The sequence below is a fragment of the Triticum aestivum genome, chromosome 3A (assembly GCF_018294505.1).
Source record: "Triticum aestivum cultivar Chinese Spring chromosome 3A, IWGSC CS RefSeq v2.1, whole genome shotgun sequence".
In the NCBI taxonomy this organism is placed as follows: domain Eukaryota; kingdom Viridiplantae; phylum Streptophyta; class Magnoliopsida; order Poales; family Poaceae; genus Triticum; species Triticum aestivum.
This window is the reverse complement of record NC_057800.1, coordinates 255566592-255710770: the sequence shown is the minus strand read 5'-3', so window position 1 is coordinate 255710770 and position 144179 is coordinate 255566592.

Below are 144179 nucleotides of genomic sequence, written 5' to 3'. Positions count from 1 at the left end.
TGCCAGCTAAACACCATCTGGGTCCTGACGTGAATGCTAAAGAGTTTGATCAAAAGGTATGCCGCTCCATGATTGGTTATTTTCTTTATTTATGTGCATCTAGGCCAGATATCATGCTTAGTGTTTGCATGTCTGCCCGATTCCAAGCGGCACCAAAGGAATCACATCACTTAGCTGTGAAGCGAATTCTTCGATATTTGGCTCACACCCCAACACTAGGATTATGGTATCCAAAGGGCTCAGAGTTTGATCTAGTTGGATTCTCGGATGCTGATTATGCTGGTGACAAGGTGGATCGCAAGTCTACATCAGGCACATGTCACTTTCTGGGACGATCACTTGTATGTTGGTCTTCAAAGAAGTTGAACTGTGTATCTCTCTCCACTGCTGAATCTGAATACATTGCTGCTGGATCTTGCAGCGCTCAGCTTCTATGGATGAAGCAAACACTCAAATACTATGGCATTCATCTAAAGCAAGTGCCACTCTACTGCGACAACAAAAGCGCCATCAAGATTGCTAACAACCCAGTTCAACACTCGAAGACAAAGCACATTGAAATTCGTCATCACTTTCTCAGAGATCATGTCATGAAGGAAGATATTGATATCATACACGTCAACACTGAAGAGCAACTGGCAGATATCTTCACAAAGCCCTTGGATGAGAAAAGGTTTTGCAAGTTACGGTGTGAGCTAAATATCTTGGAATCCTCAAATGTCCTGTGATCAGGCACACATCCTAACACTTATGCATGTTGATGACTTAGATGTGCAACACACGAAGTAAAGTATGTCTTCAATCAATGAAGACTTACATTCTGAGTGTGAATACATTAACATGGAATTTGACTTCGGAGCGCCATGATAATTGTGCGCCGTGTCTGGGTCTAATACTTCCTATACGGTGGGTAACGCCACCACCAAATTCTTCCCTTAGAAGTGTTTTTCACATGGCATTACATTTGCAAAGTCTTCACATTTTGTTTGTCTTCAATGTTAACATGGCCTCATGTTTATCTTCAATTTAGTTTCTGTCCTCTACAGCTTTCACTTATAGCTATGTCTTCACGTTGAATCTTTTGAACTAAGTGAATGTGATCGGATCCTAACCTTTCTATGCTTCTGTCTTAAGTCTATCTATCCAAATCATATGCATTCTATTGAAATTGCCAAAACGTCTTCTCTGCGTCCTTGTCAACAGAAGACACAGAGACAAACATTAATCTGTTTTCAATGCTCAATCCTTTTTTCCTGCAACCCGAAGAAGTGGGAACGACCACCCGACAATCTAGGCATGCGTGGGAACATGGAACAACCTCCAATGTGTTGCATGATCGCCACGTGTCCTTCAGATGTGAACCGCCAGGGGCACCTGTGTAATAACGCTGTGCCGTCCCTGTCTCTATAAATACATGCCTCACCCTAGTCATTATCTCTTCTTCCACTCTCGCACAAACCCTAGCGCCACCGCTAGCACTCGACAATGTCGGCGACGAAGCGCTTAGCTGCCGCGACCTCACCGACGCCGTCCTCACGCCGGCCACGGACATCGTCTTCTCCGCCGTCGCCGTAGGTGTCCTCCGTTGCCAAGTTAGGGCATGGAAGATTGAACTGCTCGGCCTCCTCTCCCACTCCGTCTAGCAGTTCCTCGTTTGGAAAATAAAACCTCCTTTTTATAGTCTTTTTGATCTGATAGATTCATCCTTTTCAACCACAAGTGGTTTCTATTCCCACAAGTTGGATCTATCTCATTCTGCAACTCATAACATGCCTAGTATGTTCACTTATGCTTCACAAAGCAGTTAGATTCCTCACTTGTACTTATTCGTGGATTCGTACAAATCTAGAACCAACTCTCTACATATGAGTGAATGTCTTCGCACTATGAGGTCAATGTCTTCTAAACTAATTTATCTTCAAAATCTTCTGAGAATGCATATGACCTCTTCCCCTTCCCTCGGACCTTTAATGCTGTCACAGGTACATGTCCGTGGGAGAATCCCTTGGTTCTCATAGTCTGCATTCATTTGCAGAGTTCTTACAGCATCATATAAATTCTCCTGAAGCCAGTTCTTGTCTGACTAGTAGACGGAAGACTTTGACAGTGTTGAAGCCTTTCAGTCTAAACTTCATGGCAACAGAGAAGTCTGCAAGGAAGGGTGGCAGACAGCGCCGTGGAAACACCTCAAGAGATTTGCCTCCTGACCTCTATGAGTTGTACAAGACAGATCCAGAGGAGGACTACAATCAGTGGAAAACTCGAATCCACAGGATTCGAAGATATTGGGAAGAACAATGGTACAAGTACAGGTTAGTGACCCAGGAATATGCTGAGAAGAATGCCATCAAGCGACCCTGGGGAGACATCTTGTACAAAAACCTTCAACCCAGGTCCAGAGCTGAAGCCATTGAACAAGGCTTCTATCCTTGCATGGCCCGTGGACCACAACCTGTAGATGCAGACCCATCTTCATTACTATGGTGCCGTGATGACAATCTGTTCAAGCGCAACTTCCAGTTTGCCAAGAAATCGGCCAAAGAAAACAAGAAGTCGCGGGGATTAGACTTCAATCCAGGCTCCTCTGCTCCTCGTGCTGACGGCACACGCGAAGCTGAACCCAATCTGGTTGGGCCCTTCTATAACTTAGAAGGTCTCATCACTCACATAAAGGTTCAAGGGGCAGTCGTGGATCAACCTGCAGACGACGCTGATTCTGACGAAGCGCCTGCACCACCAAAGCCAAAGAAGTAGAAGAAACCTAAAGCTTCGAAGCCTTCCCCTGCACCAAAGGTTTCACGGGCGAAGCCTCTGGCCTCTACACCTCCTGAAGACAGTGTGCAGTCTGAAGATCTTTCACGCATCTCCAAGCCCGCCAACGTGAAGAAGCCCATGCAACCCACTGGTCAAGCATTGACCCCTGCTGTTGTTTTGCGAAATGAAAATGACGCCATTGATCTGTCCAGTTACGATGATCTTGGCAATGACGCTCTTGAGCAGTTGATCAAGAGCAAGCAAGAGGTGGAAATCTTCAATGACCTCCCTCTCTTTGATGTGGAAATCTTAAACAAGTTTATTGATGAGTGGTTTGGCAGCACAAATGTTAGCTTTGATGATCTTCAGCTTCCTATTGGCCTCAGCGTCGCCTTCCACGGAGCCATTGCTCCTGAGCTGGCTCTAGCTCAGAAAATTGTTGAGCTGAAGCATAAGATCGATTATGAAAAGGATTAGTTCAAGAAGCACATGGCCAAGCTCAATGTTGAAGACATTCAAAACTTCAAGGTCATGATGCATGAGCTCAAGGAAGCATTCCACAAGAAACATGAAGAAGCCAAAGGTTCTCGTCAGCGCATGAAGGATCTTGCTGCCAAATGTGTTCAAGGATACAATGAAGCTGAAAAGCGCAAGGCTTTGGGGCGACCAAGCATTGACCCCAGAATAGCTGCCAAGAAGAAGAAGAAGCCAACTGTGGCAGAACCAGAAGCATCAAGGCAGGAAGAACCTCGCATTGTCTTCCCATCCAGTATGACAGGCTCGAAGCCTAAGGTCCCCACAGTGGCTTCAGAACTCAAGAAAACAAGGGCAGCTGAAGCCAAAGCCAGAAAACGCAATACCAAAGCCACCACTGATGATGCTCCCCCAACCAAGAAACGGAAAACCAAGAAGAGAGACAGGGCTGCTCCCACAGATCCCCTTGATGTCGAGCCAATCTTTGTGGCTCGTCCTGCGTCCGAACATCAAGAGCGCCAGTTGATAGTTCATGAGCCTGCTTCCACAGAGGCTCCTGAAGCTGAAGACAATCCAGCTGTTGACCCCACCGCAGCTGAAGACATTGGTCCTCACGACGATGTTGAAGATGATGAAGTCCTTCCTCAGATCGAGCGCAATTTGGTATCATCGCCTGTGCTCACACACAGCGAGCTCATCAGCATTGGTCGTCCTCTGACGCCAACTGCTCAGGATGCATCATGGGCTGATCACCCACAACAACAAGACACCCCAAGTGCTCCCCAACCACAAGATGATGATGACTTTAAGGCCCAGCCAACGCCATCTCCACAAGCGTCGCCAGCATTCCGCAGGCTTCGCAAAGGATCAAGGCCCCAAGTCACTCCAACTGTAAACATCTCTGAGTCTGAAGCCAAAACGGCTGAAGATATTCCAGCTGCATCAGCAAATGAAGAAGAAGAACCAAGAGTTGAAGTAGAAAGAGTTGCTACACCCCTGTCCCACCAAGATGTTGTTCTCGAGGAGAACGTGTCCGACTCTCCAGCTCCTGAAGTGGAGGTTAACAATCCTGAGGCAGCCACCAACATCAACACTGAAGCCAATGACGTTGTCATGGCTAAAGCTAATGTGGCGCCTGAAGCTAATGTGGCGCCTGAAGCTAATGTGGTGCCAGAAGTGCATGCACCTGAAGCCACTGCAGCACCCGAAGCCAATACTGAAGCACGTGAAGCCAATGTGTCCCCTGAAGCCCATGTCAACGACAATGCCAATGCTCCTGTACCCCCCTCCAAGACCTCATACAATTGAGCTGGCATTTGATCGTGGTCGGCCTATTATGGTCCTATGGCCCATTCTGGTTCCTCCACCTGCTGCGGGTCCACAATTTGACTATCATGTCGAGCACAGACCTCAAGTCCAGAAGCCCAAGCCAAGACTTCCAAGATTCCCAGGCATTGCAACTTCACCTGGGGTCTTCAATGTGAATGGCTTCGTGGCACATAACACCTTCTTCAACAGCACCAAGACCCTTACACCAAACCTCGCATTTCATCAGATCGGTTCTGGAGCTATCAGTAGCGCAACTACTATTCCTGCATCTTATACAATCAAGGGCGCATATTTCCCCATATGCGTCTTAACACTAAAGCTCTAGCTAGCCTGCCCTGTCTAGAAGAAGTGTTAGACTACTTCAGAGATGCTGGACTCCTGAAATTTGTCACAGACAAGGAACACTGGAATGAAGAGCTTCTGTTACAGTTCTATCCAACTCTTCACATTCGAGGCTACAACAGGGATCCAAAGACTTGGGTCCTTGAGTGGATGACAGGAAATGTCCATCATGAAGCCAAAGCTCTTGATATCATTGAGCTCACAGGCCTACCCACTCCTGGTGAATACTATGAACCAGGTTGTCAACAACACCGGAATGCCTTGGAGAGCATTTTTCAGGAGCCAGAACCCAACATGAGCCAAATGTTGAGCATGATGAAGCCTTTGCCTCACAACGCTGACTACCCATCTGAATTCTTTGTTGAAGACCTAGTGTATCTGCCCCGCACCATTTATCATATCATCAGAAAAACTCTATGGCCTGTCAAAGGACATTCATCTGCAGCGAATCTTGAAGGAGCAATGAAGACTTTGGTTTTCTATATCTTCAATGGCATGAGCTTCGATGCTCAAGACTTTTTCATCAGACAATTGGCTCCATCTGGCTCATACATTTTTGGGTTGAAGTTCTATGCTCCATGGGTCATGCGTCTTATCAAGCTTCATTCTGCCGTCAACTATCAGCCGTCTGCGCGCAATCATCTTGTATTCTTGCCAGAGGTTGATCTGTCTGTTGAAGCTATTTACCCAGAGCATGCTAAGGATCCCATTTATCTTCACAATGCTGATCGTCAAAGCTTCACCCAGCCCATTGAAGGAGTTCAGGTAGTCTCTCGTGTTTATCCCTTGGCTGGTAACACATGTGCCCCTCGCGCTCAAAATGACTCCACTGAATGCACTGAAGGAAATATGCCCTAGAGGCAATAATAAAGTTATTATTTATTTCCTTATATCATGATAAATGTTTATTATTCATGCTAGAATTGTATTAACTGGAAACATAATACATGTGTGAATACATAGACAAACAGAGTGTCACTAGTATGCCTCTCCTTGACTAGCTCGTTGATCAAAGATGGTTATGTTTCCTAGCCATAGACATGAAGTGTCATTTGATTAACGGGATCACATCAGTAGGAGAATGATGTGATTGACTTGACCCATTCCGTTAGCTTAGCACTTGATCGTTTAGTTTGTTGCTATTGCTTTCTTCATAACTTAAACATGTTCCTATGACTATGAGATTATGCAACTCCCGTTTACCAGAGGAACACTTTGTGTGCTACCAAACGTCACAACGTAACTGGGTGATTATAAAGGTGCTCTACAGGTGTCTCCAAAGGTACATGTTGGGTTGGCGTATTTCGAGATTAGGATTTGTCATTCCGATTGTCGGAGAGGTATCTCTGGGCCCTCTCGGTAATGCACATCACTTAAGCCTTGCAAGCATTGCAGCTAATGAGTTAGTTGCGGGATGATGTATTACAGAACAAGTAAAGAGACTTACCAATAACGAGATTGAACTAGGTATTAAGATACCGATGATCGAATCTCGGGTAAGTAACATACCAATGACAAAGGGAACAACGTATGTTGTTATGCGGTCTGACCGATAAAGATCTTCGTAGAATATGTAGCAGCCAATATGAGCATCCAGGTTCCGCTATTTGTTATTGACTGGAGACGTGTCTCGGTCATGTCTACATTGTTCTCGAATCCGTAGGGTCCGCACGCTTAACATTACGATGACAGTTTCATTATGAGTTTATATATTTTGATGTACCGAAGGTTGTTCGGAGTCCCGGATGTGATCATAGACATGACGAGGAGTCTCGAAATGGTCGAGACATGAAGATTGATATATTGGAAGCCTACGTTTGGACATCGGAAGAGTTCCGGGTGAAATCGGCATTTTACCGGAGTACCGGGAGGTTACCGGAACCCCCCCGGTAACCTAATGGGCCTTAATGGGCCTAGTGGAGGATGAGGAGAGGAGGCCAAGGGGCAGCCGCGCGCCCCTCCCCCCCAAGTCCGAATTGGACAAGGAGGGGGGCGGTGCCCCCGCCTTTCCTTTCCCCTCTCTCTCTCTTCCCCCCCAAGTCCTAGTCCAACATGGAAAGGGGGGGTCCTACTCCCGGTAGGAGTAGGACTCCTCCTGGCGCGCCCCTTTCCTGGCCGCACCTCCTCCCCCTTGCTCCTTTATATACGGGGGCAGGGGGCACCCCAGAGACACAACAATTGATCATTGATCTCTTAGCCGTGTGCGGTGCTCCCCTCCACCATAATCCTCGATAATATTGTAGCGGTGCTTAGGCGAAGCCCGGCAACGGTAGAACATCAAGATCGTCACCACGCCGTCGTGCTGACGGAACCCTTCCCCGACAATCTGCTGGATCAGAGTCCGGGGATCGTCATCGAGCTGAACATGTGCTAGAACTCGGAGGTGCCGTAGTTTCGGTGCTTGATCTATCGGGCCGTGAAGACGTACGAATACATCAACCGCGTTGTTATAACGCTTCCGCTTTCGGTCTACGAGGGTACGTGGACAACACTCTCCCCTCTTGTTGCTATGCATCACCATGATCTTGCGTGTGCGTAGGAATTTTTTTGAAATTACTACGTTCCCCAACAAGCACCATTGCCCAAAGGCCTCGGAGGCGATCTCGTGTTCTTAATGACCGAGAGCTTCTCGTTGCACTACACCAGAAACAGGACAAGCATCACAACTGGCTTAAGCGTCAGATGCAAAGCCTCTTGGTGGATGTCAATCGCATTCACAATTTTGCCACCAAGAATGCCTTTGTTACTCATGAAACCTGTCAGAGGTCTTGGAAGAGTTTGACATTGCTTAGTGCTGAAGCTGATCTACAGGACGATGGATTCACCGGAAGATTCAAGTTTGACTCAACTCCTCCAAGGAATGCTCACTTGCGTCGGACTCCCTCACTTGAAGACTCTGACTATTCGTCCTCATCTGCGACAGTGAATGCCAGAGTCATCGATGACGAAGATGATGCAACTTCACCTCCTCCACCTTCAGCGCGTGTCGACACTACACCAAGTTCTTCTGCACCACCGGACCTCAAGGACGACCCTGCCGTCTCGCCTGCACCTCATGGGAACGAGTAGGCGCTCTATGTCTTCAAACCTTTTTGGTCCTTTCTGACAAAAGGGGGAGAAGCATATGAGTTGATAGTCTTCAAGCGGGTCCATATGGGTGGTTGCTTTACTTTTTGCTACTTTTGCCAAGTGCTTACAACTCTCGCGTTTTGATACATTTGGTTCTTTGAGTTGTAACACTTAAACTCGATGGTCGTCTGCTACTTATTTGCTATTTTGTGATGCGATGATAAATTCCGCATGTGCGATGATAATTTCCGCACTTAGGTCATTTTGCAGACGTCCATTTTTCATTATGCATGTCATTATCTTCATAATATCAAATATTGCATGATGAATTGTCATCATAAGTTGAAGAGGATCTCCACAAGTACAACCTGCCATGTGCATTTGCATTCCAAAAGCAAATTAGTTATATGCACATCTTCAGGGGGAGCCTTTGCCACTTATGAAGACAATACCCTATCCTTTACAATTTCACATATTTTATCCCCCGTTGAAAACTTCAACCAGTTTGTCATCAATCACCAAAATGGGGAGATTGTAAGTGCATCTAGTGCCACCCCTAGTTTGTTTTGTAGTATTGACAACAAACCTGGTTGACGGACTAATGTGCTTGTGAGAATTGCAGGATAACACAGGTAGAAGTCCTTCATTGATTTGGTTTTCCTACCAGAGATGACCCCTAAAAATGTATGAAGACATTGAAGTCAAAGGTGGTATGTGAAGACATTCACGTTGAAGACTATGACAAGAGACGACATCACGTGAAGACTATGGAGTGCGAAGACTTAGTTGTTTCGTCGTTCTTTTTCTTCTTTGTTGAGTCATAGGAACCACCGTACTGTTAAGTGGGGTCCAAGTGAACCAGTCAGAATGACTGAAGTGATGCTTAACCAAAATCCTATGTCTTCGAGCGAAGATAATGAGAGCAAATCTTATCTAGAGCTGGATAAGTCAGCTTTGCTTGTAGCCCAAGTAAAGTTGCCGTGTGTGTTTGAAATCTGACCGTTGGAACACGTGTCAGTTCCTTAGTGACCCAGGGTCATTTCGGACAAATCAGGTCGGGTTGGCTAGTGTCTATAAATAGCCCACCCCCTACAACCATAAACGGTTGGCTGCTCAGAGTTAGTGTACGGCTTTTATCGTTTGAGAGCAACCCACCTCGAAGCCTTTGAGAGAGAATTCCTTGCGAGGACAAAGCCCTAAACACCCTGAGCCAAACAGTGTTAGGCATCACTGAAGTCTTCCTGTCTGTGTGATCTGAAGACTTATTACACTTGAGGACTATGAATCCTCCAGCCGGTTAGGCGTCGCGTTCTGAGCATCCAAGAGTCATTGTAGATCGCTGGTGAACGAAGTCTGTGAAGGTTGGGAAGTCTACCTTGAAGACTTACTAGAGTGATTGGGTGCAGACTGGGTGTCCTTAGCTCAAGGGGAATAAGGTGAAGACGCGGTCTTCTGAGTTGAATCTCAGCCTCTCTAACCAAACGTACAGTTGTCACAGCAACTGCAACTGGTCCAACAAATCATTGTCTTCAATGAGTCACTGGTTCCATTCTTCCCATCTCTTTATCTGCAGATTGGTCCTTGTGAAGTCATTGCCTGTTTGCATTATCTATTTATCTTCACTGTGTGACTGCTTGTTCTGTTTGGCTTTGTACTATCTTCCATCCTGATCTATACTGCCTAGCTGCGATTAGTCTTTGTGCTTTCATCTCATTGAATACTTGACTATGGCTTGCTTAGTGTAGTCTACCTTCCGCTGCATGGTAATAGGTTTGTTTCTATCGTTTGTCTTCGAAACTTCCATGTTTTGAAGACTTTCATAAAAATCGCCTATTCACCCCCCTCCAGTCGATCACTCGCACTTTTACTGAGCACCCTCTCCAATGGGTAGGCCAAGACGACCTTGATAGGGTGGCCCTGGAAGTAGTGCCACAACATGCGCGAGGCCACCAGGACCGCGAGCAGGAGGTTATGAGGCATGGGATATCGTGCCCTCGTGTCCCTCAACACCGTGCTGATAAAAATACACCGGGTGCTTGATGAGGACTGGCGTGTTGGTGAGGCCTGCGTCTTGTGAAAGCTGAGGTGCCTCCTGAGGTGGCGGGATCCCTGGTGCCTGATCGCTTGCGGGAATCTCCACGGCGTCGTCCTGCCGAGCTTGGTCTTCTGTTGTTGCCACTATGGCTCTTGTTGCGCCTTCCTGATCTTGCGTCATCTCGGCTGGCGGCGTAGCTTGGCGCAATGCGCTCTCGGCCTGGTGCTCCTCCCGAACCGCCACTAGCGCAGCGCTGGCGGAGTATGGGGTGGCGGCAAGATAAAGTACTAGAGGCTCGAGAGGCCGTGGCGCCACCATCACCGGAGGGATGGTCAGGTATCTCTTGAGGTCTTGGAAGGCTCGGTCGGCCTCCAGAGTCCATTTGAATGGGCCCTTCTTCTTCATCAGCTTGAAAAGGGGTAAGGCGCGCTCTCCCAGCTTGGAGCTGAAGCACCCCAATGCAGTCACCCGTCCAGCCAGCTTCTGCATTTCCTTGAGGGTCTGCGGTGGGCTCATGTCCTCAATGGCCTTGATCTTCTCCGGGTTCGCCTCGATCCCTCTGTGTGACACGGGGAATCCCAACAGCTTGCCGGAAGCGACACCGAACACACACTTTTCCGGGATAAGCCACAAGTTCACCTGACACAGGCTTTCGAAGGTCTCCTCTAGGTCTTCGATCAAGGTTCTCGCCTCCCGAGACTTCACCACAATGTCGTCAACATAGGCCTCCGTGTTCCTCCCGAGCTGCCGCCCTAAAGCGACATGCATCAGCCGCTGACAGGTCGCACCCATGTTGCACAGTCCAAAGGGCATACAGGTGTAGTAGTACACACCACACGGGGTCAGGAAGGCTGTCTTCTCTTCATCTTCCACTGCCATCTTGATTTGATGATACCCTGAGAACGCATCCAGGAAGCACAATAGGTCGCACTCGGTGGTGGGGTCAACGATCTGGTCGATGCGCGGGAGAGGGAACGGATCTTGAGGGCATGCCTTGTTGAGGTTGGTGAAGTCGATGCACATTCGCTCCTTCCCGCCTTTCTTCGGCACCACGACGGGGTTCGCCAGCCATTTGGGGTAGCTAACCTCACGAATGGCACCTGCCGCCTCCAACTTGCGGGTCTCTTGGACAATGAAGGCTTGCTTCTCCGTGGACTGCCGCCTTGCTCGCTGCTACACAGGGCGCACATTGGGGCATACCCTTAAGTGGTGCTGAATCACCTCTCTCGGGACCCACACCAGCTGACTGGGCTCGCATGCGAATATGTCCTTGTTCGCGCGCAAGAACTTCACCAACGCTTCCTCTTGGCTGGGGTTAAGGCCGGCACCTATGGTGAAGGTGGCTCCTGAGGAGCCATCCTTGTCGACCGGCACCTGCTTGGTTTCTTCCTTGTCTTGGGTGAAGAACTGCTTCTTCTTGGTTGGCGCGGCCTCCTTCGCCTCGGGGGCACCGGCACCGACGGGCTGCGTCACCGCAGCGGTCCTGAAGGCAAGTTTGAGCGCCGTCACGGCCTCCTTGGTGCCCCCCTTGATGGTGAGGACACCTTTGCTTCCAGGCAACTTCACGAGGTTGGCATTGTACGGGAGGCCGATGTGGGCGATGTCGCCGCCATGAACTGGGCCAGAGCTGGGTACCCGAGGATGGCATTGTACGGGAGGCTGATGCGGGCAATGTCAAAGTCGACCAGCTCGGTGCGGTAGTTGTCACGCATGCCGAAGGTGATGGGAAGGTGGATCTGCCCCAGGGAGCGGGCAGCGCCGCCACCAACTCCTGAGAAAGGCTTGCTGAGGCTGTGCAGCTCGAGCGGCACGTGAAGAAGGCTGAAGGCTTCCACGGAGAGCAAGTTGAGGCCAGCGCCGTCGTCGATGAGGGTCTTGGTCATGGCCACGTTCCAGATGGTGGGCGTGCAGAGCATCGTAAGCATGCCCGAGCCGGTGGTGGTGACGGGGTGGGCTTCTGAGCTGAAGGTGAGGTCAGCCTCAGGCGCAGCACCCGAGCGATTGGAAGTGGCACCAATCTGGCGGAGGAACGGCTTGATGTGGCAGTTTGAAGGCGGCGCCTGTGAGCCGCCTAGCAGGGCCGCGACCGCGTGGTGCGCCGGTGTCACGTAGCATGCAGTGAAGAGGTCGTGCAGCTCCTCCCAAGACGCCACCGTGGATCCGGGAAGGTTGAGCAGCCAGGTGCACGCCTCGCTGGCGAGGGCCATGGGGAAGCCAGTTGGCCATGACCTTGTCATTAGCGCCAGCCTCGAGGACGACATCCTCGTATGCCAACAGGAAAGCTGATGGGTCCGCTACGGCATCGTAGAGCGGAGGCATCTCCGGCTTGAACTTGGGTGGCGACCGCACCCGCCACAGGCCGGGCGCCAGGGCTCGGAGCCCTCTGGCCCCGTCGTTGATGCTGGCTGTCGGAGTCGGTGGCAGGGGGCGTGCCATGTGGGCGAAGCGCGGTGGCGACGGAGTGCAGATCAACGAAAGAGAAACTATGGTGCACCCCCTACCTGGTGCTTCAAATGTCGGATCACGGGTTCCGGCAAAACCCTCAAGGTTCGAACACTGGGGTGCGCGTGAAGGTTTTCTCCCTATCGATCCACGCCCTAGCTCGCTAAGATCTCGTGGATGAACTCCACGAACTTGCAACACAAAGACACAAGATTTATACTGGTTCAGGCCACCATTGTGGTATAATACCGTACTCTAGTGTGGTGGTGGTGGATTTCCTTTTGGGTTGATGATGAACAATACAAGGGGAAGAGCAGCCTCCTGAGGTTGAGGTGTTCTTGTGCTTGGCGAACTTGTGTGGGTGAGATGCCTCTGAATGAGTTCTTCCTTCCTCCCCCCCTACTGTGGTGGCTAGTTCTACTTATATAGGCCCTGGTCCTCTCCCCAAATATTGAGCGGGAAAGGAGCCAACAACGGCTAATTTGAAAGGGGATAGCTAGTACAACTTATCCTGACAAAAGTAGTCTTTGCCTGCAAAAGGCTTTGGTGGTGACGCCGTCTTGGGCTCCATGGTGACCTCCGTCTTCCGTCCTACTGGTCTTGGTCTCGTTGCACCGATATGGAAACCTTTCCTTGATGCCTCGGTACTCCACGCCTGCGCTTTCCCCCTTGGCACCAAAGAGGAAACAAGGACGCTGCACGCGCTGGCGCCCGCCTGGCGCCCGCCTAGTCTCGATCGTCATGGCTCACATCACAAGGACCTCGCGAGGTTCGCCTTGCCTTGATCTCTCCGCCCCTCGCGAGCCTGCCTGGCAAGGCCGCTCCTGAGGAGGTCTTGCGTCATCCGCCTCGCGATGCTTGGCCCCTCGCGAGGGTCTTTGAGGGAGTCCTAGATTAGGGGGTCTCCGGACAGCCGGATTACATCCTTTGGCCGGACTGCTGGACTATGAAGACACAAGACTTCATCTCGTGTCCGGATGGGACTCTCCTTGGCGTGGAAGGCAAGCTAGGCAATACGGATATGTATATCTCCTCCTTGTAACCGAGTTATGTAACCCTAGACCCCTCTGGTGTCTATATAAACCGGAGGGTTTTAGTCCATAGGACAACATACAATCATACCATAGGCTAGCTTCTAGGGTTTAGCCTCTCTGATCTCGTGGTAGATCTACTCTTGTACTACCCATATCATCAATATTAATCAAGCAGGACATAGGCTTTTACCTCCATCAAGAGGGCCCGAACCTGGGTAAAACATCGTGTGCCCTGCCTCCTGTTACCATCCGCCTTAGACGCACAGTTCGGGACCCCTTACCCGAGATCCGCCGGTTTTGACACCAACATTGGTGCTTTCATTGAGAGTTCCTCTGTGCCGTCGCCAGAAGGAAGGATGTCTCGTCTCGTCTTCAAAGATGATACTACTATTGGGAGAGCTTTCGCTGTCGTCCAAACTCTCTGGCTAGGCGGGTTCATCATGACCGCCTGTTGGGCCGCCGCGCCAACGATGACTTCTCGGGTCATCGAAAATAGCCTCCACGTAAAATCGGCACTCACCGAATAGATGGATCCAATGGAGCTCGCCTCCTTAAACGAGCTCTTGGATCGCATCGCCACCTTGGGAGTCTCTACGGACTATGATCAGATTGGGCTTAAACCCGATCAAAGGGAGATTAATTCTCTACCGGTCACCCATCATATTGTAGTGGTGGAGGAACAATGCGGCGACCTCTCCTCTATCTTGAGGACCATTATGTCCGGATTCCCGAGCTCTCCGAGCCGGACGCCCGTTCGCGGGAGGACAACATCCAATCCTTGAACTTAGAGTCAGGCAGCGGACCAGGATTATCGGGTAACACCCCGGAACCAGAACTTCCAAAATTGGAAACTCCTCGGCCCCTGGATCCTAGATCGGGTAAGGATTCAGATTCAATTCCACCCACCCACCCAAACATAAGCGATCTTTCTCACATCAGGCAAGAGCTCCAAGAAACAGTACATCACTATTGGGCCAGATTCCTCCTTGCGATGAACAAGGTTAAGGACTGTCGCGAGGAAGACGCAATCTCATTTTTCTGCAATAATTGCACGGACAAGGGAATCCTTAATGCCATAAATCGCCATGAGATAACACGCTTCGTTGACTTGGCATCCATAGTACGAAAGTACTGCGCGATGGAAAGTGCCTGGAAAACCGAAACAAACTTCTGGAATAATCCGGCCCTGAATACAAACCCAGTCCGAAATAAAAGGGTGCATTATCACAATACACCCGAGTCAACTACCAAAAAGCAAAAACCCTCTACAGGGCATGGAACCATACTGGAGGGATGGCTCAATGGACCCTGCAAAATTCATAGCACAGCAGATATAATACCAACGCACAGCCTTAGAGCATGTTGGATACTCCGGCAGGTGGCTAAAAGTGGTGAGGATCTTCTTATCCCAAATACCACAGAGCACCATCCCGTGGATAACAATACAGTGTTAACAGTGTTCGAGACCTTTGCATCAAATAATAGGTGCAAGCGAACACTCCGCAGCATGGCCGAAATCTGCCACGTAGCAGCAATAAATCCATGGAGTGACACGGCTATTACCTTCAATGCCAGTGATGAACCTAAATTCTGAACAGCCTGAGCACCAGCCGCACTGGTCCTCAGTCCAATCGTGGACGGCTTTCGGCTCACCAAAGTACTCATGGACGGCAGCAGCGGACTAAACCTCATCTATGAGGAAACTCTTCAGAAGATGGAAATAGACTGGAACCGCATCGAGCAAAGTAGCACAACCTTTAGAGGAATTATCCCCAGTCGGGAAGCACGCTGTGCTGGGAAAATCACACTAGATGTGGTATTCAGCATGCTGAACAATTACAGGTCTGAAGAAATTACATTCCAAGTGGCCCCGTTCAGTAGTGGCTATCACGCTCTTTTAGGACGGGAGGCATTTACAATCTTCCAAGCCGTACCCCATTACGGGTACATGAAGCTTAAAATGCACGGGCCCAATGGAATCATCACTCTCGCCAGTGATCCGGACACAGCACTCTACGCCAAAAATAAAACAGCCGCATTGGCCCTCGAGGCACTATCCGAAGCCCTTTCGGTCGAGGAATTAACCACGCTACGCTCCACAGTAGACAGGGACGACGTGATACTGGACAAGAGATCCAAGTCCACCTCTTTTAAACCGGCGGATGAAATAGTCAAATTCCAAGTCCACCCGACGGACCCTACAAAAACAACCTCCATCGGGCACAGTTAAACGCCGCTGTGGACGCTGCACTACAAGAGTTCCTGCGCGAGAATTGGGACATATTCGCCTGGCATCCCTCAGACATGCCAGGAATCCCACGCAGGCTGGCCGAGCATAGCCTCAATATCCTAAAGGGATTCAAGTCGGTCAAGCAAGATCTTCGGCATTTCTCCGATCCTAAGAGATAGGCCATGGGAGAAGAACTAGCCAAGTTATTGGAGGCCGGATTCATCAGAGAAATAAAACATCCGGACTGGCTAGCAAACCTGGTGATGGTACCAAAGAAGGATAAATCCTAGCGCCTTTGTGTGGATTTCAAAGACCTCAATAAAGCCTGCCCAAAGGATCCCTTCCCCCTCCCACGCATCGATCAAATCATTGATGCTACCGCAGGACATGAGTCATTGTGTTTCCTCGACGCATACTCCGGTTAGCACCAAATCAAGATGGCGGAGTCCGACCAAGCCGCAACGGCATTCATCACACCATACGGTCCCTTCTGTTTTAACACAATGCCTTTTGGGCTCAAAACGCCGGCGCATCATATCAGCGCATGATTCAGACGATGTCTGGAGAAACAAATCGGGAAAATAGTAGAGGCATACGTAGACGATGTGGTCGTCAAAACCAAACACGTCGACTCTTTGATAGACGACTTGAGGCTCACATTCGACAACCTCCGAACATATGATATCAAGCTCAATCCGGAAAAATGCGTTTTTGGCGTACCAGCGGGAAAGCTCCAGGGATTCATTGTCTCCAGTAGAGGTATTGATGCTAATCCGGCCAAAATCTGAGCTTTGTCACAGTTGGCTACCCCAACAGACCTCAAACAATTCCAGAAGTTAACTGGATGTGTGGTGGCTCTAACACTTTGAGTGGACGGACGCGGCCACTGCCAGATTGGAAGAAATAAAGGCCATTTTGGCAACCAACCCAATCCTGGCCGCGCCAAACATCGGCGAACCAATGTTGCTGTAAATTGCGGCAACTCATCAAGTTGTAAGCGCGGTGCTCGTTGTCGAACGGGAAGCGGACGGACACAAATTCCCTCTTCAAAAGCTGGTATAATATGTATCCACTGTCCTCACTCCATGCAAATAACGGTACCCGCATTACCAAAAGATAGCATATGCGGTATTCATGGCATCGCGGAAACTGCGACACTACTTTCAAGAGTGTTCGATTACAGTAGCCTCAGAAGTGCCACTTAATGATATTATAAACATCCGCGACGCTACGGGCTGGATTGCCAAATGGGCCATTGAGATCCTCCCATTCGACATAACATACAAACCTCGACGAGCCATTAAATCGCAAGTATTGGCCGACTTCGTCGCCGAATGGACGGAGGCCAAACTCCCTAAAGAGTACGGCGCATACTCCAATTGGATCATGCACTTCAACGGTTCTAAAATGCTGGCCGGTCTAGGGGCTGGCGTCGTCCTGACGTCCCCAACCGGAGATACCGTTCAGTACGTACTGCAAATATTGTATACAGACTCCAACAATGCAGCCGAATATGAAGCTATGTTGCATGCTCTTCGGATGGCAGTCTCCATGGGCATTCAACGCCTGGAGGTGCGTGGGGATTCAAACCTCGCAATATCCCAAATAAACGGAGACTTTGACGCCAAGGATCCGAAAATGGCGTCCTATCGAAATGCCATCCTAAAAATGTCAGCTCGGTTCGAGGGGCTCGAATTTCACCATGTGGCTCGGGAAAACAATCAGGCGGCGGATATCCTCGCCCGCATCGACGCAAAACATGATGCGGTCCCCCCAACATATCTTTGGAAAGGCTGTTCAAGCCATCCGTAGTATGGGAAGGGGACACCGGTAACAACAGTTCAGACCCGACCAAAATACCCGATACCGAACTTTCTGACACAATCGGAGGCTCCGCCACCGAAATAACACCTTCAGCCCACGAAATAATGGCCATTATTGCCCCGTGGAAAGAATCATTCCTGGCCTACCTAACTAGACAAGAACTTCCGGAGGACCAAAATGAGGCACGCTGCATAGTGCGGCGATCCAAGGCCTACAGGGTCCATGAGGGAGAATTGTACAAAAAAGCACTACCGGAGTCCTTCAAAGGTGCATCTCCGAAGAGGAAGGGTGTAATCTTTTGGCAGAAATTCACGCCGGACTTGGCGGTCATCACGCCGCAGCCCAGGCTCTTGTAAGCAAGGCCTTCTGTACCGGATTCTATTGGCCAACGGCCCGGGCAGATGCACAGGACTTGGTCCAACGTTGCGTCGGTTGCCAGCTCTTTGCAAATCAAAGCCACATGCCACCCACCGCCCTCCAAATAATCCCCATTACATGGCCCTTTGCGGTCTGGGGGCTTGACATGGTTGGACCCCTTAAAGGGGGAACCCACAAGAAAAATACTTATTGGTCATGGTGGATAAATTCACCAAATGGATAGAGGCCAAACCGGTTAAAACAGCCGAATCCGGACCGGTGATAGACTTCACATCCGGGGTTGTACACCGTTATGGTGTCCCCCACAACATCATCACTGATAATGGCACGAACTTCATGGCTGACGTGGTAAAACTCTGGTGCAGCAAAATGGGCATCAAGCTCGATTATGCCTCAGTCTATCACCCACAAACTAACGATCAAGTCGAGCGAGCAAACGGTCTTATAATGAGCGGCATTAAACCCAGATTAGTGCGTTCCTTAATGAAGTCTAACACGCACTGGGTAGAGGAGCTCGACTCCGTACTCTGGGGGTTGCGGACCACACCAAATCGTAGTACCGGATATACACCCTTCTTTATGGTGTACGGCGCAGAGGCAGTCTTGCCCTGCGACATAATTCATGACTCACCTAGAGTGCGCATGTACGAAGAAAGAGAAGCCGAGCTCGATCGGCAGGACAATTTGGACACCTTGGAGGAGGAGCGCGACGTAGCCAAAGCCCGTTCCGCATTTTATCAGCAACAGGCTTGCAGATACCAAAGCAGAGAAGTATGGGCCAAAACTTATAACATTGGTGAACTAGTTCTATGCCTGCCGGATAAGAAAAAGAACAAGCTCGAGCCCTAATGGGAAGGTCCCTTCATTATTGACCAAGTTCTGACCGGTGGAGCGTACCGACTACGGGATGTATCGAGTAGTCGACTCAAGCCGAACCCATGGAACGCGGCCAGGCTCCGACGATTCTATGCCTAGCACATGACTCTATGTTAGTCCCCTCCCTTTGTCCATTTTTCGCATATACATTATCTGTCTTGTTTTCCTTTCTTTCTTTCTTTTCTTATTGTGCCTCGCTTGCACATTACAGATGCGCTAGCCGCACTCTTCATACCTGGGGGCTTCTTTCATAGAAGGTTAAATTATTTATCCGGGCTTCATGCCCAACACATGTGTTATACTTCCGCATGTACCTTTTTTCACCATTATATGCATCGATATGACTTAAGTTTTGGCCAAGCTGGGTTGCCTGGCTCTTATATTTATGCCCTACATTCCCGTTAATTCGGCTAGGGCATAAGGGGAGCACCTCTGTGATTGTTACTGCCGGGTCAGCCGGATGTGTACCTCAGACTGGGTGAAGCCGAAAGCTAGCGTTCTTAAGGGAATATTCGGTCGGTGAACAAAAGATGATTTTTATTTTTCATATTTGCCCCCAGATGTTTTTCCTGCGTTCCCTATCACAGTCCGGACATGCACTTTAGGGCATGCTTAGCCAGGGAAAGGAACCCTTAACGGAACTATCCTCCCTGGAAGATGTTTCTTGCTACCCATGCAATATAACATAACTAGTTGGGCACTTGTCTGATAAAGCACCAATGACCCCTACGCCTGGTCTCCACGCATACCCTGGTTCTTATATAACCAAGCGAGTATTCGGATACATTCCAGACTATTGGGCCCGGAGGCTGAAGCGAAAAGGTCCGCAACGACAAATGATCTACAATCCGGCTAGAAGGCATTAGACATGTCACTTTAATTACATAGTCATGCAGACTGACTAAATTCTTCTTCTATACCATTCAACAAGCGGTCTAGCTTATAATCCTGTTGGAATACTTTGCGGCTAATTCTACTTGCCCGTAAACTAAGCTAACGGGGATCTCTTTTCCGTCGGGCCCCACAGGTCCGACCTCAGCCATGTGATTTGGGTCTGCTTTGGTATACCGCGTCTTCACCATGGCCCAGGCTTCTCTGGCACCCTGTCGGCAGGCTGATATCTTCCATAATCGGAAGTGCCACCGTGCTCCTTTGAGCTTCTCCGCAAGCTCTGCAACGCCCTCTGGCAGGGAGACGGACGGCCACAAGGCCTGGGCAACACCTTGCATCACCTGTCGAACTTCTTCGTGCAGATGTGACAGCTCAGACAGAATATCACCCATAGACCCGGGCATTTCCTCCACGGGACGAGCCGTCAGCATACCTACAGGCATAACACTGTTAGTCGGCTTCTTCGCCGAATACTTGTAAAAGGATTCGTTCAAGCACTGAAAATGCCACGTCGAAGCCTCTTATTATCCTTCTCGAAGTCTGCAAGCTAGCCTCGAACGTCTTTTAGTTCCACGTTCAGCATTATATTGGCGTCTTGGAGATTGTTTTTCTCCCGCCTAACCTCAGTCAGCATGCGTTTGCCAGCCTCTAGCTGCCGCATAACATGCTGGTCCCCCGGATTTTCTCCGGATTCATCTGCAAAATCTATTGTTAGATCTGTAGCCACGTCGCACACTATATGGTAACCACAATTCTTTAAAGTAAATGTTACCAGCAGGAGGCTTTTTCTGTTCCTGCAATGCGGCAACATCGGCCCGTAGTTGGGTCTTGCATTTCTCCAGCTCCTGGGACAGCCTGGTATTCTTCTCTGTAAGGACCTGCACAATAAAGATGATCCTTAAATCAATTCTGCTAACTTCTTCAAGTCTCGGGGCTACTGATACATATAACTCATCAGATTTACTCACCCGTACATCCTTTACATACTGATCTGTGGCTCTGGCCAGACCATCTTGAGCAGCACGGAGGTACGCCTCTCCAGAGTTGAAGGCGTCAAACGCCTCTCGTGAGAAACAAGCATCACGGAGTACGGCCCGGCGGCGCCTATGATTCATGGCGCTCTCCACTTCTGAGTTTGTAGCGGATAATCTATCCGCATCCTCTGTCGGGGGATTATCCGGCACCTGCCGAATATCGGCTTCTGCTTCCATGTCTGGTCCTGGCGCCCGACAGGTGGAAGCGTGATTGGCAACATCGCCGGACACATTCTGGCGAGCGTTTTTTCTATTAAAGAAACATGGGCGTCGTTACATTTTGAGAAAGACGACAACCACAGAGCGGGGTTTTTCTTATACCTTTGCGCCGGCGTCTCCGTCCTGACCGCCTTCCTTTTTGGCCTACCCGGCCTCGGTGCCTCCCGTTGGCGCATTGCTGCGGGTTCGGCAGGGCGTCCCAAATGCCTTCCCTATAAAAATGCCATGTGTATATGGTGGGTGAAGTGCCTAAAAGGGGATCCTAGTTTTGGAGTTGGGATTTTTTGGTTTTTCTTACTTGCGATGCAGGGAGCAGTCTGGGGTAGTCGGCCGTAATGGCCACCATGGCATCATCGCAGCTTAACTGATAGAATTGCCGGTCTATCAGCTCCATGAATATAACCGAATCATCTTCGAGTCCGGAGTCGAGGGCCCGGTTGGGGTCCTCTGGTTATGGAGAAGGGCTGCTGACCTCCTTTATGGCTTTTCACAGTTCCTGCCGCAAAGTGGCAAGGTGAATACTTATGACAAAGAACGCGGGAAAAATGGGAGCAGGAAGATATCACCTACCCAGCTTGGAGGATTGTACATGGAGAATCCATCCCGTGGCTTGATGCGGGCGAACTCCTCTTCCTCACCCTTGAACAATTCGGACAGAATCTTTGCTAACGCGGCAGCATTGTCCGGACCCTTACGCCCGCAGCGGGTAGCGTCATCCGCCCCATTATAACACCACAAGGGGTGCCCACGGTATTGAAGTGGTTGCACTCCCCGCATTATGCAAATCGACATAACTTCGATTATTGTCAATCCTGATCGAGCCAGTGCTTTGATCCGGTTCATCAGATAGAGGACTTCTCTGTTGTCTTCCGCCTAGGGGCTCCGTGGGCGCCAACTTCGGTGTTTCTTCAGTGGAGCACTGTCGAACTCAGGAAGACCCCGCCGAATAGGGTCCGGAAGGGGAACATCCTCCATATAAAACCCTTCTAAAGGCCAGTCTTCGGACGACTTCTTCGGGGTACCGGACGGGTATCCCGTATCGGCGATGCGCCATATTTCGGCTCCGCCCACTTGATAAAGTGATCTCCCCTGTATGCGAGGGACGAGGTAGAATAGCCTTTTCCATAGCTCGAAGTGAGCCTCACAGCCTAGGAACAACTCGCAGAGAGCAACATAGCCGGCAATGTGTAGAATGGAGGCAGGGTGAGATTGTGTAATTGGAGGCCATAGAACTCCAGGAGCCCGCGGAGGAACGGATGAATTGGAAATCCGTGTCCCCTTAGTAGATAAGGAATAAGGCAGACCCGTTCCCCCATGGAGGGACAGGGAAAGCTCTCCGCTTGCTCCCTGACATTATAGGTGGCAAACCTGGCTCGAACGGGCACCATATACACCGGAGAGAGAAATCCCTTAGTCTGCAGGTCGACCAATCGACTGTGCGGAACTGAACACCTCTCCCAATCACTAGGCTTAGGGCTACGGGGGCGAGAGGAGGAGCTATGGAGGTCGGCCATGCTGGAATGGATCTTTCCGAAACACGCTCTGATGGACTCACGCTGGAGGAGGATGGTATGGATCGGATCTAAGAATCCCCATCCCTTTAATAAACAATTTGTTTATCTGGCTAGGGGGGGCGAATGTAAAAATGCCCTGGCGCCTCGTATTCATTCGACGCATGGGAGATAGCCCTTATTGGGCACAGAAGCCAAGAGGTTCAATATTTATGGAGCCGGACACTACTTACGAACACTTGAAGATTGGAGAAGAACCCGCCTTGCAACGCCGAATACAACACTGCGCGCCGGACTCATCGTCATTGAAGCCTGGTTCGGGGGCTACTGAGGGAGTCCTGGATTAGGGGGTCTCCGGACAACTGGATTACATCCTTTGGCTGGACTGCTGGACAATGAAGATACAAGACTTCGTCTCGTGTCCAGATGGGACTCTCCTTGGCGTGGAAGGCAAGCTAGGCAATACGGATATGTATATCTCCTCCTTGTAACGGACCTTATGTAACCCTAGCCCCCTCTGGTGTCTATATAAACCAGAGGGTTTTAGTCCGTAGGACAACATACAATCATACCATGGGCTAGCTTCTAGGGTTTAGCCTCTCTGATCTCATGGTAGATCTACTCTTGTAGTACCCATATCATCAATATTAATCAAGCATGACGTAGGGTTTTACCTCCATCAAGAGGGCCCGAACCAGGGTAAAACATCGTGTCCCCTGCCTCCTGTTACCGTCCGCCTTAGACGCACAGTTCGGGACCCCCTACCCGAGATCCACCGGTTTTAACACTGACAGTCTTGAATACCTCATCGATGAAGATGGTCCATACAGACCTGCTAGCTCACCCACGCCGTGGGTCGCAGGCAAGCAAGTCTGGGGACCCCCGTTTCCAGAACTTCGACGACTTTAGTTAAAAAATACAGATAATGGCTCCTTTAATGTTTGTTTGCACCCAACATGAAACTCATAGTAGACACCCGAGATTAACCAGATAGTAGACAGATAGTACTAACTGCTGCCCCAATATGTAGCCTAGAACCATTTTAAAATCAAGTTTCAGCACAAGTTTGGACCTGAGTCAGAGTCTAGTAGGTGAACATGATGATAAAGTAGCATGTCATCATATTAAGCGATGCATAACGTAAGCAGACACGGAAGAGTGCGACCTCTCTTCCGGACCCGTGTATTCCTCAAGGTCATTTGCTCAGTTGATGATGGTAATGCAGTTGTCGTGGCTGCCGGCGGCGGGGAAGAAGATCTGAGGCGGTAGAATACAGTCTGGAGAGCGGATCCCTGCTGTGGTGAACCCTTCCATCGTTGGAGCAGCTGAGCTGGGGTGGAACACAGCACCGCAGGAGCAGGACAAACCACACAAGGTTTTCTTTGACACATATCTGTAACAGAAGTAATTGTTTAAGGGCTTGTTTGAATTTGATGATTCTAACAATGCATGGGATAGGACATTGACAGGAATAGGATAGGAATGCACGTGCAAAACAAAGAATTTAAAAACACAGGATTTCTGCCAATCTGGGTGTTTGGTTCACAAGAATTGGAAGATCACACGATGGAAAGAAGCATGGTGAGATTAAGTGAAACCACATGAAGTGTACAACCTCTTTGGCGAAGCCATGTCGATCTCAGCGTGATTGGGCTGGCTGGTGAGGATGCTCCTGCTGACTTGGCTGTCGGAGGAGGGGAAGAAGATCTTAGGCGTTTGGAGATGAGGCCCGAGGTACTGCTCCGCTGTCATGGAGGGTTTCGTCGTTGGAGCAGCTCAGGTGAGTTGTACGACGCCGAGGCTGAAGTGGGACAAGAGAGAAAACGTTAACCTGAGTGGAATTCTAATAGCATCTCCAATAGATGATGTAAAATACATAACCACAAAGTGCTAGACGTAGACATCAGGCGCTCATCTCTGAACTTAACTGTCAAAATTGAATTTAACTATCGAAACTGAACTTAACTGTCGAAACTGAATTTTGCTGTCGAAACTGAATTTTACTATGGAAACTGAACGCACTAGAGGTGAGGCTACAAGTCAGTCGACTGACTTTTTCATCTCTGGTCAGTCGATTTTGCAGCCGTTGGATACGAAATCAAGGGCCTGCAGTTCATCTTCAACCTGCACCCCCCTGAGCCGCCAGCCACCACCAGCCAAATAGCCGCCCCCGCCCGCCACCCCGCCCACCTTGAAAACACTCTCCACCACCGGTCCGCCGCCGCCCCGGCCATCCTTGTAGGCCCCCCGTGCCGAGATTTTTCTCCGGTGATCCCCACATCATCGCCCCACCATCGCCGGCGACCACCGCCCAAACCCTGAACCCTAAGATAGATAGTGGGGTACCTCTCCGGCGAGCCCCCCTTCCCGCTACGGCTGGTTCTTCCTTAACTCCGGCGAGTCCCCCACCCCCTGAAAATTGGCTAACCCAGAAGTCGATTCAGTCGACTGAAGTGTAGCTAAATCGGAGTAGCATCGCAAGCAATAGCAAGAGCGAGAGCAGCAGCGCGAGCGATAGCAAGAGCAAGAGTAGACCAGGCAAGGGATCGAGAGCAAGAGCAGAGCAGCAGCGCGAGCGGGAGCAAAAGCACCAGTAGCTCCTACTGATGTGGACGTCGCCGCCGAGGGAGCGACGCTGTGGAGGATGTTGCCGGCGACGCTGCTGGGGATGGAGTCACGCCGTGTCGGCTCGAGACCGAGCACCGATAGCACCGTGAGATTGAATCAAGAAGAAAATGCGGCGATTAGTGTACAACCTCTTTGGTGGCGCCGATTAGGCCGCAGCTTCACCCGAGGAAATGGTGATGATGATGCTCTTCCGGTGGTGCAGGTGAAGACGGCGGTGTGGGAATGGAGGTGGTGCGAAAGATGAGGGGGTTGTCGGGGCAGCTAGGGGTGGCTGAACCGGCGGGACGACCAGATCGACGAAGGATCCTCATCCGGTACGGTGGATGAGGGACGTCGAGGTGTTGCTGTGGACGATGTCGTCGGGAAGAGGCTCCAGCTGGGTGGTGGACGGGGGAGGGTGTGGGGCTTCGTGGGTTTTGCCGGCCTCGGTGTACGAATGGGTGGGCAGATGGGATGTGAGTGGGGAACCATGGCTTAGGGACGCGCTTGTCTGGAATGTGGGGTAAGTTACGAAAGTACCCCCACCGATTTGAGGCGGTTCTTTCGGTTCAGGGGTATCACGGGCATTCCACGTGTCGGGATTTCACAGGAGGTGGGCGTTTTCGTGCGCGTTGTAATTTTGGAATAACAAGGCGCGGGTTGAGATGGAGGGAGTTGTCGGAGCACAACAAGACAAAGATATACACTATAAAAAACGACACATCCGTGACATTTTGGGCCAAACGAATTTTTTCTTTCATACTTATGACACTTCTATGACAATAATTGTGACAAAACACAGTATCATCATAGATGTGGTGGCGTCCTACTTCTATGACAAAAAATCATGACAGAAAATGGGCTTTTCGTAATGGGTGGGCCGGAGACGCAGCTGCATGACATTCTTTGGACCGTCCATGGCAGAAAAAACCATGGTAGAAGCAAGGGCGAGGAAAATATTAGGGTGTTCCCGGTTACGGTGGGTGGTCGGGGCCGAGCGATGCATGTTTCTCTCGTACACGCACGCGCGTGGGTGCGAGGTGTTGGGCTCTAACTGAACCCGAGCGAGGCGTTGGGCTCTAACTGAACCTGAGCGATTGCACTACAGGCTACGCGTTATTGAACCGAAACGATCGATCGATGGGTGTTAACTGAACCCGATCGAGAAATTCCTTCGCTACTGCTGCTAACTGAAGCCGATCGATGCTGCCTCTGGATGAACAGTGAGCGTTGCTAGGGGTTTGGATGAACAGTTCCCGGTGGGGGTGGATGAACAGGACCCTGTGGTGTTGCCTCTGGATGAATAGTGAGCGTTGCTGGGGGGTTTGGATGAGTAGTTCCCGGTGGGGGTGGATGAACAGGACCCCGTGGTGTTGCCTCTAGATGAATAGGACCCCGATTGATCGAGCCGGTTGGGGCTGGATGAACAGGACCGCGTGGAGGGCTGGATGAACAGGACCACCCCGTGGAGGGCAGGATGAACAGTAGACGGTGGAGGGCTGGATGAACAGTAGCCCGTGGAGGGGTGGTTGAATAGGAGCCCGTGGAGTGGGCTGGTTGAACAGTAGCCGGTGGAGTAGCGCGCGCTGGAGGCTGGATGAACAAGAGCCCGTGGATGAACAGTCGCAGGTGGAGGCTGGAGGAGGTCGACGGTGGATGAACAGTAGTCCGTGGAGGCTGGAGGGGGTCAACGTTGGAGATGAACATTATCCCGTGGAGTCCCATTTTGCAGTACGCCACACCCCTCCTGATGAATAGGACCCCTGTTTCGACCGTAGCGCTCCAACACAAGTCTGTTTCCTCCGTTTTGTGGTAAACCACACCCCTCCCGATCAACAGGACCCCCGTTTTGACCATAGGAGGTCCGTTTCCTCCTTTTTTGCGGTACACCAGACCCCTCCCGATGAACAGGATCCCGTTTCGAACATGGACGGTCGAACACAAGGCCGTTTCCTCCGTTCTGCGGTACGCCAGTCCTCGTTTCCATCGGCTGTTCCATCCAAGCCCTCCCGATGAACACGACGACGCATTCCGTTCCGACCCGGCCGGTTGGCTCCCCATGAACACGACGATAGCGTTGTTTCTCCATTCCGACCCAGCCATGTACACGAGCCCTGGCCGTACGTATGCGTGAGTAGGCGTTCGAGACCCTGCCCGTATGTACGTACGTGGCCGTATTTTCTTTCTTGCACACTGGCCACTGTGCATACGTGTACATGCTACATGCACGCCTCTACTACGACACGTGCGCGCCTCTACATCGACCAGTATGTACATACACATTCACGACCAGAATGACAACGCTACGTACGCTTTGACCAGGTGGGTCCCGACTGTCAGGCACTTCCTTGCATGCGAAGATGTAGCTGGTGGGTCCCAGCAGTCTGGGGGAGAATCGTTTTTTTTGCCCGGACGCACTTCCTTTCATGCGGAGATGTAGCTGGTGGGTCCCAGCAATCAGGGGGAAACGTTTTTTTCGTGAAATACGGTGGCCCGTCCTGTGGGTCCCCGCTGTCAGGTGGAGGAATAATTATTTTGCGCGTAATAAGGAGGCACTTCCTTGTTGCGGCCATGGACCCAGCTGCCAGCCTCTCCACATTGACCACGCCGCGCCGAGAGCACCAGGGCGGTGGACAACAGCGAGGCCTAGGAAGGGCACGATGCAGAGCCGGGGAAGACGCGACAGTGGATGGCCACGCATAGAGGAGTATGAGGGTTCACTGGTTCGGTGCGGTGTGAGGCTGCCGTCGCCGCAGAATAACACGGGGTGTGGGTGAGTAGAGGGACGGCCTGGCCATCGGCGGGAGTAGTAGGGGGCGGTGAGGCCTCCGCCGCATCACAGACGGCCACGGGAGGTAGCATCACGAGGCACGACCGGCGCTGGTTTTAGCGGCTGGAGCAAGAAGACCAGAGGTTGAAGAAGCACTACGGCTGTTGGATGGACATTGTACGGTCACTAGAGCTAGAATCGTGCATATTGACTAAGTTGACAAAGCCCTCCGTCCCCGTCAACTTAGTAGGCCCACAAGTCAGCCTGCAATTATACTCAGTCCCAGCTAGCAGGGTGTATTCATTTTTTGTGCATAATAAGGAGGCACTTCCTTGCGTGCGAAGATATAGCTGGTGGGTCCAAGCTGTCAGCGGCCGTAATGTTTTTTTCGTGAAATACAGAGGCCCTTTCAGTGGTTCCCAGATGTCAGGTGGAGGAATCATTATTTTGCGCGTAATAAGGAGGCATTTCCTTACGTGCGGCCATGGACCCTGCTGTCAGCCTCTCCACGTACAGTCCACCTGAGATGCATGTCGGTTGTTGACCACATTGACCAGGCCGCGCCAAGAGCACCAGGGCGGTGGACGACGACGGGGCAGGGAAGACTCAGCAGTTGTTTCCCACGTGGAGGGGAGTACGACTGTATGAGGGTTTACTGGCTCGTCTGCCATCGCCGGAGAATAATAGCAGGTGTGGGTGAGTAGAGGGATGGCTAGGCCAGCGATGGGAGTACGGTGGGGCGGTGAGGCCTGCACGGCAGCACAGCCGGCCGTGGGGAGGATGGAGCAGGCAGTCCCGGCCGTGCTTGTTTGAGCGGTTGGAGCAGGAAGAGCAGAGATTGAAGAAGCACGACGGCCGTTGGATGGACATCCAACAGTCACTTCTAGTGCGTCAACCTTTTTTTAGGAAAGCCTCAAATCTGTGGAAAACATCATACAACCTATCTGCCATTATTTCTAATATTTACAGCCCATTTGCTAATTCTTAAGGTTTTTTGGAGCCCATATTATTTTTGTTAGCATTACAGCCCATATTGTGGCCACGGTTAAAAAATTATACGAAATTTTGCATATTTCGGTGTGGTCCGAACTGTTTTTAATCCCGAAATTTCTAGTCACATTCAACTGATTTTAAAAATAAATGTTTATCAATATAAAATCCAAGAAATTATCCATGCATAAAAATAAATGCAATTTAAAATCTTGAAATGAAAAAAAGAAAATTGAAACTAATTTCCGGTTTTATGTGTTTTGAAAATATACAACCCATTTCTCATTACTGATAGGCCATTTTCTCGGCCTGCCGAATGAAGCTCTCCTTGTCTTGAAATATTTGCAGCCCAACAGGCCTGGCAAAGCGACTTACTTGGCAAATCACAAAAAACCTAGGCTGTGGCCGTGGACTCAGCTGTCAGCCTCTCCATGTACTGTACTCTTCCAATGGAAGTCGGTCATTGACCACATTGACCATGCCGCGCCAAGAGCACCAAGGCGGTGGATGACGGCGAGGCCTAGGAAGGGGACGACGCAGAGCCGGGGAAGATGCGGCAGTGGATGCCCACGTGAATAGGAGTTCGAGGGTTCACTGGTTCGGCTGCGGTGTGAGGCTGCCCTCACCGCAGAATAACAGGGGGTGTGGGTGAGTGGAGGGATGGCCTGGCCAGCGGTGGGAGTAGTATGGAGGCGATGAGGCCTCTGTGGCAGCACAGCTGGCCACGGGAGGCAGGAGCAGGCGGCACGACCATCGCTGCTTTGGGCGGCTGCAGCAAGAAGACCAGAGGTTCAAGAAGCACTAAGGCCCCTGTATGGACATCATACGGTCACTGGAGCTAGAATCGTTCATATTGACTAAGTTGACAAAGCCCTCCATCCCATCAACTTAGTAGGCCCACAAGTCAGCCTCCCACTATGGTGGGTCCCAGCTGGCTGGGGGTATTCATTTTTTTGTGTGCAATAAGGAGGCACTTCCTTGCGTGCGAAGATATAGTTGGTGGGTCTGACCTGTCAGCGGAGGGAACATTTTTTCGCGAAATACAGAGGCCCTTCTGGCGGGTCCCAGATGTTAGGTGGAGGAATCATTATTTTGCGTGTAATAAGGAGGCATTTCCTTGTGTGCGGCTGTGGATCCAGCTGTCAGCCTCTCCACGTAGAGTCCACTTCCGATGGATGTCGTCCGTTGACCACGTTGACCACGCCACGCCGAGAGCACCAGGGTGGTGGACGTTGGCGAGGCCTACGGAGGGAACGACATGGCGCCAGGGAAGACACAACAGTGGTTGCCCACGCGGTGGAGAGTACGAGGGTTGACTGGTTCGGCTGTCGTCGACGGAAAATAACAGGAGGTGTGGGTGAGTAGAGGGATAGACAAGCCAGGGATGCGAGTATATGATGGGGCCGTGAGGCCTGCCCGGCAGCACAGCCGGCCACGGGAGTCGGGAGCAGGCGGTTCCAAAGACGCTGGTTTGGGCGGCTGGGGCAGGAAGATCAGAGACTGAAGAAGCACGATTTACCGTTAGATTGACATCTAATGGTCTGATGCTGATAGAGTCGATTGTTGACTAAGTTTCTGTTTTCATAAACCTTGCGTACACATGAACTTAGTAGGCCCACAAGTCAGCCTCCAAATCTATGACAGACAACATAGAGCCCATTTGCCATTTTTTTAATAATTTGCAGCCCATTTGCTAATTCTTAAGTAATTTATTACATCCCATTTTCTGCCCAGGACCACGGTCAAAAAGTTCAACCTTATTTTGCATATTTCGTTGGAGTCTGAACTTTTGTAATCCCGAAATGATAAACATTTTTAAGAACTTATTGATTTGCCAAAAAAACGTTTATTTTTTGTAAGCATATAAGACGTGGGACAATTGAGTTGGTTTAAGGGAAAACCAGTGGTAAAAAATCAGTGTTGGGAGGGAAAACAACAACAAAAATAAGGATGTAAATATGAAAAGGGAATTTTATGTATTTTCAATATAATGATACGTGTATATGAACTAGTAAAACTATAGGTAGAGATTAGGAAACGGATGTAGGACAAGCGTTTCAAGAGGAAAATAGAACTGGGCTATGTGTTTGATTCAGTAAAAAAAGTGCCTACGGATGATGTAAGACAAAATATAACTAACGCTAGCGGGCCAGAGGCTAGTAGATACCTGCTGGATCTTTGTGCCCCGTTGTTGTCATGGGCTAGGCCTGTTAAAAACAAAACAAAGCCTGGGAAGTCTGCAACCCAGTTGAAACTTGCTCGACCTGGAAAAACAATATACGTGCTCAATAAACGAGAGAATTCTGCAAGTACAGACTGATAACTGGGATGCAGCAGGGATATTGTTTTTTCATCGTGACAATAAGAGTATGCACTTATTTCGAAAAATTTGGAGAAATGGGAATCCGAACGGCAGGTGCTTATGCTACCCATCAAATAAAAATCAGGTGCCTAAAAATTCGTTTCTAAACAAATGATTCATCTTTATATCCACGTCGACCCTCGGCATGATGGTTAGAAGCAAATGCCAAGTTCATACCAAAAGATCGTTAACAACAATACCAACTTGCGGATGACAAGGTAGTACAAGTACCAATACCAAACTAACTTATAATATTTTTACTGCTGGACCTAGTGTTCGTCTGGTAGAAAATCTTGCAGAGGACCAGCTCCCGCTCCTTCTCTTGCTCCAACTCCCCGAGGTGGTACTGGTGCATCACCCAGTTGGTTCTCTACTGGTCGAAGTTCTTGTTGGTGTGCAGCACGAGAACCTTTTTGCTGCCCGTTTGCCGGCCGTTGACCATCACCAGCAAGGTATTGTCGGTGTTGTGCCACATCGCGTGCATGCCGCACTCTGACTGTATCTGGCGACGTGTCCACGTGCCCCTTTTGAATGCCCTGGAATTGCGCTGGAAGAAATGCTTGCTTAGGCCACTCAGTGTGATACCTGTAGTATTGTCGAATACAGGTTTTAGTGTATGTAGTTGGCATTTTCATAACATCTTTGGCATGTTGCAGTCACCTGTTTCACTTTTTATTTACTGTCAAATTGTAATTGCTACACCAGGTCCGCGTCTAAAAAAATAGAGCTATAAACAAAGGAATATGTTTGTGCAAGTAGACGGCCGATCGGTGTCTTACCTTGAAGTTTCTCAGGATGGGTGTAGCATATGTCATGCTCGCTGTCGATGGTTGGTATGAACAACTCGATGAGAGGGTGAGATCTCACGCTGTCAGCACTCACTTTGGCCTCAAGGTGCTCGATAAGCTCCTGACCCGTGGGATCGAACTTGACTCCAGCCGGTAGCACCGGCCAATCCTTCTTCGACTTGCATGAGTTAATTCCAGTTATATGGTACTCAATGTATGATCAATCAACTGTTTTAAGTGAATGATGAAAGATTTCGACAGATATGTGGTACTCCAAATCTGAAGTCCAGAACACCCGAACACGCCGCCGGGATTCTTGTGTCACCTCACGTGCATCGTGTTGTCACGTCAATTCAATGTGTGGACATGATGAATAATTTGACCGATGTATACTAGTACTGCTACTATACTACTTACTAGTTGTATTTAGTGTCACATTTTAACCATAGGTTTAACTAACAAGTACGCACTTGAAGCCTAAGTGATATACATACATATCAGTACATCCTGCGCAGGTGAGTTAAGATGCACTTGATCCGAGAAAGGTATCTATCCTTCAAACCAGAGGAGTGCTTCAAACTAACAACAATACATAATATCCAACAAAAGAGGGTCGTGCTACAACAGCAGAATAGATGGCTCAGTCTACATATCAGTACGAATCAAGTTGTGCATATTTGCTGTTTGCATGAACCACATCGCCGCATGTCGGGTTTGCAAAAGCCATCCATCACATGGAAGCTTGATGCCTTTCACACACTGAAGATTATCTGGCAACAAGTTGTGTCGACGAATCTCTGGATATGGTGATTCATGAAACCCATGGTATGATGTGTAAACACAGTCCCCCTGGCGAATGGAAGTTGCGTAGCACAGTAATCATCGCTGGTGATATGATCGATGATTGGTTGGATGATCGGATAATTGAGCCCAAGGAACATGGAGTGGTCGCCGAGGCTGTAAACCCGCCTCCAGTTGAATACGCCTGGCCCAACGGAGCTGGGATCTTTCTCGAACATGAAGCATCCATAGCCATCAATGTCACGAACGCCCCAGGCATTGTACTGCATGTGGTTTGATGAAATGGTTCGGTCATTTTGGTACGTCCAAATGAGCATCAAATGACCACCATCAGCTGAACGAGCGATAAACCACCAACCATCGGCTGGTATGATTCCAGGTCCTGGAATCATGAAGGCCAACACATTTGAGTCTGCTGCAACAATTCAAATTGGAAACCAAAAGGACAAAAATAATCAATCATGTTCAGAGTATGTGTGGAATTAAGATTATTATAACAGTGACACATATCATAGACAGAGAATTGCAATGTCGTGGTCATAATCATACCCCAGATTAAAAAAAATAAGCCAATGGCATTCATATTCTAGCAATATATCATGGTTCAAACATCATGTAACAATAAGAGGAAAACAGATATGACACGGCCTACTCATATTCTACTATAGCACTTACTACAGTTATCATATCAACTCTATTTTATAACATGCGTTGTTATAAAAATCCTGGAAATGAGAGTAACTTATAGCAATCATGAGGTTATACTCATAATATCTATTCTAACAATCAGTAGATACCAATTGTTCTCATATCAACTCTAAAAATAACATGTGTGGTCATAAAAATCTAGGAAATGAGAGGAACATATAGAAATGATGTGGTTATAGACATACTATATATTCTAAATTTGTAACAATGAACAGGCAGTCGTATTCTTAAGGTAAAGATGAGATGAGATAGAACAATTACACGATGATAGATTCCATCAGTATAGGCAGCCAATCTGTGCGTCGACCGCGTAAACGATGCCATCATGCACTATAGCATCAGATAGAAGTGTTGGGTAAAGAGGGTCGACAATGAGCCATAACCATGTATGGCTACCGGATTCTAGATAGACTAATCCCATGTTGAACACGGCAATGAGCCTGTAAGCCATGTAGTCTTCTGATGGTGTGCGCACTTTGCAGATTACAACCTTCAGCAAACAGAGGTCAAGCCAAAAGCTCGACACATCTCGTGCGTAGTAGGCAGGATTGTCGGTGGGCCGCGAGGCTTGATGTCGGCGGTATCCAAAGATGTAAGGGTGATCTCTCGCTAGGTGTAGATATCCACGAGACGCCACAGACTACCGGATTGGTGGATGAGGACGATCCAGTTGGCCTTCATGACCGCCCAGTAGTGGCCGCGAATGAAGGATAGGTGGATGGGTACTGGTTGCATGTCCAGGGGCACCACGGCAACCTCCGTAGGATTGTCAAGTCGGTATCTGGGCCACCTGCGAGGATCGGGCATCAGCAAGCAGGGTGTCTTGAAAAGAGCCGGCCGGTTGTAGACGAGTAGATGGTACAAAGACACCGAGCATGCGGCTAGACGGATGGTGCTGAGTAGGTCCATACGATTACAGATATGCTCCAAGAGAACATCAGGGACGGAATTCCAATCGCGGCTCTGCGTGTCAGTCGGTTCTTCCATTGGGGTTTTCGGTGCCTGCGAGCCAGTGGGGAAGTGATTCGGGCGGGCGAGCGAAGAAGCTTCTCCTCGTGTGGCCAAGCAGTGAGCAAGGGGATATGGTACTCGCGAGCTACCAAGGAAGATAGAGCAGGTGGGTGAGCAGAGAGCGGGGGGGAATGGTGTGCGGCCGATGATGGGGAAGAGAGGAGGAAGAAGAGTGGAAGACGGGGAAGAAAGTGCATTAAATCTCAATTCTACTACTACTACCAGGATATACCGTCCTTCGGAGTGTAAATAGTTACACCGATGACATATGTGTCTATGACAAGAGGGCCCATATGTCAGTTAATGGAGGAAAGAAGCATGCTCTACCGGCAAACATGATGGCAGTACTTGGTAAGGCTGATTTAGGAACACCAACACGCTGGTTCAGCTTATTAATTAAGTGTCCCATCTGCTGCAGCGTGTATTGTCACTTCACTGTGAAGACTAGTTGAATAGTTCTCTCTGACCGAGATGGGGAATAATGGATCGTGAAGACTTCCTTTCTGCATTATCCCTATGCCTCTAGGCTCACTTCACTCATTTTGCTCTGTACGTAGTCACTTATTGAAATCTCTAGAAAGACAAATACTCCATATTTGGGAATAGAAGGAGGATTTTACTCCATATTTGGGAACAGAGGGAGGATTTTACTCCGTATTCGGGAACAGAGGGAGTATCATCATATGGAGGGAACAGAGGAAGCTTGAAATATGAACATGTCAATGGGAGGGAGTAAGCCCCATGCATGCGTTCATGCATGCAACATGCAACACTCACACGTACACATGGACGCACGCAACACTCACGCACCCATGCAGCACACAGCACACGACGCACCACACACGCTCACGCTAAAGTGCTCAACCTACTCCCTATGTCCATGAAAGACTGTACATTCAGAGATTTACACATTGACCAGGGCATAATTAACGCCCAAAAGTAACAGATTTATGTGTGCATGCGACCATTGAGAGAAGAAGATTAAATGAAGGTCGTTGCATGCTGTAATTAAGGATAGACATGTAGCCTATACCTAGAGCACAAGTTGGTGCATTAGTCAATCAATATCAATTTAGATTAAAGGCTAAATGCATTGGAAGTGTAGATGTACTACACTCTTTATTTTTTTAGAAGATTTATTTGCTCTGCCAACTGACAGGTGGGACCCAGAAACTAGGTGAAAATTTAACCAGTCAACAAAGTGCCACGTAGACTATGTGGCCGGTCAGTAGGGTGCAATACGGTGCTCTACGATGAGCTAGTGATCATATAATCACCGCAAAACTACATATAGTGACCGTAAAGAGCCTATTGTTACATATGTTGACCACCAGTGTATTTTTCTCATTTCAAATTAAGCCATACTAACCGGAAAGGACGCAGTATGGACTAGTACTAGTACTTCTTTGATGTGTCCCGTCGACTCGCCGAACGAGGAGAATCTTGCTTACTACACCTCTTCCTCGCCCACGCGCGCGGTGGTTCGCAGGACGAGGAGAGGGTTTTGACTACAGCACCCTCTCCCTCTCCCTCTCCCTCGCCCTCGCGGTGGACGTGCAGCAGTTCAATCGGTGTCAGGTTGCCAGAAGCATAATGTGTACTGTAGTATCATCATTGTTGGACCTTCCGAAGAGGCGAAGAGCCAAGTGCAAGGTTCACACGAGTATGAACTGTTAAACCTCCCGAAGAGGCAAAGAGCCAAGCGCAAGGTTTTATAGGAGTTGTCGTCCTAGTAGGAGCGTACTACAACTATAGCAAACAAAGCTACTGTATGATGCCGCCACGTCACGTATATCCAAAGTTGTGCCACCTTTTTTTCTTCTCAAAGAGCATGTTGGAGCCCGTGCAACAACCACACAAGTTGCACGTACACATAACACATTTACTAGTAATAAATTCTAAAGGACAAATGCCAGTATGCCACACAAGTTCATATCCAATTCATGTGATAAATTTGTGCACGACTAGTCTACATATATTCATAGCGCTACCGTTCACAATTTACCGTACTCCACTTACACGTTATAGATGGGCTACATGCCCTCCTCCAGGTTCTAGTCCTAGGTGTTCTTCATGGATGGCACGATCCATAGCGGTGGGCAACGGGAATCATTGTCATAGCTTTCTAGTCCGGTTCCACACGATGGAGACTCATCCAAGCTGAAGTCGCATAAATTAGGGATAGCATGTCCAAGCATGTCGTTCATCTGGCGGTGCGCACTGAAGACACAACCATGCTTCATGAATGGCAGACCTTCCATGCCGTGCATGGAAGGTGGCATCCGCTTCACAATGGGGTAGCTGTCCCCATGAAAAGCGAGTACTCTCCAAGAGCGTTCCTTGTCACCCACGTGGCATCACGGGGGTCGAACTTGACGCCGTTCATCTGGTACATGCGGCATCTCAGATCTGGACACATGGTGACGTACATAGTCAAGGTCCATGCATAATAATGTTGTGCTCAAATATGGCGGTCAGGAATACTGTGCAGCAAGTAGTACAACTCCGGTATAGAGGAAGTAAAATAACCGGCTTATTATATATAGCCACTCTTGGCTACATGGATGAGATAGTAAGACATGGAAAAACAAAAATGGTGGCAGCTAGTGGGTAAAAATTACTCCAAGGTAAAAAGTACTCCTACTAGTATGTAAGTAGAGTACTAGTACAACAATGAAAGAGAAGGTGAGAGGGTTAAAAAATGGAATACCTGGGTAGATGGTGACGATCCGATCATGGTAGATTGCATGACCATGTTGCACATCAATGGTACCATGGGTAATGACTGCTAAGATAGTTGATCCCAATATGCCAAAGTCGGCTACAAGGTTCCATGTTCGACCGAATTGCGGATACAAATGCGCATCCAGGATCGGCGATCTTATTTTGATCGCGGGATGACTGGTCCCTACAAAATAATGGAGTACCGTTAGGGATGCAAATGATGGTTTGTGCATTTCGTTTGTAATCTCCCGTACCGTAGGATGGCAACTAGATGAAACAAGTCCCCTGGCTTGTCACCGCGAAGATGCGGCCTACATGGTGCATGACGTCTTCGAACGTGTAGGGGTACAAATCTGCCGCCGCCAACATGCACCAGCCTCTGCCGTTACTGACTCTTGCATTGATGTAAATCCTTATGTTGAACACCGCGATGAGATAGTAATCGTCATAGCTGCGTCGCTTTGTCGCCGGGTCCACAATTGCTATCTTATTCAATATCATGTAGGCATCATCATACATATTCAAGCCTAGCCAGTCCAGAAGGCCGATCCCAATGGTGGAGAAGGGTTCTACCCGAACAGCCGCACTGCTGTTGATGTTGTGCAAAATGATGGTGGTATCCGACCGGAGGTATGTAAGCCAAGTCAAACGGGCCGACCTTTTCACAGGAATGGACCACTGTTCGGCCGTGCCACGTGTCGACGTATCATAGGCGCATTCGGTCCAATGAGTGGATGACATCTTTCCCAATGGTGAGCCAACACGTGTTTCCTCGAGCCAATGATGATTTTACACATGGAAAATCCCCATTGGTCGGGGCTGTTACCGGGTTACCGGATCCAAAACTGGACCCGACAGCTTAACGGCGTTCCGTTACAGGGATGCCACGTGTCTGTCACCCTTGATGAAAGCACTTCTGTGATGCGCGATTTATCGTCATGGAAGTAGACACTTCCGTGATGATAATTTTAGTAATGTCATGTAACACTTCTACGACAGCACAGGTATGACTATCTTGATTCTGTCATAAAATTGTCATGGATGTACATGCATGACAGAAAACGTGACCTACTGTGGCAAACATGTATCATCACAGAAGTGTATTTTTTTGTAGTGATATCTTAAATATTTCGGGCTAACAAGGCGCGAGTTGAAATTTCCGGACAAGCCTAACGTGTACTGTACCAAATCAATTCGCACTACAAATGTCATTCAAAACTTTGAATTCATGTTATGTTCAATTAAAATATTTCGCTAGGTGTATAATGCATGCAACCTAGTACTCAAGTGAACGTTTTAGTGCATTCCAAACATATATACTACCGCTTCAATTTGAACTAAATTTTAATTCGTTTCTCTATTTGAATAAGATCTATAGTAATGATTGTTGTGAAGTCAAAGCATTTGAATTCGTTTCTCTTGAATAAGATCTACTATTGTCATTATTGTCAAGTCAAACCATCATTTGTGTATTATGTTCACAGCACACCACATGATTAGTCTTGAGTTACATATGAACTATGTGTACTATATCAACTCGAACTCGATTTTTTGAATCCACTTTATGTTGATTTCAAATCATAGTACATTTCAAGCTCTAGCTAGATCTTCACAAACTGAACCATGTCTCATATGTATAATGTGTTTATCACATTATGTATGGTGCCCCGCCCCCTACGCCTACAAGTATTTAGATGTGAGTTGCAAACACCACACATTACCACAAATTTAAATAAAATGTGAGAATGTTCGATATATAGTATTGTTTAGATTGTTCGATATTTAGTTGTAAGCTGCAAACGCCACACATTATCACAAATTCAAATAAAACGTGAGATTGTTCAATCCATAGTATGGTTTAGATTGTTCAACATTTAGCTGTGAGTTGCAAACACCATGCATTATCACATTATGGTATAACATGTGCAAAACCACAACACACGTATCACCGCTATATTCATGCATGCACATGTTAGTCTCTTACACCCACACAATCATCTAACCTTTGTAGCTACCACTAAATTTCTATCGTGCATGCACACACCCTCCTCGCCCTCCCCCTCCCTCAACATTCTATCCATCGCGCACATTCATTTTTTTTCTTTAGGTCGTTCTCCCACAGTCTCCACAACTCCTTTCCGACACACACCAATCGATAAGCCTCTCCAGCGATGTCTGCCTACAACATACACACGCACCTTCAATCTCCTCCTTTATGTGTCCTTGCCTCGTGTCTCTCATACGGTCCCACACACGCGTAAACTCTCGCCCCTCTTTTCATCGATCTCACAACCGCACACTCCTCCCCCTATCTAGCTAGTAGCTGGGCCTCTCGCACCACCTCCTAGCTCCATTCTCTCTGTCTATCCGCCTCGCCGGGCCTTATTTGCCTCTAACAAATGGACGTACACTGACCGATCTACCGCTATAAATATAGCAAGCTAGGTCCTTATAACTCATTTTCCCCACTCGTCGATCGATCTACCTCATTAGTTATGTCTCTCCATTCCTCTGACAAACAACAATTGATCTACCGATCTAGTTAGGCTTGCTTACCAAAAACATGGTTCCAATTCATCATCCATGGATGTGTCCCGACAGATCTATCATGCACAGGCACACATATAAACACATCCCCACTCTTATTGATAATATTGCAGTTCCACCCTCAGTTTATCTAGTAGGTCTCTCCCACCATCTTCGAGAAGCAACTCCATCACCAATCCAGCACTCTACCCCTCTCCCTCCCTCTCTCTCCTCTCTCTCTGTCCCATCCTATTTCCCGTCCTTCAATTATGTATGGATGTTGACCGATCTCCCTCAAGACATAGCTGGGTCTCTCCTTCTCAACACATATACGAGTCGTTCTGCATCTATAGTTAGGCCTCTGCCTACCCCTACCCCTCCCCCACCCCTCCCCCACACACACCGATACATCGAGCGCTCTAGTCATGTCTCCCTGCCACACACAAACTTGACCTGTGCCCTCTGACATTTCGGTAGCTAGGTCAGTCGCCCTATATCTTTGACTTGCACACACACACAATTTCGGTGGCTCTCTTCATCGATCTCGCACCCACCCACTTGATCCTCTCTTCGACTCTATCAATATCTATGACCCCTCCCTCTCTTCTCGTGGATCGCCCGACCCTCTATATATGATATGGACAGGCCTCCATTTCACACACATTGCATGCAAAATTTTGTTTGAGATGTCATTGACACATATTCCCACAAATACATTCACGAAATCAACCTCCCCCAAAATGAAACACTCACGAACGCACACACCATTTGTCTAGGTTTGTATCTCTCCCACACACCCACGTAGGTGGGGGACATGCACGAAGAGAAGAGGTGCACGCACGGCGTATGTACTCCCGTCTCTTTCCCACCCACACCCACGTGGGTACATGGTGGAGCTTATTTCTGTACGAAAAGGCAGCCCACGTGGTAATTTCACACGTGTACTGGCTGTCCACTAGATGGAGGGAGGATCGTCTACCACAGGTGAACAAATAAATTGCAACTTGACCCGTTATGTTAAAAAAGAGGCAAACCATGTGGGGCCTACCTTAGAGGCAAGGCTCTATACACTGGAGTACTTTTGATGTCTCCTGTCAACTCGCAGAACAGGGAGAAGCTTGCTTAGTATGCCGTCTCCCCCGCCCACGGGCGTGGTGGCTCGTAGGATGAGGTGAAGCTTGCTTACTACGCGTTACGCCCCCTCCCTGGCCCATGAGCGCGGTGGCTCGCAGGACGAGGAGAAAATTTTACTAGTACTCCCTCCATTTACTCCTCGTCCCTACCTTGGTTAGAGATATTAACATATTGTTTGGAATATATGTCCTTTAGTAGATTTCAATATGAACTACTAGTACATACTCCAAACACTGATGTATAGAAACATATATTTTTTGAATATTTACTATGAGGCAAAGCCCCACATCCCTTTATTAAAATGAAATAACTGTACAAAAGTACAAAAGGAATATATAAACGTATTTTAGAGTGTAGATTCACTCATTTTGCTCTGTATGTAGTCCATATTGAAACGGATGTAATGGTACACACTCTCCCTCGCCCCTCGACCCTCACCATGTGGTGGACGTGCAGCAATTCATTCGGTCTCATATAGCCAGAACGATATATACAGCAGTGCCATTATTGCTCAACTTCCGTAAGAGGCGAAGAGCCAATCGCAAATTTAATAGTTTGGAGATGCCAAGCGCAGGGTTTATAGGAGAACGAGTAGTAGGTGCCGTGTCATTTACAGATAAAGTTTTTTATTCAGTGTCACATATGCAATATAAATAAGTTCATATGGAGAGAAAAGGAAACCGCTCCACTATATACATAGGCAGGACGAGCCTACATGGTTGCTTGCTGGGGTTGCTCTCTTCAGTTTTCACACTCTCTCGCACAAAAACGTGGCCACATCTCTAACATTCTGGCAGATCACGTCGCCGAGGGAAGGGGTGGATGCTTAGTGTAGTCGCCGTTGCCGATGATGAAAACCCACTGTCGACACGTCCCGATCAGGGGTCCCCGCCATTCTCTCTCACAAAGCCAGTGAGGTTGCCTTCGTCCATTGCTCACTGCCGCGATGTGGGTAGTTTCCTCCTCCCACCGCCCTCCTCTAGGTTGAGCTACGTCCCGACATCCCTTAGGTACAACTCCCTTTACAGCCGGCTTGCACCACTGCTCCAGCTGCCCACATCACTCCATGTGGATATTTCTCTACTTCTTTGCCCCGCACATACCTCTACTAGCTTCTACGTACTGTATTTGTGATGAGTTTATGTCTCATCAACTAGTCCCAGTAATCTTATTCTAACCACACTTCTTCAATTTCTTTGCCATAGGGATGCTCATCTCGATTTTGCTGAAACTGCACAAAATGATCTGATGGTCAAAGGGTTGCAAACTTCATTTCTTAGGAAGCACCGATGTTGCCAAGAAATTAAAGCCTGGTTAGGTCTTACGGTTCAAGGGCTAGGGACTGCATGGATCATTTTTTCTTTAGCTGTCTCTGTTTCAATGGCTAGGGACTGCATGAGTAGTAGTAGTACTGTACGCCTTACGCCCCCTCCCTCGCCCACGTGCGCGGTGGCTCGGAGGATGAGGAGAATTTTTTTTACTACTCCCTCCGTTTACTCCTCGTCCCTACTACCTTGGTTAGAGCGATTATCATATTATTTCGAATATATATATTTATATATATCCTTTAGTAGATTTCAATATGAACTACTAGTACATACTCGAAACACTAATGTATATAGACATATTTTAGAGTGTAGATTCACTCATTTTGCTCCGTATGTAGCATAAAGTTGAGACACTTATTTTTGAACGGAGGGAGTACATATTTTCTATGATCTGTCAATCATTGAGATGCAATAGCATGCATGTTAGTCTCCTTTGTATTTGATGAAATGTTGCAACAGGCAACCTTGGACGCAAGATACATGTAATAGAAGCTGGAAGCTTCATAGCATTGTGCTATCTCGCTAATAAATTACAGTACGTACTATACAAGTACTTCCACCGTTCCTAGATATAAGTCTTTGTAGAGATTTCACCATGAACCACTTACGGATGTATATAGATGCATTTGAAGTGTAGATTCATTCATTTTGTTACGTATGTAGTCCACCTAGTGGAATCTCTACAAAGACTTATATTTAGGAACAGAGGAGTACTATGTAAAGAGTTAGGTGTCGCACGGTGTCCAGAAAATATGGTGATAGTGTGAGGTGGGCCATGTAATCATTGAGCCTGTGTGTTTTCACTACTCTTGCACTCCTCTGCCGTAAGAATGGAGAAAATTGTAATCTAGTAGTACCTCCTTTCGCCGAAAGCGTGGGAAATCCAGCAGTCCTACCACCTCAGTAATAATGACCAATGAGCCGTCAAATCACATATACCCAGCAGTAAGTTGCACGGACGAAGCAACCATCACTCTTGAATCTGCTTCTCCCTTCAATGCAGGCGCCAGTGAGAGGTCGCGTCCGCTCTGCCTGGGCATGAATGCGGCACCGATTCTTTGGAGAGGTGCTGACCGTTTCGGGCGGGAAGCGCGTGCGGGCGATGGAGGGGCTTGGGTGGGCCAGGCTGGTCAGGAGCGGGTGTGGCAGCTGTCTGCTTGTCCCTACCGGACGCCCAGAAACGAGAGGATGCACCGACTCTCGCGGCTAAAATCGTACACTACACACCATCTCTCTGTAGGAGTAGGTCGATTTGTCGCTCTCTCTAACACATACATGCTGTTAAACACACACACACACACACGCACACACAGGTTCATAGAATAGGAAAATCGTGCGAGTGCGAAGCCACAGGAAGTGAGATACGAATAGAGTACGTACAAGAAGAGAAGAGGTGATGAATATTCCATCAAACCTGGACTGAGGAGTAGTACTCCCTCTATATAGGTGTTAAGTCACCCTACGGAAATCAGATATTCCCAACATGTTTAGGCGTCGTCCATTAACTTCGCATCTCAATCCCCTCCTAGCCTTGTTGCTAGCGAGCGTTGTTACTTAGGGAGCGTTTGGATCCTTAGCAAGAATAGCTTATAGCATAGCCGGGCAAGGTTAGGCATTTGGAACTGTTAAAATATGTTAGCTTTTGTGGGCTAGCTAGCTTGGGTGGGCTAGAAAAACCTTGCTAGCTCAGGAGAGCCAGATCGGCTCGCTTCCAATGGCAAACTTCGCGTAGTAGTAACATAGACTAGTAACATATGCATGTTGTCCGAGTCCAAGTTACTCACCACTATGACCAGCCTAAGCAATGTAACCAAACGCTCCTTACTCTGCCTTCTTATCTCCCCCAGAAACCCAATGCATGGAGTGCAACTACGCGTTGATCAGTCAAGAAATCAAAGTCGGCTTGCATGCGAGTTAATACGTGGCCCTGCATGATAGCTAAAATGGCATCTCTTAGTTGTTTGGATTAATTGTTGTGTTTAGAGACATAAATCAGGGCTTTGATTGGAGGAATGACCGGTCAAGTTTCTCCTTCTCCTCCAATCTGCTTGCACCTTAGTCCTGCTGCACCTTCTAACGTGACTTATTACACCTAGACGGAGGGAGTCGTACAAGATACAGTGGCATACTGACTTAGCTCGATTACAAGTGCCCAAAATTGTGTGCATGTTATAATAAGGATTCACTTAAAATAGTACGTGAGCGAACAGAGGGATCAATTGGACAGTGTTCCCGAGCAGTAGTGGGATGTGTGAGGTAAGATACACCACTGACGCTTTTAATTTTTCTTATTAATTTATTGTTTCGCCCTCTGACTGGTGGGACCCAACGTACTACATGGAGAGAGGTAAGGTGACTAAGGCTGCATTATTTCTGCACCACCGTGGATAGTCTTACCACCAAAGCCACATGAAATGATTATGATTTAAATCCCAATGACTCCCACACACAAAAAAACACGGCATGCTTGTCACATGAATGCAGGAATGTATAAAAGGTTATTTTCCTCTTGTCGAATATAACGGGAGGGTTGTGTAGCTGGTTAGCCTGTTCTCTCATTAAACTTGAGGTCTCGGGTTCGATAACTACACTTGAGCATAATTCGTGCCAGGAGGATTCTTTGACTGGTCAAAATGGATGGATATGGAGCTATACGACCTCGTAGTGACCGTATAATCACCTCATCACGTATAAGTTGTAGCCTCGGCGCTTGTTTTCTAGGGTTTGCACTCTTCACACTATCTCCAGTATATATATACATGCTGGAGCCTCAACGCTTGTAGTTTCTCTCTTCACACTCTCTCACACTCTCCAGATCTAAACAAGACTTTGTTGGCTTCTCTCTCCCCCCTCACTGCTGGTCTGCTTGTAGTTGCTCTCTTCACACTCTCTCATCCTCTCCAGATGTAAACAAGACTTCGTTGGCCTCTCTCTCTCTCTCTCCCCTCACTACTGGTCAAAGAGCTGGCAAGATCCATCCGCCGGTAAGGGAAGGAGGCTTAACGCTGTCACCGTCGGCGAGGGAGGGCCTCCAACCCCTTCTTCTTCGCCGTCGTACATAGTGTGGGTCGAACGGCCTCCAGTCGCCACTGAACCACACCCCAAGAACCTTAAGGTATAATTTACTTATTCCACATGCATTGCGCTAGCTGCATGTGGGCTTTTTCCGCTTCTGCACTCGAATCTGGGTGTTGGATCAAACAGGAAAGTTGTGGGGAAAGTTGTATACCATGAATCTAGGACGTGCTTCAAAGAGGAAAGGAATGGGGGAAAGTAGTGGGAAAAGTTGTATAGCATGAATCTAGGATGTGGTTCAAAAAGGAAAGGAAGGGTGAAAGTAGTGGGGAAAGTTGTATCGCATGAATCTAAGACGTGGTTCAAAGAGGACAGGAATGGGGGAAAGTTGTGGGGAAATTTATATAGCATAAATCTAGGACATGGTTCACAGAGGAAAGGAAGTGGGGAAAGTACTAGTACAGACTGGCTATCCAGCACCTATGTTGGTCGAAAAGGGAAAACAATGACAAACGCAGTACACAGATCTATAACGAACTGATCTTTTGTTTTGGGGGACAAGGCTATAGAGTTTGAGCAGGACTAGATTTGCCACGCTCACATAGGGAAAGGTGTCTAAAGATAACAAAACTGGGACCCACACAAATATGCTCCTTCGTTGTTTGTTCTTTGTTGCAACAGACTGTGCATCACCCCAGTACATCGGTAGATGCACATGGTGCTGGTGCGTCCACTATCCCGTGCAACTCTTTAGCTGTTGTTAATCTAAGGCCCTGTTTGGTTAAAAACTCCCTAGTCCCTACCTGCTTGGTTCCAAGGACTAAACATGGACTAGAGGTTATTTAATGACATGCCAAAAGACCATGTTACCCCTAGTAATGAACTAATAGAGACAAGGTGCGATGCATGGCAGGGGCAACTATTGGAAAAACTCCCAAAAATACTCTCCCTCGGGGTCTTCTTTCTTTAGTCCCAAATGCCCACTTTTAGTTCCTAAAAGTTCCTCCTATTTGGTTTAGATGGGACTGACACGGAGTTTTTTTAGTCCCTCCACCAAAATGTCCCTGTAAACAAGCACCCTCTAATAATGCCGCTAGAAAATTGATGCAATGCCATAGTTAAAAGCAAATTACATGTTTAACGAATTTTATTGTTTATATAATCTCTCTGTTAATATTAATCAATGCCACCGTTTGAGAAATGCTACTGTCTTGCTTTCTTTCCCATTTAGATAAGGTAGATGCTTCTTTTGTTGGCTTCTGTGTCATCCACCGTTATTGCCCACTAGTTGTTTCCTTTGCACCTCTGTGTAAACTGGGTTATCTACTTCACCTTGTTGCCATTGTGACCTTTTGTTGCATTGCACAAAACACTTTTGTTTTAAGAGTGTTTTGTGCAGTTCAACCAAAATGTCACACCGACAATGTTGCTTGATTGCTTGATCTTAGTGGAACTGCACAAGAGGAGATCTTACTTCCTATCCGTGTTGGCAAATTTGGTTCAGATCTTCTTCTTGTGAGTTGTTTGAATTCCGCGTCATGAGAGGTCAGTACTAGCCTTCTTTCACATGATTCTGTAGTGTGCTTTCATATGTTGTGCTACTTGTACGGTGATGTTGCTTTATTTTAGTGAACTGCACAAATGGAGACAAGACTTCTAATCTGTATGTGCACCGCAATATCTCATTGAGGTAAGCTAAGGATATTTCACAACTGTTGGCCTGTATTTTGCCACTTTCATCAGAAAATTATTTTCATTGTTTAGTGCTATACTTGTCCAACCTAATTGACATGCCAAATCTTACATTGAAGGTGAAGCTTGTCTGTTATTGAACCAAGTGATGAAGGGGAAGAACAAGCGGAAGAAAAACAAAAAATCAACTCCTGGTGCTGTAATGAAGCACTGGAACTGTGATGACACAAGTAATGATATAGTTTTGCATCTTAATTTATTGCTATGGCTGGATCGAGCAATTGTTTTGCCACTGATTTGATGCCACTTTTAATGTAATACATAATTATCTCTACTTGTGCAAACATGGACCTTCTTTAAGGATACCATATATTTTAGTGGAACTGCACAAGAAGATGTTGGAAACATTAATCTAATCGAGGAGTATATAGTAAGCATGGCCACCACAGTAGATAGCAACAGATGGTTCCGGAGAAGTGCTTCATCTGTATGCTCTACACAATAAGCCTCTTGACAAAGGTTGGTACTCGCTCACTGATTTCATCCATATGATTGAGCTTTGTCATCTCTATTGGTGTTGTGCTACTGTTTAGATACTATCATCAAAAAGTGGTATTGTCCTTGAGAAGTGCTTCATCTGTGATGTTTTAAATATTTCCTTTCCTTTTTTAGCACACAGGGATGCTAGCATTTAGTTATCCTCTTATCTTTGCACAACAGGATCATCCTCCTCTGAAGAAGAATATGGAGTACGCGAAGTGACTAGTTCCGATTATGCCAGGATGAAGAAGCCTTGTCTATCTTCTCATCAGAAGGAGCAGTTGAAGGATGGTTACATTACCCCCCACAAGACCAAACTAACTTCAGCTCAGAAGGACTGACAAATCTCCATTTTCTTGCTGTGATGCGCGAGTACAATGTTGTTCTAGGATTCTTTCCGGTGAGTTCCATTTTTCTAAAGGTGTGCTCTACATGGACCATGTAGGTGCTTGTTTAAACTGTCAATTCATAGTACAATTTGGTTTATACTAATCGCTTATTTTGTATTTGTGCAAATAGGGGTGCTCAGCTTGATTTCAATGGGAATTGCACAAAATGTTCATGAATACATTGAATCATTCATTTCCATCACAAGAAAGGAGGTGCCGATAAGTTCAAGGCATTGCAACATATAAGGGCGGAATTATACAAGCTACGCGCGGATTTGGTTAATTTTGGTGGAACTACACAGCTGGTTTATTTAGCACGAGGTGCCATGTCAATGTCCGAACTGATGGCAAACCCTTCCCGTTCCATAATTGTAGGTATTTGATATTTTGGAATGGGAAAACCTTGTCAAATTTTTCTCATTGATTTTAGCAAGAAGACATGTGTTTGATATTTTCCAATGGCACGCCCTTTGCTGTCAGCAGCGTCGATCCATTTTTTCTTTATACTTTAGTTGTGAAGTAAATATTGGCTCTGACATGTGAATCGCTGAGATGCATAATCATCGATTGTTTTGAATGTTCTCTATGAATTGCCAGGCCTGTGTGTTTGATTGTAATGTACAAGAACGCTAAAAAGCTGCTCAAACTCTTTGTACTCCTTCTGTTCCTTTGTACTCCAGGCCTGTGTGCATACTTTTTCTATAGGATTGGTCAAAGTAGAGATACTTTGACTGCAGACAAAACTTGTATGTAGACTAGAAAGGACCACAGGGAGTACATGTGAAACTGCTGCAAACGTGGTGATCACCATGGGAATAATGCTAGCACGTATTGTTTTGCATGTTCATCCAATGCTAGTGATACAAGAATTCGAACTAATCAAAATAAATTCATTCATACACGGTCGGATTTCATATAAACATGCCGGATTTCATTACATTTCATACATTCTTCAACTAAAAAGGGGTGTGCTGGAGGTATAATTAATTAACCGAAGCTACCCACCTATGTCCGGCTGAGCCAAACAGAAGCTTCAGTGACTTAACTTTAAGTGTAGTTACGTAATGGACATGTGGCCCAGATGCCTGTTGGGCCCACGTGTCAGTCAGCCAACTGCACCAGCAGTTAGGTAGAAGCAACATCCTTCTCCAACATAGCTCTCCGAGTCCACGTCGCCGCCAAGAAGCTAACCGGCCGTCAGTGGTCAACCCGCCTAGCTTGTCATAGCGATTAGGAAACTAGGAGCCCAATGATCAGGATCCCCACATGACAAACACCTTTCTTCTTGTCATTCTTCTTGTTGAAGTTCATGTGTTGCACAGCCTTGTTCTTCCCATCAAACTTTGCTTTACCATCAAACTTTCCCTTGTTCTTGAACTTGTGGGTATGGAAGTTCTTCTTTTGTACCAGATTGGCACTAGATCCTCCCTCCATTCCTCGAGCACGTGTGTCCTTTGCTCTCGCCTTTTCTTCCACATCAAGAGTGCCAATGAGATCCATGAAGGAGGAAGCTTAGTGATGATACCTCCGACAACAAACTTGTCCGGTAGCATACAACTGAAGTGCTCAAGTTCTCTAGCAAATGACTGTATCTCATGAGCTTGCTCAACCACGGAGCGCTCTTCAATCATCCTGTAATCATAGAATTGCTCCATGATGTACAGCTCAGTGCCAGCAACCAGAGGGTAGCAGCGGTGGACTTACTTGGACCCAAGCGGCGGTGTCCTACCATGTTCTACTCTTCCTTGTTTTCTGTGTGGGGCGGCCTCGTTGGCAGCAGGGCGGGGCCTCGGTGGAGCCGGCGATATCCTCTGTCTCATTGCTGGCGGGCGGCGCCTCGGTGGAGCGGGAGAAATCCTCCCCCTTGTTGCCGGCAGGGTGGGGCCTCGGCAGAGCCAGCGGTGTCCTCTGCCTCGTTGTTGGCACCGCGGGGCCTCGGCAAAGCAGGGCCTCATCGACGCCAGCGGAGCGGGGACTCATCGGAGCCTGCATTGTCCTCTGCCTCGTCCTCAGTCTCGCCAAACAACGCCTCGCCCGCTTCATCGCCCTCTTTGTATGCGGCTACAACCTCCGCCACCCGCATGCGGAACTGCCAGCGCTCGAGGCGGCCCTCACGGGAGGAGCGGTATGAGTCAAGCAAGCGCCTCCTGCTCCGCCTGCTCCGCGGCGATCTGCTCCTCTACCTGCAGGTGCTCCTCGAGGAGATGGTGGTTGTAGGCGGTGTCGGCCTGCGCTTCCCGGAACTGCTCGTCACGCTTCTGCCTCACCATGTCCATATATTGGGCACAGGCCTCGCCGATGGTCATGGTGCAATGCACCGGCGAGGATGGCGCGGAGGAGGGGGTTGGCGCCGGATCATCAACTACCATGTTCTCCATTGGGACGTTGTCGTCCTCCGGCTGCCTGCCGGCCAACCAGTCGGCAAGAATGGCTGCCATCTCCTTGTGGTCCGTCGTCCTCCTGTCCCAAATAGCGCTGGAGCACGAGGAAGCCATGGTGGGTAGTAGTGGTGTGGACAGGAGAATAGGAACGGATGCGGATCACTGCCGCTATGGCAGGCGCAGCATTTTATATAGCAATGGTGGGCGGCAGAGGGACGGACATGTGGCACCGGAGTATCCGCCTCGGCAACCGTGTATCATTAATGTGGGCGTCAGAAGGACGGACGGCACTTGTGTCATTTCAAGGCGGAGCAATCGCATGCACCGGGAAGCGGGGCGGATGGCACTGACCGTTCCGGGTGGAAAGCACGCGCGGGCGAGGGAGGCGGTCTGGGTGGGCCAGGGCAGTCAGACTCGTGCTTGGCAGCGGGTCGGTCCAGCAGCTGGACATGCTGGCTCGCCAGCTGCCTCCCCGAGCTGAGCGATTACAATCAGACGATGGACATAGCTTCCGACCAGGAGCCGGCGCCACTGTCCAAGCCGGTTCATGCCGTGTTCACCACAGAGCAGGTGCGGCCGCACTTCAACGCCCTAATGGTGGAAGAGCTACCAGCACAGGAGGACCTATGCTGCAACCTTCGTCTCCTCAACGAGCACTGGTGAACAAGCGAATGACAATGCCGCCGCGGACATGTGGCCCTATGATCCTGGCTTCCCAAATGAGCAGCGGGTGCTGTATCAGACCATCCGTAGGGCCCACGAGGCCCTCTCCGTCATCCTTCGAGTTGTTGCGCTCGTCGTGGCGCCACCGTCTCGCGTTGTCAACATGGTTAACGGACATGAGGATGAGGAGATGACTTTACTTAGAGAGGATGACAGTGGGGACCCACCAGGTCCATAGCCGCACGTACGCAAGTGCCTCCTTATTAGTATATAAAACTATATTTTTTTTGCTTCCTCCTGGTTTCCTAGCATCACGGTCCCACACCATTGCCAACCAATGTAGTCAATAAACGAGAGAATTGCACAAGAAGCGGGCGATAGCTGGGACCAAGTACCTCGAGCAGTATTTGTGTTTTTGAGTTGCGAGCACTGCAGAGTTTTTCTTGAGCGATGTTTAGCCCAGATATTAATTTTTCTCCTCTGAACAACAAAGAAATCTGCTGCAGCTATTAAGTGGGTGGGCTGTGGCCCGTCTAGCCCAGGCCAGATATCCAGCCCAAATATTAATTTTTTTCAAGCTGAAAATGGATAGCCCAGCTATACTTTTTTTAGGAATACCCAGGCAAGGTCAAGTTGTTATTCTCCGCCCCGCTGGGCTGCAAATCCTTCCTAGGAGGGATGCATTAGGCTTAACAAGAAAATGGGCTTTAAGAAATAATAAATGGGATGTAATTAGAAAAACTAGGCAGTAACTATAAAAAATGCACGAAACACATAATTACTTCATAAAATATTGTTTTTGGACATTGAAAATTTTAATTTCATTAATTGTTGTGAGCGCAATGTTTCATTGGATTTTTACGTAATATAAATTTATATTGAAATTGTATTTAATCTGACTAGAAATTTCGGGATAAAAATATTTCGGATCCCATCAAAATGTGGGAAATTTTATTGAATTCTGTTTTGAATGGTTGGTTGAAATGGGTTGTACTTTTAACAAACTGTAAATGGGTTGTAGTAAATTCCATTAGAATTCAAAAATTGGCTGCACATTCTTACAAATCTCAAATGGGTTATAAGTTCTCTGCCACACACTTGTGGCCTTACTAAGTTGACATGTCCCCTCAAAAACGGAGAGTTGACGCGTATGCAAGGCTTTGTCAACTTATAGTCAACACACGGTACTAGCAGCAGTGGCCGTTGGATGTCCATCCAACGGATGCCATGCTTCTTCTTCAATCTCGGATATTCTAGCTTCACCCGCCCAAAAAATGATTCCCCCCCTGACATCTGGGGTGCACCATTTCGGAAGCTGACCTATGGGCCTACTAAGTTGATGCGTACCAAGGGCTTTGTCAACTTATTCAATATAAACGATTCTAGTTGCAGTGACCGTACGATGTCCATCCAACGGTCGTCGTGCTTCTTCAACCTCTAGTCTTCTTGCTCCAGCCGCCCAAAGCAGCGCCGGCCGTGCTGCCTGCTCCTGCCTCCCGTGGCCAGCTGTGCTGTCGTGCTGGCCTCACCGCCCCCTACTGCTCCCACCGCTGGCCAGGGCACCCCTCGACTCACCCACACCCCTGTTATTCTACGGCAACGACAGCCTTACACCGCAGCCGAACCAGTGAACCCTTGTACTCCTCTCCACGTGGGCACCCACTGCCGCGTCTTTCCCGGTATCGTGTTATCCCCTTCCTAGGCCTCGCCGTCGTCCACTGCCCTGGTGCTCTCGGCGCGGCATGGTCAATGTGGTCAAGGAACGACTTCCATCAGAAGAGTACTGTACGTGGAGAAGCTGATAGTTGGGTCCACGGCAGCCGCAAGGAAGTGCCTCCTTATTACGCGGAAAATAATTATTTCTCCTGCTGACAGTAGGGACCCACCGTACGGGCCACCATACTTGGAGAAAAAAAGGTTCCCCCCTGACTGTTGGGACCCACCGGACGGGCCAACGTATTTCGCAAAAAAATGTTCCCCCGCCTATCAGCTCGAACCAACCGGGGGTGCCTCCTTATTACGCACAAAAAAATGAATACTCCCCTGCTAGTTGGGACCCACCTTGGTGGGAGGCTGACTTGTGGGCCTACTAAGTTGATGGGGACGGAGTGCTTTGTCAAATTAGTCAATATAAACGATTCTAGCTCCAGTGACCGTACGATGTCCATCCAACGGCCGTAGTGCTTCTTCAACCTCTGGTCTTCTTGCTCTAGCCGCCGAAAGCAGCGCCGGTCGTACCGCATGCTCCTGCCTCCCGTGCCCGGCTGTGCTGCCATAGAGGCCTCACCGCCCCTACTATTCCCATCGCTGGCCAGGCCCTGTGGCGACGACAGCCTCACACCACAGCCGAACCAGTGAACCCTCACACTCCTCTCCCCGCGGGCTTCCACTGCCGCGTCATCCTCGGCTCCGCGTCATCCCCTTCCTAGGCCTCGCTGTCGTCCACCGCCCTGGTGCTCTCGACGCGGCGTGGTCAAGGAACGATTTCCATCGGAAGTGTACTGTACGTGGAGAGGCTGACAGCTGGGTCCACGGCGGCCGCAAGGGAGTGCCTAATTATTACACATAAAATAATTATTCCTCCACCTGACAGCAGGGACCCACCGAACGGGCAACTATATTTCGTGAAAAAAGCGTTTCCCCCTGACTGCTGGGACCTACTAGCTACATTTTCGCACACAAGGAAGTGCCTCCGGGAAAAAAAATGATTCGCCCCCTGACCGCCGGGACCCACCAGCTACATCTTCGCAGGCAAGGAAGTGCCTGACAGTCGGGACCCACCTAGTCGAAGCGTAGGTAGCGTTGTCATTCTGGTCACAAATGTGTACGTACATAATGGTTGATGTAGAGGCGCGCACGTGTCGTAGTAGAGGCGCGCACGTAGCATGTACACGTACGTACAACGACCAGTGTGCAAGAAAGAAAATACGGCCACATATGTACATACAGGCAGGGTCTCGAACGCCTACTCACGCATACATACGGCCAGGGCTCGTGTACATGGCTAGGTCAGAACGGAGAAACGATGTCGTCGTCATGTTCATGGGGAGCCAACTGGCTGGGTTGGAACGGAATACGTCGTCATGTTCGTCGGGAGGGCTTGGACGGAACAACCGATGGAAACGCGGCCTGGCGTACCGCAGAATGGAAAAAACGGCCTTGTGTTCGACCGGCCACGGTTGAAACGGGATCATGTTCATCGGGAGGGGTCTGGCGTAGCGCAAAACGGAGGAAACGGACCTCCTACGGTCGAAACGAGGGTCTTGTTGATCGGGAGGGGTGTGGCGTACCGCAAAATGGAGGAAACAAACTTGTCTTGGAGTGCTACGGTCGAAACGGGGGTCCTGTTCATCGGGAGGGGTGTGGCGTACCGCAAAACGGGACTCCACGGGATACTGTTCATCTCCACCGTCGACCCCCTCCAGCCTCCACGGGCTACTGTTCATCCACCGTCGACCTCCTCCAGCCTCCACCTGCAACTATTCATCCACGGGCTCCTGTTCATCCAGCCTCCACCACGCGCTACTCCACCGGCTATTGTTCATCTAGCTCTCTCCACGGGCTCCTGTTCAACCACCCCTCCACGGTCTACTGTTCATCCAGCCCTCCATGGGGTGGTCCTGTTCATACAGCCCTCCACAGGGTCCTATTCATCCAGCCCCAACTGGCTCGATCGATTGGGGTCCTGTTCATCCAGAGGCAACACCACGGGGTCATGTTCATCCACCCCTACTGGGAACTGTTCATCCAAACCACCCCAGCAATGCTCACCGTTCATCCAGAGGCAGCATCGATCGGCTTCAGTTAGCAGCAGTAGCGAAGGAATCACTCGATCGGGTTCAGTTAATAGCCATCGATCGCTCGGGTTCAGTAACGCGTAGCCTACAATGTAATCGCTCGAGTTCAGTTAGATCCCAACGCCTCACACCCACGCGCGTGCGTGTACGAGAGAAATGCGCATCGCTCGGCCCCGACGACCCACCGTAACCGGGAACACCCCGATATTTTCCTCGCCCTCGCTTTTACCAAGGTTTTTTCCGTCATGGACGGCACAAAGAATGTCATGCAGCTGCGTCTCCGGCCCGCCCAGGACTAAAAGCCCATTTTCTATCATGATTTTTTGTCAAAGAAGTAGGACCCCACCACATCTACAATGATACCGGGTTTTTTCACAATTATGTCATAGAAGTGTCATAAGTATGACAATTTTTTTCTTTCAGCCCAAAATGTCACGGATGTGTCTTTTTTGTAGTGTAATCAGTTCAGTCTCTCCGATGGGATCTCGGCCTCACGTAGATGGGCTTGCAAACTATTTGTTGCCTGTTGCATCTATCTCGGTCTCACCGAGATATGCAATCTGATGAGGGAATCCCACTAGATCATGCTGTTCCCATGAAGGAGGAGGTGAAGTCCAACTTCAGGACTCCTCCAAGTTAGAGGTGTGCCAAAGAGGGTGACCGAACCATGTACTTGGTCGGTTCTAGTTTTATCTATTTTTATTTCCAGGTCTTGTTATGGGCCACTTAGGATTTTTATTTTGTGTGTTTTGGTGTGGGCCTGTCCAACCGACTAGTTGTCCAGATGCCTATATAAGGAGGCCAGTGGCTAGGTTTAGAAGGGGTGAAATTTTTAGATTGAGTTTTGAACATTGTGTCCACATGGTGAATCATCCCTCCGGGGACAGCGCCGTCGTTTATCAAATAAAGTGATGATTGCATGAAGGTTCTTGTGTGATCAAGGATTATCGTGCCAAGGTTAGAGGCGTGTTGTTCATCTTCACATTGCTTGCTGGATTCGTTTTCTCACCTTCAGGTTGCTTGGATTGATCACGTGATTAGAAGGTTTGCTATCTAATTGTCTTGTGGTGAAAGATCAGGCAAAAACTATAGGATCATCACATAGATCCTTATCATGTGGTATCTGATTACTGAGTTTGTCACCGCGAGTTCGTCTTATTGAAATTGATCTCCTGTTGTTTGCTATAGCACTCGTAGATTGTTGAGGCTTTGAAGATATGTTGTGGATTGTTGTTGGTGCCGCCGAGGAGTTTCCACGTAGATTGAAGATTGTGTCTAATTGAATTTCGTTTCACTTGTGACAAGATCGATTTACTCTATTCTTGGAATCCATACAGGCGCCATAACTTATTATTCCGATCAATCAGATTGGATCCATTTCTCTCGTGCATGCAGTCCAGGATGAAGCGAGGAAAAGATTCAAACGGAGCAGCTGGGTTTGCACATGGATCTAACCAGTTTTTTTTGGTGAGATTGGTTTGTTTGTTTCAGTGTTGGATAGGAATCGGTGGTTAGCGTATGTACATGGGAAAGTCTGGTCCATAACAGAAAAAAATGAGTTTGCTTCAGATTGGATTGTTACTGCTTGTAAGTCACTATTTTTGTTGGCCCAGTTATTGTTGCAATTTGTGTGAGGAAAGAACGATCGGCAAGGAGAGAAGCAATCGTTTGGCGTTTGGATTAATCTCGTTAGTTAGACATACGTATGTATTAGTAGATTGGAAAGTCTCTACCAACTCATGTTGGTTCCCTTGTATGTAAGTCTAATTACCAGAAGAAGAAAAAAGTGATTTTATTTTCTCTTTGCAAATTGGAAGATGCCATCTGAGGGATTCCTGGACTAAGGGGTCCTCGGGCATCCGGCCTGTTAGCCATGGGCCGGACTGTTGGGCTGTGAAGACACAAAGACCGAAGACTCTATCTGTGTCCAGATTGGGCTGTCCTTGGCATGGAAGGCAAGCTTGGAGACCGAATATGAAGATTTCCTTTTTCTGTAACTGACTTTGTGTAACCCTAGATCCCTCCGATGCCTATATAAACCAGAGGGATAGATCCGTAGAAAACCAATCATAATCATAGCCATACAGGCTAGACTTTTAGGGTTTAGCGATTATGATCTCGTGGTAGATCAACTCTTGTAATACTCATATTCATCAAGATCAATGAAGGTGGAAGTAGGGTATTACCTCCATAGAGAGGGCCCGAACCTGGGTAAACATTGTGTAGCCTGTCTCCTATTACCATCGACCTTAGACGCACAGTCCGGGACCCCCTACCCGAGATCCGCCGGTTTTGACACTGACATTGGTGCTTTCATTGAGAGTTCCATCGTGTCATCATCAAAAGGATTGATGGCTCGCCTTGTCGTCAAGGAAAATATCACCGCCGGAGGAGCCCTGGCGTTAGGCCAAACCCTTCGGCTGGGCGGCTTCATCAAGACTGTCTGTTTGGCCCTTGAGCCGACGATGACCTCTCGAGTCATCGAAAATTGTCTCTGCATTGATTCTAAATACGCCAAACGGATGGATCCGACAGAGTTATCGTCTTTAAACGAACTCCTATATCGCATTGCCGCCTTGGGGGTCTCTAGAGTCTATGATCGGATTGGCTTAAACCCGACCACAGAGAAATTAAAACTCCGTCGATCACACATTAGATAGTGGTAGTCGAGGAGCAAGATAACTCTTCCAGTATATTGAGGACGAACTATGTTCACATCTCCGATCTTGAAGAGCCAGACACATACCGGCAGAGAGACACGCCTCGTCTTCCGAACATAGAATCGGACGATAAGCTCAGAAAATCACTTGGTATCCCGGAGCCCGAATTGCTAAGTCTGGAGGATCTCCAGACTCCGGATCCAAAATTGGGTCAAGGTTCAGATTTAAGTCCACCCACCCACCCAGACATAAGCACTCTCTTTAGCATACAACAACAGTCTCAGGAAACGGTGCACCACTTATGGGCCACATTCCTCCTTGTTAAATACAAGATCAAAGATTGTCGTGACGAAGACGCGATCTTAGCGTTCCGCAGCAATTGCATGGACGAGGGAATCCTCAACGTCATCAACCGCCGTCACATATTACACTTGGCAACTATCGTCCAGAAGTATATAGCAATGGAAAGCGCCTGGAAAACTCAGGCAGCCCATTGGGAACCATCGGTCCCCACTCAACCCCTCGGTCAGACGAAAAGGGCGCACCCTCATGGCACGCCTGGACCAATAGTAAAGAAATATAAGCCCGTTACAGGGTGCAAAACTGTTCTAGAAGGATGGCTCGATGGGCCATGCAAAATACACACAACACTGGATAACATACCAACCCACAGCCTTAGAGCATGTTGGATACTCTGGCAAGTGGCCAAGAGCGGTGAGGATATCCTCACCAGGAATACCCCAGAACAACACCCCCCAGAAGACGACGACCTCAAACTATTGACGATCTTCGAGACATTCGCCTCAAACAATAGGCGTAAAAGGGCACTCCACGAACTCACTGAAGTATGCCAAATCGCAACAATAAACCCTTGGAACAACACGGTTAAAACCTTTAATGCCGGCAACGAGCCAAAATACAGGATAGTTCAAGCACCAGTCGCCTTGGTCCTCAGCCCAATCGTGGACGGCTTTCGGCTCACCAAGGTTCTCATGGACGGAGGCAATGGACTAAACCTCATCTATGAGGATACACTACAAAAATATAAAAAGACAAGAGCCGCATCGAGCAAAGCAACACGACCTTCCGAAGAATCATTCCCAATCGGGATGCACGGTGTGCGGGAAAAATCACGCTTGATGTGGTATTCGGCACACCAAAGAATTATCGGACCAAAGAGATAAACTTCCAAGTGGCACCTTTCAACAGCGGATATCACGCGCTCTTAGGGCGAAATGCATTTACACGCTTCCAAGCTGTACCTCATTACGGATACACGAAGCTTAAGATGCCCGGGCCCAATGGCATAATCACTCTCGCTAGTGATCCGAACATAGCACTCCGCACCAAAAATAAAACCGCATCTCTGGCCCTCAAGGCATTATCGGAAGCCCTCACGGCCGAATAATTAACCGCGTTGTGCTCCACGGTGGACATGGACGATGTGATCCTAGACAAACGACCCAAATCCACCTCCTTCAAACTAGTAGAAGAAATAGTCAAATTCCAGCATCTATTGGAGCACAACTAGGCCCAAAGGTTGACTCCGTGCACGAGAGTTCCTGCGCGAGAATTGGGATATATTCGCCTGGCACCCTTCTGATATGCCAGGAATCCCACGCGAGTTGGCTGAGCACAGCCTCAATATATTGAAGGGATATAAACTGGTCAAGCAAACACTGTGGCGCTTTTCCGAACCCATATGTCAAGCTATGGGGCAGGAGCTAGCCAAACTAATCGAGGCCGGATTCATTAGAGAAATAAAACACCCAGACTGGCTGGGAAACCTGGTAATGGTACCAAAGAATGATAAATCCTTGCGCCTGTGTGTCGATTTCAAAGACCTCAATAAGGCTTGCCCCAAGGATCCCTTCCCCCTCCCCCGCATCGACCAGATCATTGATGCTACCGCAGGACACAACTCACTATGCTTCCTCGACACATATTCCGGATACCATCAAATTAAAATAAAGGAATCCGATCAAGCCGCAAAAACATTCATTACACCATATGGCCATTCTGCTTCAACACCATGCCCTTCGGGCTCAAAAATGCCGGCGCCACCTACCAACGCATGATTCAAACATGCCTGGAGAAACAGATCGACAAGACAGTTGAAGCATATGTGGATGACATTGTCATCAAAACTAGGCACATTGAAACACTCATAGACGATTTACGTCTCACATTCGACAATGTCCGTGCATACGACATCAAGCTTAATCCAGAAAAGTGCGTTTTCGGCATCCCCACGGGTAAACTGCTGGGCTTCATCGTTTCCAATAGAGGAATTGAAGCAAATCCAGCCAAAATCTGAGCTTTATCACAACTAGCTACGCCAACGGACCTTAAACAGTTCCAGAAACTTGCCGGTTGCGTGGCAGCTTTAAGTCGCTTTATCTCCAGATTGGGAGAAAAAGCATTGCCACTCTATCGCCTTCTGTGGTGCACCGATCACTTCGAGTGGACGGATGCGGCAACGGCCATACTAGAAGAAATAAAAACCCTTCTAGCTAGCAACCCAATCCTGGCCACGCCTAACGTCAGCGAACCTATGTTATTATAGATATCGGCAACACACCAGGTGGTGAGCGCCGTGCTCGTATTGAGCGAGAGCAAGACAGACACAAATTTCTGCTTCAGAAGCCGGTATACTACGTATCCACTGTCCTCACACCATGCAAGTCCCGGTACCCTCATTATCAAAATATAGCATACACGGTCTTCATGGAATCCCGAAAGCTACGACACTACTTCCAGGAGTGTTCGATCACGGTGGCCTCTGAAGTACCACTCAATGACATAATAAACAACCGCGATGCCATGGGCCGGTCTACCAAATGGGCCATTAAGCTCCTTCCATTTGACATAACATATAAACCGCGTCGAGCCATTAAATCCCAAGTACTGGCTGATTTCGTCGACGAATGGACCAAGGCCGAACTGCCTAAAGAGTACGGCACATATTCCAATTGGGTTATGTATTTTGATGGCTCCAAAATGCAGGCAGGACTAGGAGCGGGCATCGTTTTAGCGTCCCTCACTGGATATGTCGTCCAATATGTACTCCAAATATTATATACGGACTCCAACAACACAGCCGAATATGAGGCCTTATTGCATGTTCTTCGGATGGCCGTCTCCATGGGCATACAACGCCTGGAAGTGCGCGGGGACTCAAACCTCGCAATATCTCAAATAAATGGAGACTTTGATGCCAAAGATCTGAAGATGGCGGCGTATCACAATGCCGTCCTGAAAATGTCGGCCCGGTTTGAGGGGCCTGAGTTTCATCACGTGGCCCGAGAAAGTAATCAAGCGGCGGACGTCCTTACTCACATTGGCGCCAAGCGCGACCCCGTCCCACCTAACATCTTTCTGGAAAAGCTTTTTAAGCCATCTGTGGTGTGGCAAGGGGAGAGCGGCAACACCAGTTTGAGATGCGAACACAACCCCAGATTCCGGACAGAATGATATCATCGGGGGCTCAGCCACCGAAATGACACCATTGGCCCATCTCAGTATGGCAATTATCGCCCGATGGACCGAACCCTTCTTGGCCTACCTCAACAGGAAGAAACTCCCTGAGGATCAGAACAAGGCCCGCCGCATTGTCCGGCGTTCGAAGGCCTACAAGGTTCATGAAGGAGAACTCTACAAGAAAAGCGCTACCGGAGTACTTCAAAGATGTATCACCGAGGAAGTGGGGCGACAGCTCCTGGCTGAAATTCAAGCCGGTCTTGGTGGGCACCACGGCGCAGCTCGGGCCCTTGTTAGCAAGGCCTTCCATACAGGTTTTTATTGGCCGACGGCCTGAGCAGCTGCATAGGACCTTGTCCAACATTGTGTCGAATGCCAACTCTTCGCCAACCAAAGCCATATGCCGCCCACCGCCTTACAAACAATCCCCATCACTTGGCCTTTCGTGGTCTGGGGGCTCGATATGGTTGGACCCCTTAAAGGAGGAAGCCCTAAGAACAAGTATCTGCTGGTCATGGTGGATAAATTCACCAAGTGGATAGAGGCCAAACCAGTTAAAATAGCCGAGTCTTGGCCGGTGATAGAATTTATATCTGGTGTTGTACACCGTTATGGTGTTCCACACAACATCATTACCGATAACGGCTCCAATTTCATAGCCGATGAGGTGAAAACCTGGTGCGCTACTATGGGCATCAAACTCGATTACTCCTCTGTCTATCATCCACAAACAAACGGTCAAGTCAAACGAGCCAAGGGTCTTATTATGAGGGGCATCAAGCCTAGACTAGTGCAATCTTTGAAAGAATCAGACAAGCACTGGGTTGTGGAACTCGACTCCGTACTCTAGGGGTTGCGGACCACGCCCAATCGTACTACCGGATATACACCTTTATTCATGGTGTACGGTGCAGAGGAAGTGTTACCCTGCGACATTATTCATGACTCACCTCGAGTGGGCATGTACGAAGAGAGAGAGACCAAGCTTGATCGGAAGGATATCTTAGATGCCCTGGAGGAGTAGTGCGACGTCGCAAAAGCCCGTTCCGCATTTTATCAACAACAGGCTCGCATGTATCAAAGCAAAGAAGTGCAGGCCAAGACTTATAATGTCGGCGAACTCGTTCTATGCTTGCCAGAAAAGAAAAAGGACAAACTCAAGCCGAAGTCGGAGGGTCCCTTCATCATTGACGAAGTTCTCACCGGAGGAGCGTACCGCCTGCGTGATGCACCAGACAATCGCCTAGAGACGAACCCTTGGAACGTGGCAAACTCCGACGATTTTATGCCTAGCGCCGAACACTATGTTCGTCTCTTTCCTCCTATTTTTTCCAATATTTTTTCTCTTTAGCTTTACAGTTTTCGTGCGGCTAGACCGTGCACCCCTGACGCATACATCTTCAAATATGTACGTCTATTATACCTAGGGGATTCTTGGACAGAAGCTTGCTATTATCATCTTGCGAGCATTAAGCTCATCACATATGCGTCTTTCCCATATGTACCTTTTCTTCGCCATTATATGCATCGATATGACTTAAGTTTTGGCCAATCTGGGTTGCCTGGCTCCTGTGCTTATGACCTACGTTCACATTAATTCGACTAGGTCATAAAGGGAGCACCTTTGCGATTGTTACTACCGGGTCATCCGGAAGTGTACCTCAGACTGGGTGAAGCCGAAAACTAGCATTCTTAAGGGAATATTCGGCCGGTGAATTAAAGATGTTTCCGCATTCACTCCATCGTGAACCCCCAGAAGTTACTTATACTGCGATTTCTTCAAATCACAGTTCGGACATGCACATGAAACGCATGCACACCCAGGGAAAGGAAGCCTTAACGGAACTATTCTCTCTGTAAGATGTTTCTTACATAATGTAATATAACATAACAAGCCGGATACACTTGTCTGTTCAAGAAACTATGACCCCTACGCCTGGTTTCCACGCATACCTCGGTCTATTTTACCGCTCAGGTATTCGGAAACACTCCGCACCTTCGGGTCCAGAGGTCAAAGCAAAAAGGTCTGCCATGACAATCGTTTTACAATTCAGCTAGAGTTACATACGTCAAGAAAGGTACATAGTCATTTGGACTCAAAAATATCCTCCTTTATACCGTCCAGTAGGCTGTCTAGCTTACAATCCTACTGGGAATACTTGGCGGCTATTTCTACTTGGTCATTTAACAAATTAACTGGAACTTCTTTTCCATCTGACCCTAGAGGTCTGACCCGAGCCATATGATTCGGATTAAGATTGGTATATCGTGTTTTCACCATGGCCCAGGCTTCTCGTGCACCTTCCCGGCAAGCTGATATTTTCCACAATTGAAAGCGCCATCGCGCCCCCTTGAATAGGTGTATAAGCTCCTCCATCTTTCCTGGAGGGGAGGCGGATGGCTGTAAGGCCTTGGCAACACTTCACATCGCGTGCCGAGCCTGCTCGTGCACTAGCGACAACTCTTGTAGCAGGTCGCCCGAGAATCCGGACATCCCCTCTTCGGGATGACCGGTCAGCATACCTGCAGGCATATCCCTGTCAGTCTCCTCCTCCTTCGAGTTATTCAAATGTAAGTTCAACCACATACCGAATGTGCTGCCTTGCAGCCTTTTATCCTCCTTTAGAGAGTCAGCTAGCTGGGCCCACACATCTTTCAGATCCTCGCCCAATCGGGTATTCGAATCCTGGAGCTTGTTCTTCTCTAGCATGACTTTTGTGAGGACACGCTCGCCCGCGGCTAGTAGTTTCTTGGCTTCTCGTTCTCCGCCTTGGGCAGCTTTCAGTTGTTCTTGCAGTTGACCTAGTGATCCTAATAAGAGGTGAGCAACCGTGTCAGCATTATTGGTATACCATTATGTTTTCTCGATGGAGGGAAACATTACCAGGAGACGCCTTCTTGGATTTCTCCAGTTCGGCACGGGCAGCAGTTAGCTGCGTCTGAAACTTTTCTAGCTCCTGGGCTAGCAGGCCGTTCTTCCCCGTAAGAACCTAGTTATACAACGATACTTAAATTAGTTGTACCAAGTGCTTCAAGTCTCGGGGGCTACTGGCATATGGTTATCATATTCGGACAAAGTAAACTTACCCGCACATCTTTTAAATGCTACTTTGTCGCTCTGTTAAGCCCATCTCGAGCAGCTTGGATGTATGCATCAGCCGAGCTAAAGGCGTTAAAAGCCTCTTCTGAAAAGCCAGGGACTTGTAAAACGGCCTTTCGGCACCGATGATTCATGGCGCTCTCCACTTCTGAGTTAGTGATAGATACATCATCTGAATCCTCGACTGGAGGACAGTTCGGCGTTACCCCCATATTAGCCCCCCGTATTTACGGCAGGATCTGGATCCTGGCTGTGGGAAGTATGACCGGTCAGACCCCTGGATATAGTCCGGCACACCTTTTTCCTAATACAGGATGAACAGAAAGGTCACATTTGGATGTGACTGCAAAGGTGCATATGTGCAAATCCGTACCTCTTTGATGAAGGCTCGGCCGTATCTTCGTTCGCCTTCCTCTTCGAAGGCTTGCCTGGTGTGGGGGCCGCTCTCTTTGGAGATGCCCCTGGGGCAGCATGGCGCGCTGAACGCCTCCCCTTTTGAGCAAAGGACAGTGCGGTGGGTGAGGCAGAATGAGAGAACTCTTTTGGATAAGATGTCTCCTGATTATTTACGTGTGAAGCAGGGAGAAGGCTGGGACAATGGTGGTGATAGCCACCTCTGTGCCGTCATAGCTCTCTTGGTAAAACATCTCGTCCTCGAGCACCACGAATATATCCGGATCCTCCTTGAATCCGGGATCAAGGTCCCGATTGTGGCCCTCGGGCTGTGGGGCGGGGCTGTGAAGCCCTTCAGAAATCTTTCGCCAGTGCTGTTATAAATGGATGGATTAATACTCAGTGAAAGTAGCTCGGGGAGCGGAGTAAGTAGAGTAGAGGATTTGGGACTTACCCAACTAGGTGGACTGTACATGGAAAATCCATCTCTGCGCTTAATACGTAGAAATTCCTCTTCCTCCCCTTTGAACAGTTCGGCCAATATTTTGGCCAGAGCGGCGGGGGTGTCCGGACCCTTCCGACCGCAGCGAGAGCCGTCATCTTCCCCGTTGTAGTGCCACATGGGGAGAGTTTTGTACTGGAGTGGTTGAACCCCCCGTACTATGGAAGTCGCCATTACTTCAACTATTGATAATCCAGACTAAGCGAGTGACCTTATCTTGCTCATGAGTTGACAAATTTCCACACTATCTTCCTCCTCGATGCTCCGAGGGTGCTAGCTGTGGCATTTCTTCAAAGGAGCTCTTGTGAATTCGGGAAGCCCCCTCCGAACTGGGTCTAGAAGTGCAACATCCTCAATATAGAACCATTTGGAGGTCCACTCTTCGGGTGCCTTCTTTGGTGTGCCGGGCTGGTATCCGGTCTTGGTGATGCGCCATATTTCGGCTCCGCCCACTTCAAATATTGACCCCTCGTGGTTGCGCGGGACAAGACAGAATAGTTTTCTCCACAATTCGAAATGGGACTCACAACCCAGGAATTGCTCACAAGGAGCGAGATAACCCACGATATGCATGAGGGAGGCAGGAGTAAAGTTGTGCAGTTGGACGCCATAATACTCCAGAAGACCTCGGAGAAATGGATGAATTGGAAATCCGACGCCTCTTAGCAGATAAGGGACGAAGCATACTCGTTCCCCCCTGGATGGATAGTGGAAATTTTCAGCCTGAGCACCGGCATTAAAGGAGGTCAACCGTGCTTGAACAGGGACTTGATCCACGGGGGGAAGAAATCCCTGTGTTTGCAGCTTCACCAGCTGACTATGGGATACAGAACACCTCTCCCATTCGCCTTTTTTGGGGACATAGGGGTGGGATGAGGAGCTGGAAGCGTCAGCCATGTTGGAATGGGTTTTCCTGGCGCGCTTAGAGGATTTTTCCGTGTGGTGCTGAATGGATATGAGATTCAATACCTTTAAATAGATGTTCCTCCTTACTGGCCGGGGTGTTATGTGTAAAATCACCCTGACCTCTCGCCTTCGCTCGACATGTGGAAACTGAAGTTGTTGATGCACAGAAACCGAGGGGTTCAACATTAAATGTGAGGCTGAATACATCACTCTGAAGTCATCAAAGGAAGAACCCGCCTTGCAATGCCGAAGACAATCTGTGCGCTGGACACCTCGTCATTGAAGTCTGGTTCGGGGGCTACTGAGGGAGTCCTGGACTAAGGGGTCCTCAGGCGCCCGGCCTGTTAGCCATGGGCCGGACTGTTGGACTGTGGAGATACAAAGACCGAAGACTCTAGCCATGTCCGGATTAGGCTCTCCTTGGCATGGAAGGCAAGCTGGGCAACCGAATATGAAGATTTCATTTTTCTATAACCGAATTTGTGTAACCCTAGATCCCTCTGGTACCTATATAAACCGGAGGGCTAGATCCGTAGAAAACCAATCATAATCATAGTCATACAGGCTAGACTTTTAGGGTTTAGCCATTACGATCTCATGGTAGATCAACTCTTGTAATACTCATATTCATCAAGATCAATCAAGAAGGAAGTAGGGTATGACCTCCATAGAGAGGGCCCGAACCTGGGTAAACATCGTGTCGCCTATCTCCTGTTACCATCGACCTTAGACGCACAGTTCGGGACACCCTACCCGAGATCCGCCGGTTTGACACTGACACCATCCACATGGTTTTCTCGGTTGGATGAGAAGTCTAAGGAGCTAGCTCAAACTGATATAGCTGATATACAACTGATCATTAAAGAGATGCAAGCGGAATTAAGAAAGCCCATTACAATTTTTCCCACGCATACTGTGCAGCCTTCTGCGAAGGTAATTTGCCAGGACACGTCTATGGTTCAGATAGATGATGTCAACGAGGCAACGACAATGCATACTGATTCTAAGGAGGACAAGGCTAATGTTGACACGATTTTGATGGACGGCGTTGTACCATTGATTGGGCTGAATGTGCAACTCAAGCGGGTACATTGTGATGCTTGCATGACAGTTGATAGAGGCAAACGTTGGAATCTATTTCCGACACTGTGCATGATCAAGGGCAAGGTGTGCAAGTTGATGATTGACGGTGGTAGTTGTACCAATGGCATAGCAAGGCAATGGTGGCATCTTTTGGGTTGTCCACTTGGCGTATTCCTGAACCTAAGAATCTAGAGTGGTTGAATAGCTGCGGTATGCTGAAGGTTACACAAAAGGCGCGTGTGCTATTTACAGTTGGTGAGTATGCTGATGAGGTGGAATGCGATGTATTGCCATTGGAGGTGTGTGCATTGTTACTTGGGCGTCCATGGTAGTATGATCACACTGCTATCCATGCTGAGAGAGAAAATGCATATACATTTTTGCATGATGGCAAACAACGGACGTTGAAGCCTATGACAGATGATCATATCAAGTCTGATGTGGTGTTGGTGGTGCACAAGGAGAAAGTGCACAAGGCCAAGCCAAAACATAGGATAGTTGATCTTCTGAACGAGGAGCATGATGGGAGGAGTGTTAGTACTGATATTGTTTCATCCGTGCCTGTCGATGACAAGCCAGTTGTACCTATTGGTGACAAGTCGGTTGATGTCAAGCCTCTTAGTGGTGAGATGAAAAAGATTGCAGCTAGTCCTACACTTCCAATTTGTGTCGGTCAAGTTGTTCGGACAGATGATAGTGGTGTTGCTCGTGTCTCGGTGTTTATGGAGGAGCGGGTAGTAGACCGCATGTTTGTTGACCCAGTTGGGGGGAGATTTGTTGGAGCAGCTATGCATATGCACACAGGCAAATCCAGATGTGTTCGTCAATTGTGTGGCCCGGGCATTGCTCCTATTTTGCAGGGTTGCACAAAGAAGTTCCACATTCAGCAACAACGAGCTCCATCGACAGTGGAGAAGAAGCTGCTGGCACCTAAGTCCAAGCTTATGTGGTGACGGAAGGTGGTGCCACCCACAGTGACAAGTACAGGTAGTCAAGAGGGAAGAGGTGGTGTGGCGGGTCAGCGAGATTTGCAGATGGCGGCGAAGCGTGCCATTGTTGCTGATTTGATGCCACTCATTAGAGAAGACTCTCTAGCATTGAGGACAATGCCTTTTCAAGGGGGGAGGATGATGAGGGCATCCCAATACCTCATGTTGTTCCCATGAAGGAGGAGGTGAAGCCCTACTTCAGGACTCCTCCAAGTTAGAGGTGTGCCAAACAGGGTGACCAAACCATGTACTTGGTCGGTTCTAGTTTTATCTATTTTCATTTCCAGGTGTTGTTATGGGTCACTTAGGATTTTTATTTTGTGTGTTTCGGTGTGGGCCTATCCAACCGACTAGTTTTCTAGATGCCTATATAAGGAGGCCAGTGGCTAGGTTTAGAGGGGGTGAAATTTTTAGATTGAGTTTTGAACATTGTGTCCACGTGGTGAATTATCCCTCCGGGGATGGCGCTGCTTTTTATGAAATAAAGTGATGATTGCATGAAGGTTCATGTGTGATCAAGGATTATCGTGCCAAGGTTTGAGGCGTGTTGTAGATCTTCACGTTGCTTGCTCGATTCATTTCCTCATCTTCAGGTTGCGTGGATTGATCACGTGATTAGAAGGTTTGCTATCTAATTGTCTTGCGGTGAAAGATCAGGCAAAAACTATAGGATCATCACGTTGATCCTTATCACAATCGGTCCCATCAAGTTTGCTTGACCAACTCTCTATTTTTCTTATTACCAAAATCGGTCCCACTGAGTTTGTGTAATCGGTCAAACCGAGTTGAGATTTTACCCTAACCCTAGCACATCGGTCCCACCGGGTTGATTATATCGGTCCCACCGAAATTCCTAACGTTCACATTTTGAACCATATCGGTCTGATCGAGTTTCTTGATTCGGTCCCACTGAGTTTGGTGAAATGTGTGTAATGGCTAGATTTTGTCTGGAGGTTATAAATACCCCTCCACCCACTCTTCATTCATGGAGAGAGCCATCAGAACATGCCTACACTACCAACATACATTTTCTGAGAGGGAAGCACCTACTCATGTGTTGAGACCAAGATATTCCATTCTAACCACAAGAATCTTGATCTCTATCCTTCCCCAAGTTGCTTTCCACTCAAATCATCTTTCTACCAAATCCAAATCCATGAGAGAGAGTTGAGTGTTTGGGAGACTATCATTTGAAGCACAAGAGCAAGGAGTTCATCATCAACACACCATTTATTACCTTTTGGAGAGTGGTGTCTCCTAGATTGGTTAGGTGTTACTTGGGAGCCTCCGACAAGATTGTGGAGTTGAACCAAGGAGTTTGTACGAGCAAGGAGATCGCCTACTTCGTGAAGATCTACCCAAGTGAGGCAAGTCCTTCATGGGCGATGGCCATGGTGGGATAGACAAGGTTGCTTCTTCGTGGACCCTTCGTGGCTAGAGCCCTCCGTGGACTCGCGCAACCGTTACCTTCGTGGGTTGAAGTCTCCATCAATGTGGATGTACGATAGCACCACCTATCGGAACCACGCAAAAATCTCTTTGTCTCCAATTGCGTTTGCATACTCCAATCCCATCCCTTTACATTCTTTTAACTTGCATGCTTTACTTTCCGCTGTTCTTATACTCTTGCCTTGCTTGCTTGAAATGTATTGTGAATGTTTAAACTTGTGCTAAAAATCCACCTTAACTTAAAGAAATTAAAAACTGCTACTTTTCTTTGTTGAGGGTCTAATCACCCCCCTCTAGACACCTCTTCTCGATCCTACAGTACTCCACCATTTACTCTAGAAAACAAAAAAGATGTTCAAAAAAATCTTAGTAGCATTTTACTAAAGACCTGTCGTGCATGGTGTCCACCATGGACATTGTCGGTAACGGGGCAGAGGGCACCTAGCTGCAGAATTATCCTCGGTGTATGATGTTGTAGTCCAAAGAGTGCTAGCGTGTTTGTGACGCCCCCGATTCAATCGTACACTAATCATACACGCAAACGTGTACGTTCAAGATCAGGGACTCATAGGAAGATATCACAACACAACTCTAAAAATAAAATAAGTCATAGAAGCATCATATTACAAGCCAGGGGCCTCAAGGGCTCGAATACAAGAGCTTGATCATAGACAGGTCAGCGGAAGCAACAATATCTGAGTACAGACATAAGTTGAACAAGTTGCCATAAGATGGCTAGCACAAACTGGGATATAGATCAAAAGAGGCGCAGGCCTCCTGCCTGGGATCCTCCTAAACTACTCCTGGTCGTCGTCGGCGGTCTGCACGTAGTAGTAGGCCACTACTGTAGGATGGTCCAAAAATGACACTACGATCAGAGACCCTTCGACGATACTGTGTGCGATGCCATAATCGCAAACGGTGATGTAAAAGAACCATCAAAAAAGGTGCAAAACGTTTGCGATGGAGGATGCATCAAACATGGTTCAGATTTTAGTTGCGTGTGCGATGCAGGGTATACGGTTCAGCTCAATGAACTGTTTGCGATGAGGCGGAACAAAAGAAACGGGCAGCCTGATGAAGGCGTGTGCGATATAGAGCATACGATTCACTCGGATGAACAGTTTATGATTAGGCAACACAAAATAAAACGGTCAGCCAGATCAAGGTGTGCGTGATATGCGGCAAACAGGTCCGTAATAAAAAATGTGTGTGAAGGCCAATAATAACACAGATTATTGCTACTAATAAGCCGTGTGATTTGCTCTGTCTACAGTAGAATAACATGTATATATATAACGAAAATAAACATCCAATTACATAAGTGACTATACAGATCATTCGCACACACCTCAATAAACAATTGTGTGCATTCTAAAGTAGGAGAAACGATCATCTAGTTATCTACTTCTTGTGACGCTGCCGACACTATTATGTGGCTCGATCCCTTGTCTGGGTCAGGAAGAAGACAGTTCCTCATGTTAACGATCCGCCTATACATCTCATAGCTTGTGTACGCGTCCATGGCCGTGTACTTGACATGTTGTTCATCTAGTCTCTTATGCCACACACTGTACCAGGCGTTCCTGTCCTTATTGCTCTCATTCTTCATCTTCATGTAGTAGGGGTCGATGATGGCCGAGGAGAGGTCAACCAGGGAGTTCAGTTTGTTTGTTTCACTGCCCCAGACCTTGTAGTGGCTTTGGATTTTAACAAGATTCCGGCATTTCAAGTTCAAAACCTTGAGCGCGTTTAGATCGTTGGTGGTGTCCACCGTAGCAAAACTGTAGTCAGAGCTATTGATAAGCCTGGATAAATGCTCGCAAGGCCTTGTGGCAAGGTGGTAGTGGTAGACGAGGACGTCATGTCGCACACACAACTGGGCAACGATAACCTCCTGATCGTGCCCGGCATGACCGATGGTGTACTCTAGGTCGAAGCTGACCACTCGGTACTTGTCCTCAGCAAGGAACTGCTCCATATTTTGGATGGAGCTCTCCACCGATACTGGATCGTTCGTGTACACCACCGAGAGGGCCTTCCTGCTCACGTGGGTGTCCACTATGTGATGCATGGTGAACTGCCCGCCGTTGTCTTCGTCGACCGCTGGGAGCGCCATTGGAGCCACGGGGAGTGCCATTGGAACCGTTGGATGTCCTCTCTGTATGTGTCCCGTGGGTGTGCTTATTGTGTCGTGTGAGACGAGAGATGAAGGTAAATGGCTGCAGGAATAAAAGGGGGCCGGGCGGCGTGGATTCTCGGCCCGTCCGCATGATAGTTTTTGTAGCGGGTAACTGCATCATCGTGTCGCGCCCGGCACAACCGCTTGCACACGAACGTGTGTGATCGTGCGCCGGCCCCAAACACTGGCAGCGCGTGTGTAGGGACGAGGGCAGAGCACCCGGAGGGATGCGAGAGTAGAGCGCGCGCTGCGGGATGGGAGCAGAGCGCGCCACGGCCGCTTGAACCGCAAGCAACCACACACATAGAGCAGTTGAACAGGCAGGAAATGGTCGCCTACAAGCTGGTCGACAGTTGCGTCGCTGTGTAGAGAGCGGCCGTGTGCTACCACCGTCGTCTAGTCTATAGTCTCCTTTATATTCTGTGCCATACTTTGCCCTCAAATTTAACGAACAAAATGTTAATGCATGTTTTAAAAATTATATAATTGGAAACTATGTTCAAATACAAATACAACTATATAATCTTTGGTGACATGCATTCATATTTTATTAGTTAAATCGTACTTATAAACCAAGATGGGGTATAGTAGGTAATTAAATAGCAAACGTATTTTTTAATTGTATGTGTACGTGGCCTTTCGTCCTCCTCTCGCACGCCTTGCCACCCCACTGCCGCAGACGGCTTACAGCGCAACCTTGCGCAGCGCGCGGGGGCGTTCTTTTGGCTAAAAGGTGGCGCCAATGAATCGTCGGTGAGTCCATTTCCGTGCAACCTCGCAGGTTCCCGTGCAAGCTTCCCGCCCGACTCGGTGAAATCACCAAAAATCCCAATGCTTACTGGCCTGCTATAAAAACCCTCACGACCGGTAAGTCATGCGTCGCATTTTCCCCTCCCCCCCTGTAGCTTATCTCGTCTGCCTCACCCACAATCGCCAATGGCACCGGTCTGTCATCGTCGCTCAGCCACTCCGCCGTCATCAGAGGACAGCTCTAGCTGGGAGGCTACAACACGGCGGCGGCGCAGTCCCCGGCGTAGTGTAGTGTCCCCGGCGTAGTGTAGTGCGCGTGGTGCCCTATTGGGTGTGCGTGGAACACCCACCACACGCTCCACCGCCGGTGCCCGTCGGTAGCTGTTGCCGGCCGCCGTTGCCGCCACACCACCGTTCAAAGCTAGGCCCATCACGCGCTCCGCCGCCGTTGCCCCAAGGTGGGAAGTGGCCGTCATGGCCTCCACCCCACTGTCGGCCACTGTGGCCATCACCCGCTCCGCCACCGCTGCCCGAAGGCAGGAGGGGGTGGTCATGGCCGCCACCCCGTCGTTGGCCGCCGTGGCCGCCAGCCCACCGTCGACCGCTGAGGTCATCACCCGCTCCGCCACTACCGTCCGAAGGCGGGAGGCGGAGGTGGATGCCCACACGTGCGTCAGCGACCTTGCGTGCTACACCGAGTTCCTACGGGAGGAGGGGGAGCGCCTCGTCGAGCATGCAAAGAGCCTTACCGTCGCCGTGGCCGTAGCACACGCCGCTTTAGAGGCGAGGAATCAGGAGATCTACGAGGAGAACCACCGCTTTGAGAGGGGTCGTTTGGAGCAGCAGAGGGTGTTCGAGATGAGCGTCGCTGAAGCTACAATAGCGGCAGGCACTGTATTGCGGTTGCCTAGCTCGTTGGTAGGCTCCTCCTCCTCTGCCTCTTATTAAGCGCTCAACAGAGGAGAGGCGGCCGGAAGTAGTACAAAGCCCCTCCGAAGTAGTAGTAGTATTTAGGGGCTATTTTGTTCAGTTCATCTAACTATAGATGTGGGGGAACTGTACAACGTACTTAAAATTAGCTAGTATATATAGTTGAACTAGCTATTTCAGTACGTGGTTGGCAACAATTGGGGAAAAGTTTGGTCGTTTTAGCTGTCAAGTTGAACTGTTTGTATAAATTAAGAACGACTTCTTAATCTATGAATGAAATCTATGCTTAATTACTGAATTTTAGTTGCAAAAATTAGATACTGCTAGCGATTTTTAGCTTCATATTTTCACAAATCGAAGTGTTACAAGGATTGACAAATCTTACCAAATTGTTTGTACGTGGTTGCACGCGGGTCATCCAAAACAACCGTTTGCATTGAAGGGATGCACAAATCCTGCACTGCTCTCACTTTGCATATGGGTGTTCTATCTAAAACGTTTGCGATCAAGAGCAGCAGAAATCCTGCTCGACACATTTTCATTTGGCTTCCTGGGGAAGCTGTCGGTTTGCATATGGGTGTTCTAACTAAAATGTTTGCGATGATTGTTTTATTATATTTAAAAAGAGAATTAAATTGCGGCTTGGGTGCCATTAATGGAGAGGATGCGAGCAAGGCGGGCGGCCATGGAAGTCAAAGGGCTCGCTTCCCAGTGAGCCTCCACAGCATATAGCTCGCATGCTTCCCGGTGAGCCTGAGCAATCAAGGACAGCTTTCACGCCTCTCGGTTAGCCTGCGCACTGGACGGCGCTCGCACGCCTCTCGTTCAGTCAAGGTCAAGCAGCTGTCCGCACGGCACCTCCTATAGCCATTAAAACCAATACACGTAGTGTCACATGAATGGTTAACAGAACACACACGGTTTGAATTATACAAACGTTTGAGATATTAAAGTGTCAGCTAGTTTTTCAAAACGCCTTTGTTGGCTGTCATTATTCGAGTGTGCCTTCTCTCAAAATGGACATGAAAAATACCTCAGCATGTCAGGTGCCATTCCATGATAGCATGCCAAGTTTCATGAATATTAGACGAGTTTTGGATTTACTAGAATTTAAAAACCAGGCACCTCAATGTTTTGTCGGCAATCAATTGTGCACTGGTGTTTGAAATTCATTCCCATTTCTTGCATGGGACCTAAGCATGCACCCAAGGACACATATTTGATTTTTCAACCAATTTATATGCACTGGAGCATGTGCATGTAGTTCAAATTTGAATTATGCACATAAATGCATTAAAAACATAGTTAATGCATAAAAATGTCCCAACGAACCCCGAAAAATCACAAAAATTGAAACAACACTCCTGTTGTTCTATGTTGACACGAGAAAATTTTGGAAGCAATAAGAGGCAGTGGATATCGCTTCGTCCCCAAAGGTGGGACGTTCCCTACCGAAACCATGATGCTTGTTGTGAGAAGCTCTGGTTTGTGAGAAGCATATACCCAAACCTGCCCCAAACAGGACAAAATTTTTACCACGGCATGTTGATACCGCTCCATGAAAGCATGCCAAGTTTCATGAATTTCAGACGAGTTTTTGGATTTACTAGAATTTAAAAACGAGGCATCTCAATGTTTCACCGGCAATCAACGATGCCCTGGTTTTTGAAATTCATTCCCATTTCTTCCATGGGACCTAAGCAAGCACCCAAGGACACATATTTGATTTTTCAACCAATTTATATGCACTGGAGCATGTGCATGTAGTCCAAATTTGAATTATGCACATAAATGCATTGAAAACTCGGTTAATACATAAAAAAGTCCAATCAAACCCTGAGAAATCACAAAAATTCACATAACACTCCTATTTTTCTATGTTGACACGAGAAAAAAATTGAAAGAAATAAGAGGCAATGGATATCGTTTCGTCCCCAAAGGTGGGATGTTCCCTACCGAAAACCATCATGCTTGTTGTGAGAAGCTCTAGTTTGTGAGAAGCATATAACCAAACCTGCCCCAAATGGGACAAATTTTTCACCATAGCATGTCGGTGCCACTCCATGATAGCATGCCATGTTTCATGAATTTCAGACAAGTTTTGCATTTACTAGAATTTAAGAACCAGGCATCTCAATGTTTTGTCGACAATCAACATTGCCCTAGTGTTTGAAACTCATTCCCATTTCTTGCATGATACCTAAGCATGCACCCAAGGACACATATTTGATTTTTCAACCAATTTATATGCACTGGAGCATGTGCATGTAGTTCACATTTTAATTATGCACATAAATGCATTGAAAACTCAGCTAATGCATAAAAATGTCCAAACAAACCCCAAAAAATCACAAAAATTGACACAACACTCCTGTTGTTCTATGTTGACACGACAAAAATTTTGGAAGCAATAAGAGGTAGTGAATATCATTTCGTCCCCAAAAGTGGGACATTCCCTACCGAAACCATGATGCTTGTTGTGAGAAGCTCTGGTTTGTGAGAAGCATATACCCAAACCTCCCCCAAATGGGACAAATTTTTTACCACGGCATGTTGCCGCTCCATGGAAGCATGCCAAGTTTCATGAATTTCAGTAGAGTTTTTGATTTACTAGAATTTAAAAACCAGGCATCTTAATGTTTTACCGGCAATCAACGGTGCCCTCATGTTTGAAATTCATTCCCATTTCTTGCATGGGACCTAAGCATGCACCCACGGACATAGATTTGATTTTTCAACCAATTTATATGCACTGGAGCATGTGCATGTAGTCCAAATTTGAATTATGCACATAAATGCATTGAAAACTCGGTTAATACATAAAAAAGTCCAATCAAACCCTGAGAAATCACAAAAATTCACATAACACTCCTATTTTTCTATGTTGACACGAGAAAAAAATTGAAAGAAATAAGAGGCAATGGATATCGTTTCGTCCCCAAAGGTGGGATGTTCCCTACCGAAAACCATCATGCTTGTTGTGAGAAGCTCTGGTTTGTGAGAAGCATATAACCAAACCTGCCCCAAATGGGACAAATTTTTCACCATAGCATGTCGGTGCCACTCCATGATAGCATGCCATGTTTCATGAATTTCAGACAAGTTTTGCATTTACTAGAATTTAAGAACCAGGCATCTCAATGTTTTGTCGACAATCAACATTGCCCTGGTGTTTGAAACTCATTCCCATTTCTTGCATGATACCTAAGCATGCACCCAAGGACACATATTTGATTTTTCAACCAATTTATATGCACTGGAGCATGTGCATGTAGTTCACATTTTAATTATGCACATAAATGCATTGAAAACTCAGCTAATGCATAAAAATGTCCAAACAAACCCCAAAAAATCACAAAAATTGACACAACACTCCTGTTGTTCTATGTTGACACGACAAAAATTTTGGAAGCAATAAGAGGTAGTGAATATCATTTCGTCCCCAAAAGTGGGACATTCCCTACCGAAACCATGATGCTTGTTGTGAGAAGCTCTGGTTTGTGAGAAGCATATACCCAAACCTGCCCCAAATGGGACAAATTTTTTACCACGGCATGTTGCCGCTCCATGGAAGCATGCCAAGTTTCATGAATTTCAGTAGAGTTTTTGACTTACTAGAATTTAAAAACCAGGCATCTTAATGTTTTACCGGCAATCAACGGTGCCCTCGTGTTTGAAATTCATTCCCATTTCTTGCATGGGACCTAAGCATGCACCCACGGACATAGATTTGATTTTTCAACCAATTTATATGGACTATAGCATGTGCATGTAGTTCAAATTTGAATTATGCACATAAATGCATTGAAAACTCAGTTAATGCATAAAAATGTTGAAACAAACCCCGAAAAATCACAAAAATTCACACAACACTCCTATTGTTTTATGTTGACACAAGAAAAATTTTGAAAGCAATAAGAGGCAATGGATATCGTTTCGTCCCCAAAGGTGGGACATTCGCTACCGAAAACCATCATGCTTGTTGTGAGAAGCTTCGGTTTGTGATAAGCATATACCTGAACCTGCCCCAAATGGGATAATTTTTTTACCACGACATGTTGATGCTGCTCCATGATGGCATGCCAAGTTTCATGAATTTCAGACAGGTTTTGGATTTACTAGAATTTAAAAAGTAGGCATCTCAATGTTTTGTCGGCAATCAACAGTGCCCTCATGTTTGAAATCCATTCCTATTTCTTGCATGGGACCTAAGCATGCACCCAAGGACACATATTTGATTTTTTGTCCAATTTATATGCACTGGAGCATGTGCATGTAGTTCAAATTTGAATTATGCACATAAATGCATTGACAACTCAGTTAATGCATATAAATGTCCAAACGAACCCCGAAAAATCACAAAAAATCACACAACACTCGTGTTGCTTGATGTTGACACGAGAAAAAAATTTGAAAGCAATAAGAGGCAATGGATGTCGTTTCATCCCCAAAGGTGGGATGTTCCCTATAGAAAACCATCATGCTTGTTGTGAGAAGCTCCAGTTTGTGAGAAGCATATACCCAAACCTGCCCCAAATGGGACAAATTTTTTACGATGGCATGTTGATGCCGCTCCATGATAGCATGCCAAGTTTCATGAATTTCAGACAGGTTTTGGATTTACTAGAATTTAAAACCATGCATCTCAATGTTTTGTCGGCAATGAACGGTGCCCTGCTGTTTGAAATTCATTCCCATTTCTTGCATGGGACCTAAGCATGCACCCAAGGACACATATTTGATTTTTCAACCAAATTATATGCACTAGAGCATGTGCATGTTGTTCAAATTTGAATTATGCACCCGAACTGGCTAGAAAACCAATTTAATGTATAAAATGTTCAAACGAACCCTGAATAATTCCAATTCTTTTAGGACACACATATAGTTGCATGTTCACTCCAGATAAAAGGACTAGCAATTAAAATATCGTCCATTGCCACTCTGACCCCATTATGTAATCCAAATCAAGATGAAAAATCAAGTAGATCGCACACAGTTTATTATCAGCAACCGTGTGAGATGCATCAGAAAATATCCTGGAGCACCGTTGGTGTATAGTACATCTAAGGCTTACGCGTGAAGGTGAGTCGGCTACAGTTCACAGTCGGCGTCTCAAGCACACTAGCTCGCTCCCCAAATATCATTTCACTGTTCAATCATCGCCGGTGAAACATGGGCACATGGACCCGCGTCATGAGGGCAACTTCGGTAGCCCACTCCGGCGAGAGCACGGCCGCAGCCGCCATCCGCGTGCTAACAAGGTGCATGAGCATGGCCGCAATCTGCGACCGGGCGGCAAAGGCAGCCCAAACGGCCGTTGTTGCTTCTCAGGTGGCGGTAGCAACATCTGCCTCGGGGATAGCCACTGGCGAGAGTGGCACAACATCTATCTGTTCCGCTGCGGCGGCCTTAGCCCTGATGGAGGCCGCCCACGACCATGTCGAGGCCGCCCATGCCCAGCTCCTAGCGGTCACCGCACAAATCGAACGAAGCTTCTCCGACAACGGTCGGCAACCCACGGCCGAAGAGTTGGCAATCGTCGAGAGCATTTGCACAGCCGTCCGTTCCTCCGCCGCATACCTTGTGACGACGGAGCCCATCCAAGCCCAGATCATGTCCGCCCATGCCCAGCTCGTGGCGGCATTTTTCAAAGAGATGGCGGATGTGGATGGCGAGATGCTTGCCGAGTATGGTGTGATGGATGCCATGGAGCCCCTTCCCCAGGAGATCGTCGGGCGCGAGCTGGACATGGAGGCGGCGGCGGAGATCGACGAGCACCAGCCGTAGTAGTACTCTTTGTTTTGCGTAATTAAGAGCGCTGGTCTTTAATTTGTTAGAGTAATGTTTAGGTCAGCTAACTCTGTTTAATTGCTGAACTTGCTTGATTAAGAAGTGTAGGTGTGTTGTAGTCTCCTTTGTGTACCCAAATTATGCAATGACGTGGATGACCACCGTAACCATGGAAATTTGAACCAAAACTTTTCACGTTCAAACTCATCACACATAGGTGAAGCTATCTGAATCATTTGTGATGTCCACATATCATACACAGTTCTAAATAAGGGACCGTGTTTGATGACACTTTGCACGCCAGTTTTTTGGCTGAAGTGATCCAAATTTTCGGCTTCTGCGGAAATATCTACCTCCCCGCACCTCCCCCTTACCAAAAGCCACATTTACCCTCTTTTCGCCTTCCTTTCCAAGTTGAAACCTTCAGTCCTTGCTTGCAGCGCGCCTCCTCGTCGGTGACCCTCCTTCACGCCACTCGGCCTTGTCTATCCAGGAAGGTAATCCACACCCGACCCCCATCCTCCTCCTCCTTACACATCCCACAGGCCCCGACCGCCGGTGCGAGCACGACCCCTCCGCCAAATAAGCCCCGCCCTAGGCAATGGTGCACACAGTATAGCTAGGATCTCAAGGAGCATTTGGCAGCGGAGAAGCAAATCACGGATGCACGCGGGGATGAGGTCCCGATGGCTACCATTCGTGCCGACCCCCAGATCTTGGAGGAGCACCTTTCCATTTGCTAGCTACGCCGGTTAAGCATGCTCGGTTTACCCGTTGCATGTGCTACTCCTTCCTTTCCTTCACAAATTCTATTGAATTGTGCTATCTAATTTTACCATGCAATCTGTTGCTCTAGTGTATATGTTCTATATGTCATGGAGTGTGGTGCTCACTTATTAACTGTTTTGTTCATTAGTTGTCGTCTTCAGTTAACTGTTTGGTTCAATTCTGCAAATGTGATGTTCAATTCTTCAGGCTGCAATTTTGTATTGTCTTCCATGTGAGAAATAAATCGAATTTATCTTTACAAAACACATAAGAAACGAATACAATTGCTATATTTCCAAGTTGTCAATCATGCTTTGTTTGGTTATACATTGTGCAATGTGGTGCTGAGTTAACGTTTGGTTCATTTGTGTAGTGGTGTTTAGTTAACTGTTTGGTTCAATTCTACAATGCGATGTTCAATAGTTGTGGGTGCATTTTGTTATTGTATACCATGTCAGGAATAAATTGAATTTGGCTATAGTAAATACATGAGAAACAAATACAATTGCTACAATTGGCTGTAGTTAACTATTTGTTTAACTGTCTGATCTTCTATTAGGAGTATGTTATATTGTGCAATGTGGTGCTCAGTTAATGTTTGGTTCATTTGTTGTGGTGTTTAGTTGACTGCTTAGTTCAATTCTGCAATGCGATGTCCAATTGTCGTGGGTAGAATTTTTTATTGTTGTGCATGTGAGGAATAAATCGAATTTGGCTGCACTTAATACATGAGAAACATATACAAGTGCTATATTCCTAGTTCTTAATCAAGATTGGTTTGGGTAAATGGGTTTCCCGTGTGGCTTCAATTAATCTGATGAATCTGCAATGTGCTTATTTTTCATCAACATATTTTACTGATAGCATGTGAACCCTTACTTAACATGATGACTAACAACCTTATATGTGTTGCAGGGAAACAGAGGGAAGCACTAAGGTTTACAACCTTCTATTAGAGGTCCGTTCTCTAATAGCACATTATTATGCAATTGCAGGAACCATTCTAATATTTTAGTTTTTAACAATTTGGTCTTGCACATGTAGGTCCTGCTGTCAGAGGTTTTGACCCACTATTTGACCCTTTTTGCATATGGGGAAATGAGTTGTCCATGAATATCAATCAAATCAAGAAACTCAGAAAGATTGTTACGATAAAGAAATTAGCGACAAAAAACAACAAGATCTTTGTCTACACAATGAAGAAGACATCAATTCACTACAAGATGGTACTAATGATTATACCTTGCCTTTTTTAATTTCTTTGCCCCATTTCCAATATAGAGAAGATATTTATGCACATCCTTGTTTTTAGGCCTTTCCAAAACAGTTCACTGATGATTACCTCTCAAACCACCTCTATGGTTAGGAAGCGAGGAAGGTATTCATACAACACCCACGCTTCAATATTGAAGTGTTCCTGAAGAGGACGAAGGACGGACGGACAATCATCCACAAGAATTGGCCTAAAGTTGCATAGACCTTCAACATGAATGAAGGCTCAATATTCGCCTTCCGCTTCAGCAGTTTTCCAGATGAGATGCATCTGTCTATATACCGTCTATGTTGCTAATTTCGAAAGGTTCTACATGTTGCATGTGGAACTTGCTGTTGGTGCAGTTGTGTAATGGGGTAGCTGAGTGCTGAAGCTATATCATGTTGTACTCTGATGTATTTCAATTATGAAATTCTGATTCCTTAATATGGAAATGAAATATATTGTGTGCTTAATATGAAATTTTAATTAGATTAATAAATGGATTATGAATAATCGGATAATTATCCTGCTAATGGCTAATTAGCCTGCTAATTGGGTTTTGCTATTCCAAATGGTTGTTGAAAAAATACCGTGGGCGATGACCTCAGGCAACGCACACAGTTTCTAGGAATAAACCGTGTTGGATCAATGAATAATCACACACAAATTTCTCTTGAAAACTGTTTGTGTTAGGCCACCTTGCGCAAACATTTACCACATAAAAACTGTGTGTGATGGACAGCCTTTGCCACACAGTTTCTTCTACGGACCATGTGTGATACATTCAATAACGCAAACGATTTAACGGGAAAAATTGTGTGTGATGTACCTGTGAACGGAAACATTTTCGTTGGAGAGATTGTGTGGGATGTACATACGAACGGAAACGTTTAGCGGGAACTGACTGTGTGGGATGTACTTGCGACCGGAAACAATTTCACCGTATAATTGTATTTTTTTAGTTCTACTATACGTATTTCCGTATTAGAGCGCTTGTCGGTCACACACATTCTCATTTTGCCGAGCATGCGTGCCAGGAGGGCACATCCCAAACGGTTTCTGGGTCATGTGGAAAGGACCCCCCTATCGCCCACACTCACTTGGCGACGGTTCCAAATGTCGGCACATAAAGGGGTTAAAATTGTTTGTTTAGGACCGACACGCACCAGTGTGCACCTCCAGTGTAGTAGGAGTCGTCGTCGGTGGCGTCTGGCTCCTGGGCTCCAACATCTGGTCTCAACAACCAGGTATAGAAAGGGGAAAAGGGGGAGCAAAGCAACCGTGAGTACTCATCCAAAGTACTCGCAAGCAAGGAACTACATTACATATGCATTGGTATCAATGAAAGGGGTAGTATATGTGGACTGAACTGCAGAATGCCAGAATAAGAGGGGGATAGCTAGTCCTATTGTAGACTACGCTTCTGGCAGCCTTCATCTTGAAGTAGTAGAAGAGAGTAGATGGTAAGTTCACCAAGTATCATCGTATATCATAATCCTACCCGTTAATCCTCCCCTCGTCGCCCTGTGAGAGAGCGATCACTGCGTTGAATCTGCCACTTGAAAGGGTGTATTTTATTAAGTTTCCAGTTCTAGTTGTCATAAGGTTGAAGTACAACTCTGGGTCGTCATTTTGCCAAGGGGCATGACTATTCAAATAGATCAACTTCCCTGCAGAGGTGCACCACATTACCCAACACGCTTGATCCCTCTGGCTGGACACACATTCCTGGGTCATGCCCGGCCTCGGAAGATCAACACGTCGCAGCCCTACCTAGGCACAATAGAGATGTCAGCATGCCGGTCTAAATCCTATGCCCGCATGGGTCTGGGCCCATCGCCCATTGCACACCTGCACATTGCGTATGCGGCCGGAAGCAGAGCTAGCATCCCTAATACAAGAGTAGGCATTCCAATCCAATCTGGCGCGCGTTACTCAGTCACTGACGTCAAGAAGGCTTCGGCTGATACCACAATGTTGAGTGCCCATAACTATTCCTGCGTAGTTGGTTAGTGCGTATAGCCAGTGGCCAGACTCGGATCAAATACCAAGATCTCGTTAAGCGTGTTAATTGATGTAACCACGGATGTTGACTAGGGTCAGGCCCACCTCTCACCTAGGTGGTCTCAACCTGCCCTGTTGCTCTGCCATAAAGGTCCACTCAGAGGGTCATTAGGACAAACGTCCTTTCGGTCCCAATCCGTGAATCACTCACGGGTACTCTACGAGCCGACCCGACTTTAGTCACCACATGTATCATATATTATGTATATAAGTATATACGCGTGATCACCTCCCGAGTGATCACAGCCTGATAGTATAGCATGGCAGACGGACAAGAATGTAGGACCACTAATGATAAACTAGCATCCTATACTAAGAAATTAGGATTGCAGGTAAAGGTAACAACAGTAGTAGCAAAGACAGGCTATGCATGAGAATAGGATTAACCGAAAATAGTAGCATGCTACACTACTCTAATAAAAGTAGTAGAGAGAAGAATAGGCGATATTGAGTTGATCAAGGGGGGGAGCTTGCCTAGTTGCTTTGGCAAGAAGGAGGGGTCGTCAACATAGTAGTCGTACTGGGTAGCAGAGGCGTCGGTCTCGATGTTGAGCGAGAGAAGAGGGGGGAGAAACAATAAATACAATACAAACAGATGCATATCGATGCATGACATGACAAGTAACGGTGCCAGATGTGCCCTAACGCGGTAGTAGGTGATACCGGTGAAGGGGGAAACATCCAGGATAATATCCCTGGTATTTCACAATTTCGGACAAACGAATCGGAGGGGGAAATTTGCGTGTTTGCGAAGCTAGGGATGTGTGGCAAACGAACGGGCTACGTATCTGGATGCGTCTCGTCGTTCAAAGCAACTTTCATGTACAAAGTACTTTCATCCGAGTTATGGATTATTTAATATTAATTTTAAAAGTTTTAATCAATTTTTTAAAATTATTATTTTTAAATTAATTCAAAAATAGCATTATTGCATCAGCATGACGTCAGCAGTCAATAGAGGTGTTGACAAGGTCAAGCTGACGTGTGGGTCCCGCATGTCATAGACTAAGACTAACTAATCAGGTTTAATTAGTTTAGTTAATTGATTAGCTTAATTAAACACAACTAATTAAGGTAATTAATTTTGTTAATTAATTAGTATTTTTATTTATTTATTTATTATTTTTAATTCTTTTTTATATCCTTTTTTAAAACGTTGCATGGGCTGGGCTCCACATGTCATTGGCCCCAGGGGGCGGGGCCCAACTGTCATAGGCCCCTATGCCAAACCGGGTGCAGGCGCTACTGGTAACGGGCACGTGGGCGCCCGACAGGGGCGAGCCCGGGCGCTGGCTCGAGCGAGGCCAACGGCGCCGGCTAGGAAGCGGGCTGGGCGGCGCGACAGCCGCAGAGCAGCGCAGCGGCGAGCGACGGAGCCGTGGCAGGAGGTGGGGCGACATGGGGGAAATGGCGCGACAGGGTGGAGGCGACATGGTTCAGGCAACGGCACTGGGTAAGCCGCGGCAGCAGCAGGGTAGGAGGCACGCACCGGGGTGCCGGTCCAGGGGCGGCGACGGGAGGAGAGGGCGGGGCCGATCGGCGCGTGTGGGGGCGGCGGTGGGTGGCGACCGATGCACAGGGGCGGCGGCGTAGGGCGCACAATGGCGGGGCAGTGGGGAGCGGTGGCGCGGTGAGCCAGACTTGGGCGGCCACACGCGCAGGACACGGGCGCGCGGGGGATGGAGGGAGGGCTCGACCTGGCGAGCAGGCAATCGGCCAGGGATGCGGGCGCCAGTAGAGGGGCGACGGCATGACCAACGCGGTGGTGCACGTGACCGGCACCAAGCAGAGACAGGGCAGGGGGAGGGCGAAGCCTCATCGGTGTTTGTGGGGACAGGGCAGTGGGGGTCCGGGAGCAGGTCGGGGACGACGACGTCGGAGACGGGGAGGCAGTCCGGCGAGGTGGCTCCAGCGTCGAGCGGCGGGGCGACATCGGGCGTCGATGGCACTGTCGCGGTTGGCGCGGCGAGGGGCGCCGTCGAGGGAGAGGGGACAGGGGTGCAAGGACGAGGGCGGGGGCCGGCGAGGTGGCTCCGGGCGACAGCCATGGGGTCAGCACCGATCCGATATGGATCGGTGGGGAGGGAAATACGAGGGAGTGGGGGGAGTGTGTGCGGGTTGTGGGGCGACCGGTAGCTAGGGTTACGGGTGAGGCAGGGTTATGGAGGGGCGGCTAGGCCAGCCTGGCTGGGCCAAGGCCCCGTTGTGCCGAGGGGGGGAAGGGTTCCCTTTTCCCTTTATTTATTTTGTCTTTTGTTTTATTTAAGTTTCTAGTATTTTAGTTTTTTTAAATACCAAGTTAGCACCTAAATTAGTATCATCAAATATATCAGTGCCACATTAATTTACTACCCAAGCTAAATTAGTTTCATAATTATTTAATATTTAGAAGTATTTAAATAATAGTTTTGGCTACTGTTTTATTCAGCTTATAGTATTTAAACATTTTTTAAAAGGTGTGGTTTCTCCACCATAATTTCCTATGAAATATTTAGTTCACTCCGAACATTTTAGTTTTAATATTTGAGAAGTTTTATTGTTTGCTTGATTTTGAATTTGAATTTGAATCGGTTTCGAACTAACGCGAGATTATCAACAGTAATCAAAGTGACGTGGCATCATTAGCAGAGGGTTGATGTATCTTAATTTTCCGGTCGTCACAATTCTCCTCCACTACAAGAAATCTCGTCCCGAGATTTAGAAGTGGTAGTAAGGGGGAAGGGATTTGGTTACAAAGTTCTAACTGGCTTTCTCGGTGTTGGTTGCTCTTCTCAAAGAGATCGATCCATTACATTGACATCTTCATTTGTCTACTTTAGGTCATCCCGATGAAGTCATGATTCTTCCTTTAGGATCTCCATCGTACTTATGGAAAGCTAAGGGGGAAAACTCGGGAAGGACAAAGCTCAACATATGTTAGGTATCTGGAGGCTATCTCAGTAAACGTGGCATAGAGGCATCTCTCGAGTTGAAATTCAAGAAAGTTATCGAGAGCAAGGTAAGGATGGGCTACAAGAAGCTCCAAGCGGGTAGGCAACCGTCCGTTGCCTATATCAGAGGGTGAAAGGGGTTCGGAGAAATGGGAATAAGTATTGTGCCTGATACTAGAATAGATCACTAGGAAGGTGGCTCGTGAGCTTTCATACGAAGCCAAGCGTGAGGAATAACTGTGGGTTATGGGCCCACCATGTGGGTTAACAGCAGGAAGGCGCTAATCAATTTGGACGGTCAAGATAGCAAGGCAGGTCAGAGTATCGCATGTCAGTTATGCCAGCAACAACGTCAGTACCAAGGGCGAGGGACGAAGAAAACCATTTTCTACTCGTTGAACGAGGCAGACCAATAGGCAAAGTTCTCATCCATCAGTGGCTACCGGAATATCATCAACAATAGTAACACGGTCTTGCTGGCAGAACTTTGTAACCCACAAGTGTAGGGGATCGCAACAGTTTTCGAGGGTAGAGTATTCAACCCAAATTTATTTATTCGACACAAGGGGAGCCAAACAATATTCTCAAGTATTAGCAGCTGAGTTGTCAATTCAACCACACCTGGAAACTTAATATCTTTAGCAAAGTATTTAGTAGCAAAGTAATATGATAGTAGTGATAACGGTAGCAAAAGTAACGGTAGCAAAAGTAATATTTTTGGTGTTTTATAGTAAATAAGCGAAGAACAATATATGAAAAATCTCATAGGTATTGGATCGGTGATAGAGAATTATGCTGGATGTGATCAATCATGTAACAGTCATAACCTAGGGTGACACGGAACTAGCTCCAATTCATCAATGTAATGTAGGCATGTATTCCGAATATAGTCATACGTGCTTATGGAAAAGAACTTGCATGACATCTTTTGTCCTACCCTCCCGTGGCAGCAGGGTCCTATTGGAAACGAAGGGATATTAAGGTCTCCTTTTAATAGAGTACCGGACCAAAGCATTAACACATAGTGAATACATGAACTCCTCAAACTACGGTCATCACCGGGAGTGGTTCCGATTATTGTCACTTCGGGGTTGCTGGATCATAACACATAGTAGGTGACTATAGACTTGCAAGATAGGATCAAGAACTCTCATATATTGATGAAAACATAATAGGTTCAGATCTGAAATCATGGCACTCGGGCCCTAGTGACAAGCATTAAGCATAGCTAAGTCATAGCAACATCAATCTCAGAACATAGTGGATAGTAGGGATCAAACCCTAACAAAACTAACTCAATTACATGATAAATCTCATCCAACCCATCACCGTCCGGCAATCCTACAATGGAATTACTCACGCACGGTGGTGAGCATCATGAAATTGGTGATGGAGGAAGGTTGATGATGATGATGGCAACGGATTCCCCTCCCCGGAGCCCCGAACGAACTCCAGATCAGCCCTCCCAAGAGAGTTTAGGGCTTGGCGGCGGCTCCGTATCATAAAATGCGATGAATCCTTCTCCCTGGTTTTTTTATCCTCAAAAGTGAATATATGGAGTCAAGGTTGAGGTCAGTGGAGCGTCAGGGGGCCCACGAGGCAGGGGCGCGCCCCCACCCTCGTGGACAGGTGGAGCCCCCCCTGACGTGGATCTTCCTTCCAGTATTTTTTATATATTCCAAAATAATTCTCTGTTGATTTTTAGGTCATTCCGAGAACTTTTATTTCTGCACAAAAATAACACCATGGCAATTCTGCTGAAAACAGCGTCATTCCAGGCCAGTTCCATTCAAATCATGCAAGTTAGACTCCAAAACAAGGGCAAAAGTGTTTGGAAAAGTAGATACGACGGAGACGTATCAACTCCCCCAAGCTTAAACCTTTTCTTGTCCTCAAGCAATTCAGTTGATAAACTGAAAGTGATAAAGAAAAACTTTTACAAACTCTGTTTGCTCTTGTTGTTGTAAATATGTAAAGCCGGCATTCCAGTTTTCAGCAAAGATTATGAACTAACCATATTCACAATAACATTCAGGACTCATGTTTACTCATATCAATGGCATAATCAACTACCGAGCAATAATAATAAATCTCAGATGACAACACTTTCTCAAAACAATCATGATATGACATAACAAGATGGTATCTCGCTAGCGCTTTCTGAGACCGCAAAACATAAATGCAGAGCACCTTTAAAGATCAAGGACTGACTAGACATTGTAATTCATGGTAAAAGAGATCCAGTCAAGTCATACTCAATGTAAACTAACAGTAATGGATGCAAATGTCAGCGGTGCTCTCCAGCTGGTGCTTTTTAATAAGAGGATGATGACTCAACATAAAAGTAAATGGATAGGCCCTTCGCAGAGGGAAGCAGTGATTTGTAGAGGTGCCATAGATCGATTTTGAAATAGATATGAATAATATTTTGAGCGGTATACTTTCATTGTCAACATAACAACCAAGAGATGGCGATATCTTCCATGCTACACACATTATAGGCGGTTCCCAAACAGAATGGTAAAGTTTATACTCCCCCTCCACCAACAATCATCAATCCATGGCTTGCTCGAAACAACGAGTGCCTCCAACGAACAACAGTCCCAGGGGAGTTTTGTTTACAATTATTTTGATTTGATTTGCATAAAGCATGGGACTGGGCATCCCGGTGACCAGCCATTTTCTCGTGAGTGAGGAGCGGAGTCCACTCCTCTTGAGAATAACCCACCTAACATGGAAGGTACGGACAACCCTAGTTGAAACATGAGCTATTCGAGCATACAAAACATAATGTTTATTTGAAGGTTTAGAGTTTGGCACATACAAATTTACTTGGAACGGCAGGTAGATACCGTATATAGGTAGGTATGGTGGACTCATATGGAATAACTTTGGGGTTTATGGAATTGGATGCACAAGCAGTATTCCCGCTTAGTACAGGTGAAGGATAGCAAAAGACTGAGAAGCGACCAGCTACAAAGCGACAACAGTCATGAACATGCATTAAAATTAATCAACATCGAATGCAAGCATGAGTAGGATATAATGCACCATGAACATAAATATCGTAGAGGCTATGTTGATTTTGTTTCGACTACATGAGTGAACATGTGCCAAGTCAAGCCACTCAAATCGTTCAAAATAGGATACCACCCTATCATACCACATCACAACCATTTTAATAACATGTTGGCACACAAGGTAAACCATTATAAGCTCCTGGCTAATTAAGCATGGCATAAGCAACTATAATCTCTAATTGTCATTGCAAACATGGTTATTCATAATAGGCTGAATCAGGAACAATGAACTAATCATATTTACCAAAACAAGAGAGATCGAGTTCATACCAGAGTTTCTCATCTCAATAAGTTCATCATATAATCATCATTATTGCCTTTCACTTGCACGACCAAATAGTGTGGGTAATAATAATAGTGCACGTGCATAGGACTAATCTAGAATCTGCAAGCATTCAATTGAATAGAGAAGACAAGGTAATATGTGCTCTTTGTTAGATCAACAATAATGCTATAAGAGCCACTCAACATTTTCATTATGGTCTTCTCCTCTCGACCCCCAAAGAAAAGAATATAAACTATTCACACGGGAAAGCTCCCAACAAACAAAAGAAGAACAAGAAATATTTTTGGGTTTTCTTTTTAATTACTAGTACTACAGCATGAAAAGTAAACTAATTAAAAGCTACAACTATTTTTTTTGTTTTTCTTAAGGTTTATTAAACACACAAGAAGAAAACATAAAAAGGAAAATAAACTAGCGTGGATGATACAATGAAAAAGTATGAGCACCGACAACTAGCATGAGTGTGAACATAAATGTAATGTCGATGAGAAATACGTACTCCCCCAAGCTTAGGCTTTTGGCCTAAGATGGTCTATGGCCACGGCTGGCCTAGCAGATATCCATAGTAATAGTTGGGGTCGTACTGTGATGCAGCGGCAATTGCCTGATGAGCTGAAGCTTGGAGGCTAGCCGTCTCCGTCCTCCTCTTATACTCGTCCGCCTCCTCCCTAGTTATAACATATCTCCCTTTTCCCTGAGAGTCAAACAAAACAGGAGCAGGGAGAGCGACGTGATAGGTGCGTCGTTTGTCAAAGATTAGTCGGTACTGGAGGAACTGATCGTTCCTCTCAACAAACTGATGACGAACCATAGCCTCATAATCTAAATAAACAGGAGGCAACTCAATATCATACCCACATATGGGTATATCAAGAAATTTAGCCAGACGGGTTGCATAAATTCCACCAAAGAAATCTCCATGAATACAATTATTATGCAACCTACGTGCAACAATAGCCCCCAAGTTGTATTGTTTATCTCCTAATACAACACTCCTGAGAATGCTGAGCTCAGGGACACACATGTGACATGCTTCATCCTTACCATTTATGCACCTACCTATGAAGAGAGCAAAATAATGTATAGCAGGAAAATGAATGCTCCCTATGGTAGCTTGTGTTATATCTCTAGATTCCCCCACAGTTATACTAGCAAGAAAATCTCTAAACTCAGATTTGCGAGGCTCACTAGTGTTGCCCCATTGTGGAAGTTTGCAAGAAGTATTAAAATCCTCTAAGTCCATAGTATAATAATTTTCATAAAGATCAAATAGGACAGTTTGAGAATTGAGTGATGATGAAAATTCAAACCTTCTCACAAAGGAATCAGTGAGATAGTGGTATTGGCGGCACTTATCTGCCTCGAAGCTCTCAAGATCGGCATTATGCACATACGCGTTAAATTCTTCCTTGATTCCTGCTCGATCCATAAAGTCCTCCGACGGCCACTCACAACATCGCACCTGAGCTTCCCTCGGTGGTTCATCATCGGCATTACGTATTGCGAGCCTGGGTCCTTGCTTTCTTGAAGGATCACCTTGGTACATTTTCCTAAACATATTTCTTTCTCTGAAAAATTTCTGAAATTTTTAGTAACTTCAAAATGAAAGTAAACCAAACTCAACAAAATTGATAACAACTACTCCCACAAGTGCATAGAGGATATATCATGAATTAAAACTACTATTGACCATACAAATTTGACATGCAAGCTCAAGAACAAGGTCGCCTAAGCAGCAAAAATATGCAATGAATAAAGCACTAGAACAAAAACTAATTGGACCATTGGAGGAGTCACACACCAAAGAACAATCCCCCAAAGCAGTTTTGTGAGAGATGCTTTGAGCAAGGAGATCGAAAATGGCAGCAAGATGCGCTTGGACTCGGGTTTGAGCTGGCTAGTGGTATTTTTGGGAGGGAGAAGGAGTGTGTGGTAGCTGGAATGAGTGGAGGGGAGCCACCATGGGCCCACGAGGTAGGGGCGCGCCCAGGGGGGTAGGGCGCGCCCTCCACCCTCGTAGACAGGTGCTTGCTCCCCCTGCTCGTTTTCAGTGCCAGATATTCTCAAATATTCCAGAAAAAATCATATTTAAATTTTAGGGCATTTGGAGAACTTTTATTTTTGGGGTATTTTTTATTGCATGGATAATTCAGAAAACAGACATAAATTACTATTTTTCTTTATTTAATATAAATAACAGAAAGTAAAAAGAGGTTACAGAGAGTTGTGTTTTCTAAATTCATCCATCTCATGCTCATCAAAAGGAATCCACTAACAAGGTTGATCAGGTCTTGTTAATAAACTCATTCTGAATAACATGGAACCGGAGAATTTTCGAATAACACTAGGTTACCTCAACGGGGATATGCATGTCCCCAACAATAAGACTATCATATTTCTTCTTGACAGTAGGAAGAGGAAATTCAAAACCTCCAAAAATAATCGATGGAATTTTTCCAATAGAGTTTATACTATGAACTTGAGGTTGTTTCCTTGAAAAGTGTATCGTATGCTCATTGCCATTGACATGAAAAGTGACATTGCCTTTGCTGCAATCAATAACAACCCCTGCAGTATTCGAAAAGGGTCTTCCCAGAATAATAGACATACTATCATCCTTGGGAATATCAAGAATAACAAAGTCCGTTAAAATTGTAACGTTTGCAACCACAACAGGCACATCCTCACAAATATTGACATGTATAGGAGTTGATTTGTCAGCCATTTGCAAAGATATTTCAGTAGGTGTCAACTTATTCAAATCAAGTCTACGATATAAAGAGAGAGGCATAACACTAACATCGGTTCCATGATCACATAAAGCAGTTTTAACATAGTTTCTTTTAATGGAGCATGGTATAGTTGGTACTCCTGGATCTCCAAGTTTGTTTGGTATTCCACCCTTAAAAGTATAATTAGCAAGCATGGTGGAAATTTCAGCTTCCGGTATCTTGTTTTATTAGTAACAATTTCTTTCATATACTTAGCATGAGGATTCATTTTGAGCATATCAGTTAATCACATACGCAAAAAGATAGGTCTAATCATTTCAGCAAAGCGCTCAAAATCCTTTTTCTTGGATGGTTTAGGAGGAAAATGCATGGGTTTCTGAACCCATGGTTCTCTTTCCTTACCGTGCTTCCTAGCAACAAAGTATCTCTTATCATAACGTTGATTCTTTGATTGTGGGTTATCAAGATCAACAGCAGGTTCAATCTCTACATCATTATCATTGCTAGGTTGAGCATGAACATGAACATCTTCATTAACATTATTACTAGGTTCATGTTCATTACCAGACTAGGTTTCAGCATCAAAAATAGAAATATCATTGGGATTCTCAGGTGTGTCTACAACAGGTTCACTAGAAGCATGCAAAGTCCTATCATGTTTCTTTTTCTTCCTCTTAGAAGGACTAGGTGCATCAATATTATTTCTCTGAGAATCTTGCTCAATTCTCTTAGGATGGCCCCCAGGACACAAATGTTCCTGAGTCATTTTACCACCTCTAGTCATAACTCTAACAACATTATCATTTTTCTTACTATTTAATTCATTGAGCAAATCATTCTAAGCTTTAAGTACTTGTTCTACTTGAGTGGTAACCATAGAAGCATGTTTACTAATAAGTTTTAGTTCACCTTTAACATTAGCCATATAATCACTCAAGTGTTCAATCATATAAGCATTATGTTTCAATTGTCTACCAACATAAGCATTAAAATCTTCTTGCTTAATCATAAAGTTATCAAACTCATCTAAGCATTGGCTAGCAAACTTAGTAAGAGGGATTTCAGCTTTATCATATCTATAGAGAGAATTTACCTTTACTACCTGTGTTGGGTCATCAATACCATGTATTTCTTCAACATGCGGTAAATTAAGACCATGTATTTCTTCAATAGGTGGTAAATTCTTAACATCTTTAGCTTTTATACCTTTTTCCTTCATAGATTTCTTTGCCTCATGCATATCTTCAGGACTGAGAAATAAAACACCCATTTTCTTCGGAGTTGGCTCAGTAAGTGTCCAATTATTTTCATTGGTCAACATATTATTCAATAAAATTCCATCTTCATCTGGTGTTCTTTCCCTGAAAACACAACCAGCACAACTATACAGGTGGTCTCGAGAAGCATCGGTTTGTCCATTATAAAGGATATCAAGTATTTCATTTTTCTTAAGAGGATGATCAGACAAAGCATTAAGTAATTGGAGAAGCCTCCCCCAAGCTTGTGGGAGAATCTCTTCTTCAATTTGCACAAAATTATATATTTCCCTTAAAGCAGCTTGTTTTTTATGAGCGGGGAAATATTTAGCAGAGAAGCAATAAATCATATCCTGGGGACTACGCGCACAACCAGGATCAAGAGAATTAAACCATATCTTAGCATCACCCTTTAATGAGAACGGAAATAATTGAAGGATATAATACTAGCGATTTTTCTCATCATTAGTGAACGGGGTGGCTATATCATTTAATTTAGTAAGATGTGCCACAACAGTTTCAGATTCATAGCCATAGAGAGGATTAGATTCAACCAAAGTAATTATCTCAGGGTCGACAGAGAATTCATAATCATTATCAGTAACAAAGACAGGTGAAGTAGCATAAGCAGGATCATATTTCATTCTAGCATTCAGAGTTTTTAGCTTAGCTAATAATTTCTTAAGATCACTCCTATCATTGCAAGCAAGAAAATCTCTAGCAGTTTCTTCATCCATAACATAGCCCTCAGGAACAACATGCAATTCATATTTAGGGGGAGAATCTTCATCATCACTTTCATCATTATTATCAGTTTCAATAATTTCATTCTCTCTAGACCTAGCAAGTTATTCATCAAGAAATTCACCAAGTGGCACAGTAGTATCAAGCATAGAAGTAGTTTCATCATAAGTATCATGCATAGCAGAAGTGGCATCATCAATAACATGTGACATATCAGAATTAATAGCAGAAGCAGGTTTAGGTGTCGCAAGCTTACTCAAAACAGAAGGTGAATCAAGTGCAGAGCTAGATGGCAGTTCCTTACCTCCCCTCATAGTTGAGGGATAAATCTTGGTTCTTGGATCTTTCAAGTTCTTCATAATGATAAGCAAATATAAATCCCAAGTGACTCAAAGAATAGAGCTATGCTCCCCGGCAACGGAGCCAGAAAATAGTCTTGATAACCCACAAGTATAGGGGATCGCAATAGTTTTCGAGGGTAGAGTATTCAACCAAAATTTATTGATTCGACACAAGGGGAGCCAAAGAATATTCTCAAGTATTAGCAGGTGAGTTGTATTCAACCACACTTGGAAAGTTAATATCTGCAGCAAAGTATTTAGTAGCAAAGTAATATGATAGTAGTGATAATGGTAGCAAGAGTAACGGTAGCAAAAGTAATGTTTTTGGTGTTTTATAGTGATTGTAACAATAGCAACGAAAAAGTAAAATAAGCGAAGAACAATATATGAAAAGCTCGTAGGCATTGGATCGGTGATGGAGAATTATGCCGGATGTGATCGATCATGTAACAGTCATAACCTAGGGTGACACAGAACTAGCTCCAATTCATCAACGTAATGTAGGCATGTATTCCGAATATAGTCATATGTGCCTATCGAAAAGAATTTGCATGACATCTTTTTCCTACCCTCCCGTGGTAGCGGGGTCCTGTTGGAAACTAAGGGATATTAAGGCCTCCTTTTAATAGAGTACCAGACCAAAGCATTAACACATAGTGAATACATGAACTCCTCAAACTATGGTCATCACAGGGAGTGGTCCCGATTATTGTCACTTCGGGGTTGCCGGATCATAACACATAGTACGTGAATATAGACTTGCAAGATAGGATCAAGAACTCTCATATATTGAAGAAAACATAATAGGTTCAGATCTGAAATCATGGCACTAGGGCCCTAGTGACAGGCATTAAGCATAGCAAAGTCATAGCAACATGAATCTCAGAACATAGTGGATACTAGGGATCAAACCCTAACAAAACTAACTCGATTACATGATACTCATCCAACCCATCACCGTCCAGCAAGCCTACGATGGAATTACTCATGCACGGCGGTGAGCATCATGAAATTGGTGATGGAGGAAGGTTGATGATGAAGATAGCGAGGGATTCCCCTCTCCGGAGCCCCGAACGGACTCCAGATTAGCGGCTCCGTATCGTAAAACACAATGAATCATTCTCCCTAGTTTTTTCTCCGCGAAAGTGAATATATGGGGTCAAGGTTGAGGTCGGTGGAGCATCAGGGGGCCCACGAGGCGGGGGGCACGCCCAGGGGGGTAGGGCGCGCCCCCACCCTCGTGGACAGGTGGAGGCCCCCTGACGTGGATCTTCCTTCCAGTATTTTTTATATATTCCAAAATAATTCTCCGTTGATTTTCAGGTCATTCCGAGAACTTTATTTCTCCACAAAAATAACACCATGGCAATTCTGCTGAAAACAACATCAATCCGGGTTAGTTCCATTCAAATCATGCATGTTAGAGTCCAAAGCAAGGGAAAGTGTTTGGAAAAGTAGATATGACGGAGACGTATCAGAACTATACACCGAGGTGCTTACCTAAGCAAGAGAATATTACTACTTAGATCATATATATCAGCAGAAATGTCAAACCAAACAATGGAAAGGAAAATATGATTACCAATTTCAATAGAGTAATGGAAAGGAAAATGTGTTTAAACACGAATTTCCAGGGTATTTCCTTCCCAACGACAAGCAAAGCATGATATCCATGGCAGGATATAAAGTAGAAAACCTTTTAGGTAAGGGGAGATAAATTTCATGACACTACCCATTCAACGATGTTTGGATAATTGAGCAAGAAATGGTTAGCATTGGGCTTCAAATGTTCTTGCTGAATATCAGAGTACCACAGACATGCTACGGCATAGCATTGACATGGTCTTTAAGCAAAGATCGAACTTGGATACACAAAGGATTCATCAGGAACAACATATAGAATAAGACTTACGATTTCCTCATGGAAGAATGGTTAACCTTGCTAAATTGGAAACTATAACAATAGGTTCTCTGGCCAGGTGTGCTAGGCATGACATCACCTTACGGAGTCATATAAAGACCATTGTTAAAACTCTTGTAAATATGTTCCAACCATCATATCAGATCGAGATTCAAATCTGATTGGTGCCAGGATACCTCAGACTCGGGATCCCCAAGAAGAAAAGGTGCATCGGCAGTTGACGCAAAGTCATTTTAATATTCTCGAGAAATGAACCATGGAAGCAAGTTTCGAAACCAGAGTTCAGCATTGAACCAAGGAGAGGATGAGGAGGTGGCTGATCGACTCAGTGACATATCATCGAGATTTTCAAAAAGATGGATTTCCACAATTATGTGAACAAGGAGATAACATTTGTCATATCAAATGATATAATGATGTATGCTAGAGGAAAAACATACACTATTGAACATTGGCTAAAAGGTGCACCCGAAATATGGGCTTAGGTAGTACGTTCAATAGTGCGGAATCAGAGTGTAATGATATATTACGAGTTAGAATGGTGATTCGATAACCAATGGCCTAAGAATGTAATGTCGACCATTAACTTCAAAGCAATAGGGTTGCTAGAACTTTTGAATTCGCACATCATAGTTCAATTGTCGGTTTTCCGGTTAGAAACAACACGGGGACCAAGGACTGAACGGAAATGGCTAGAAGTATCACTTGTAGCAAGAATTCATAAGAGGTGGTGAAATTCTCATGACATTCTTGACATAAAAGATGGTAATACTCCAATGTAAAGAAGAAGAATTGCTGGATAGCAAGGATCTCCAGGTATAACACAAAACACGAACAAGTTTGTGTTGGAGGGAAAGCAATAATGTTGTCGATGATAACACAAACCATCGAGGGGCAAGGATGGTACTTGTCATCATGAATTTGATTGATATTCTGGAAGGAGTCAAAATGTTGATGATGATCACGACAAATTTTGTCGGGAGGATCCACGAAGAAGCAATCGAAAAATGACTACATCAAGCAAAAGGATACGTCTCCAACTTGGAATCATATGAAGAGGAAGAGTGACGTAAGCTTAGCTCATCGTCAAAAATTGTGCTCCATGAAGAAGGACCAGGTAGCATAGTTAAAATTTAGCAGGCTAATGATATAGCCAATCATGCTAGGAATGACTTAAATGATTATTAACTCATAAGCAACAAAAATTACTAAGAGTTATTGAATCAGAGTGCGGAATCGATTCACTTATCGGTGTTCTTGAGTGACTATTAACTCGGAACCCAGGGCTGGATTGGTATCGGCGAGAATAATAGTTGATGAAGAACTCATAAGAAGTTATGTATTTCCGTGATATTCTTGAGATACCAGAGGGTATACTCAAAGGCAAATCAGAAAAGAAACTAAATTGGAGCGTTGACTTGCGATAGCAGATACTTTAATCTTGTCAGAATAGACGAGGCAATGGGATGGTTTCCTTTCAGATATATTGAATAAGGTTAGCATGGTCGGAACCATAACTACAAGGGATACAATTTACGATACCAGAAGAATTATTCAAATGATTAAAGATTCTTGCAAGAAGCTTTCATGATAAGTTCCACATCGTGTCAGTGGGCATTAACACAAAGGTTCAAGGTCGACTCCCACTTCTACAATGCATAACCTTTCATTCACATCTCATTTTCGAAAAAGTTGTAGTATTGAAATTTTATTTGGCAAAGTAACAGAAAAGTATGACTTGCGAAAACTTTCGGGTTCATACGGTTTGGGGAAGGGATAGGTTCAACCCATGGGGGCATCTTTGGAGCATATACCATAAATTTCGCGAATAAATAACACGAGCTCGATAGTAGAGCATGCTTGAGAAAGCAGAGGATACAATTTACCAAAGGCATTATGTATCCGAGGAAAGGCTCACAAGCTTATTGAATATGAAGGACGTTGTCGGATAAAATCCGACAAATGTTCTGGTGGTCCATAAGGGATCTGATGTGAGCATCGGTACTCAACCAGAGGAAGAGAGAATGCAAGGAGATCAGATTATAGAAACAACTAACTAACTCAAAGTTCAAATGCAAATGAATTATGAATTCCAAGACAAGGGATCAGAAGCAATGCTCTGATTAGGGATGGATAAGTAGAATAGACCTAGGGGTACAATCGATGGAAATTTGATTGGTCGAGATCCAGCACATGTTTAAAATGACGTCTGAGCCAGGAGGATGAATTCTAGAATCTGATTGAGGATTGCGAGCATTCGCAACATATCGAATTAACAGACTCAAAATGATAATGACAAAGGATGCTAATAAGATTACTAGACATATGGGATTAATCATAATGCAAGCAAGAATTTCAAGAGCAATAGGAGGTTGAGGATTTTCGGAAGATCGAGGGTATTTCGAAGACTTTTGTGAAATACCTGAATCAATTGGGATGAGCGGATACTTGGTAAGTGCGAGGAATTATCCATAGGGGTATTCTTGTGGCAAAGAACTGCAAGGCAGTAAGCACAAAGTATTCTCGAAACAATAGAGAGGATTTCGAGGTATCTTATAATAACAAGATCAACGGGGAATGATTGTATGAATGTCAATTGTACATTGTTATCCATAGAGGTTTATCGATGGATGGAAATTGCAAAAGCGATGGCACAAAGTCTCGAGAGAATATCATAGTGTATCCTCGGAATCTTCTAGTGCAGCAGACGATCGTCGGTAATAAGGTGCTCCCCGGGTGAAAGTGATCATGAGATCCTAGTGTTAGATTTAGCAAAATTCATTTAAGCTGAATACAAGAGAGTTCAGAGTCACGGAGTAAAGATCAAGGAGTAAAAGATCCTAATACCACCCAAATGGCGACGTGGGCACGTAAGATACGCAACCATGTTAGTAAAAGTTTTGCAACGTCTATACTCGACTTTGGCCAAGGAGTGTGGAAGGGGCATTCCTACAGGCAGTCGGCTCTGATACCAACTTGTGACGGCCCTGATTAAATCATACATGCAAACATGTACGATCAAGATCAGGGACTCACGGGAAGATATCAAAGAACAACTCTAAAAATAAAATAAGTCATACAAGCATCATACTACAAGCAAGGGGCCTCGAGGGCTTGAATATAAGAGCTCGATCATAGACGAGTCAGCGGAAGCAACAATATATGAGTACAGGCATAAGTTAGACATGTTGCCATAAGATGGCTAGCACAAACTTGGATACAGATCGAAAGAGGCGCAGGCCTCCTGCCTAGGATCCTCCTAAACTACTCCTGGTCGTCGTCGGTGGTCTGCACATAGTAGTAGGCACCTCCAGTGTCATAGGAGTCATTGTCGGTGGCGTCTGGCTCCTGGGCTCCAACATCTGGTCACAACAACCAGGTATAGAAAGGGGGAAAGGGGGAGCAAATCAACCATGAGTACTCATCCAAAGTACTCGCAAGCAAGGAACTACATTACATATGCATTGGTATCAATGAAAGGGCAGTATATGCGGACTGAACATCAGAATGCCAGAATAAGAGGGGGATAGCTAGTCCTACCATAGACTACTATCAGTGTACAAAAGTAGAGGCGCTCCTTTTCACCCCTTTACTTGTGCACGGACAGTCAGAGCCGCGCCCACGGCCACACTAAGTAGGGCAAAGAAGGGAAGCTGGAGAGAAGCTAAAGGCGCAAGGCGATGAGAGGCAATGCCAAGATCAGAAACACCAAGAGCAAAGGGGGGAAGGTGGACTCCCTTGGCAGGACCCTTGCCAGGGCAGCCTCAGCAGCCCCGGCAAGAGCCTTGCCAGGGCAACTTGCGCAACGCTAGCAGAGCGAGCCACCCTTGAGCCCAAATGTTTCGAACGCCGTCAATAACTCTGTTGGGAGCAGGGCTCGGGAGGCACCTCCGTGGTGGCATGCAGATCTTTGTCAAGACCATAGATATATGAGATCAGATGAGGATCAGGAGACGACGACCCTCGGTCGGGTCCTCCCGAAGGAAATCCACAAGACCCCTGGCAAGCGTCTTGCCGGGGACGACTACGACACCACGGGAAGATCCTTTCCGAGGACGCCAGCAGGGCCACTTCCAGGCCCACACCAGCCAAGAGTCTGCCGCCGTTCGCATGCAGCTGCCAGCCCAACCAGCTGGGCAGGCACCTGCGTGGCAACATGCAGCTTCCTGGCCAAATCAGCAAGCACCTGCGTGGCGGCATGTAGATATTCATGAAGGCCATACCATCATGCCACCTCAGCTGCTTGCCTGCCTACATGGCACTGCATGCATCGCTAGCCTGGGCGTGTGTCGAAGAGAGGCGGAGTGGCGACGGACGGGACGGGCCTCGTTCCCGTCCCCGATAAAGCTAATGGACACCTACGTAGCACATTTAATGCACTTTGTCCCGTAATGCCGTGCAATAAGCTCGTGGATTGTAGGCCTTTCCACCTCCTGTGTGCCATTGTGGCAACCCCTGTTTCCTATAAAAGGAGGCCCGAGGTGACCAGGAGAGGCATTCGGCTTTTTCGAATGGCACAACCACCGTAGCTAGTACAAAAAGCTCAAGAACACTCAATACAACCACCAAAGCAGGACTAGGGTCTTACGCATCCTCTTGGCTCGAACCTGGGTAAACGATCCGTGTGCTAGCTCCTAAACCTACTCTCCTCACGACCACGCGCCCGCCGACCATAGAAGGGATCCCAATGATCCCATAGGTGTCGTTCCCACCGACATCTTTGGCGCGCCAGGTAGGGGATAGCAGTTGTGAGAATCTGGTTTAGCGGTCGGCTTAGAAGTTCCTCGTGGCTACGGCTTCTAGAGAAGAAGACGGCCAAGAGAATGACGCCGCCTGCAAGCGCAAAGGACACCGGTGCGGCGACAGGAAAGCTAAGTCATACGAAACTTTAAGCAATTTCCTTTTTATATATGAGGTTATTGTCCTCGAAGGTCCCACCCTATGTATGAAAGCCTGCATGCAAAGGGGCCCTACCGCAATTGGTAACGCCCTTGTTCTGTTTTGAGTCCGCTCAACAGCTCAAGCGGCCGCGTCGAGAGTGGCAGGGTAGCCTTCCGGAATGGGCAACGCTCTCGATTCTGACTCGAGTCAAGCTTGACAGTTCGAGCGGCCGCGTTGAGATCGGTAAGGTGGTTCGCTCGGCAGCAAGCACACCCGGCAGGCCATTGGGGATCTGTCCTCAAGGTGCCGCCCTAGGTTTACGCGCCGGCAAGCCTTCCCGTTTAACGTAGGGTAAACATACAAAGGGAAGATCGAACAGGAATATAACATGCATCGTACCAAAAGTGCTGAAGAGTTATATTACATCAATTGTTGTTGCGGTTCTAACTAAAGATAAAAACTGTCTTGTTCATGAACCTGCAATGCCAGTGGGAGACGGGGTGCCTAATCTCGACTCTGACCCTCTATCCTCTCGATTTCACTGATGCGGCTGATGATGGGCTTGATACATTCCGTAAGAGCCGCGAGGTCCACACTCGCTAGCAAGCTGTCCAGCGCGGCATCGAAGTCGAGGTTGGGGTTCCAGTACGCCATCTTGTGAGACCTTGGTCATGGCACCCTGGCAAAGCCTCCGGGCCTCATCAGCCAACGAGGCCGCCCGGTTTGCATGAAGCCGCTCCAAGGCACCGACAACCCTCTCAAAGAACAGGGTCAAGCTACAATTGGCCCTCAAGTTTGGCTCTGGGGCGTACCTCACATCCGGCATCCCCATGGTAGCCAGCTGCATGGTGTCCTTGTCGGCAACGGCGGCGAGGCGATTGAGCCAGCGGTTCTCGTCCTCCACGTGCTCCTTGTGGGTGAGGGCGTCGTTCTTCCGCAGCTGCTTCGCGGTCTGCAGGTTCTTGGTCACGGTCTCCTCCCGGGCCTTGCTCTCCGACAACATCCCCTTGAGACCCTCCAGCTTTAGCTTGAGGTCTTTGATGGAGTTGTTGGCCTCGGAGAGCTCCCCAGCCCTGCCGAGGACCGCGCCCTACGCCTCCGTCAGAGCGCTGTTGAGCGTGTCCTTCTCCTTGGACAGCGTCAGGACCTGGTTTTTCAGCCCACCCCGCTCCACCTCCACCTCCTTCTTCTTGTCGGCGTGAACTTGAGCCTGGGCATTGAGTGCCTCCCTATGCCTCTGCTCCAGCTCCTGGGTCCACTCCACGACGAGCTTCTCCACCTCCTCATCCTTGCCGCAGAGCGTTGCGGCAAGGTCTTCCGCCTGGGAGTTCAGCGCGGCCTGGTGCTGGGCTCGAGTAGCCTCGGCTGCGGCAGCCAAGTTCTCCGCCGTCTCCCGGTCCTTCTCAATGTCAGCCTGCTTCATGGTGAGCTCCACCTCGTGCTTGGCCAGCTCGCCCTGGGCGACCTTCAGCTCCTCACAAGCTTGGCGGAACCAAGTCTGCGTCTCGGTGATGCGTACATTGAGGTCCGCCTCCGCCTTTTCCATTGTTGTCGTCTTGGACTTGGCCTTGTCCAGGCGGGTGCGGTGGAGCGCTTGGAGCTTCCGGAAGTTGGCACCCATGGCCTGGAGAAGCCGCTCCTCTTGAGAACCATCGCCACCGGTGCTCGGCTCGTCAACAACCTCGAGCCCGGCGGCGGCAAGCACCTCTTTGTCGAACACCTCTCCCTCGATGGGCGCCCTGGAGCTCGACGACCCTGGGAGATGGACGAAAAGGTCGTCGCTCACCCTCAGGTACTTGCCGGAGCCAGAGGCAGCAAAGGAGGAAGGCTGGTCATCCACCACCTCCTCCTCGGCAGCGGCCTTGGCGGCTTCCCCAGCAGGCCCCTTGCCAGCCTCCTCGGCAGTAGCCTTGCCGGGCTCCCCGGTGGGCCCCTTGGTGGCGTCTTCAGCAGCGCCTTCGGCGGCCTCCTCGGCGGTGATCTTGTCGGCCTCCGCTGTGGCATCCTTGGCAACATCATCGATGACGGTATCTATGTCCTCCGGTTCCACTGAAGAAGGACCTAGATACCGAGAAGCGGATAAGGCGAAGCCAAGAACAGAAAAGGAAAAGGCAGGGATGGAAGGCAAGTGGCTTACCCGTGCCGGGCTGGGAAGCAGAGGTCCCCTCCCCGCCAACATTTGGTGCTGATACGAAGCCACCAGAGCCCGAGATCTCCTCCTCCTCCTCTGTGTGCATGGGCTCGGTGCTTGGCGCCCCTGCTGGAGATGCCCCTTGGGGCGGCGTGGTTGATGGGGGCGGTGTGTTGGGGGTAGCCCTCTGCGGCTCCTCCTACTGCTGGCCTCCTCCTGCAATCATGACAAGGTCATCACCAAGGGATTGTGCCCCCAACACACGTCGACGGGGAGTGATTGGCAAACTTAAGCTGGGGGTTGCGCTAGGGGCTGCTGTCCGGACTGCTCACCACCACCAATGGCGCCTTCGAGGTGCCCGCCGGGGGCTGGCTGCCCGCTGAAGACCTGGCCCTCTTCACCCTCTGGCCCAACATCTCCACTTCCTACAAAAATGAAAACGATTCAAGATAAGAAGCACAATTGAGGAGACGAAGTCGATAGAAAGGGGGAAGGGAACAAAAAGCTCACTCATCCTCCTCCTCTGTTGCCTTCCTCTTCCTCCTTGGGCTGAGGGACCCGAAGTCGAAGGTGACCTCCGTGTCAACGTCTGTCGGAGGAAGGGAAGGAGGTGGCGTCTGAGCACGCTTAGATGAAGAAAAGGCAGATGCTTTCTTCTTCGCCACCACGGCCTTCACCACTTTATTCGCCACCGCGGCCCTCGTTTGGTGCGCGGACATCTCCTGGGCTTGCCGGGGTCGCACGGCCCTGCCGGGCCAAACCAGCTTGCCGGAGCTAGCCCGCCGCAGGACTCGCCCCCTCCCCGTGGTTGGAGGGACGACGGACTCGGCCTCCTCCTGCTCCTCTCCCTCCTCCTCCGACAACTCGTCAGGTGAATATTCAATAAGAGGAGCCCCGGTGCCGGCGCTGCGGGCCTCCCAGCGGATTCCGAACACAGGGTAAGCTCCTTCTCCTCTGCGGCCGCCGAGACCTTGTCCTCCACGCTGCCAGCGCTGCCGGCCTGCCTGGCGAGCTCCGCCTCCGCCGCCCTGGCGGCGATATAGTCCAGCTCTGCCTGAGTGGTGTCCCGGATGAGCAGTGGCTCGTTGCGGACGTACACCTCCGCCAAGCCATCGAAGAACTCCTGCACCTGCTCCTCTGGAGGCGCGACCCAGTTTTGGACGGGGCCGTGCGCGTTGCAGTCCGGCATCATGGCGATGCTGTCGGTCTGGCGTGAGTTGTCGCTCAGCGGGACCACCCCTGCCGGCAACCCAAAAAGGGGCCCCTTGACGACCTTGCCAGCCTTTGCAGCCTTACCGGACCTCTCGGCCCAGCCTTCGCGGTTCACGCCGAGCTGAAAGATCCACTAGCAGAAGTGAGCCTGCCCTATCACCGTGAAGTTGTCATTGAGGCCGAGGCGAAGCCTCATGATGTCAGCCGCGTTCTGGAAGAGCCAGGCCGGGCTCCCCTTGTTGTGAAGAGGAGCAATGCGGCGGCGGAGGAAATCCGCCCCAATCATCTCTAGGGTAAGCCCGACAACGATGAGGCGGTGGATCCTGGTGGTGGCGAGCTCGAGCTTGTCGTCCTGGGCGTCGACGTCACCCCAGTCGTTCCTACGAACCGGCGGCGCCTGACGGACCCGGCAGAACTCTTGAGGGTCGTCCTCCTCAATCCAGCACCACCGGCCCCGCCATTCCTCCCACCTCTCCTTCTGGGCGCCCTCTGGGTACGTCCCTTTGGACCTTGGGATCCAAGTGACGCGACCATAAATTGCGCCTCCTTTCTGGATGCGGGTGTAAAAATAATGGCGGAAGAGCGCCGTGTTGGGAAGAACTCCAGTGAAGCCCTCACAGAGATGGGCGAACAGAGTCATGCATGCCACGGTGTTTGGATTGAAATCCAAAAGGTGGAAGCCAAATGTGTGCATGATATTGTTGAAGAAATCGGAGAAAGAGGGCAAAGGCCGCAGGAACGGGTACCGATTTGGGGTGGCCTCGGTGCAATTGGTGGGGATGACGCGCGTGGCTGGATGCCCTGTCGTCTCCCCCCCCCCCCCCCCCCGCCTTGCACCCTCACAGGGGCTTGAAGCAGTCCCGGAGCTCGAACACGTCAACCGTCGAGGGGAAGTACGCGAGCTGCATCCGCCGCACCACCAACTCGCTCTCCGGCGGATCCGCTGCCCCGGAGTCCTTGGCCACTCCTTTGCCTTTGTTACTAGTTTTGGGAGCCATGGTGGCTGCGAGAAGTAGAAGACGCAGGGCGGCAAAGACACAGCAGTGGCGAGCAAAGGCAAAATCTTGTGAAGGAAGGAGAAGGGGCAGCGGTTCCGAGATTGGAGAGATGCAGGGGGTAAATGAGCAGCGTGCCTGCAGTTATTCCCTTTTACGGGGAAGGCACGTGCCGCCTCTTTTCCTATTAACTACAATGTGATGCACGCGTGCGGAAACCGCCCCACGCATGACCCCCATGTCACGCGCGGGACTTGGGAAGCGCGATGGATGAAAAGTTACTGCGGTAAAATCCTGCCCCGACTGCTCGCGCACCGTTTTGGGCTTAGCCCAACAACATGTCGCGCTTATGTGTGGCCCAGGTCCGGGGGCTCCTGTCGGTGTACAAAAGTAGGGGCGCTCCTTTTCAACCCTTTACTTGTGCACGGACAGTCGGAGCTACGCCCACGGCCACACTAAGCAAGGGAAAGGAGGGAAGCCGGAGAGAAGCCAAAGGCGCAAGGCGATCAGAGGCAACGCCAACACCAGAAACACAAAGAGAAAAGTCGGCAAGGCGGACTCCCCTGGCAGGACCCTTGCCAGGGCAGCCTCAGCAGCCCCGGCAAGAGCCTTGCTGGGGAAACTTCCCAACGCCAGTAGAGCAAGCCACCCTTGAGCTCAAAGGTTCGGAACACCGTCAACACCTATGTTGGGACCAGGCCTCGGGAGGCACCTCCGTGGTGGCATGCAGATCTTTGTCAAGACCATAGATATATGAGATCAGATGAGGATCGGGAGACGATGACCCTCGACGGGGTTCTCGCCAAGGAAATCCCCAAGACCCCCGGCAAGCGTATTGCCGGGGACGACTACGACCCCATGGCAAGACCCTTGCCGGGCCCCCGGCAAGGCCCTTGCCGAGGACACCAGTAGGGCCACTGCGAGGCCCGCACCAGCCAAGACTCTGCCGCCATTCGCATGCAGCTGCCAGCCCAACCAGCCGGGCAAGCACCTGCGTGGCAGAATGCAGATCTTCATGAAGGCCCTACCACCGCACCACCTCAGCTGCTTGCCTGCCTACATGGCGCTGCATGCATCACTAGCCTGGGCGCGTGTCGAAGTGAGGTGGAGCGACGACGGACGGGACGGGCCTCGTTCCCGTCCCCAATAAAGCTAATGGACACCTACATAGCGCATTTAATGCACTTTGTCCTGTAATGCCGTGTGATAAGCTCGCGCACTGTAGGCCTTTCCACCTCCTGTGTGCCACTGTGGCAACCCCTTTTTCCTATAAAAGGAGGCCCGAGGTGACCAGGAGAGGGATTTGGCTTTTTGGAATGGCACAACCACCGTATCTAGTTCAAAAAGCTCAAGAACACTCAATACATCCACCAAAGCAGGACTAGGGTCTTACGCATCCTCGCGGCCCAAACCTAGATAAACGATCTGTGTGCTAGCTCCTGAACCTGCTCTCACCACGACCCCGCGCCCGCCGGCTGTAGAATGGATCCCAGTGATCCCATAGGTGTCCTTCCCACCGACAACTACGCTTCTGGTAGCCTCCATATTGAAGCAGTAGAAGAGAGTAGATGGTAAGTTCACCAAGGATCATCGTATAGCACAATCCTACCCGGTGATCCTCCCCTCGTCGTCCTGTGAGAGAGTGATCACTATGTTGTATCTGGCACTTGAAAGGGTGTATTTTATTAACTATCCGGTTCTAGTTGTCATAAGGTCAAAGTACAACTCCGGGTCGTCCTTTTACCGAGGGACACGGCTATTCGAATAGATCAACTTCCCTGGAGGGGTGCACCACATTGCCCAACACGCTCAATCCCTCTGGCCGGACACACTTTCCTAGGTCATGCCCGAACATGGAAGATCAACACGTCACAGCCCTACCTAGGCACAACAGAGAGGTCAGCACGCCGGTCTAAATCCTATGCGCGTAGGGGTCTGGGCCCATCACCCATTGCACACCTGCACGTTGCATACACAGCTGGAAGCAGACCTAGCCTCCTTAATACAAGAGCAAGCGTTCCAGTCCAATCCAGCGTGCACCGCTCAGTCGCTTACGTCAAGAAGGCTTCGGCTGATACCACGACGTCGAGTACCCATAACTGTTCTCGCGTAGTTGGTTAGTGCGTATAGGCCAGTGGCCAGACTCAGATCAGATACCAAGATCTCGTTAAGCATTTTAATTGATGTAATCCCGGACGCCAACCAGGTCCAGGCCCACCTCTCACCTGGTGGTCTCAACCTGCCCTATCGCTCTGCCATAAACGTCCACTCAGAGGGCCGTCAGGACAAACGTCCTTTCGGTCCCAATCCGTGAATCGCTCGCGGGTACTCTACAAGCCGACCCGACTTTAGTCACCACGGGTATCATATATTATGTATATAAATATATACCCGTGATCACCTCCTGAGTGATCACGACCCGATAGTATAGCATGGCAGACGGACAAGAATGTAGGGCCACTGATGATAAACTAGCATCCTATACTAAGCAATTAGGATTGCAGGTAAAGGTGACAACAGTAGTAGCAAAGACAGGCTATGCATTAGAATAGGATTAACCGAAAACAGTAACATGCTACACTACTCTAATGCAAGCAGTAGAGAGAAGAATAGGCGATATCGGGTTGATCAAGGGCGGGCTTGCCTGGTTGCTCTGGCAAGGAGGGGTCGTCAACACAGTAGTCATACTGGGTAGCAGCGGCGTCGGTCTTGATGTCTAGCGACAGAAGAGGGGGAAGAAACAATAAATACAATGCAAACAGAAGAATATCGATGCATGAGATGACAAGTAATGGTGCCAGGTGTGCCCTAACGCGGCAGTAGGTGATACGGGCGAAGGGGGAAACATCCGGGAAAGTATCCCTGATGTTACACGTTTTTGGACAGATGAACCGGAGGGAGAAAGTTGCGTGTTCGCTATGCTAGGATGTGTGGCGATCGAACGGGCTACGTATCCGGATTCGTCTCGTCGTTTTGAGCAACTTTCATGTACAAAGTATTTTCATCCAAGTTACGGATTATTTCAAATTAATTTTAAAAGGTTTAAATTTTTTTAAAAATTATTATTTTTAAATTAATTCGAAATTAGCATATTGCATCAGCATGATGTCAATAGTCAACAAAGGTGTTGACTGGGTCAAGCTGACGTGTGGGTCCCGCATGTCATAGACTAAGTCTAACTAATCACGTTTAATTAGTTTAGTTAATCGATTAGGTTAATTAAACACAATAAATTAAGTTAATTGATTTGATTAATTGATATTTGTATTTATTATTATTTTTAAATTCTTTTTATATCCATTTAAAACATTCCAGGGGCTGGGCCCCACATGTCATTGGCCCCAGGGGTTGGGGCCAACTGTCATAGGCCTGTAGGACAAACCGGGTGCGGGCGCTACAGGTCACGAGCGTGTGGGCGCCCGATAGGGGCGAGCCCGGGCGCTGGCTCGAGCGAGGCCAACGCCGCCGGCCGGGGAGCGGACTGGGCAGCGCGGCAGCCGCGGAGCAGCACAGCGGCGAGCGGCGGAGCCGTGGTAAGAGGCAGGGCGACAAGGGGGGTGCGGTGCGATGGGGCGGAGACGGTGCGGTTCAGGCAACGGCGCTGGGTAAGCCACGACAACAGCAGGGGAGAAGGCGCGCGCCGAAGTGCTGGTCCAACCACGGCGGCGGGAGGAGAGGACGGGGCCGGTCGGCGCGTGTGGGTGCGATGGTGGCTGGCGAGCGACGCACAGGGGCGGCGGTGTAGGGCAGACGATGCGGCGGAAGCGGTGAGCGGCGGCGCGGTGAGCCGGACCTGGGCGGCCATGCGTGCAGGACATGGGCGCGCGCGGGGTGAGCGGCCAGGGACACAGGCACCGACAGGGGGCGATGGCGTGGCCGATGCGGTGGTGCGCGTGTGCGCGGTCGGCACCAAGCAGAGACAGGGAAGGGGGAGGGCGAAGCCTTACCGGCGTTCATGGAGACAGGGCAGTGGGGCTCGGGGATGACAGCGCCGGAGATGGGGAGGCAGATGGTGAGGTGGCTCCGGCGTTGAGCGGCGGGGTGGCGTCGGGCGTCGAGGGCGCGGACGCGGTCAGCGCGGTGAGGGGTGTCATCGAGTGAGAGGGGACGAGGGCGCGAAGACGAGGGCGGGGGCCGGCGAGGCGGCACCGGGCGACTACCATGTGGTCAGCCCCGATCCGGTCTGGATCGGGAGGGAGACGGAGAGACGAGGGAGTGGGGGAGTGGGTTTAGGTCGTGGGGCGACCGGTAGCTAGGGTTATGGGTGAGATAGGGTTATGGAGGGGCGGCTGGGCCGGCCTGGCTGGGCCAAGGCCTCGTTGGGCCCTTTATTTAGTTTTTGTCTTTTGGCTTTTGTTTTATTTCTTTTTTGTTTTATTTTAGTTTCTGATATTTTAGTTTTTTTAAATACCAAGTTAGCACCTAAATTATAATCATCGAATATATCACTGCCACATTAATTTTCTACCCAAGCTAAATAGTTTCGTAATTATTTAATATTTAAAAGTATTTAAGTAATAGTTTTCGCTACTGTTTTATTCAACTTATAGTATTTAAACATTTTTAAGGTGTGGTTTCTCCACCGTAATTTCCTATGAAATATTTGGTTCACTCTGAACATTTTAGTTTTAATATTTGAAAAGTTTTGTTGTTTGCTTGATTTTGAACTTGAATTTGAATCGGTTTTGAACTAACACGAGATTAGCAACAGTAATCGAATTGACATGGCATCATTAGCAGAGGGTTGTTGTAGCCTAGTTATCCGGGCGTCACAGCGTTGGTGGGGGCTGCAGATGTCATACGCTGCCGGAGAGGTGCAACGGTAGTGTCGAACGAGGAGGGTATGTATGCGAAGCAAGGTGGTAGCATAAGCGGAGTGGAAGAGAAGTGGATGGTGGGGGGATTTGAGCGGGCTAGGAGTGTGAAGTCCTACATGGTGGTGGCCCGGACTCCTGCAAAGTCCCCCGTAATTTGCCTCCAGTTTGCAGGAAAACGGACATCCGGACCGCTCCACGGACCGATGGGGTACCATGTTGGATGGCAAAACACGTCCGAATAGCTCGATCTAGACGGCTTGAGGGTCTGCATTGGACATACTCTTAGGTTCATTTTATGTAGCAGAGAGAAAGAGAGATAGAGATTCTGGATTTTTTTTAATATTTTGCTAGTTTCAATTGACTTACCTGGAGTCCATGACCTCTATGGTTTTGCGGGAATGAAAAACTTCTAACACAACTAATCATTCATTGACCACACTTTGGTAGAAAAAGGTTCAATTTTATTTTTGAATAACCCCTATTTGAACAGATTAAAGACGTGAATAGCAAAAACAAAAACCCACTAATAAAATGTCACGACATGTTGAAACACTTAGAAACTAACAAAAAGACACAAGAATGAGTCATGGTTGTAGAACATGAAAACACAATATCTTTCTTCAAGGACTCGATGGTCGACATAGTTGGCATGAAAACACACTATTTTAGAGCCATTTCTCTAGTCAGCATGCCAATCAAAATACTTAGTAAAATGCTCGCTAATAGAGTGCAGAGCATCATTAACCCTCTGTCAGCAAAAACCAATACGGGTTTTTTTAAACCAGGACCATGCAGGCCTCTTGGGCAATATGTATGAATGTCTAAAAACCAGCATCATATATGACTTGGCATGGACATTTTAATACACGCACATGTGTCACAAATCCAAGAAAGAGATTATTATATTCAAACTTGATATTGAAAAGGCATTTGATAAGGTTGAATATAGTGTTATTGTTGTTTATGCATGAGCAACCAACAATTTGATCAAAAATAGATCAGATGGATACAATACATCCTGATATCTGCATCTGCATATCCCCAATTATATATGTGTTAGTTGCTAAATTATTATAGATCCTTGTTAATGAAGACTGGCATAATGGTCACCTAAGGCTTACCTATTGAGAATCACTATGATATGCAATGTCCAATATGTTGACAATACACTAATTATCATGCTTGTTGATCCCACTCAATTAACAAATTTGAAGAAAATCCTCAAGGATTTATCCGCGCTTACTAGTCTTAATGTCAATTACGGTAAATCATTTATGGTGCCAAATAACATCAATGAGGATAAAGTTGTTGAGATGGCTAATATTCTGGAACATAAGAAAGAGGTTATTCCCTTGACCTATTTGGGTCTCCCAATGGGCACTACCAAACCTAAAGTTGATGACTTATTGCCAATGTTTGTGAGGCTGGACAAAACATTATCCGAGATTGCTCCTATGCTTACATATGCGTGCCATGCCAATTTTTGCTATGTGCTGCATCAGGATGCCTTTCTCTGTATTAGATCGCTTTGAAAAATCTGGAAGAGATTTTATATTGTATGGAGAAGGCATAAATAAGCATGCAAAAAACTTCGTGAAATGAGACACTGTTTGCTTACCTAAATCTGTTTGTGGTCTAGGAGAACTGAATCTCAAAACACAAAACAAGCTCTGCTTACTAAATACCTATATAAGTTCTGCCAAGTAGCAAGTATCCCTACTAAAGTAGGTTCATTCTGGTGGAGAGATTGTTGTTTTATTCTTAATTTTTAAGGAGATTTCCATTTGCAACATCCAATCTGGCAGCACTAGTAAGTTATGGAATGATAAATGGCATGACGAGAAACTTTTGGTATTATATCCTCAGCTATTCTCATATACTAAAGACAAGGATATTACCATTGCCTGTGCACATGTATTTGCTATGAGTGGTTTCTATAACATGTTCCATCTTCCCATGTCATCCATTGTTGTTTAGCAAAGTATGCAACTTCAGGAGCTTTTGAATAGCATCTCATATACAAATTGTAAAGACTGTTGGAACTTCTAGTGGTCTAATAACAAATACTCTACCAAGGGAATATACATTGAATTATCAGGATACCCATCAGATGCACCTAAGCCTTTCCAATGGATTTTTGGAATCATGTTGTATGCCCAAAGAAAAATTATTTTTCTTGCTGCTAATACTTTTTTTGGAAATGGAGGCGTACCCCCGGCCTCTGCACCATAATGATGCATGCAGCCCTCTTATTAAATAATCCACAAAGTCATAAAAGTATTATAGCTCACAAGCGGAGCGAAGCAAATGAAAAAAGAAAAGTACATGCTGACGATCACAACTGGTACGGCAATATGAAGGATAAGCTTCCTAGACTAATATCCTGTTATGCCACCGCCATATGAACCGGTTGAATATAGCCCGTGCTACCATCGCCCACTGGTTGCACCCAGTAACCAAAGGCTCCCTAGATTCCATAGGAGTGAGTAAGGACCATGTACGGATCCATGCGGTAGCTCTGAAGATGACCTGCAAGAAAGTTAAAGTGTGTTCTCTGTTAAAAATCAAATCATTCCTACAGTTCCATATAGCCCACAGAAGCGCACATATTCCAATCCGAATACGAGCCGCAGTAGTATGTTCAACCCCAGTTAACCACGTTCCAAACAACGACTCAATGTCTACTGGAGGATTAATTTTGAAGGCTATATGGATCGTTCCCAAAGCAATTTGGCGAGTGGGCATTCGAGGAATAAATGTTGTATTGTTTCATCATGATCACAAAAACAACAATGTGAACTACCTAGCCATCACCTCTTGATTAAGTTGTCCTTGGTGAGTATTACTTGCTTGTGGACGAACCACATAAAAATTTTAATATGCAAGGGAACCTTAGTCTTCCAAATATGAAACGATCTCGAGATTGGGCCCGAATTAATCAAATCCATATAGAAAGATTTCACCGTAAATACCCCATTTTGAGCTAATTTCCATGGCCTCGAATCTGGTTGGTCAGAGAGTTGAGCATCTATCAATCTCCGAACCAGGTGCATCCATGCAGTCCACCGCTCACCAACTAACACGCGTCTGAACTGAATACTCAAGGGAATCATTTGGGAAAATGTGCCCACATAATCCTCCATACATTGCACAATGTTATAAAGGGTGGGATATTGTACGGCCAAGGGTGTCTCTCCTAACCACGTATCCTCCCAAAATCTTGTTGACATCCTGTTGCCATCCAAGAATTTGACCCTACGAAAGAACAAGTCCTTCTTATCATAAGCCCTTTCCAGAATGGTGAGTCAGTTGGACTCATGGTAACCTGGGCGAGCGTTTTTGACTATAAATACTTATTACGTAAAATATGTGCCCACATGCCCTCCAGATCTATCTCTAACATGTAAAGCCATTTGCTCATAAGGCATTTATTCTTGATTTCTAAATTCTCAATACCGAGACCCCCTGGTCTTTTGGTCGGCAAAGAATATCCCATCGTGCGAAATAGTATTTCCTCTTGGCCTCATCTGACTGCCAGAAGAACCGGGATTTGAAGAAATCAAGTCGCTTCCGTACCCCTTTCGGAATTTCAAAGAACGATAGTAGGAACATTGGCATGCTAGTCAGTATCGAGTTAATCAGCACTAGCCAACCTCCATAAGACATAAGCTTGCCCTTCCAGCAGCTAAGCTTTTTTTTCAATTCGTTCTTCGATACACTTCCATTCTTTATTGGATAACTTATGGCGGTGAATCAGTATACCCAAATAACTAAATGGTAAAGAACCTAATTCACACCCGAACAATTGTCTATAAGTGTCTTGCTCGTCTTCGGCCTTCCCAAAGCAGAACAACTCACTCTTGTGAAAGTTTATCTTTAAACCAGATAATTGTTCGAAGAGACATAATATAAGTTTCATATTACGCGCCTTAGTGATACGTCTCCATCATATCTAGTTTTCCAAACACTTTTGACCTTGTTTTGGACTCTAACTTGCATGATTTGAATGGAACTAACCCGGACTAACGTTGTTTTCCGCAGAATTTCCATGGTGTTATTTTTGTGCTGAAATAAAAGTTCTCGGAATGACCTGCAAATTTGCGGAGACACGTTTTGGAATTTCTAAAAAATATTGGCAAAAGAATCAACACCAGGGGTCCCACACCCTGTCCACGGGGGTGCAGGCGCCTGCCTAGGGCACGCCCCTGCCTCGTGGGCCCCCTGAGGCTCCACCGACGTCAACTCCAACTCTATATATTCTTGTACAGGGAGAAAAAAATCAAGGAGAAGGATTCATCGTGTTTTACGATACGGAGCCGCCGCCAAGCCCTAATATTTCTCAGGAGGGCTAATCTGGAGTCCGTTCAGGGCTCAGGAGAGGGGAATCCGTCGCCATCATCATCATCAACCTTCCTCCATCACCAATTTCATGATGCTCACCGCCGTGCATGAGTAATTCCATCGTAGGCTTGTTAGACGGTGATGGGTTGGATGAGATTTATCATGTAATTGATTTAGTTTTGTTAGGGATTGATCCCTAGTATCCATTATGTTCTAAGATTGATGTTGCTATGACTTTGCTATGCTTAATACTTGTCACTTGGGCCCGAGTGCCATGATTTCAGATCTGAACCTATTATGTTTTCATGAATATATGTGAGTTATTCATCCTATTTTGCAAGTCAATAGTCACCTAACATGTGTTAGGATCCAGTAACCCCGAAGTGAAAATAATCGGGACCACTCCCGGTGATGACCATAGTTTGAGCAGTTCATGTATTCACTAAGTGTTAATGCTTTGGTCCGGTACTCTATTAAAAGGAGGCCTTAATATCCCTTAGTTTCCAATAGGACCCCGCTGCCACAGGAGGGTAGGACAAAAGATGGCATGCAAGTTCTTTTCCATAAGCATGTATGACTATATTCGGAATACATGCCTACATTACATTGATGAACTGGAGCCAGTTCTATGTCACCCTATGTTATAACTGTTGCATGAGGAATCACATCCGACATAATTATCCATCACTGATCCATCGCCTATGAGCTTTTCATATATTGATCTTTGCTTAGTTACTTTTCTGTTGCCATTGTTACAATCACTACAAAAACCAATACTGTTACTTTTGCCACCATTACCGTTACTTCCATATTACTTTGCTACTAAATACTTGCTGTAGATATTAAGTCTTTCAGGTGCAGTTGAATTGACAACTCAACTGTTAATACTTGAGAATATTCTTTGGCTCCCCTTGTGTCGAATCAATAATTTGGGTTGAGTACTCTACCCTCGAAAACTGTTGCGATCCCCTATACTTGTGGGTTATCAAGATTATTTTATGGCGCCTTTGTCGGGGAACATAGCTCTATTCTTTGAGTCACTTGGGATTTATATCTATTGATCACTATGAGGAACTTGAAAGATGAAAGAACCAAGATTTTCCCTCAACTATGAGGGGAGGTAAGGAACTGCCATCTAGCTCTGCACTTGATTCACCTTCTATTTTGAGTAAAATTGCGACACCTACACCTGCTATTGATTCTGATATATCGCATGTTATTGATGATGCCACTTCTGCTATACATTATGCTTATGATGAAACTACTTCTATGCTTGATAATACTGTGCCATTAGGTGAATTTCTTGATGAACAACTTGCTAGGGTTAGAGAGAATGAAATTATTGAAACTGATAATATTGATGGAAGTGATGATGAAGATTCTCCCCTGGATATGAATTGCCTGATGTGCCTGAGGGTTATGTTATGTATGAAGAAACTGCTAGAGATCTTTTAGCTTGCACAGATAGATATGATCTTAAGAAACGGTTAGCTAAGCTGAAAGAAAAATCCTTGAATGCTAGAATGAGATATGATCCTTCTTTTTCTACTTCACCTATATGTATTTCTGATAAGGATTATGATTTCTATGTTGATCCTGAGATAATTACTTTGGTTCAATCTGATCCTTTTTATGGCTATGAATCTGAAACTGTTGTGGCACATCTTTCTAACTTGAATGATATAGCCACCATATTCACTCATGAAGAAAAAATTTGTTACTACTATATCCTTAAGTTATTTCCGTTCTCATTAAAGGGTGACGCTAAAGCATGGTTTAATTCTCTTGATCCTGGTTGTGTGCGTAGTCCCCAGGATATGATTTATTACTTCTCTGCTAAATATTTTCCCTCTCATAAGAAACAACCTGACAATTGTCTTAGCTGTGTGCGGTGCCCCCCTCCACAATAATCCACCTCAGTCATATCGTTGTGGTGCTTAGCCGAAGCCCTGTTCCAGTAGCTTCATCATCACCGTCATCACGCCGTCGTGCTGACGAAACTCTCCCTCGACACTCAACTGGATCTAGAGTTCGCGGGACGTCACCGAGCTGAACGTGTGTAGGTCGTGGAGGTGTCATACCTTCGGTGCTAGGATCGGTCGGATCGTGAAGATGTACGACTACATCAACCGCGTTGTCATACCGCTTCCGCTTACGGTCTATGAGGGTACATGGACAACACTCTTCCCCTCTCATTGCTATGCATCACCTAGATAGATCTTGTGTGTGCGTAGGATTTTTTTTAAATTACTGCGTTCCCCAATAGTGGCATCCGAGCCAGGTCTATGCATAGATGTTATATGCACAAGTAGAACACAAAGGACTTGTGGGCGTGGGTATATACATATTGCTTGTCGTCACTAGTTGATTCTTGATTCAGCGGTATTGTTGGATGAAGTGGCTCAGACCGACGTTACGCATACGCTTACGCGAGACTAGTTCTACCGACGTGCTTCGCACACAGGTGGCTAGTGGGTGTCTGTTTCTCCAACTTTAGTTGAATCGGATTCAATGAACAGGGTTCTTTCTGAAGATCAAAAAGCAATCACTATACCGAGTTGTGGTTTTTGATGCATAGGTAAGAACGGTTCTTGCTCAACCCGTAGCAGCCACGTAAAACGTGCAACAACAAAGTAGAGGGCGTCTAACTTGTTTTTGCACGGCATATTTTGATGTGATATGGTCAAGACGTGATGAGATATAAATTGTTGTATGACATGATCATGTTTTCTTAAAGTTATCGGCAACTGGCAGGAGCCTTATGATTGTCTCTTTATTGCTTAAGATGCAAGCGCCATATAATAGCTTTACTTTATCGCTATGCGATAGCAATAGTTACAAAAGCAAAGAGTTGTCAAGACGACCATGTGACGACACGTTGATAAAGATCAAGATGATGGAGATCATGGTGTCATGCAGGTGACAATGGAGATCATGACGGTAATTTGGAGATGGAGATCAAAGGCACAATATGATGATGGCCATATCATGTCACATATTTTGATTGCATGTGATGTTTATCTTTTATGCATCTTATTTTTCTTAGTACGACGGTAGCATTATGAGATGACCCCTTACTAAAATTTCAAGGTATAAGTGTTCTCCCTGAATATGCACCGTTGCGACAGTTGTTCGTGCTAAGAAACCACGTGATGATCGGGTGTGATAAGCTCTACATTCACATACAACAGGTGCAAGCCAGTTTTGCACATGCAGAATACTCGGGTTAAACTTGACGAGACTAGCATATGCAGATATGGCATCGGAACACTGAGACCGAAAGGTCGAGCATGAATCATATAGTGGATATCATCAACATAGTGATGTTCACCATTGAAAACTACTCCATCTCACATGGTGATCGGACATGGCTTAGTTGATATGCATCACGTGATCACTTAGATCATTAGAGGGATGTCTATCTAAGTGGGAGTTCTTAAGTAATATGATTAATTGACCTTAAATTTATCATGAACTTAGTCCTAATAGTATTTCCATATCTATGTTGTAGATCAATAGCTCGTGTATAGCTCCCTGTTTTATTGTTTGATAAGTTCCTAGAGAAAAATAAGTTGAAAGATGATAGTAGCAATGATGCAGACTAGGTCCGTGATCCGAGGATTATCCTCATTGCTGCACAGAAGAATTATGTCCTTGATGCACCGCTAGGTGACAGACCTATTGCAGGAGCAGATGCAGACGTTATGAACATTTGGCAAAGCTCGGTATGATGACTACTTGATAGTTTAGTGCAACATGCTTTACGGCTTAGAAGCGGGACTTCAAAAACGTTTTGAATGCCACGGAACATATAAGATGTTCCAAGAGCTGAAATTTGCATTTTAGACTCATGCCCGAGTCGAGAGGTATGAGACCTCTAACAAATATTTTGCCTACAAGATGGAGGAGAATAGCTCAACCAGTGAGCATGTAATCAGAATGTTTGAGCACTACAATCGCTTGAATCAAGTGGGAGTTAATCTTCCAGATAAGATAGTGATTGACAAAGTTCTCTAGTCACTATCACCAAGTTACTGGAACTTCGTGATGAACTATAATATGCAAGGGATGATGAAAATGATTCCCCGAGTTTTTCGCGATGTTGAAATCAGCGAAGGTAGAAATCAAGAAAAGCATCAAGTATTGACGGTTCACAAGACCACTAGTTTCAAGTAAAAGGGAAAGGGAAAGAAAGGGAACTCAAGAAGAATGGCAAGCAAGTTGCCACTCCCATGAAAAATCCCAAAGCTAGACCCAAGCCTGAAACTGAGTGCTTCTAGTGCAAAGGAATTGGTCACTAGGAGGGGAACTACCCCAAATACTTGGCGGATAAGAAGGATGGCAAAGTGAAAAAAGGTATATTCGATATACAGATTATTGATGTGTACTTTACTAGTGTTCATAGTAACCCCTAGGTATTTGATACCGATTCAGTTGCTAAGATTAGTAACTCGAAACAGGAGTTACAAAATGAACAAAGACTAGTTGAGGGCAAAGTGATGATGTGTGTTGGAAGAGATTCCAAGGTTGATAAGATCACCATCGCATACTCCCTCTACCTTCGGGATTAGTGTTGAACCTAACTAAATGTTATTTGGTGTTTGCGTTTAGCATAATATGATTAGACCATGTTTATTGCAATACGGTTATTCATTTAAGTCAAAATAAATGGTTTATTGAATCTCGATCGTAGCGATACACATATTCATCATATTGAAGCCAAAAGATGCATAGTTAATAATGATAGTGCAACTTATTTGTGGCACTGCCGTTTAGGTCATATTGGTGTAAAGCACATGAAGAAACTCCATGCTGATGGTCTTTTCGAATCACTTGATTATGAATCACTTGGTACTTGCGAACCATGCCTCATGGGCAAGATGACTAAGACTCTGTTCTCCGGAACAATGGAGTGAGCCACTGACTTATTGGAAATAATACATACCGATGTATACGGTCCAATGAATGTTGAGGCTCGCGGCAGGTATCGTTATTTTCTGACCTACACAGATGATTTGAGCAGATATGGGTATATCTACTTAATTAAACATAACTCTGAAACATTTCAAAAGTTCAAAGAATTTCAGAGTGAACTGGAAAATCATCATAACAAGAAAATAAAGTTTCTACGATCTGATCACGGAGGCAAATATTTGAGTTACGAGTTTGGTCTTCATTTGAAACAATGTGGAATGGTTTCGCAACTCATGCCACCCGGAACACCACGGCGTAAAGGTGTGTCTGAACGTCATTACCGTACTTTATTAGATATGGTGCGATCTATGATGTCTCTTACCGATTTACCACTATCATTTTGGGGTTATGCATTATATACAGTTGCATTCACGTTTAATAGGGCACCATCTAAATCCATTGAGACGACACCGTATGAACTGTGGTTTGGCAAGAAACCTCAGCTGTCGTTTCTTAAAATTTGGAGCTGCGATGCTTATATGAAAAAACTTCAAAGCTCGAACCCAAATCGGAGAAATGTGTCTTCATAGGATACCCAAAAGAGACTGTTGGGTACACCTTCTATCACAGATCTGAAGGCAAGATATTCCTTGCTAAGAATGGATCCTTACTAGAGAAGGAGTTTCTCTCGAAAGAAGTGAGTGGGAGGAAAGTAGAACTTGATGAGGTAACTGTATGTGCTCCCTTATTGGAAAGTAGTTTATCACAGAAATCAGTTCCAGTGATTCCTACACCAGTAAGTGAGGAAGCTAATGATGATGATCATGAAACTTCTGATCAAGTTATTACCGAACCTCGTAGGTCAACCAAAGTAAGATCCGCACCATAGTGGTACGATAATCCTATTCTAGAAGTCATGTTACTTGACCATGATGAACCTACGAACTATGAGGAAGCGATGATGGCCCAGATTTCGCAAAATGGCTTGAGGCCATGATATCTGAGATGGGATCCATGTATGAGAACAAAGTGTGGACTTTGGTTTACTTGCCAGTTGATCGGTGAGCCATTCAAAATAAATGGATCTTCGAGAGGAAGACGTACGCTGATAATAGTATTACTATCTACAAAGCTCGAATTGTCGCAAAAGTTTTTCGACAAGTTCAAGGTGTTGACTACGATGAGATTTTCTCACTCGTATCGATGCTTAAAAGTCTGTCCGAATCATGTTAGCAGTTGCTGCATTTTATGAAATCTGGGAACTCGATATCAAAACTACATTCCTTAATGGATTTATTAAAGAAGAGTTATATATGATGCAACCAGAAGGTTTTTGTCAATCCTAAAGGTGCTAGCAAAGTGTGCAAGCTCCAGCGATCCATCTATGGACTGGTGCAAGCATCTCGGAGTTGGAATATACGCTTTGATGAGTTGATCAAAGCATATAGTTTTATTATTTACAAGAAAGTGAGTGGGAGCTCTGTATCATTTCTGATATTATATGTGGATGACATATTGTTGATCGGAAATGATATTGAATTTCTGGATAGCATAAAAGGATACTTGAATAAGAATTTTTCAAAGAAAGACCTCGGTAAAGCTGCTTACATATTGGGCATCAAGATCTATAGAGATAGATCAAGATGCTTGACAAATTTTAATGACTACATACCTTGACAAGTTTTTGAAGTAGTTCAAAATGGAACAGTCAAAGAAGGAGTTCTTGCATGTGGTGCAATGTATGAAGTTGAGTAAAGACTCAAAACCCGACCACGGCAGAAAAAAGAAAGAGAATGAAAAGTCATTCCCTATGCCTCAGTCATAGGTTCTATAAAATATGCTACGTTGTGTACCAGACCTATTATGTACCTCACCATGAGTTTGGCAAGAGGTTACAATAGTGATCTAGGAGTTGATCACTAGACAACGGTCAAAATTATCCTTAGTGGAATAAGGAAATGTTTCTCGGTTATGGAGGTGACAAAGAGTTCGTCATAAAGAGTTACATTGATGCAAGCTTTGACACCGATCTGGATGACTCTAAGTCTCGATCTAGATACATATTGAAAGTGGGAGCAATTAGATAGAGTAGCTCCGTGCAGAGCATTGTAGACATAGAAATATTCAAAATACATATGGATCTGAATGTGGCAGACCCATTTACTAAACTTCTCTCACAAGCAAAACATGATCGTACCTTAGTACTCTTTGGGTGTTAATCACATGGCGATGTGAACTAGATTATTGACTCTAGTAAACCCTTTGGGTATTTGTCACATAGCGATGTGAAATATAGTGTTAAATCACATGACGATGTGAACTATTCGTGTTAAATCACATGGTGATGTGAACTAGATTATTGACTCTAGTGCACGTGGGAGACTTAAGGAAATATGCCCTAGAGGCAATAATAAAGTTGTTATTTATATTTCCTTATATCATGAAAATGTTTATTATTCATGCTAGAATTGTATTAACCAGAAACTTAGTACATGTATGAATACATAGACAAATAGAGTATCCCTAGTATGCCTCTACTTGACTAGCTTGTTAATCAAAGATGGTTAAGTTTCCTAACCATAGACATATGTTGTCATTTGATGAATGGGATCACATCATTAGAGAATGATGTGATGGACATGACCCATCCGTTAGATTAGCATAAATGATCATTTAGTTTGTTGCTATTGCTTTCTTTATAACTTATACATGTTCCGATGACTATGAGATTATGCAACTCCCAGATATCGGAGGAACACTTAGTGTGCTATCAAATGTCAGAACGTAACTGGGTGACTATAAAGATGCTCTACAGGTGTCTCCGATTGTGTTTGTTGAGTTGGCATAGATCGAGATTAGGATTTGTCACTCAGTGTATCGGAGAGGTATCTCTGGGCCCTCTCAGTAATGCACATCATTATAAGCCTTGCAAGAAATGTGACTAATGAGTTAGTTGCGGGATGATGCATTACGGAACGAGTAAAGAGACTTGCCGGTAACGAGATTGAACTAGGTATTGATATACCGACGATCGAATCTCGGGCAAGTAACATACTGATGACAAAGGGAACAACGTATGTTGTTATGCGGATTGACCGATAAAGATCTTCGTAGAATATGTAGGAACCAATATGAGCATCCAGGTTCCGCTATTGGTTATTGACCGTAGATAAGTCTCGGTAATGTCGACATAGTTCTCGAACCCGTAGGGTCCGCACGCTTAACGTTCGGTGAAGATCGGTATTACGAGTTTATGTGTTTTGATGTACCGAAGGTAGTTTGGAGTCCCGGATATGATCACGGACATGACGAGGAGTCTCGGAATGGTCGAGACATAAAGATCAATATATTGGAAGCCTATGTTTGGACATCGGAATGGTTCCGGGTGAGTTCGGGCATATACCGGAGTACCGGGAGGTTACCGAGACCCCCCGGGAAGTATATTGGCCTTATTGGGCCATAGTGGGAGAGAGGAGAAGGGACCCTAGGAGGGGGCGCCCCACCCCCAAGCCCAATCCGAATTGGGTGGGGGTGGGCCCCCCTTTCCTTCCCCCTCTCTCCCCCTTCCTTCCTCTCCTAATCCAACTAGGGAAGGGGGGAATCCTACTCCCGGTGGGAGTAGGGCTCCCTTGGGCGTGCCATAGAGGGCTGGCCCCTCCCCCTCCTCCACTCCTTTATATACGGGGGAGGGGGCACCCCATAGACACACAAGTTGACAATTGTCTTAGCCATGTGCGGTGCCCCCCTCCACCATAATCCACCTCGGTCATATCGTTGCGGTGCTTAGGCGAAGCCCTGTTCCAGTAGCTTAATCATCACCGTCATCGCGCCATCGTGCTGACGAAACTCTCCCTCAACACTCAGCTGGATCTAGAGTTCGGGGGACGTCACCGAGCTAAACGTGTGTAGATCATGGAGGTGTTATACCTTCGGTGCTAGGATCGGTCGGATCGTGAAGACGTACGACTACATCAACCGCATTGTCATAACGCTTCCGCTTACGGTCTACGAGGGTACGTGGACAACACTCTTCCCCTCTTATTGCTATGCATCACCTAGATAGATCTTGCATGTGCATAGGAAATTTGTTGAAATTACTGCGTTCCCCAACGTATATGTCTAGAGTTAAAGGTGAACTTAAACTTATTAGTAAACATGCTTCTATGGTTACCACTCAAGTAGAACAAGTGCTTAAAGCACAAGATGATTTGCTCAATGGATCGAATAATAAGAAAAATGATAATGTTGTTAGAGTTCTGACTAGAGGGGGTAAAATGACCTAGGAACCTCTGTATCCTGAGGGACACCCTAAGAGAGTTGAGCAAGATTCTCAGAGAACTAATGTTGATGCACCTAGTCCTTCTAAGAAGCAGAAAAAGAAAAATGATAGGACTTTGCATGCTTCTAGTGAACCTGTTGTTGACACACTTGAGAATCCCAATGATATTTCTATTTCTGATGCTGAAACACAATCTGGTAATGAACATGAACCTAGTGATAATTTTAATGATGATGTTCATGTTGATGCTCAACCTAGCAATAACAATGATGTAGAGATTGAACATGTTGTTGATCTTGATAACCCACAATAAAAGAATCAACATTATGATAATAGAGACTTTGTTGCTAGGAAGCACAGTAAAGAAAGAGAACCATGGGTTCAGAAACCCATGCCTTTTCCTCCTAAACCATCCAAGAAAAAGGATGATGAGGATTTTGAGCGCTTTGCTGAAATGATTAGACCTATCTTTTTGCGTATGCGTTTGACTGATATGCTTAAAATGAGTCCTTATGCTAACTAGATGAAAGATATTGTTACTAATAAAATAAAGATACCGGAAGATGAAATTTCCACCATGCTTGCCAATTATACTTTTAAAGGTGGAATACCTAAGAAACTACGAGATCCCGGAGTACCAACTATACCATGCTCCATTAAAAGAAACTATGTTAAAACTTCTTTATGTGATCTTGGAGCTGGTGTTAGTGTTATGCCTCTCTCTTTATATCGTAGACTTGGTTTGAGTAAGTTGACACCTATTGAAATATCTTTGCAAATGGCCGATAAATCAACTGCTATACCTATTGGTATTTGTGAGAGTGTGCCTGTTGTGGTTGCGAAGGTTACTATTTTAATAGACTTTCTTATTCTTGATATTCCCGAGGACGATAGTATGTCGATTATCCTTGGTAGACCCTTTTTGAATACCGCAGGGGCTGTTATTGATTGCAACAAAGGCAATGTCACTTTTCATGTTAACGATAATGAGCATACGGTACACTTTCCGAGGAAACAACCTCAAGTCCACAGTATTAATTATATTGGAAAATTTTCAACAATAACTATTGGAGGTTTTGAATTCCCTCTTCCTACTGTTAAGAAGAAATATGATATTCTTATTGTTGGGGACATGCATATCCCCGTTGAAGTAACTTAGTGTTATTCGAAAATTCTCCGGTTTCATGTTATTTGGAAAGAGTTTGTTAACAAGACTTGATCAACCTTGTTAGTGGATTCCTTTTGACGAGCATGAGATGGATGAAGTTAGAAAGCACAACTCTCTGTACCCTCCTTTTAATTTCTGTTATTGAGATTAAATAAAACAAAATTAGTATTTTTTTGTCTGTTTTCTGAATTATCCTTGCAATAAAAAATACCCCGAAAATAAAAGTTCTCCAAATGCCCTGAAAATGATATACGAATTTTTGTAGAATATTTAAGAATTATTGGCACTAAGAACACACCAGGGGGCCACACCACCTAGCCACGAGGGTCCAGGGCACGCCCACCCCCCTCGGGCGCGCCCCCTGCCTCATGGACCCCACGTCGACCCCCTCCACTTATTCCAGCACCCACACACTTCTTCTTCCTCCATAAAAAATCATCCCATAGCTCAAACCTATGTTCTAGCTCATCTTGTTGCCGTTTTCGATCTCCTTGCTCAAAGCTCCATTCACAAAACTGCTTTAGGGGATTGTTCTTCGGTATGTAACTCCTCCAATGGTCCAATTAGTTTTTGTTCTAGTGCTTTATTTGTTGCAACTTTTTGCTGCATAGGTGACCCTATTCTGAATCTTGCATGCCAAATTTATATGGTCTAAAGTAGTTTTAATGGATGATATGGCCTCTAGGCACTTGTAGGAGTAGTTGATATCAATCTTGTTGAGTTTGCTTCACTTTTATTTCGAGTCACTCAAAATTTCAGAAATTTTCAGAGGGAGAAAAATATGAAGAGATTATTGAGAGTCTCCTCAAGCCGAAGCTTGAAGGATAAGCAGAATGAGGAGAATAAAAAGCCCAAATACAATTGTCCTTGCACTGCGAAGGCCTCATCGACTTCCTCCGCCACCAGCATGAACAACACATACCTCATCTTACCCGAAGACATTTATGCGTACTGGAGGCTGACACAAGTTCCACAGCTTGAGCCGTGCTACCTCTTGAGCACTGCGTTGGTTTTCCCTTGAAGAGGAAAGGGTGATGCAGCAAAGTAGGGTAAGTATTTCCCTCAGTTTTTGAGAACCAAGGTATCAATCCAGTAGGAGATTACACGCAATTCCCTCGTACCTACACAAACAAATAAGAACCTCGCAACCAACGCGATAAAGGGGTTGTCAATCCCTTCACGTTTACTTACGAGAGTGAGATCTGATAGAGATAACAATAATAAGATAAATATTTTTGGTATTTTCATGATATAGATAAGAAAGTAAGATTGCAAAATAAAATAGATTGGAAACTTATATGATAAAAGATAGACCCGGGGGCCATAGGTTTCACTAGTGGCTTCTCTCGAGATAGCATAAGTATTACGGTGGGTGAACAAATTACTGTCGAGCAATTGATAGAAAAGTGCATAATTATGAGAATATCTAGGCATGATCATGTATATAGGCATCATGTCCGCGACAAGTAGACCGAAACGATTATGTATCTACTACTATTACTCCACACATCAACCGCTATCCAGCATGGATCTAGAGTATTAAGTTCATAAGAATAGAGTAATGCATTAGGCAAGATGACATGATGTAGAGGGATAAACTCAGGCAATATGATATAAACCCCATCTTTTTATCCTTGATGGCAACAATACAATACGTGCCTTGCTGCCCCTGCTGTCAATGGGAAAGGACACCGCAAGATTGAACCCAAAGCTAAGCACTTCTCCCATTGCAAGAAAGATCAATCTAGTATGTCAAACCAAACTGATAATTTGAAGAGACATGCAAACATAACCAATCATACATAAAAGATTTCAGAGAAGAATCGAATATTGTTCATAGATAAACCTGATCATTAACTCACAATTCATCGGATCTCGACACACACACACACCGCAAAAAGAGTTACATCGAATAGATCTCCAAGAAGATCAAGGAGACTTTGTATCGAGATCCAAAGAGAGAGAAGAAGCCATTGAGCTAATAACTATGGACCCGAAGGTCTGTGGTAAACTACTCACACATCATCGGAAAGGCTATGGTGTTGATGTACAAGCCCTCTGTGATCGATTCCCCCTCCGGTGGAGCTCCATAAAAGGCCCCAAGATGGGATCTCTTGGGTACAGATGGTTGCGGCGGTGGAAATAGGGTTTTGTGGTGCTACTGGATGTTTTCGGGTTATATGGATATATATAGGAGGAAGAAGTAGGTTGGTGGAGCTGCAAGGGCCCCACGAGGGTGGCGGCGCGCCCAGGGGGGGCAGACACGCCTGCCTGCCTCGTGGCTCCCTCGTTTCTTTATTGACGTCCACTCCAAGTCCCCTGGATCATGTTTGTTCCAAAAATAACTCTCCCGTAGATTTCATTCTGTTTGGATTCCGTCTGATATTCCTTTTCTGCGAAACACTGAAATAGGCAAAAAAACAACAATTTGCACTGGGCCTTGCGTTAGTAAGTTAGTGCCAAAAATAATATAAAATTCAATAATAAAGCCCATAAACATCCAAAACAGATAATATAATAGCATGGAACAATAAAAAATTATAGATACGTTGCAGACGTATCAAGCATCCCCAAGCTTAATTCCTGCTTGTCCTCGAATAGGTAAATGATAAAAACAAAATTTTTGATGTGGAATGCTACCTAGCATAATTCTTAATGTAATCTTCTTTATTGTGGCAAGAATGTTCAGATCCGAAAGATTCAAGACAAATGTTTAATATTGACATAAAAATAATAATATTTCAAGCATACTAACAAAGCAATTATATCTTCTCAAAATAACATGGCCAAAGAAAGTTATCCCTACAAATCATATAGTCTGGCTATGCCTTATCTTCACCACACAAAATATTTAAATCATGCACAACCCAATGACAAGCCAAGCAATTGTTTCATACTTTTGATGTTCTCACACCTTTTCAATCTTCACTCAATACATGAGCGTGAGCCATGGACATAGCACTATAGGTGGAATAGAATGGTGGTTGTGGAGAACACAAAAAGAAGAAGATAGTGTCACATCAACTAGGCGTATCAACGGGCTATTGAGATGCCCATCAATAGATATCAATGTGAGTGAGCAGGGATTGCCATGCAACGGATGCACTAGAGCTATAAGTGTCTGAAAGCTCAACAAAAGAAACTAAGTGGGTGTGCATCGAACTTGCTTTCTCACAAAGACCTAGGGCATTTTGAGGAAGCCCATCATTGGAATATACAAGCCAAGTTCTATAATGTAAAATTGCCACTAGTATATGAAAGTGACAACATAGGAGACTCTCTATCATGAAGATCATAGTGCTACTTTGAAGCACAAGTGTGGAAAAATGATAGTAACATTGTCCCTTCTCTCATTTTTTTTATTTGGTCCTTTTCTCTTTTTTATGGCCTCTTTTTTTCTTTTTTTATTTATTTTTCTTCCGGAGTCTCATCCCGACTTGTGGGGGAATCATAGTCTCCATCATCCTTTCCTCACATGGGACAATGCTCTAATAATGATGATCATCACACTTTATTTACTTACAACTCAAAAATTACAACTCAATTCTTAGAAAAAAATATGACTCTATGTGAATGCCTCCGGCGGTGTACCGGGATGTGCAATGACTCATGAGCGACATGTATGAAAGAATTATGAATGGTGGCTTTGCCACAAATACGATGTCAACTACATGATCATGCAAAGTAATATGACAATGATGAAGCGTGTTATAATAAACAGGACGGTGGAAAGTTGCATGCCAATATATCTTGGAATGGCTATGGAAATGCCATAATAGGTAGGTATGGTGGCTATTTTGAGGATAGTATATGGTGGGTTTATGATACCGGTGAAAGTTGTGCCGTACTAGAGAGGCTAGCAATGGTGGAAGGGTGAGAGTGCGTATAATCCAAGGACTCAACATTAGTCATAACGAACTCACATACTCATTGCAACAATTTATTAGTTATCGAAACAAAGTACTACGTGCATGCTCCTAGGAGGATAGATTGGTAGGAAAAGACCATCGCTCGTCCCCGACCGCCACTCATAAGGAAGACAATCAATAAATAAATCATGCTCCGACTTCATCACATAACGGTTCACCATACGTGCATGCTACGGGAATCACAAACTTTAGAACAAGTATTTCTCAAATTCACAACTAATCAACTAGCATGACTCTAATATCACCATCTTCATATCTCAAAACAATCATCAAATATCAAACTTCTCATAGTATTCAATGCACTTTTATTATAGTTTTTGTTATACCCATCTTGGATGCCTATCATATTTGGACTAATTTTATAACCAAAGAAAATTACCAGGTTGTTTTAAAAGACTCTCAAAATAATATAAGTGAAGAATGAGAGATCAATAATTTCTATAAAATAAAACCACCACCGTGCTCTAAAAGATATAAGTGAAGTACTAGAGCAAAATTATCTAGCTCAAAAGATATAAGTGAAGCACATAGAGTATTCTAATAAATTCCAATTCATGTGTGTCTCTCCCAAAAGGTGTGTACAGCAAGGATGATTTTGGTAAACTAAAAATCAAAGACTCAAATCATACAACACGCTCCAAGCAAAACACATATCATGTGGTGAATAAAAATATAGCCTCAAGTAAAGTTACCGATGAACGAAGACGAAAGAGGGGATGCCATCCGGGGCATCCCCAAGCATAGGCTTTTGTTTGTCCTTTAATTTTACCTTGGGGTTCCTTGGGTATCCCCATGCTTAGGCTCTTGCCACTCCTTATTCCATAATCCATCAAATCTTTACCCAAAACTTGAAAACTTCACAACACAAAACCCAACAGAAAATCTCATGAGCTCCGTTAGTATAAGAAAACAAACCACCACTTCAAGGTACTGTAATGAACTCATTGTTTATTTATATTGGTGTTAAACCTACTGTATTCCAACTTCTCTATGGTTCATTTCCTCCGATACTAGGCATAGATTCATCAAAATAAGAAAACAACACACGAAAAACAGAATCTGTCAAAAACAGAACAGTCTGTAGTAATCTGTTGGTTTCGAATACTTATGTAACCCCAAAAATTCTGAAATAAATTGGTGGACGTTAGAAATTTTCCTATTAATCATATTCAAAAGGAATCAACCTAATCTCACTCTCCAGTAAAAAATGGCAGCAAATCTCGTGAGCGCTAAAGTTTTTTACAGCAAGAACGCAAAAACTCCCCCAAGTCTTCCCAAAGGTTCTACTTGGCACAAACACTAATTAAAAGCATAAAAACACATCTAAACAAAGGATATATGAATTATTTATTACTGAAAAGAACCAAAAAGCAAGAAACAAAAATAAAATTGGGTTGCCTCCCAACAAGCGCTATCGTTTAACCCCTTTTAGCTAGGCATTGATAATTTTAATGATGCTCACATGAAAGACAAGAATTGAAGCACAAAGAGGGCATCATGAAACAAGTTACAAACACATCTAAGTCTAACATACTTCCTATGCGTAGGCATCTTATAGGCAAACAAATTATCAAGGCAAGTAAAAACTAGCATATGCAAGGAAGCGGAAAGAAACAATATCAGTCTCAACATAACGAGAGGTAATTTAGTAACATGAAAATTTCTACAACCATATTTTACTCTCTCATAATAATTACATGTAGGATCATAATCAAATTCAACAATGTAGCTATCACATAAAATATTTTCAATATGATCCACATGCATGCAAAGTTGACACTCTTCCAAAATAGTGGGATTAACATTAACTAAAGTCATGACCTCTCCAAACCCAATTTTATCAAAAATTTCATAATATTTAACATTCTCCAAATATGTGGGATATAAAGTTGACACTCTTCCAAACCCACTTTAAATAATATTTCAAACACCATTATAAATCTCATATTCGTCATGGGGCTTAAATAAATTTTCAAGATCAAAAGAAGAATCACCCCAATCATGATCATTGCAACAAATAGTAGTCATAGCAAAACTAGCATCCCCAAGCTTGAGGTTTTGCATATCATTAACACAATTGACATTAAGATAATTTATAATAACATCATTGCAATCATGATTTTCATCGAAGGAACTATCAAGTATGGATGCAATAGCAACGATGTCATGTTTAACATAAGGAACTATAACAAATTCATAATCATAAATATTGGCATCATGGCCACAAGAATAGCAAGCATCATGTTCATCAAGGGATATTTCAATCAAATCATCAGAATCATAATTATCTATAGATTCATGTATATCATTATTTTCAATGGTCATTCTTTCAATAAATTCTTTGACATAGACATTGTGAGCATAGTTTTCATAGCAATATTTAAGTATGTCAAAATTCTCAGATTCGTAGAGAGTAATATCATACTTTTCAGTCAAAGAAGCAACTTCATGAGCACCCTTAAATGCAACAACTTCTTCAATTTGTTCGATATCATAATAACTATAAACACCCTTTGCATAAGAAGATAAGATTTCATTATCATTAAACTCACATAGGTAGGGGAGGTGTTTTTTGGGGTTCTTAGAGCAACAATTAAAATCATAAATTTCACAAAGATTCCAAGCAGAACACAGCAATCTGTTTATTTGATCCCATAAGAGTCTCCCCCTTTCAGACAAACGGTGACGCACAAAACGAGCATGCTCATCTAAAGATTTCCCATCAACTAGGCTAGTTGGGATTTCAGCACGAGCGCATAAGGATCGAAGATGATCCAAGTAGAACACTTTAAGTGGATCCATATCAATAGATTTTTACCAAGCAAAGATGCAAGCAAATAGAAGGCACATGGAAACGCAAACAAAGATACATACATGAAGAAGGCAAAGAAAAGGCAAAGGTTTTCAAAAATCATTTTAGAAGTGGGGGAGAGGTAAACGAGAGGCAAATGGCAAATAATGTAATGCGAGTGATAAGAGTTTGTGATGGGTACTTGGTATATCTTGACTTTTGCGTAGATCTCCCCGGCAACGGCGCCAGAAATCCTTCTTGCTACCTCTTGAGCACTGCATTTGTTTTCCCTTGAACAGGAAAGGGTGATGCAGCAAAGTAGCGTAAGTACTTCCCTCAGTTTTTGAGAACCAAGGCATCAATCCAGTAGGAGACTACACGCACGTCCCTCGTACCTACACAAACAAATAAGAACCTCACAACCAGCACGATAAAGGGGTTGTCAATCCCTTCACGGTCACTTACGAGAGTGAGATCTGATAGAGATAATAATAATAAGATAAATATTTTTGGTATTTTTATGATATAGATAAGAAAGTAAGATTGCAAAATAAAATAGATTGGAAACTTATATGATAAAAGATAGACCCAGGGGCCATAGGTTTCACTAGTGGCTTCTCTCAAGATAGCATAAGTATTTACGGTGGGTGACCAAATTACTGTCGAGCAATTGATAAGAAAGTGCATAATTATGAGAATATCTAGGCATGATCATGTATATAGGCATCACGTCCGCGACAAGTACACCGAAACAATTCTGCATCTACTACTATTACTCCACACATCGACCGTTATCCAGCATGCATCTAGAGTATTAAGTTCATAAGAACAGAGTAATGCATTAGGCAAGATGACATGATGTAGAGGGATAAACTCATGCAATTGTCAGGACCCCGATTCTAAGTCACACCGATCTAGCATGTAACACATCATATCACTTTGCGGCCTCACGCACGGTATTCCCACGGGTGCCACCTTACCAGGCCCGGGACCGTTTGCGCCTTTTGGCTCACGTATATGATAGTGTCGCTAGCATCCATATGATAGAGAACCCGGGCCGACATGACTAGTCGTGAACCCAAAGTGGCACTAACTTACAGGGACAGGAATACATGAACCAGCATCAAACGTGTCGATCATCAGCATGTGAATCCAGACTGTAAAAACTGGGCTAAGAGGACTCTGGAACCCGGGCTGCAGCAGACTACCAAGGATAAACACCTAGGTTATCGGATCCCACACATACCAAGTATTTCAAAATAATACACACAATATGCTCAACATGTGCAAATACAACAAGGCATCACAACAAGACTCTACGACTCAAAGTATTTATTCATTAGGCACTGAAGAGCCAGATATCACAAACATGGGTCTCATGACCCAGCAATCAAGTCATAGAAGCAATAGCACAAGCAGAAGCTTAAACATGTCTGGGTATAGACAACTACAAACGGAAAAGGCTGAGAAGCCTGACTATCTACAAGACCCTCCCGGGGTACAATATCGTAGCTGAGGTAACAAGCTAAACATCGAAGTCCACGCGGAACTACTAGCGAGACTGAAGTCTCTCGGCAAAAACACAAATTAAGCAAACGTGAGTACAAATGTACGCAGCAAGACTTACATCAGAACTATCTACATATGCATCAGTATCAACAAAGGGGGTGGTGGAGTTTAACTGCAGCAAGCCAGCTTTGACTCAGTGGCTAACCTGAACTACGACTGCAAGTAACTCTTTTGAGGTGGCGCACACGAGTCCACATATTCACCATATCAATACTCCACTATGGATACGCTCCCGTCTCCCTATGAGAAGGCCATCCATAGAACTCATGCTTATCTTGCGCATTTTAGAGTATCCACTTTCACTTGTCTATGAACTCTACAGGCAACCCAAAAGTCCTTTATCACGGACACGGCTATTCGAATAGATGATGTTAACCCTGCAGGGGTGTACTTCTTCACATAGGCTCTCACCACTTACCACCATGTACACATCGTGTATCTCGGCAACCTTCAAGCGGAAGCCTGGCGAGGGAGTCGGCAACGACCTGACTAAGCACACAAGTCTCTAGTCCAGGTTTATCGCCTATTCGGGTTCCATCCGCAAGGAGATCCGGCCGGGGTGTCGCTCACGGCCCCAAACGATGTGTACAGGGTTCCAAGCCCACCAAACGGGAGACGCTTGGTATACCCGGCCACGGTGTCTAGTCTGTCTCAAGCCCACCTGTACCGGGTGCCACTTGGTAGACTACTAACACTACCTACAAACACCATAAACTAGTTGCAACTCCTGGACAGAGATCAGGTTGATTAATAAGTCGAGAGAGCTTGGAGTGCCCGGAGCCCAATGTGTGGTAGGAATTGTTCATGGATCACAAACACAAAACTCAGTTCCTGAGGACGGTTCCAGTGAGACAACCCACCATGTACTCCTACATGGCCTCTCACCGCTACCTTTACCAAATCGTGTTCACACACTTAGCTCTCAATAGTAGGACATGTTCACAACTTTCCAATTCATGCCTGATGAATCAGACCTGACACAACTCTAAGCAATAGCAGGCATGAAAAACAAGGATGAATGAGTAGGCACATCAGGTCTCAAACAACTCCTACTCATGCTAGTGGGTTTCATCTATTTACTGTGGCAATGACAGGTCATGCAAAGGAAAGGGGGTTCAACAACAGCAGCATGTAACAGTTGAATCTTTGTTGTCCTAATGTAGTAAAAGAGAGAAGGAGCGAGAGTGTGGGATTATATCGGAATGAACAAGGGGGTTTTGCTTGCCTGGCACTTCTGAAAATAGTATAGCTCTTCATCGGTGTCATCGAACTCATCGTCGGAACATACATCTACTAAGGGGGAACAACCACCGACTAGCAAAGAAGGAACACAATCAATGCAATGCACATTCACATGAATGACATGTCATGTTATGGTACTGAATTCACCTAATGCAATATCTAGCCAAGTTAATTGAAGTGGAACTCAAACAAGATCAAATTCAAACTCCAAATGTTATTTCATAAATTGCCCCAATCATCATTTGTCCTATTCAGTGAGGTTAACTTGTTCAAACATGCATGATCATGGCATAAACAGATTCTTCATTTTTTTCTGATCAGTTTCATATATAAATTATTTCATTCTGAGCTATAGTTTATTTTCTATGATTTTTAGAAGTTTTAACTATTTTCTGGAATTTCCTTGATTATTTTTAATCCAGAAAATGATTTACTACGGCAGCCTGATGTCAGTGTGACGTCAGCAGGTCAACGGTAGTCAGCCAGGTCAAACCTGACCTGTGGGACCCACGTGGCAGTGTCAGCACTAATTAACAGGGTTAATTAGCATTAATTTAATCCTAACAAAACTGTCAGTGGGGCCCGGACCCACTAGTCAGTGAGTCAGAGGGTTAATTAATTTTAATTATAAACTTAACCCAAAGTTAGTAGTGTTGGGGCCCACATGTGTATGACCCAGGGGGTCAACCCTAGTTAACTCGGGTCAAACCCGTCGGCGACTCGACGCTGGCGAGGCTCGGAAATCTTCCTCTGGTGACCAAAACAACGGCGGAGCCCATCTACGAGTAGCTGGAGCTCGCGTGCGTCGAGTGGTGCTCTCAGCTTCGCCGGAGATGGCCTGGAACAACGGCGGCGATGGCAAGCGCGGCGGCCGGCATTCGGGCGTCGAATGAATCGACGGTGCAGGGCATGGCAGGAGCCGCGAGTGGCCGCGTTAGACTCATGGGGGTGCAGTGAGTTCAGTGGTGAGCTTGGACGCGTGCTTGCAGGGCCGTAGCCGCGGTGGCGACATGGTCGGCGGCGAGGAGCTTTGAGCTTCGGTGGCCATGGTGGTAAGACAACGCGGACGAGTGCGGGGAGAGAGGGGAAAGCGGCAGGGGCTCACGACAAATCCAACACAGGCAACAGCGAAGACGGGGAGGGTCTGGAGCTCGCGAATCCTCACCGGCGAGCTTCAGTGCCGATGATGAAGAAGAGGTCGGGGACGACGCGTCGGGCTCTTCCGGTCACGTGAGATGACGGAGAGAACGAGGGAAGCACGACGAAGCTCGGGGGCACGTCGGAGAAGATCGGGGATGGCTGTGGACACGACTATGGCGACAGCGGCGCTCGGCACGTTCGGCAGCGAGAGGGAGAGATAGCAGAGGAGGCGGATGAGCTCGAGAGAGAGTGAGAGGGGGTCAGAGGGAGAAAGTCTCGGGTGTCTCCGTGGCGCTCTCAGAAGAGTCCGAGCGTCGCGGTGGAAGCAGGAGCTGGCGCGCACGCGGCGACCATGCTCCGTGCCTACTGGTGCAGGGAGGAAGATGACAGAGGGGCTACGATGGTGGGCTGGGCAGTTGGCTGGGCCGCCAGGTGAGGTCAGGTAGGTGGCCTAGGTGGGTTTCTATTTTTTTTATTAATTTTCTATCTGTTTTCCTTTTCCTGCATTTTCTTTTTAATTTGGTTTTCAAACCAAACTAATTTTGTAGCTTCTCGAAATTATTATGTGGCTAGATACGATATATTAAGAGCCACTCACAAATTTTCAGAATTGTTGGACTTGCAATTATTTTATAGAAGAATTAAATCCAACTCAAATATTTATTGATTTAAATCCAAATGGCCAGAATAATTCCTCGAAAATGTTCCCGGGCCGACATGACTGGTCGTGAACCCAAAGTGGCACTAACTTACGGGGACAGGAATACATGAACCAGCATCAAACGTGTCGGTCATCAGCATGTGAATCCAGACTGTAAAAACTGGGCTAAGAGGACTCCGGGAACCCGGGCTGTAGCAGACTACCAAGGATAAATAACTAGGTTATCGGATCCCACACATACCAAGCATTTCAAAATCATACACACAATATGCTCGATATGTGCAAATACAACAAGGCATCACAACAAGACTCTACGACTCAAAGTATTTATTCATTAGGCTCTGAAGAGCCAGATATCACAAACATGGGTCTCATGACCCAGCAATCAAGTCATAGAAGCAATAGCACAAGCAGAAGCTTAAACATGTCTGGGTATAGACAACTACAAACGGAAAAGGCTGAGAAGCCTGACTATCTACAAGACCCTCCCGGGGTACAATATCGTAGCTGAGGTAACAAGCTAAACATCGAAGTCCATGCGGAACTACTAGCGAGACTGAAGTCTCTCGGCAAAAACACAAATTAAGCAAACATGAGTACAAATGTACCCAGCAAGACATACATCAGAACTATCTACATATACATCAGTATCAACAAAGGGGGTGGTGGAGTTTAACTGCAGCAAGCCAGCTTTGACTCAGTGGCTAACCTAAACTACGAATGCAAGTAACTCTTTTGAGGTGGCGCACACGAGTCCACATATTCACCATATCAATACTCCATTATGGATACGCTCCCGTCTCCCTATGAGAAGGCCATCCATAGCACTCACGCTTATCTTGCGCATTTTAGAGTATCCACTTTCACTTGTCTATGAACTCTACAGGCAACCCAAAAGTCCTTTACCGCGGACACGGTTATTCGAATAGATGATGTTAACCCTGCAGGGGTGTACTTCTTCACATAGGCTCTCGCCACTTACCACCATGTACACGTCGTGTATCTCGGCAACCTTCAAGCGGAAGCCTGGCGAGGGAGTCGGCCACAACCTGACTAAGCACACAAGTCTCTAGTCTAGGTTTATCGCCTATTCGGGTTCCATCCGCAAGGAGATCCGGCTGGGGTGTCGCTCACGGCCCCGAACGATGTGTACAGGGTTCCAAGCCCATCAAACGGGAGACGCTTGGTATACCCGGCCATGGTGTCTAGTCTGTCTCAAGCCCACCTGTACCGGGTGCCACTTGGTAGACTACTAAGACTACCTACAAACACCATAAACTAGTTGCAACTCCTGGACAGAGATCAGGTTGATTAATAAGTCGAGAGAGCTTGGAGTGCCCGGAGCCCAATGTGTGGTAGTAACTGTTCATGGATCACAAACACAAAACTCAGTTCCTGAGGACGGTTCCAATGAGACAACCCACCATGTACTCCTACATGGCCTCTCACCGCTACCTTTACCAAATCGTGTTCACACACTTAGCTCTCAACAGTAGGACATGTTCACAACTTTCCAATTCATGCCTGATGAATCAGACCTGACACAACTCTAAGCAATAGCAGGCATGAAAAACAAGGATGAATGAGTAGGCACATCAGGGTTCAAACAACTCTTACTCATGCTAGTGGGTTTCATCTATTTACTGTGGCAATGACAGGTCATGCAGTGGAACTCAAACAAGATCAAATTCCAACTCCAAATGTTATTTCATAAATTGCCCTAATCATCATTTGTACTATTCAGTGAGGTTAACTTGTTCAAACATGCATGATCATGGCATAAATAGATGCTTCATATTTTTCTGATCATTTTTCATATATAAATTATTTCATTTTGAGCTATAGTTTATTTTCTACGATTTTTAGAAGTTTTAAATATTTTTTGGAATTTCCTGGACTATTTTTAATCCAGAAAATGATTTACTATGTTAGCCTGATGTTAGTGTGATGTCAGTAGGTCAACAGCAGTCAGCCAGGTCAAACATGGCATGTGGGACCCACTTGGCAATGTCAAAACTAATTAACAGGGTTAATTAGCATTAATTTAATCCTAACGGGGAGGACGGGGATGGTCTAGAGCTCGCGAATCCACACCGGCGAGATTCAATGGCCGACGATGAAGGAGAGGTCGGGGATGATGCGTCGGGGCTCTTCCGGTGGTGTGAGATGACGGAGAGAACGAGGGAGGCATGACGGAGCTCGGGGGCGCGTCAGAGAGGCTCGGGGATGGCTGTGGACACGACTATGGCGACGGCGGCGCTCGGCATGTTCTATCAGATGTGGGGTTCCCGCAAACCCTTAAGGTTCGAACATTGGGGTGCGCGCGGAGTCTTTTCCTCCCACTGATCTACGCCCTAGCTTGCTAAGATCTCGCGGACGAACTCGACGAACTCGTAACACAGAAAGACACATGATTTATACTGGTTCGGGACACCGTTGTGGTGTAATACCCTACTCCGGTGTGGTGGTGGTGGATTGCCTCTTGGGCTAATGATGAACAATACAAGGGGAAGAACGGCCTCCTGAGGTTGAGGTGTTCTTGTGCTTGGCTACTTGTGTGTTTGGGGATGATCTCCTCCGTCTTGCCTATGGTGGTGGCTAGTCCTATTTATAGAGGCCCTGGTCCTCTTCCCAAATATTGAGCGGGAAGGGAGCCAACAACGGCAGGCTAATTTGAAGGGGGGCAGCTAGTACAAGCCATCCTGACAAAAGTGGTCTTCGCCCGCCAAAGGCTCTGGTGGTGACGCCGTCTTGGGCTCCACAATGACCTCCATCTTGTCGTCATTCTGGTCTTGGTCTTGTTGCACCGATATGGCAACCTTTGCTTGATGCCTCGGTACTCCTCTCCTGCGCAGACCTCCTTAGCATCAAAGAGGAAACAAGGACGCTGTGCACGCTGGCGCCCGCCTGGCGCCCGCCTGGTGTCAATCATCATGGCTCACGTCACGAGAGCCTCGTGAGGTTTGCCTCGCCTTGACATCTCCACTCCTCGTGAGCCTGCCAGACTAGGCAACTCCAGAGGAGGTCTTGTGTCATCCGCCTCGTGAGGCTTGGCCCCTCGCGAGGGTCTTGGATGCCTTGTTGATGAAGATGGGACGTACGGCCTGCTGGCTTAGCCACGCAGCGGGCCGCAGGCAGGCTAGTCTGGGGACCCCCGTTCCCAGAACACCGACAGTAGCCCCTGGGCCCAAGGTGCGCTCAGGCTTGGCTTCGCAGCGAAGCCAAGGGTCAAGTATGGAGCACCGTGGCCCCCCAAAAGCCTACGACCTCGGTTGACGCATGGCAGTTGATTGGACGTGGGCGTCCCCGCTTCCCCATGCTGCCTTTGAATCCGCCTGGCTATGCGGACCCGCCTCTTACACAGTTATTCTTCCTTCGCCACGCCTGGCTCTTCCAATCTCACTGCTTCCTTGAGGCCCTGCTCTGCCCTCCCAATCTGACTTGTGCTCTGCCTGCTTCACCGCCATGGCGCCGAAACAAGTCGAAAAGGGGAAGAGACCTCTGTCTCCGCCAACTGCGCCTCCATGCTTCGGGCCGACGCTCGGAGGGCCTCGGGTGCTCAACTACGAGGGCATGGACAAGGTGCGCCCCATGCTTGCCTCCAGTTTCAATGAGTGCGGAGAGACTGTGGCTTGGCCCGCGTCTCGCTCTCGCATGGCTCGGGCAGTCACTGAGGTTCCGATCTTCATTGAGTACTTCTGGGCTGGCCTGATTCCTCCCTTCTCTGCCTTCTTCAATGCGGTGCTCGAGCATTATCAGATCCACATGCTCCATCTCGACCCCCAATCTGTGACCCTTCTTGCTATCTTTGCCTTCTTATGCAAGGCCATGGTGGGCATCGCTCCTTCCATGGCACTCCTCCGCCACTTCTTCTCACTACATCTCACCGGTCCTCAGCAGAGCTCGGGGTGCGTGGGTTTCAAGGCCGTGGCTGCAACGACGGGCGCGGGGATCGACTTCGAGCTTCCTTCATCCACGAGCGAGTTCCATACACGATGCGTGTTTGTTGACGCCGGTGTGCTCAACCCTCTGGTCCAAGTTCCGGCGGGGCTCGCTGTTCCAAACTCCGACTGGGGCCATCAGAAGCTCGTGAGCCCCCGCCTTGCCCCCGTCTCGGCCAGGTTGAGGTGGTTGAAGGACCTTGGCGTGACTGCGCCCATAGTGGTGAGGGAGTTCATCAGGCCTCGGGTCGCTCCACTTCAGCGCCACTCCCACCCGGTGTGGGACTTGCTCCGCAGCGAGGACAACATGAGGTTTCAGGAGGAGGGGCTTCCTCTTGCGGCGCGGCAAACAGTGCTCACGGTCCTATCGGGTGTCCCTCTGCCAGACGAGATGCCCAGGAATAGCTGCCTATTGTACCGCTGCGAGAACAAAGCCCCTTTTGCCGCGAGCATGCCTTCCTTCGACGAGTGGTGGCTGCGCCCAATCGTCTTGGTGGGGCCCCGCAAGAACACCGTCATCGTGGTTCCCTTCCTCGCCGTCGGTGCCGAGCTCGCCCCAGGTGACGATGCGGGAGAGCGAGCTCCGATGGGGGCCGGCGGCTCGAGTGCTGAGGAGCACATGCCGAGTGGTGATCCGGGGGCGTCATCCTCGGGGGCCTGCGACCCCCTCCTGAGGCATCAGTTGCTGAGGAGATGCAGCAAGTGGCTCTTGAGGCTGAGGCTCCAGGAGCCTCGGGAGGTTGCAGTGAGAAGGCGTTGGGCTGTTCGCCACAACCGGGCTCCCCTGAAGCCATCCCTCTCAGTTCTTCTTCGGCTCCGCCGCGTTCTGGCCGTCACGTCCAGCGCTTCGGTCATCTTTGTGTGGACTTCGTGGAGCTCCGCAAGAGGAAGGAGCCCCCAGCGGCAGCAATATCTTCTGGCCATTGAAGCGACGGAAGTACATCGCCATTGACGCGTAAGCATCTTATTGTCGTGGCTTCTTGCGTGTGGTCTTCTTATTCTGGCATCTATCCTTCAGGGCTCCTTCCGCTAAAGCCATTGCGTCTTCCGAGCGGCTGCCTCCTCCTTCATCAACTCCCCCATCGGCCTTGAGCGTTCCTGGCCTACCTGCCGCCCCTGGTGCAGGGTCAGTTGGGGGAGCGTCCCCACCTTCATGGCTCGTTGAGTCCTCAGCTTGGCCGCCCCTCCCCCATGGTCTAGCGCAGAGCTTGGCGGGCGTGCCCAAGACACCTCCTTTGCTCATGGACAGCCGCTGATTGACTTTGATATTTGGCTCCTCTTCAAGCAGCGAGCCCCGATCAGCTTGGGCTCCTCGTGAGGATGGGCCGATGTCAGGCATAGAGTCAGCCCCCAGCCCCCTGCCGGGAGGTAGCGCGCCACTTGGCGCTCCGCCCGCGGCCCCCAAGGTGGAGGACGAGGCGGGTCGAGCATTCGAGCTCGAGCACGGGCGGAGCATAGTCCGCCATGAGCTCTTCCAGGAGGTGATGGGCATGATGAGCTTCCTCGATGAAGAGCTCGCTGGTGTCGACTCACGTCTTGAGGCTGAAGGTCTCCGGCTGGTGGAGGAGCTGCGCAAGCTGAGGGTGGCCATCAACCTCGGTCGCTATCAGCATGACCTCAAGAATGCGAAGGCCGAGGCATCCCTCAAGATCGCCCATGAAGCCCGCTCGCGAGCCTTGGAGGAGGCTCGCGAGGCCGATCGCCGTCGCGAGGCTGTGGAGGAGCGCGCGTGGGGACTCCAGGCCTGGAGCGTGTCCCTTGAGCAGCAGGTGGGGGCGCACGGGGCCGCTCTTGCATCGCTGAGGGGGACGCCCGCGGAGGAAGAGGAGGTCCGGAAGCGCGAGGAGGCATTGGCCCTGGAAGCCGTGGAGTGCAGCCTCGAGCTCAAGAAACTGGAGACAAGGGAGCGTCAAGTTGGTCAAGCAGAAGACGCGGTCGAAGCCTGCGAGGCCGGATTCGAGGAGGAGATCAATCGCCGGGTGGCCGAGGTTTGCGCATATCTATAGGGCAGGTATGACTTGAAGCTGAAGCTCGCGGGTCTGGAGGATGTCGGAAGGGCCGCCAGCCTCAGGCCTAGGTTGGATGAGGCCGAGAGGCGTGTGGAGGCCACAGCTGCCGCCCTAGTTACGGTGCAGGTGGACTTGGCCTCCGCCCGTGCCGAGCTGCTTTCCCTCCGGAAACGAGTTGACGACGCCAAGGCCGTCGCTCGGCGAAACAGGGAGGAAGTGCTCCTGCGCCGGACGCTAGAGCGCGAGCATGCTCCTATGCTTCAAGGCCTCCAGAACATGGCCAACACCGCCTTGGGTTATATCTGCGACAAGAATGCTCCGGCCCCTCACTCGAATGACTATGCCAGCCACCTGACCTTCTTCACCGAGGTGGTGACGCGCCTGGAGGCTTGATCCGCCAGAGCTCGCCAGCTTGTGGAGGAGAGGGGTCATGGCCTGCTTCCGCGTGCCTTCTCCCGTGTCTTCAGCCACCTTCTGAATGACGACCCCAACTTCGATTTTGACGCCACCATTGCTCCCGTACCCACGACCGTCCGGGGCAACCTGGCGCGTTGGGTAGAGGACAATGTGGACGCGTTGGTCAGGGCCTTTAGCTCGGAGGATGACGCGGTGGTGGTCGTCGCAGACGAAGGCGACATGGTTGACGACGGCGATGGGGGCGTCCCCGACGGTGGCGACGACACCGATGAAGATGACGATGACGCGAGCGACGCGTCCGCGGGTGATGTAGAGAGTTATGTTTCGGGCTGATCCCATGTTCTCCTGTCATTTCATCCTACACGCAAAACTCGGGTGTGGCCCTTGGATGACTCATAAGAGCATTTTGACAGGGGGAGCCCCTCATGTAAGAAAATTGTAGTTTTTACTTTCCTATGCGATGTGGGTATGTGCCCTCGTGAACTCGTGGAGCCAGGGGCGAGTTTACCATCGTGGTTTACCTTAGTTAGCGCTAGCTTCGCGCTGGGTCGTGCGGCGATGAGTTTCTGAGAATCCTGCGGAGCTTATCGCCCCGTTTGAGGGGGCCCCATAAGAGGTGAGCATCAGCCGCAGTGCTGGCGCATGCTTGACGAGCGTGCACTCCGCATAGTCCAGCTCGCGAGGAGCTTGCGATGGAGAGGCGATGGACATGAGTCCCAAACCAAATGAGATCCAGAAGGCAAGAAATGGCTCGAACGAGAAAAGGCACCCCCCGCGCGCATCGATAAAAATTCAGCTTCAACTTAAATCCAGATCCAGAAAGCAAAGCCACAGAAAGAGAGATCCAAAGGAAAAGGCCGCATCCGGCACCTAGTCTAGTCTTCATGTCTTCAAGTCTTCTCACCAGCGTGGAGCTAAGTGCTGCCACTAGGCGTGGGAGGGAGCCCCACGGCCTGAGGCCGGCGCTCCTGAGACTCCGGGGCGTGTACATCCCCAACTCATTATTACGTGAGAGTGTCACAGGCGGCGAGCTTCACAGGTACCGGCCTTGCTTCATATCGCCACACGAGGGCCCTGCTTTGCGCCACCCTCGACCTCCTTTGAGCTGACCGGTCACCAGGACGACACAAAAGAGGGAAAGGGGACGCCAGCGGTTCCCTCGGTGACCATGGGTCCTTTGCTGGGGGAAGGGTCATCGAAGCCTCCCCGGCAGAGGGCCTACCTCCGGGTGTCCCCTGGTTTGGCGCGCCTTGGGGAGGGGCCTGGCTCCCGACCCCTCTCCTGCAGCCCCCAACGCGATCCTCCCGCTGCCAGGGGGCCGTCGAGCTGGGGCCGCCTGCCGCTGCAGTGACCTGCTCCTCCTGCGACTGATGGTTAGGGTAAGCTTGTTCCTGGGGGATTAGGGGTACCCTGTAGTGGTCGTCGCACACGCGGTTGTGATGGTTCCCCTGCAGCTCCTGGAAGGTTTCGACTCCTAGCG